The sequence below is a fragment of the Stegodyphus dumicola genome, chromosome X1 (assembly GCF_044657685.1).
Source record: "Stegodyphus dumicola isolate Sdum_Otavi_A_Nest chromosome X1, ASM4465768v1".
Taxonomy (NCBI): Eukaryota; Metazoa; Arthropoda; class Arachnida; order Araneae; family Eresidae; genus Stegodyphus; species Stegodyphus dumicola.
In genome coordinates, this window is record NC_140780.1 from 124692260 (window position 1) to 124836438 (window position 144179).

Genomic DNA, 144179 nt, shown 5'->3' on the forward strand with positions numbered 1-144179 from the left:
AAATCTCGCCAAATAATGTCGCCGATTGGAGATAGGGAAACCTGCCAAACGGGCAGGGTTATAGCGGGCTCTCTTGAGGGAGGTTTTAAGGGTAAGACGTTGAGCTGGCTGCAGCTGAGCAAGGTCATTTCGATAGCAGGTTTTTCCAACTTGCCTGCGGGAAAATCGTATGTTCTCCCCCGTGGTTTGCTTCACCCGTTTCCTTAAAGAAACCGACCCACCTCACCCGGAAGGAAAGAATTCACGGGGAGCAAATGTTTCTCCTCTGTTAAATAATGATTGCCGGTCTTTAAACTAAATTTCATCCATCCCTAACTGGAAACTAACAGCTTGTTCACATTAAAGTGTTGATAAATGACGAATTGTCAGTAAAAACGGCACACGAAAGCTGCTAAACAGAACTATTGGCGTAGTATAGTCTGTTATTTTTTATTACGATTTAACGAATCTAGCAATAATATTATATTATGCATTCCGTTATTATTTAAGCTATCCGTAATATGAAATATAATTTTCTAAACATTAACGGTTTATCATCAGTTAATTTATAAAACGACAGGTATTTTATAGTGTAAATTTTTTTCCACTTTAACGGTTTATCATTAGGTGGTGTTCCAAAGAGACTTTGATCCTGGAGGACTATTCTTTTCGTTTTGCGATTTTGCGCTGAATCACTATAAACGGCGAATCACTTTTCAAACTGTTGCCACCAAATGTTAGAGTCCTGCATTATATTCTAAGAAATTAAATAATGAAAAATCTGCATAAATATATCCATATTTCTCGCATTGTGATAAAACAACGGTACATAGAGCCATCGAATTTTGAATGACATAATCCTCCTGCGAATATGGGCATCTGGAAGCCCAAATTTGATATTTGTTTTATTATCTATTTCATATTTTGTAAAACTTTAACGAATTTTTGATTAACAAACTCAACGATTTAAAAGCGAGGAATGGCAACACTATACGAAAAAAAAAAAAAAAATTATCTACAGCACGTGGAACTGTGTATCGGAAATTCTTCTAAAGATATGCGTTCTTAAAATTCTTTTGCGACATTGCTATTTAAATGAATTTTATGGTTTAAGTGCAAAGAACATGATATTTAATAAATAAAGGTAGCACACAAAACGTTAAAAAAAAAAACGCCTTCTTTGGACGTAGTTTAAAACCTGAAACCTTTGAAACTTTTTTTTTTTTTTTTTTTGTTATTAAGTTTTTTTTTTTTTTTTTTTTTTAATATGAATGATGGCCCTTCAGCCGACTTCGACTTGACCACAAGCAGTTGTCATTTTATTATGCAGTCACCTAATAGGTGGGCCACCTTTCCCTCCTATGAAGGGACGGACAATTAGAACTATGCATTCCCCTGGATTCGAACCCAAGCCGTTAGGTATCGCAGGTGGCTCCCCTAACCACTACACCGTCTGGGCGGCATTTATCATTAGTTAGTTTATAAAATATTATATTCTATACTAATTAATATAGTTATTTTAAAATAATTAGCTAAACCGGCTTGGCTAGTTCCCCCACCCGCCAAATACTTATTCGAGGAAATAACTACGCTTTAACGGTAACATATATTTTACAATTTATTTATTTTATAATAAAATTTTTCCCATATATAAATAGATACGGCCATACACGCAATCGAATCGGCTTAATGTACTTTCATTTATAGAATAATGCACTTCCGAATGTGAACAGGGAACTTTCTTCTGGTGATTATCTTCCTATGATGATCAGTATTTCTGAGAACTTGGACATCAGTGCTGAGAGCTATTTCTCTAATTCGCAAAAGCTCAAAATCTTATGAACCTGTGGTCATCTTAGAAAGGGTTTACTGTACTTTCTGTCTCTAACTCTGGCAATTTATTGGTATGAAAAAATTTCTTGTAGTAGAATATAATCCATTCATGCAAGCCCTGTTATAAGAATAATTTAATAAAGAAGCAAAATTATCATTTTATTCAAAATTGCATTTTTCGAGTGAGGTAGTAAATAGTTCTGACTTTCTTATCGGTTAAATGTTGCTATTTCTGACTTTTAACTTGGTAATTTAACATTTATTTTTTTTTTTTTTAGCCCAAAGGGGCGTTAGACCCAAAGGGCTATTAGTCTCAAAACGACATTTTGCGTGGTTTCACTTTCTGCGTTGATTCACTTTTCAAACTGTTGCTACAAAATATTATTGCCATGCATTATATTTAAAGAAACTAAATAATGAAGATTCTGCATGAATGCATGAATGTTTCTCGCATTTTCAAAAAACAACAGTACCTAGAGCCATCCAATTTTGAATAACGTAGTACTCCAATCGAACATGAGCACTTGAAATTCCGAATTTGGAATTTGTTTTATTAGCTATTCCCAAAAAATACATTTTACAAAACTTTAACGAATTTTTTAATTAACAAACTCATCGATTTAAAAGCGTGCAACGGGAACACTGTACGAAAAAAGAAATGTATCTCCAGCGCCCGAAACTGTGTATTGGAAATTCTTAAATTTTGCGCTTTTTAAATATTTTGTGATATTGCTGTGGAATTGAATTTTATGGTAAAGTGCGAAGAACATTATATTTAATAAATAAAGGTACCACACAAAACGCTAAAAAAATCCTTTTGGGCGCAATATGAAATATGAAAGCTTTCAGATTTTCCTTTAAATAATGAAAAATATGCATAAATGTATGTATATTTCTCGCATTGTGATAAAACAATGGTACATAGAGCCATCGAATTTTGAATGACGTAATCCTCCTACGAATATGGGCATGTGGAAGACCAAATTTGAAATCTGGAATATAATTTATTATCGATTTTATATTTTTCAAAACTTTAACGAATTTTTGAGTAACAAACTCAGCGATAAGGGAGCAACGGCAACACTCTACGGGTGGAAAAACCTTTTTGTCTCCAGCGCGCGGAACTGTGTATCGGAAATTCTAAAGATATGCTGCGGCATTGCTATTGAATGGAGTTTTATGGTTTAAGTGCAAAGAACATGATATTTAATAAATAAAGGTAACACACAAAACATTAAAAAAACGCCCTTTGGACGTAATTGAAAATCTGAAAACTCAGATATTTTTTTTTTTTTCCCAGTGGCGTGGTAAAATGAATCATTAAAAACGAAGCTGAGCTTCTTAATTACATTTTGCAGCTTTAGAATGATACCGCCAATTTGATTATCCAGAACTCGAAATATTGAATAAATTTGAGTTAAATAAAATTCAAAATTAATGCGAAAGAATTTGTTTTAGCAAACTTCGTGAGATAGATTATGTTCTGCTGTTCTGTAATTTTTAATTAGGACCGTAAAAGAAATGTTTCTTGACGAAGAGGTGAAAACTGTTGAAAACAGTCAATTCCCTATTTATGAGAAAACTTATGACTTTGGAGATAAAAAAGTACATATAAATATTATAGTTCTCATGTTCATGTTTAAATAATTAGTAAGAAATATGGATTCTAATGCAGCAATTGTAGTGTAATTCTAAATGAACTATTTATAACATTGTTATCAATGAAGCAACAATCGCATAATTAAAAAAATGAATGCAAAATTCTATTCTTATTGTTTTGAGCTCAAGTTCTATGTTTCAAGAGCTTTCAAGTCTGAATTAATTACTTTTCAGACTTAAAATTGCAGTATAACTTTTGTATTTAAAATTTTGTTAGCAGTTTCTTAGCAGTTCTAAAACAAATATCATGCAGAATTTTAGCAGTATTAGAAAAGGACTCAAAAACAAGGAAACTTCCTATCTTTTGGCTTTTTTAATTGTTGAAGTGTATGGAGTCAAAATTAAAGCTACTAACAACCAGTTTTTAAGGTTGTTATTAATTAAAACATCTGTAATTTTTAATAAGCATCATGTTTATGAGGAAATGACAATTCAGATAATAAGTATTATCTGAATTATCGTTTCCTAGTCATTCCTAGTATCATCAGGGCTGGTGCCAGAGCATATGCAATCGGTGTGGCCGCACCTGGCGGCAGAATTGAGAGAACGCAAAATTTTTAGAACTTTGGAAAGAGCTGGGCGGCAGAATTTTGAAGTTGTAAAGCAGGCACCGTGCGGCAAAACGTCTAGCGCCGGCCTTGAGCATCATTCCAAGTCTTAGTAAATCAGCTTAGAATAATTAGAACTGATTTATAATAATTTAGCAAAACTGCGCTACAGTAACATATCATTGATAAAAGTATATCCCAGGAGAAAATATTCTTATTATTATACTATAATGTTCCCTTAAAAAGAATGTAATATTTAGCAATCATACTTAGTATTGCCGATTTTTCAAGAAACACAAAATTCACAAGGTTTTGCAAGCGAGTACACCATTCAATACTTTACAAATGAATCGCACTTGATCAAACAAACCATAGGCACAACCGTCCAGGAGTAATTTAGTCAGGTATTTTTTTAAATGTTAATATGCAAAATATAGAATTAATACTAAATATGCATAAATTTTAGACTTGAGCCTTCTTGACGTGCTTTCGTGGTGTAGTGGTCTGCACGCTGGGCGCGTATTCCAGAGATCCGCGGTTCGATTCCCAGAGAGGGGGTTGCTCATTTTTCAAGTCTTCTGCTTCCATAAAATATCGAATGTCTCTGCAATCTAAGTGAAGAAATATTCGACATAACAGACATTTAACTTTTTCTTATAATATAAATTTTCGTGGGAACAGTTTTACATTGAGCTGAAAATAAATTTATGTATTCTGCATTAAAAATTTACATTCATTCAATTAATTATTTATGTGTACTGAAAATTGTTTTTTCATTTTATGTAAAATTTATCTGGCGAAATTGAATTTAGAAATTTTCTGCATTGGCTATAATTTTCTTCCTTCTGAAAAGATTGGTATATACGTAAACGAGACATATTTTGTCGAATGCCGTAACAGCATTGCCGTATCCTTTTGTGTTAATATATTCAAAAATTTTAAATGCTATTATGTAAATTACAGCATTATATGTTACAGGAAGGGGATTAAATTGAATCCAAATTCAAAATATATACATGTCTTTTCACTCATATTTCTAACAATTTTATTTTCATAGGAAAAGTTACCAAACACTGACGATATAATAAAATTGACAGTCATTTGTGTTCTATATTCTTAAGCAGAATACATAATGCAGCTCATCAGCGCTCCAGCGGTCGCCAGGGCCGTAGCTAGAAGGGGTCAAGGGGGGCATCTGTCCCCTGGCGCAGAATCCAAGGGGCGCCAAACTGATATTACGACATTGTAGAATTAAATGTTTTCCATCCTTGGCAAGCAGTAAGGGGCGCGAAATCTTCAGTTGTCCCTGGGCGCTGAAAACCCTAGCTACGACTCTGGCGGTCGCTTAACACTGATAGTTCGACAGGGGCTCAAATCCCAGCAAACAAGCTGGTTGCAAGATAATTTAGTTATTTCTTCATGTGTAAGGTAAATACAATCAAGTTTCCCTTTCTCATACTTCGTTAAGTCCTCCACGAAGGCACCCCTTCTCTTAGACAGACAGTTCCCGTGCTTTTCCATGATTCAAATAACCACCAAAGAAGAAATGAGGAGAAAATGCAGTAGATACTAGCTATTCAAGGGATAGAACAATTATTAATAGATGTAGAAGAGCATTTTTGAAATCATTTCTTGAGTACCAATTCCGGGGAGTTCTAAATCACCGAGAGTTCTTAAATGTTAAATAACTTCAGTGCCTTTAATTGAGTCTGAAAACTGGATTGATGGAGTTGAATTTTTTGAATTTTAAAATTTGCAATTTGCTAGAAAAGACGAATTTTCTGCTCAAGTGCTTGCAACAATATTTATTTACAACAACAATTACGAAAATTCAAAATTTGCGAATCTATGGGCGACGTGCGTCATTAATTACATCAAATGCTTCTAATAATTCTTCTAATAACTATTTTAGAGTTTAACATAAAAACTCTAAAATTGGAGGGACTGTAAATAATCTAAAGATATTTAGAAATACAACAAGATTTGACAGTTGAGGAAAATTGAAAAATACACTATTTATCATAAAAGATGAACTGAAAATAATTATAATGTAAGAAAGAAAAATCTTTTCCTTTCTTTTTGTTTATTTTCACAATTTAAAACAAAATGATATAAATCTAAAATTTGGTTACTTAGGGAAATTGCTATAAATTACGCATAAAACAAATCAGTGCGAGAATGGTTTTGCATACGAACTGCGACTGCAACACATTTCAACCAGTTTTAACCAGCTTCAGATGTTAAAAAGTTCCAGAATTAAGATCTTCTTATTGTAAATGCACAAAGTTTAAATCTTGGCATAAAATTAAATAACTTGGGCATTTAAAGCCCGAATATTGGAAAATATCATAATTAAGAATTTTAAAATTTTTGCAATAACATACGTACAAAATAATGATCAACAATTGATTTAAGGCTTTCGTACGAATACAGTAATCCGAATGGAATGTAAAAGATTATTACTAGTCTATTTTATATTGAAAGTTGTTACACTACCTTGAAAAATCAATATTATAATTTTTAAGGCATACATGTAACTGAAATTATTAAATGCCACAAAAATGCAAATATAATGAGACTTTTCTATAATGCGACCACTAATGGCCGCTTCAAGCGATTTTTAAGCCACTTATATAGATGGTTGCATTAGAGAGGCAAATGTATAAAAGCCTGTTTGTTTATGTTGTAGGAAACACATTTAGAGTTCACCGTCATGAGATTCTCTGTACTTATATGTAAAACAGTTACAAATAATACGTCTTGATAAAGCGATCTGACATATTTAGGCTTCTAAAATGATGTCAAAAATTTCAAAAAGGAAATGTAACAGAAAAAAAATCCTGATTTGGTTAATTTAAAGCAGTTAACACAGTTTATGATAAATAAAACATTAATTAAAGCATCACAGGCTTCAGTATGAGAAAAAATTAGCATAATCATCAAATCAGATTATTTAGGTTATGACAAAGTACCATAAGATTATCTGCCGAAGTGAATATGGATGCCTTCATGGAGGACTGTTTATAGCGAGTAATTGACAAAAATTATTTCATACGTCTGATAGAAACTGACTCGTATTTATGTTACACATGGAGAAAAACACGAAAATTTCCTGCTAAGCAGCACATCCGCCATGGTTTGAACACCAGTCGAACTACCAATATTCAACGATTTTTACCTCTCGACTGCTAGTGGTCGAAGGCCATTTAAGTTATCCTCTGAATTTCAAAGTTATCGGTCTATGCTTTATTACACAATTATTCATTCTCACAGTTTTGGAAACAAGAGATAAATTAAAAACTGGAATTCTAGATAACCAAGTTAAATAATTAAATTTATTTAATTTTCCATTTTGATACGTTTTACGTTATGAATACGAAAAGCTCCCACGTATGACTTATCTGGAGCTCATTTTGGAGAGTAGAAGGAATAAGCTTCTTTAATTTGGTTTGATTTACTTGACTATAACAAAGCGCACGAAAGGTATCTGCCTAAGAGAACGGTTGCCTTCGTGGAGGGATTCCTAAGGAAAACTAGCTCGTAACCACGTTATATCGGGGAAAACCCACGAAAAGCTGCTTTGCTAGGAATCGAACCCAGATCTAACAACCAGGGTATTCAGCAACTTAACCGGTCGGCCGCTTTTAAGTTTCCATAAGCTTTACACGTAATTGTAATTAATATAACTACTATAAGTAAAAATACTTTCTAAGATATCCATCAGCCATCCATCAGATTTCAGCCTATCAGCGGCCGAGCGGTAAAGATGCTGAACACTGGTAGTTCGGTCCGAGATTCCAATACCGCGAATGGGCTGGCTGCATGGGCACTTTCGTGGTTTTCCCCATGTGTAATATGTATACGAGCCAGTTTCCCTTAGAAAGTTCTCCACAAAGGCATCCCTCCCTTTAGGTAGATAGCCCTCGTGCGCTTTGCCATAATTGAATAATCCTAATCCATCCATGTTTCTAGTTGATTTTTGGTATTCTGTGAAGATCACCACCCTAGAAAGATGATATTCAGTGCAAGCGTTTGTTTATACCTATAGAAATGCCTGTCACTTTTGGAAGTGATCGTCTTAAGGAGATGGTCGCCAATCGTTTATGAGCTACTAGATGGTCAGGCTCTGAGTAGGTTACGCATTGGTGCATTGTAAAATGCATTAAATCCTCTCTAATACGATCATCCGCGTTTCTAATTATTTTGGCCTTTGGTGGAAGTGGTCGTCTTAAAGAGATAATACTCGGTACAAGTGTTAATTTCTACTCTGAGAAATTATTTTGGAAGAGGTCGCCATAAGAGGGTTCATTGCATATTAAATGTTTAAATCCAGATCGCGTGGTTATAGGATCCATTTTAATTAGATTTTAAAATTTTAGTAAAATAAAAAATCTGAAAGGTTTCAGATTTTAAATTACGTTCAAATGGGCCTTTTTTTTAACATTTTGTGTGTTACCTTTATTTATTAAATATCATATTCTTCGCACTTAGACCATAAAATTCAGTTCAAGAGCAGTATCGCAAAATAATTTTAAATTGAGCACATTTTTAGAATTTCCGATTCACAGTCTCACGCGCTGGAGATAAAAATGTTTTTTCTGTACAACGTTGCCATGGCTCGCTTTGAAATTCTTGAGTTTGTTAATCAAAAATTCGTTACAAAATATAAAATCGATAATAAAACTAATTCCAAATTTCAAATTTGGGCTTCCAGCAGTAGGATTACGTCATTCGAAACTCGATGGCTCTAGGTACCGTTGTTTTATCACAATATTTGGTGGCAACAGTTTGAAAAGTGAAACGGACATTCAGAGTGATTCAACGCAAAATCACAAACTGAAAACATTAGTCCCTCAGGGACTAATAATTTTGAAATAAACCTCTTAATTTTAATAACTGTGGTATTCTTGTTTTCAAACTTAAGTGCAAAATTAAACAATTGTTTCCTGTGCAGATGCGTTACTTTTAATCAAAATCAAATGAGAAAAAAAAATTATGCGAAAATTAATTAGGTAAAAATTTAGTCCTGTTCTTATCGCAAACCGTAACTTGAAATTGCATCTACAACTGTTGCTTATACCAAAGCTCAGGATGAATTAGTTTTCTATAGTGCGTCAATAAATGTTTCACTAAACCGCAGCTTAAGGCTATAACTACATGGGGTGCGAGGAGAGTAATTACTAAAGACCTGACAATGACCGACGCTGGACAACCCGCTTTCCCCCCTGGCTTCCATCGCGAAAGCTTTCTTCTCTAAACAACCCTCTATTTTTAACCTTAACGAAGAAACCATGGAGGTAGGCTCCATGGAAGAAACAAGCAGCCAACACATCTGCTTGCTTCTACTCGCACATGTTTCCGGTCATCCGAAGTTACGGTTGTTGAGATAAAACTTTTATCACCCAGCTTGGCGATCTTTCTAAACATGCCTTATATTTCTCATTGCAAACGAAGGGTGACATTTTTTCCTTTCCTTATTTTCCGGGGACATTCTTTCCGTTTCCCTTTTTTCCGGGTGACATTTTTTCCTACAACCATTTTTTTCGCGCTTTGTTTAGCAAAGACCGAATATTTTTATGGTTAAAGAGGTAGCAAAGTGAGTTTTGAGGAGAGTAAGAACTTAATGTTAGTTCTTCCCATTCTCAAACCTTATTTTCCTATTACAGAGAGGTAAAAAATAAGTTACTTCTTACCTCAGTCGCTTTGAAAGACTAATTCTCATTATTAAAGAATTTACCAGAAAATGAACGAAGAAACTGCAATGAATTTTTTAGCCCAATAAAATTATTCTTCTGTTTATAAATTATTTTTATTTTTATAAATTCAAATTAAAGGAGGTTAAACCTCGTACAGACTAGTTTTAACTGCGTCTGTAAACTAAAATTTCGTTTGTTAAAAAAAAAAAAAAAAAAAAAAAAAAAAAAAAAAAATTTACTTATTACTGCACAGCACTAAACATCATTCATTACTAATATAATAGTGTAACAGATCAAAAAGTATTTTTTTCTTTTGCAGTTTCAAAGTATAGTTATTTCTATGCTAAGAACTATCGATGAATTTAATAGAATACTTTTCTAACTTGATATTTCTGATTAGTGCCTCAGAGACGGGTAAGTGATTATAGTGACTGATTGCCGTACAGAAGGGCTCAAGTTCGAATACCATATAAGCCATGGATGCACATCATGCCCATCTGTTCATAGGATAAATAGGATAAATGTTCATAGGATAAATGTCTTCGTAAAAGATTTTCTGAGTTAACCTGTAACGTAAATAATATTTGTATTCAAAGATATTAGAAAAGTATCTAAAATAATGTTTACGAAATATATTATGTAGCAATTAGAATTTAATCGTAAACACACTTTCAATATGAAACTCAAAACGGATGAAAACACGTGCCTATAATTTGTAAGAAAGTACTCTGATCAATAGGCACTGTGAAACAACAACAAAAATTTGAAAATATTATTACTTAATACTTACAGCCAACATATACGAAAACCAGTGTAAGCATAACAATTAAATTTTCATATGCAGAATAGTTAATCCATAGAGTAAGATTTCGATTCTTATAACATGACTTGCGTGTGGTACAAGGTTACTTTAATATTTTCAGATATGAGCTTCCATAAAAAGTAAGTACCGAAGATATCTGAGAAACAACATCCTCAGGAGATCTTCATATATCCCGGGACATTACGACTTGAACAGGACATCCTTAAGATGTTGATTTACGAACTCCTCAGGATATCTGAAAATCAACATCCTGAGGAGATCTTCATATATCCCGGGACATTGAGACTTGAATAGGATATCCTCAGGATGTTGACTTAAGAAGTCCTCAGGATATCTGAGAATCAACATCCTTAGGATATCCTAACTGCTTCCCGGGACATTGCGACTTAAATAGGATATCCTGAGGATGTCTTGTGTTATGGGGGTGTATACTCTTTCTTAAACTGAAACGTTTGGTATACAGCAAAATTTTGAAAGTTTTCTAATTGTATTTAATGATGCAACACCTTTGAAAACATCCAGAAGATACAAATATATAAAAACATAAAATTCGAAATCAACTTTAGTTTGGTAGATTTTATTTATCTCTCACTTAATATTTTTCTAAATTAGTTAAAATTCTTAAAAGTATATATTAATGAACTAATATTCACAAAAGCATTCAAAGCAATTGTAAAAACATGTCTCCTGGAATACACATACACCAAAAAGCAAATCAAACATGCTTTATAAATGAATAATAAAAGAGAAGAATCTTTATGAAAATTAGTAACTTATTGAAAATGTTATAATAATTTCTATACATCACGTTTTTCCTCAAAACCATTAATTCAAACATCATTTTTTTTTTTCATATTTACCAAAACGTTCAGTCTCCAAGAACCTATCAGCGCATTTAGTTTGCTTTCTATACATAAATTCTGAAAATCATTCATATATTTAAACACTTGTTAAAATTTTATTCACTTTAATTTAAACCATGCTGCTGTAGGAAATGTCTTTTTAAATTAATTTAAAGAAAATTTATAGCATCTAAATCACTCTGCTAAATTAACAGTATTGAGGAAAGAACGGTTGTCTTTCTTGCAAAACAACAAAATATGACAATAATATATAACAGGGTTGGCCAAACTTCATGTCAGTAAGAGCCGCACGTTTGAATTCAGGAATGTTCGAGAGCCGCATCTAGATTCTCTAAAAGCCACAAGTTCATATTTACATCATTAAAGAAGTAGTGGAGGAGGTTTTAAATAGAAAGAAATCCCTGATAACTTTGTAAAATGAGTCTAAACTAAAACTTCCTTTTGGACACAGTATAGTTTTAGTTTACCATATTTCATACATATATTTTATATGCATGAGCCGCATAAATTGCCTGCGAGAACCGTATCAGGCTCTCGAGCCGCACTTTGGTCACCCCTGATCTATAACTATGTAAATAACTATATAACCTATAACTATGTAAATAACTTTCGATTTTCTTATGAGAAATGGTTTCTTCGTTGAAAAACGCAAGAATGTGATTAATATGGGTAATAAACTTTCAGTTGAATACAAAGCTTTCAAAAATTTCGGTTCGGAACCATGGAGTAGAAAAATTCCAATTTTGCTATTAGTAGCAGTATGGTAATAGGCCGTCAGATTCAAAAATGATAGACAGTTTACTTGAAGTTTTTAGTATCATAATAAAACAGAAGATTGATAAATATTCTCTAATTACAATAATCTAATTATGATTACGATAAATAATCTCTAACAACAACACTATTATAAATTTATTAGTAAATTACTAAGCCTTAATTAATAAAAGAAAACTTTCATCGCAAATATATTGCAAGACAAAATACGCAGAAAATAATAATGGTTGGAAATCATAATTGATATTGATTTGTAAAATAATACTCATAAAGTATGTTATTTGATATGTTCCCCGTATATTCATTCTAGTCATCTTAATTCAGTTGTTCTTTGAGAATTGCATCTTTCCCTCCTTTTGTACAATATTCATTTACACTAACTTAAGATAAATCAACCACACATATTTCTATGAGCTACTGAATCGCTAGCAAGAACATGTGCTAAATTTACATCCAACTTCCACTGGAGAAGAAAGGAAAACTTTTTTGCATAATAAAACTAAAACTTCAGTTTTTTTTTAATATTACGAGCTCAAAACAATGAAATATCATACTAGTGCTTAATATTATCTACATCATCTTAATCATAAGATTCACAATGAAAAATTATCAAAATCTGAGTCATCATTTCGTACCAGTATTTCTGCGGAAAGTTTCAGAGCTCTGAAGTGTTTCTTTAGATAAAATAACTTTTATCAACCTATCATCGGACCTGTGTGCATTTAATCTATTACGAACCCACACGCACGCAACAAGACATTTTTGTTAGAAAAATTTAACTTGAAGAATTCAATGTTCCAGTTGGACCCGATGCGAAAACCATTCGCATGCTCTTCGCAAAATTCGAATGGACTGGCAGCGTGGCTGATAATCGAAAGGGAAATGTTAAGCCTAGGCAAACTGTAGTCACTCCTGAAAATGCAGCCAAAGTTTCTGGAATTGTTCAGCAAAATCCTAGGTAAAGCATCCGATGGATTGCATCAGAGACAGGTTTTAAGTACAAAAAATAAGTACACGCAAAAAATATTAAAAACAGCCTATGGCTGTTTCCATACAAAATCCAGAGTCATCAGGCCATACCCACGAAAGCTGTGCAACAAAGGGTTGACTTTGCGAATCAGATTCTAACAACGACAGATTTGATGTGAGCTGCATCTGGTTCACAGATGAGGAACATTTACATTTGAATGGAATCGTTAATAAACAAAACTGGAGATTTTGGCGTTCCGAAAATTCTCATTTGTGTGAAGAGAAAGCACTGGATTCGCCTAAAGTTACTGCATGGGCTGCGGTATGCGCCAGAAGCATTATCGGGTCCTTTTTCGTACGAGAAACGATAACTCCTGAACATTACGTTACAATTTTGGAACAACTTGTCAGCACTCAACTAGCGTTGGAGGATCAACCAGGTATCGACTGGTTCATGCAAGATGAGGCTCGACCACATCAAACAGATAAAGTTTTTAGATTTCTTCATGAATACTACTTTGGGAATAGAGTAATTGCGTTAGATTATCCGCAATTTACTGACACAGGAATAGCTTGGCCTCCATATTCTCCCGATCTGAGTGCTTGTGACTTCTTTCTGTGGGGCGCATTGAAAGACACTGTCTACCGAAACAATTCCGCTACTCTAGATGAGCTTGAATCGTTATTGGCGTTGCATGTGATTCCATTTCCGTTGAGACATTGCAAGACGTGATGTCAAATTTCCTTGATCGTTTATGCCACCTCATTGTTTCGAATGGTGAACATTTTGAAAAAATTGTATTTTGATTGCAAAGGCTGCTTCCCTTTATTTTATTTATTTATTTAATTTTAGACTCCTTTCAGAGAAAGAGTTTTCAGCGCAGAGCGCCATCTGTTAACGATTTTCGTAACTAAATTTTCTAAACTTTTGTACAACATTTTTACAGTTTTACTAATAAACGTACAGTTTACCGCATAATTCTATTGATCTTTGTTGTAGAGATATTTAATTTTGAAATCAGGGCTTATTCGCTGATCACCCTGTATTACATATAAAAAAATTGCAATGAAATAAGCAATATCCCTTAATACAAATGTTAATTATCATAATAAATAAATTAACTAACTTCCCGTTGCCTTCTCTCAACAAACGTCCAGTATCCAAGAGAAACATTTAATTTTAAAACTGCACAAAATTATTGCTCTCATTTTTCCGAATGGCAACAGTGCTGATATCAGAAACAGTGGCGACAGAGATATATCAGCAACAATGGTGACAGTGATATATCAGCAACAATGACTGCGTGCCATTGTTGCTGATATAACGGAAGAGAATTATCGATTTGATGCGATTTCATCAAAAAACATAAAATAACAAAAGCTCATTCGAATTTTGAAAAAAATCGCTTCGAGGTGCCCTGGCTCTTGTCAAGATACACCTATGTACGAAATTTCATAGCCCTGGGTCTATTAGTTTACGCGCGGCGCGAACGAAAGACACACACAGGGAGACTCTTCCTTTAATTATATGTAGAGATTTTGCTGAACTGACAACCTTGATAAGGCATCAGCCTTCCCGTGTGAACTGCCTTTGCAGTATGTCACAATCATGTTGTTACGTTGTAACGCTAAGGCCCAACGAGACAGTTTAGCACCATGAGGGGCACTCTGGGTTAAGTAGGTAAGGGAATTGTGGTCAGACACAATCTGCACTTGGGCACCGAAAATCCAAGTGCCAAATTTTTTCAAGGCATCAATGACACAAAACGTTTCTCTTTCGATGGTTGATCATCGTTGTTGGCAGGGAGTTAGTATTTGGCTAAATGCTAGAGGCATTTCTTTTTCATGTTCATCATTTTGAGCTAAATACGCTTCAGTTGTAAACACAAATGGATCTGTATAGAGTTGAAAGCGCTTGTCGATGTCCGGAGTAGACAGGGATGGCATTTACTAAATCAGCTCTTCTTTAAATTTGTTGAAAGATGCTTCCATTTTAAAGTCCCACGGGATATTATTTGGAATACACTTTTTTGTAAGGTTTGTTAGAAGCAAAACTATTTCAGAAAAATGTAGGATATAATCCCTATGGTAACTTCTATTCCTAAATGGCTTCTGACTTATTTTTTAGTCGTAGACTTAGACAGATTCCGGATGACTTCTACTTTCTCAGGATCTGGGGAGTGAGGGCCAGAAACTACTACGTGATCTAGGAACTTCATGTGACTCTTGCTGAAATCACATTTTTCTACATATGCGGTTAGACCTATGTTTCTCAGAGTCTGAAACACTTGGCCGATGTGATGCAGGTGGTCATCCCAAGCCTCAGAAAATGATGCCACGTCATTAATGTATGAATGGCAATAGTTCTTATGCTTTGCAAGTACCTTTTCCATAGATTTTTGAAAGGTACTTCCGGCATTTTTTTTAACCAAAAGGAAGAACTTTCCATTGGTAATGGCCAGAATGAATGAAAAATGCTGCGTAAGGTTTGACTTTTTCTTTCATCATGATATGCCAATGTCCCTTGATTAAACCGAGAACTGTTATGAATTTGGCTTTCCCTATTTCGAAAAGTAAATCTTTAGCAATCTTTATCAGATAGGCGTCTGTAACTGTAAAGCTAATCAAAGTCTATGCACAATCTAACACTACCATTCTTTTTTTTTTTTTTTTTTCAACACATGCTACAGGATGTGCGCCCTTTCACTGTCGCTGAGTTCTATAGGATCCCATTCTAATAGTTCTTTAACTTGACGATCAACTTCATCTTGAAGCGAAATAGACACACGATAGGGTCTTAATCGTTTTGGATTACAGTCTGTTGTAACCTATATGTCATGATCATCAACATTGGCTTGGCCCGGTTTGTTACTAAAAACACCGGCATAAGATTTTAGTACCTTAAATAGTTCTTTCCTTGATAATATTTTAAATCACCTCTCAAATTTTATAAGTGGGTCCAGATATCTTCAGCAGATTTATTCATAGGATATGCTGGTGCATATTGGATATCTCCAAAAATCTTCATCTTGGTCAAAATGATACCAACGTGATTTACACGAGCAATATAATGTCTTAACTTATTTATGTGGAGTTCTCTTATACTTCCGTTCTCCATTTCGACTTTGGCGGAGTGGGGCCTTGTAAGTTCGATTACAGTAACTGTTCTTGCCAAGTCTTGAGCAATTTATGCGATGATAGCACTAACACGAGGAATTTGTCCCCCCACATTGAAAGTCTTTTCTTTGGAACGTCAAATTATGTCTTGAAGTGCATTCTTCTTGAGATATTTTCGAGTTTGCTGGTGCAATGTCACAAACGTTTTTTAATTTTTCAAAAAGATCTTCTAGATAATTTTAAGTTGAACGGGAAGCTGTGACCGGAATGCTACGTTCACCAGTCCAGATCTCTTTCAGAAAGGATAAAAGTTCAGGTGGTATTCTTCCATACACCATATAGAAGGGAGACAAACCAGTGGTGCTATGTGGCACTTCTCTGTAGGCAAACAGGAGACAGGGAAGATGCAAATTCCAACTTTTCCCATGCTCTTGGACATTTTTGTTCATCATCTCTTTTAAGGTTCTGTTTCAACATTCGACAACACCCATACTCTCAGGGTTTCATATAGCGGAGAATCGTGGAGATACACCAACCAGGTCCTCAAAAGCTCGGCTGAGTTGGGCTGGGAAATCAGTTCCCTGGTCGAATCAAATAATTTTTGGAAATCCAGTTTGAGAAAAAATCCTCATCAAAACGTTGCATGCTGGGGTTTTCGCACTTACCTCTTTGACGGGAGTGGCTTCTGCCCATCTGGTGCATAGGTCAACTGCACATATCACACACACCGATGACCTCTTCGGGATGGAGGTTCTAACAGTCCGATACAATCCACGCTCCATACTTAAAAAGGTGGTTTTGGTCTAATGATGAGTTGAATTGGGATTCTATCTTTATATGTAATGGTCTTTCTGAATTGGCATTCTTTATAGTTTTCGCAGAATATTTTAATATCTTACTTAATAGTACGCCAAAAGAATAAGTACTTGTTTCGTTGAACTGTCTTTTTCTCACCGAGGTGTCCAATAAATGAGATTTCATGTACCACTCTCAGAACTTCCTTTCTTTCTTCTAAAGGTAACACAACTTGCTTAGAGTTTTCATCACAGATATATTCAGAGTGAAGTAATACGTCATTATCAAAAGCATATGAATTTCTCAGTCTTATTCTCCCATTCAAAACAATTTTTCAGAATCTCATCTTGTTCTTGAAGTGCTCTAAATTCTAGTATTATTTTGTTTGTTATTTTCACAGTTTCTGGCTCCTTGGGAAATCTGATTAACAACAGCTAAATTTGAAGTATTGTAATCAGCTGGTACACACTCTAAGAAGGATTCATCCTATTGACGATCATTGTGATACAGTTCAATATTTTCGCAGAGCATTTCATAAGCTGATGAACTCGGTAACAAGTCAGTAACTAGTTTTTTTAAAAAACAACACAGGTAATGGGCACTTTATCATGAAGATCATCGTCAATTTTCATCTGGAAAGTTTTCAGTGGAATAATTGCCTTCTCACCAAAAGTAGAAGACATCTCAATTTTACTTTCTTCTTCGCAAGGTATGTCGTCAACCAGTCTCTCAAGGACTACTGAAATTTGTGCCTTCTTGTCTAATATTCCATTTAGAACAATATCTGCGTATTTAACTTTGATATGTTTCAAATTATCTATGTTTCTAGATACGTCCACGTATTTTGAGACAGGAATAGAGATCTTGGCAGTTAGCACTTCTGGTTTTTCCCGTTCTGCAAGGGCTGCTTGTGTTTGGATTAAGTTGTTTTACGCTGTTACAGGAGTATTTTTTGGTGTCCGAATTTTAGTGCAGAATTCAGATGTATGACCTTCTTTCCCACAATTATAGCAAGTTAGTTTGGAAATTGGATTTTGTGGTTCGTCTTTCTTAGGGGATGGGTATACACTTGGCTTGTTCTGAAAGGAGAATGATTTCTTTTTGAAATCCTTTCTGTAAAAAGAGAACGAGGTCTCCGCTTTTCATTAGTTTTGTATTTTGATGGACTACCACCAGGCTTTTTTGAAACATTACGAACACTGTCATATTCGTCAAGTTTATCCGCTAATTTGGTTGGAGAAACGAACTTTATCCACTAGGCAAGAAGATGTCTCTTATTTGATGAGGCACTATTTTTCTTAATTTGATCTGTGATAATGAGGTATTTTAACCCGGGAAAAGCTGTTATTTCAAGGCCATTGATCCATTCTTCGAAATGACTTGTAATTTCGTAGTACAAATCGCTCCATGATTTTTCAGCGCTCTTTTGGTGCATCACAAACTCTTTTCTAAAGCTTTCAGGATTTAATTCAAATCTCTTCAATAAGATGGCCTTAATGTACTCATAATCTGATAAATCATCTTCAGATTCTCTACCAATTTGTTGAAAGATTTCAGATCTCATTAAAGTCAATAAATATGATACCCAGTTTTTTTAGGGTCAATCTTTGTTCTTTTAGCTTGTTTTTAATCACGATATAATCGTGTTTTAAATTGAACTTAGGAATAAGCTTAATTAAATCGAAATTGTGTTGTCCACTTTCATTTGTCGGTGAAGTTTTTGTTAGTCGAGTACGAGATTCAATTTCGAGTTTCTTCAATTCAAATTCCATTTGCTCTCTTTTCTGCTGTGCTTCTAATTCTTTTCTCCTTCGCTTTTCTTCTATTTATTCTTTCCTTCTCTGTTTCTTCTTTTCGTTTTCTCAATTCAACAATTGTTAAAAATATTTCTTTAGCAAATGCTTCATCATATGTGCCACTTTGAGATATTTTATTTTCTATTGCTACAATTTTCATACTTGGATCCACTGGAATTTCTAATTCGGCAGCTAAAACTAACAAAACTTCCTTTTTACCACGTCCCATAAAAGCCATGTTTCGATTTTAAAAAAAGCCTCAGTCTTTAAAAATTTAATAAAGGAAACCTAATTTCTTATTAATACTTCCTTAGATTTATCCTTAACTTTAGTTAAAGAATGAACTCTCTAACTGAGATTTGTTATAATTAATTTAGTTCATTTCACTATTTGTAAAACTGCTAATATTCTCTTTTAAATGCTTTTTAAATAATGAATCGTTTATGTAAAAAACAGCAAATACGATATCAAAGGTAAAAAGGTAACCAAAACAGAATAAAACAACCACAGTGTCATAACATTTTTTAAGCAACCACTAGATCTCGCAACTTATTTCTACAATAAAAACATTTTGTGCCCCCTCTCCCCCCCCAAAAAAAAAGATCTAAAAATTTTTGCGGTTTTCTCTTACGTTGGGGGGGTGAACGTTTTTATGTGCGACACTATAACAGCTGGCTAACGCCAAATAATGTTTTCTGACATTATTCAGTCATTTCACTCTTACTTTTAGACAAAGCAATCTTTTTTTTTTTTTTTTTTTTTTGATTCAAATATCATTTTAACTCATATAGACATACATATGTTTTTCACAACATTTTATCATTACCTACACAACATTTTATCGTTCTACACAACGTTCTACACAACATTTTATCGTAAACAGAATATAAAATTATGCACTTGCGTGCTTTAGAATATCGAAATTAAAAGTTCACCAAATAACTTTTTTTCACATATTATGAACAATAAATTCAATTATCTTAAAATAATTTTTTAATTATCTGGGACGAAAACAGAAACAGCAGATTCAGTTCTTAACCATTTTATTTAGAATGTGCTGTTCGCTTACTCTGACAAGTAAAGCAAAATTACTTTAGAACGCTGGCGTATTCATTACTTTGACAAGTAAACAAAACTAATATTTCATGACAGAAAACAATAACTCAGTTTTAGTAATTCTGAAATAATTTTTGCCGAAATAATTGTTGTTGCTTGAATACGTAGGAACGTGCATTTATAAAATAAATTGAGCTTTGACCTGGGTTATTCTGGTTCGGTATGGCATGGTTCTTGTTCGGCCGACTGCGCCAGTAAAACTTTCTTGCTTCTAAAATTCATACTGAGATGAAATTCATGCTGATCTTCCTGCACTTTATTTCAATAAAGTAAGAATTCGATTCTTATCGATAAAAAACCATCTTTGATAATAGTAATAAATTTGATTTAGTCTTTTTAAAGCACAAACATATGACTCCTCCAGCTTAATAAAAAAAAAAAAAAAAAAAAAAACTCCTAGTACATATTTTTATCAGATCTTTAGAACATCTTCTCATGTTCCCATTAAGGAAAAACACAGCTGTTTTACTTTTATTCATAATTCCCGATCTTTTTCGTCTGATGTTGACATTCCGGAAAAACAAAACTCTGTTCCCTTTATTTAGAATTCACGATCTTTACAGTATATAAATAATTACAAATTTTATATATAAATACACAATTTGTTTGTATAATGTCCATGCACTGGACAAAAATTACTAGAGGTTACCTACATCAGGGATTACAATATGCTCATCGGTTTATCGGACTCTTATCTAACTAATTTTCGACTGCGAAAACATTGTGTCCTTAAATAAAGTTATCATTATTAGTAAAAACGTTAGTAACTGAGATTTATTTTTTACAGTTATGAATAAAATTTAATTATAACTGTATCTTCAAATTTTTGAATAAGATTTATTTCACATTTGAAGTTAATTGGCTCAATTTATAGATTTTCAGGTGTTTAAATTACGTTCGCTTTTAATAGTTACGAAAATAATGTAAACTCGAACTTCAGATAATTAAAATCTTGAAATTTTTGCACCGCTGTATTTGTGGGAATGTATTCGCGGGTTGCATGAGGTCTACTTTGTCTGTCTGCCGCCGGTTTGAGATTAGTGGTCTATGCACGAAGTATAATGACTTTTTATACTCCGTGGGTCTATGGGTGGATAAAGGATTCGGTATTGAAACTTCTAATGATACAAACCACCATAGATGACGCCACCATCGCAATGCTCATTCACGCGTTGTGGTACGGCGGTTGTTTCGCTTACTAAGGTTTATTATTGTCAGAAAGAAAATTTCCTTACTCAGTTTCGCTGTGCTGCGTGCAGTTGGTAGCCCGAAATTATGATATAAAATGCTGCCACTTCAGCAAGAAGTACGACGCAATATAACCTATATATGGTACATACTTGTTCACGTACAAGATATTTGTTTCTTTACTTATTTTGCATTTTAATAAATTATGTTTGCCTTAATTTGAAATAATTTTTTTTATTTCGGGACAAAGTCGTACTGTTTCATGAATTCCAAGCAAACAAAGCTTAGATTACTTAAAACAGGGTAGCCTCACCGGCGCTTTAAACTTGTTGACATGTGCTGCCATCTCTAGCATAGTATATACACTGAAATTAAATCCGTAAAAGCAAAGTGTGGGGGGAGATGAGAAGGTATCAACCGAGACACAGCGACACATTTGATAAATAATCAGTCTCATTAGAATGATCTGTAGGGTAAATATAATTAAAAGACTCTGAATGATTGAAAAAAGTACATTTCAACAGAAATTCGTGGCATTCAAATTTATTTTGGGGAAAAGATCTAGTTTGCAGTTTGCCGATGTAACAAAACACTTTCACGACTTTATTTTCGGCTGTTCTTCAACATTTCACGAATTTCGTCCTTGCCATATAACCTGAGAATTACTGCAAAATCTTTTTTTTTTCCTTCCTATTTTAGTCATATCTAGAATCTTTATTCATTACGGAATTCACTAATGGAAACTGCGTCATAATTTCTCTTTAGCATAAGTTTAGATGCAATAGCAACATTACTAAGTCTTATACCTATTTTGAGTGCAAAAGCTGCCATAATGTGAGCTAATGGAAATAGCGAGAATGCTAGAAGCATAATAAAGGCAAATTTTAACAGAACACTGTAGAAGCAATAAGATAGGAAACATGCGTGTCAAATATTATTTGATTACTGATAACCATGACTTCTTACTGATATTTACAGGCAACAAGCTCCAGTATAAAATAAGAAACGCTAGAGTCTGAAAGGCTACCTGTAACCTGAGAGCACATGAATTCCGAAAGGACCATTTTTATCTCTTCGTTATTTACTTTCACCATTGTGTTGTGAAGTAATATTAAACGTGTTTGAAATTCTGCTAAATTTCATACTTTTTTTATCTGTTGTCATTTGGAGTCAAATTCGAAACTCCAATGGCCCTTTTTTGACTTTCCCTGGCTTATAAACCTTACATAACTGAAATAGCGGATACGGAGGCACGATTGTGTTTACAAGTTTTCAGTTACGTACGGTTTAAGATTTATTTCATTCTGGCTTAGTAGTATTAAATACTTTTTTATTTCTGTACAAAATAATTTCCGACTGTAGACTTAATTATGTTTCCCAGTTAGCTCCTAAATTCATAGAATTCATTTACTGAAATCCTTTGAATGTCCATTCATGCACGTATACACAAAACTGAGTTTTAATGAAACTCAGTGCAACAAAAAAATTTAATGTAAAACTCCAGAGTGCCTACTTTAAAGATATGAATATGTTTCCGTTCAGAATGCAGTTTTGCATGCGTGTGACTAAAGAAAATATTTTTTCCGAGTAATTATAAAACGGTTTTCTAATAAATGTTTTCCTATTTAAAAAAAAAAATAATTGTACTTCAGGGCAAATTGTCCCTTTGGACTAATAAATGAATGAAATAAGATTTACTTACATCTATTCAGCCTTTTAAATTTGTATTCTAATATTTACTTTTCTTTCAGTTTGCATAAATGAGAAAGTCAAGCAATGTTTTCATGCAAAATTTCCAAAACTCGTAAAATTATGAAACGGATTTTATGATCATTTGCCTTCAAACTGTTAATTTATTATTTTATATTTTCGTTCCGAGTCTTCTTCATTTGGAGGCTGATAGAACAGCACTTTGGAATTTTAGGAATATCTTAAAATTTTAATTCTTTTTAACTGCTTATCTAAAAGCAATTCAGTAGCTAATTTTTGGATTATTATATAGATGATTATTTCGAGTTAAAAGGCTGAATGTTTCATTAACGAAAGTGTGTGAAAACACACGACGGCTAGCTGCCTAATAATTTCTAAAGAAAAACAGCCTGTATTCACAGTATGCATGAGGAAACTTAAGAAAATTCTGAGTAGCCAAACTCGGCGAATACGCTGAGCACCGAGTACGGGGTTAACAGTTTTACCCATCTGATCAGTGGTAGCGCTGAATTCGAAGATTTTTCCCGTTAGTCATCTCTACTTAAGACTTAATGAGCAGTGTAAGAAAAAAACTGAGAATTGCATTAGAAAGCAAAGACTACCAATTCCTTATTCGTTAATTCCCTACATATATATTAATCACTTACTTATTACTCAGAAACCTTCTATTGAATTTAAATTTTGGAACTGTAATTAACTGTTCTTTTATAAACAATGCAGCCAAGATGTTTCTCAGAAAAACAATCTATATTTATACTGTACAAAGCTATAAGCAAGATATCCTAAACGAAATGAACGTGCATATGGTTTGTATTAGCAGCTCATGAAACTTAACAGTAAAGCAACCGTGTAACCAAACACTCGAAGACAGCTTCCATTTTCTGCAACGCCACTCTAGCGGACAAATTTAAAACAAACAACTCAGCCGTTAGTTCCGAGCTTTCGGCGGAATTTTGCATGGACATAACTTTTTCCCTTGTCCCTGAGTAAATTTCTTTGTTATTTTAATTTATTTAGCTATTTAATTCTTTTATATAGTATCTGTGTTTTAATTAAATTAATTTTATTAAATGTACTAAGTTTATTTCAAACTGAAATTTTGTCAGTTACTTACAATTTTCAGCTAGCAGGTAAATCAACGCTACAGCAATCTATTATACTTCACATTTCAATACATTCGACATTATCAAATGATCAAAATATTTTTGTTTTTAAAGCTGTTCCCTGTAACACTAAGATGTTGCAGTAGCTTTTAAAAAACAATAATTTTTTAACTCTTAATAAGAAACTTTCACGTTAAAATATGAAATGTATTTATCTTTTATTATGAAATGTATTTATATTTCTAGCTTTCAGCTTAGTTCTCTTCCAAAGTCCGTGTATATTCATTTCACTTTGCTTTTTAAAAATTACCGTTATTTGATGTTCGCAATATTTTCAGTAATCATGAGAATTCTTCCCTAACCCTGCAAAAAAAAAAAAAAAAAAAAAAAAAAAAAAAAAGAGTGTACCCAAAAATATGTGCTGTATGAAGCCATTTTCATGGATGCTTTAATATCGTGGATAGCGCGCTGTGATTTCTATCAAGCCGATTTCTCACTTCTTTACGTTACGTGAACGTAAATTAAGAAGGCAACAGACTGTTTTAAAAAAATCTACATAATTTTGAGTGAGAATTGTACCTAGAATTGTTTCAACTTCATAATTATAGTTTAAGACTTTCTGCTGGGAGCCTGTAATAAACTGGAATTCGTGGCTTTCTGTGAAAGACAGTTACAGAAAAACATACAAAGACACACAAACGGAAAATATATATATATATTTCCTTTTCTCTGCTTCACATCGTCCAGTGATACTGATGTTTCTATTTATCTCACATAATATATCGTTCTGAAATCTATTCTTTACTTAATTAATTTATGCTAATTAGGCCTTCATACCTCGTAATTAACAATTCTTTCTATGGCTCATCTGATAACAGCCCAGTAATGATGCACACTACTTATTCCCTAAATAAGCCTCAAGTAAACGAAGACAGAAATATGTATCTTGTTTCACAAACATAAATGCAGTTTCTCAGTCAGAAGTTTTTAATTGAAGCCAGCAAGTCAATGAGCGTTGAACACTAATACAACGACCTGGCTTCAGTCACCGGGATACGGATTGTATGTATGGCCATTTTTCTGGTTTTTCGCATGTCTGATATTAATACGAATCATGTTTTTAAAGAAAATCTTCTATGGAGGCATCCCTCTCTTCAAGCAGATGGTCTCTGCCTACTTTCCCCTCTTTGGTAAAACAAACCAAGAAGTCAAATGGCATCCAAAATGGCGCTAACGCATCCACAACGATGTCTATTAACAACCGGAACTGAAAGAAGCCCTAAGAAAATCTTATTTTCTTCTATTACAGATGAGATGCATTCTAAACATATGAATTCAAAAGTTGTTATACAGAATACGAGGAAGCAGCAACAAATGGGTATGTCTCACATGGCAATGTCTTAGTTTGATTCTTCGCACTTACTCTGAAAATATTTCTTAGCGGATAGACATGTTTAAAAAAAATCAAATGTGGCTAGAACGAGTGTGGCAACGAACTTTGTGTAAATTACCACTTCCGGTTAATCGTCTGTAAATAGCATGTAATTTATTTGTAAATTTTATGGCTGAATGCTAACTATAAATACTACTCATTTTTTATTATTCTCTCATACAATAGACAATGATAACTAACTATAAGTGTTCATGCATACCTCCGTTCTCATGCTTTGATTTGAAAGTAATGCCTCAATCGTAGTACATGCTGTTTCGGTTTGGCTTGGTTTATTTGATTATGGAAAAGCACAAGAGAGCTGTCTAAGGGAAGGAATGCCTTTGTGAAAGATTTTTTCTGAGGGAAAATGGCTCGTATCCCCGTTATACATGGGGCTAACAGATCCACGACAGCTTCCACGCAGCTAGCCCGTTCGTCTGGAATTGAACTCAGTTCAAACTACTAGCGTTCAGCGATTTTACAATTTTGCCACTGATGGGCCATATATACAGTTTCGGATTCACAAGTCATTGACTTAAGGATTACATCGTGTTTAAAGCAGCACATCTTTAGATTTCCCGAGATTGTAGTAAGTGTTATATATTTTTGTTTCAATCTTTTCTTCGTTTGTGATACGAGTGTTTAGTTGTCTTAACAAAAAGATCAACGTTTTTTATTTTTCATTTTAGCTCTATTTATTAAACATCCCGTTTTTCGCACTTACTCCACATACAAACACAAAAATATTTAAAATTAGCATACCTTTAGAATTCCCAATAGGCAGTTAACTGCTATACACGTTTTTGTTTTCGCTATATTATTTCTTTAAAAATAAAACAAAGTGATAACATTCGGCGGCAGCAACCTTTTATTTGAAAAGTGATTTGACACAAAAAAGAAACGAACACAAAACTAAGGATTGATGCTAATATATTTAACTGTTTCAGAAAGAGAACTCATCTTCACAGTGAGCTTATTCTCGTTGCATTTAGCACTGTGCCAACAATACCTTTATTGTTTATAAATGTAGTATGTTACTCTCAATCCAATACCTATTTTAAATACCTAATTGAGGAGTTTTGGATTATCTCCATAATATAATTGTTTACAAAAGTCTGTTCAGACCTTCAAGTAAAGTATCACTTCCGCTTTATCAGTTTTAGCCCAAATCTAATATATTGTTGTTGTTGGCATAAAAGTTGTAAAACTAAAACTGAAAAGTTTTGGATTATACTTTAATACAGCTTTTCATTAAAAACTGTTATAAAAGTTATAAAGTGCCACATCCAGCTGTCCATTAAAGACTGTTATGGGTTTCCTGTGAAGTACAACTTCCGGCCCAGTTTTACCCAAAATATAATCAAATCTTTATATGAATGTAAAATGCTTAAATACGGAAAATATGAATTATTGGAAGTTTCAAACTTATATCTTCAATTTCCGTATGTTTATACTGCAAAATTAATTACATACAAGCATGTTGAATGTACAGTAATGCAACACACACAAAAACACATCGCTTTGCATTTGCACACCAAACATTTTATAAAAATAATATTTATTATAAAATGCAAATTCATAAAATGTCACTTCTATATCAATCAAAATATATTTTCTGAGAATTTTATATCCAGTTAAAATAAAATAAAACTGTACTATCAGATGACCTAATCGTAATCGAAGCCTATTTTTATACTAATGATATTTTATACATGACACTACATGGTGAATTATAGTTATATATAAATATATTATCATTAAGTAGGTGACTTTATACTTGCTCATTGTGAGATTATAGACGGGTTAATAAAAAATGGATACTTACTGCTTAGTTAAAACGTATTTTGATAAATACAATTAAACACGAAATGAAAAATAATGAACTCGACGAAAAAATAACAAATAATTTAATTTCCATATAAAATAAAACAATATGATAATAAAATCGTGATTATGATGAGTATGAAAATTAGCAGCTGATATATATATATATATATACAAAAACATTTAAAAGATCAGCTACGTCAACAATAAGCTCAGATAGTATGAAAAGTTCCATGGGCGCATGCGTTGTAAGTTTTTGTATCAACATTTGTCTTTGGTGAATAGCTATGCTTTTACACAACTTCTTAAAAATCAAGATTTTTAAACTTCAAATCAGCAACCAAAGAGAAATGATCTGATGGGTAACTATATGATGGTACTCTGCCTTCGCCGATATCTTCAGTGCTTGGAAGTTGAAGAAGATTTTCCACTTCAAAAGCGTTACGGCTGAAAAAAATGTAATCTAGAGTCTGACAATATTCACCATCTTCTCTAATCTTCCATGTTGTATAAGAAGGTTCTGTTTTCCTATTAGATAAATAACGATATGCACTATCTAGTGGTAAAATATCATCATTCATCATAGTTTGATACACTGGCTCGGAAGGATTAGCATTAAAATCTCCGGTTATGATAACGGGACTATTGCCACTAAAATCTTTTATGAAATCAAGCAAATCTTTGCCTTGCTCTCGACGCATTGTAACTAAGAAAGGTCCTTGACGAGCTTTGAGATGTGTAGTAGCTACCCAAAATGTGGTATCATCCTTCCTTCTCCTGAAACACAAGAATCATTAAGTAAATTGATACTAAAAATTCAAAAATTCAGCAAGTTAGGAAATTTATAATTTAGCTTAATTAACTAAATTTAAACAAAATGCGAGCCTTTTTAACATTTAATACATAAACTTGAATACCTTTGTTTTTAATTGTTTAATTTTTATACAGACACCTTCTACAAGACATTTAACTCTTTGCACTTGTAGCCTTCTCACCGCTAACTTACCAGCAACTCGACGATAATTGTTCGAAAAAATGTTGATTAAGAATTATAAAATTACAGAATTAAAGTTATCAAAAAATGTAAACCTTAGTTCAGGATATTGATCTATACCATTCTATACTACAACACTAACTGCATTTGGTTTTGAAAGCTCTATTTCTTTTAAACTTGCTTACGTATCTTTTAAAACTACACAGTACTCTTCGATCGAAGAGTACTGTAAGTAGAAGAGTATTGAAGATCGAAGAGTACAAGCAGGTCTACTTAATATATCCTTACCCCTTATCTAAAATGGAGTACAGACCGTACCGTGAATGAACTTCCGCTATAATATCGGTTGATATTTTTTTAATATATACTTCGGTATATAAATCATGTTTTTTTCTGACTTTTTATGCCATACACACAAAAATCTTAAAGGGAACGCATTTTTCAAAAGAATTTATCCTGTGCAAATTTATCCTATGTAATCATTGATAAATTTTAATGTCCTCTGAAAAGAGATAATGAGTGTGAATGGCTAACTTATATATTATTTAAATTATATAATTTGTATTCTGTTATAATCTAATTTGCACTTTTGAAAGGAATTTGTAGAATCCTGCAAGTCCTCCTGTTTGTTCGGCGTTTAGAAGTATGTATCTCCTATGAGCCCTGAAGTTCACTTTCGAATTTCTAACGAACGAGAAATTTAGCTTAGATTCGTTATTCATATCACAGACTATAAATTTAATTTATGCAATTTATATTTACTTTCTTAAACATGTATATGTTGTATTTATGTCTTATGAACTTTGCTTACGACACCTATCATCATAATTATTAAAATATACAATAGGGACCCGAAAAGAAGGTCTCGCATACCAAGAGTTTGGATTTATTACATTTTGTCAATGCACATTAGGACTATCTGCCCAAAGAGAGGGATACCCTTTATGAAAGACTTGTTATAGAAAACTGGCTTATTATTCATTCATTACAGATGAGGAAAATCACGAAAATGCAAAAGCAGGCAGTTCATTGCCTGGATACGAGTCCCGCTCGAACTACCAGCGTTTAATGATCCTATCCGATGGGCCGATATTAGACCGACTTCCACATGAGGTAGACTCAACTGTATGAATGTCATATAGTAAAGGTTTTTATATAAAAGACTAAATGATCTGAATATCGTATTTTATAGTAAAACTACGTAGCCGTCGATTTGTTTAATGTAAAAGTTTAAGAATAACGCATAATTAACGTCTTCTTCTCCCTTTATTTTAAATGTTAGACTTCACATATATAAAACAAGCTAGTTTTCAGACTGGCATTTTGAGAGTAACAGATATTTGGACCAATTTGGCCATTAAAACTGCAACACCGTGAAGGAAAGCAATATTAATTATATAAATATTAAAAAGATATTTATTATATGTAACCAGTATGCCATGAAGATAAAATGATTAAATTTGTAATCAGTTTTGGGAGTTACAGGGGTGTTAAGTTAGTAGAAACAGCTGCCACCGCTGGCAGCTAAAACGGCCCTTACCTGAAAACAACTGATGGAGAAACAGGAATGGTGAATGACAGAAAAGAGCAACTCATTCCTTGCCGCTTCAAGTCTATGTCACACTTCATCAACCGTATTAGCTGGAGAAGGGTGGCGGGCCAGTCTCTCAGCAACCCATGACCAGATGTTTTCAGTGGGTGACAGATCTAGAGACCGTGCAGGCCAGGGCAGCAATCGAATACCCTGTGTATCAAGGAAGGTCAGAACACGGCGTGCAACATTTGGTCTTGAATTATCTTGTTGAAACATGGCGTTTTGGCACGCCTCGAAGATAAGGTACAACCAGTCCACGTAAGATGTCAGAAATGTACCGATCTGCGTCCAAATTACCGTTTATCCGAACTAGAGATGTGCGTGCCGTGCACCCAATGGCTGCCCAAACCATATTACACCAAGTGCAGGGCCCCTATGCTCAAGCATGCGACGTGCGGTCCCCTCGGAGCCTCCAGACACGTATATGGACATCAGAATACTGCACAAAGAACCGGGACTCATCTGAAAAGACGACGTTGTGTCACTCCTGTATCCTGCTTTGTCGTTCGGCGCACCAGAGTCGCCGTCTCTCTCTATGCTGCACTGTCATGGGAAGTCGAAGTAATGGTCGTCGTGCTGATAGTTCACGCGGCTGCAAACGTCGACGCACCGTACGAGCGGATACTAGACATATTGCAAACATGCCCATTTCCCGATTAAAGGTCCGTGATGTGATCGTACGATCGATCGTTTTGCAGGGCTGATCTCACAATATGTCTGTCCTCCGAGTGTTAGTCATACGAGGCCGTTGAGATCCTTCATGTCGTTCACTATGCCCTCAGCAAGTCATGGATTCCATATTCGCATGACAGTGGCTGGATGTTGACGGGTGATATCACGGAACGATAAACTGCACTCTCGATAGACAATGATCCTGCCTCTAACGCATTCCGACACTTGCTGGTAAGCATTTCTTCTTATTATTCGACATAACACGATATTCTGAGCAAACTACGACCTTATAAAGCACTTTCTGAATGAGAAATCCACCACAAATATTTCTTTTACACAGATCTTCAGATGTCGTTTCTCCCTCTTGCGTCGTCTAAACGAGCTGAAATACTAATCATTTGTATATAACAAAGAAGTACCGAAATTCGTTATTTGTATTAAGGCTTTGCTTGTAAATTAAAAAAAGTGTGTAACAGATAATTAAACACATTTATATAAAGACGGAGTAATTAAAGCCATCAAACGCTGATTGAGTTTAAACCAGAGCTCGCGTTTAGAAAGAATTATCAGGCTGTGTGTGATTTTAGTAGTTTACTTCAGGTGAGAGCCCTTCTCCTGAGACAGACATAGACAGCGGAGGATGGGCCTTAAATACCTCAACAGATTATTTTTAACTGCAGATTAAATCCTTTTCAGGATGACTTCATAATTAATGGCCTGAGTCGCCAATTCAAGGTAATTTTTGTTTGGATCGTAATTATGCACCCAAATCAGATTGGCATACATTTAAAGAATCTTTCCAAGAGAAAAATTTTAAATTAGCTTTAAATTAATACGCACAATTTTCACACAATACTGAAATTTTAAATAATTCAAAAAATTATAGTTGTAAAATACTATTTACAATACTTATAATTGTAAAACTAAATAAAAATGTTACTAAAGTATAGATGTAAAATACTATTACACCTTTTATAGACTATACCTTAATTTGCACAGCACTGCAACCTGGTTTGATTGATAACCCCAGATTTCTAGTGATCTGGTTTTCGTATCCAGAAGTTCAAATTTTGTCTCGTCAATAAATATAGCACATCCGTCAGGTCCATTGTTTCCAGTTATATAAAAGCAAGGTGAATCTGGTTTAGGGAAAAAAATTCCTCGAAACCCTAACGGACCTAGGGTACGCTTGAAGAACTGATAATGGTCAACCTCTTGGAAACAGAGAATGTCGGGTTGAACTGAAGCCATTTCCTCCAGAAGACGCCATCTTCTAGTCCACCACGACAATGCATCCAATGGACAAGCAACAAATTTGTCACTGCTTATGGCAAGGGCTGCACACACACAAAAGAAATATAAAATCTAATTAACAATATAATCACTTTAGTGTTAACAAAGCAAACAGGTGTGTAATAGAAGAGTACAAGAAGGAAAAACTAAGCATTATCTGAAAGATTGAGTTTTACGTAAAGAAACATGGCAACAGTAATAAAAAGAAAATACATCAGAAAGGAAAATTGACCTTTCATCAGGAACAGTATTAAATTTTCAAGAATTTTTTTTTAACTGACGTTATCTCTTATGTTGCTAATTTTACAATATTGAGTATTTACGATAATTTAAGTAGAAAAGGTTTTGCATTTCAGTTTATTTGAAATGAAATAATAAAGTATACTGCATTTTAAACTAGCGTTAGAATGTTGCAACCATTTTTTTTTAAAAAGAACGATAATTACGATGGCTATTTAACAGCTGAAATAATACATGATAAATTTTTTAAGACATTCGAAATTCACAAACTACCTTTAAAATATTGGCAGGGAGTTTAAAATATTATATTAGTAGCAGTTCAGTGTACAAGCTATTACAAGATCTTATGATATTAAGTATTTAAAACAATTTAAGTATTAAGAAAATTGCATAAATACATCATTTTATTATTTTTTAAATAAATTTAAGTAGGTTAAAATCACACTGAGTTTTAAAACATTGTCTAAGTGAACTAGTAGTAGCGAATTTGCAAAAGCAAAGAAAGAACAGAAATTCCGAGAACTATTTTATGGCTGAAATAATTCAGGACAAAGTTTCTGAAGGCTAAATATATCTTTAAAAGTCTGCAGTAATTTTACAAAAAGATTAAAAGTTTGTTGGGGGAAGATATTGTAATATTTCTTGATTTTTTTTAGAGTCACTTCATAGTATTGATGTACTTTTCATCAACATTTCTTGTATTGATGAAATTCGGACTGTTGACTTTCAGTACTTGACTCGAATCTTCATTAAATTTGTTTTTGCAACTTATAAATCTCAAAGAACAGATGATAAAATAAGAAGTTTAAAAGTAGATGAAGGTATCAAAAATTCATCATAACTATAGAATGTACAGTTAAATATTTTAAAATCTGAATACTGGTTTCTCCTTTGGTGATGATATCTACCTTGAGAAAGAACATTCCATTGCATGACTCGTAATTTCACATCCGAGACTTTAGAAGAATCTGCAACTTTATGGAAATGACGAACAATTTTAGGAGGAAGACAAGCTACTTCTTCACGACACCGCAGGCGAAGGTCATCCCATGTGTTTACATTAGGCAAATGGAAGTCACTGTCAGCAGTATCTTCGTTCAGAATTTTATGGGAGGAGGTGAAGCTGCCCATTCTGGAAGAAAAACAATCTTCTGAATAATTAAAATCAATTGAAAAAAAAAATGCTTCGGAAGAACTTGCAAGAGAATGCTTAGGTTTTCCAAAACATCCAAATTTCAGAAAGTAATTTAAAACCATCTCCATTTCATATAAAAGTTGCTTTATGAGCACTGCTTTTTGCCATCTCTGCTGAAGATACAGCAAACTGCATTGCAAAGTTTAAATAATTTTTCATAGATTTACTTACAAATTAATTTAAATCTTCATTACTATGCATAAATCTTTCAATCTAAATTTATAGTTACTATTGAGGCTTCCAAATAAAATAAAATACATCAGTCAAGAACTGAATAATTGTTTTCGATGCTCATAACACCATGAAGCAAATTAGAAGACATTTTGACATCCGCGCCTAATTTGAAGAACTGCGATATAAAAATAACATTGTACTGTTCAAAAATAACATTTCACAAGATTAATAAACTTTCAGTTTATGGCAGATTACTAAGCAAAACGCATTAAAATGTAGGCGGACTGAATAATAAGGTTATAGCTAAATCAGCATAAATAGCGTAATATAAATTGAAGAGATTCAATTTTATTTTTAAACCAACCTCGGTTTTAATAACTGGGCATTAATTCAACTAAAGTTTTCAAAATTTCACAGAAAATGTCCTGCCATATTCAAGTTACTGCGGTGTTCAGATTTTCAACCATCGAAAAGGTCTGTCTACCTCTGTAAAGGGCTCTGATGTCTTTTTCCATATATTTCTCAACAGATTCAGGATAAAAAGAAAGAACTATAATTTGATACAGAAAAACTGTTTTGTGTGCCTGATCCGTGAATACAGCCTTAACCATGCAGAAGTATGTATTTTTCTCCATACAATAGGTTGTCATCGGGAAACAATTTGCAGAGCAGCAGTTCTCAACTGGTGGTACGCAAAGAAACAGAGTACTTTTAACTATTAAATTCAAAAATTAAATACTCCAACATCCTGTTAAAGTTTTTTTTCTCTAACACTTGTAAAATTATGCGATCACAGCTTTGTTCAAAGACTTTAGCAAAGTATTTTCACAAATATCCTTTTAGCCATAGATATAACAAAATTTGTCATAAATGATGTTTTTAAAAGGAGTAATAAAATGGATGTTTTATTTAACAGGAAATAAAAATAAGTTCCTATAAAAAGATAATACTATTTCATTATTTCTTTTAGAGTTAATCGATTTATTAGAATGTCTACACTTTATGTCGCCACCATTTCCGGCATCATATTTCTTTATCTTCAATTAGAAGCATTTTCTACATCGATTTGCTTTCTCTAACAGCAGGTATTTTATCATCTTGTTGCTTTGTATTCCTTACTTTTCTACGCCACTTGAGAATATCGTCATTTATTTTGAAGAACAAGTAATATATTTTGCATTTAAATATTTGTGAAGAAATCGTCAAACAAACCTAGATTTTCCAAACGGAAAAATAGCTAGGATTGACTAAGCGAAAAAGTGATGATTCACCAGATGATGGATCCAGGACAATCTACTAGCACTAAGAATATTGAAAAGAAAAGAAAATTTTTTTATAGAAAATATAATGAATCTTACTTTATCATTTAGGTTTTCTCAGATTTTATATGAAATGGACTCTCAACCTCAATGTGCTGTTTGCGGTTAACTATTATCCAATCAAAGTAGGAAACCATCGTTTCTTAAAAGACATTTTGAAGCTAAGTATGCCAGTTTGAAGGATAAATCTGAGAAATATCTTAAGAGGAAATCAGTGGAGTTCAAAAATAGTAAACAAATGATGAAAGGTTTTGTTACTTCAAGTGAAAAGGTTTTGGAAGATAGTTACTTAGTAAGCCTAAGAATTACCAAGACTGGGCAGGCTCCCACTGTAGAAGAAAACCTTATATTACCAGCAGCTAAAGATATTGTTTTGACATTATTCAAAAAGCGGCTACAGATTATAATGAAGAAAATGCGGCTAATGATTATTATATACTGTTATGAAATGATACAGTAAGTCGAAGAAATCATGAAATGGCAAATTCCATAAAAGAGACACTTATTCAAAAAATAAAACACCGTGAATATTTCGCATTGCCAATTAGATGAAAATACTGATATAACGAACTTAGGTCAATTATTAGTTTACATACCTTTCGAAGAACATAAACGAATTGCCGAAGTGTATTTATTTTGTGAATCTCTTCAGGATAAAGCAACTGCAATTTGTAAGTAATTGACAATTTTATGTCTGAAGATGATATTCCTTGGAGTAACGGCATTGTTGTATGCAGTAACGGAGCTAGGGCTTTAATAGGAAACCATTCCAGTGATATTTCTCAAATAAGAAAAGTAGCACCTGAAACTAAATTTATTCACTGCTCCATTCATCGTGAAGCTTTAGTAGCCAAAACAATCCCTGGACACCTGAAAATCTTGAACCAAACTGTCAAAATTGTTCATTTTATTAAAAGCCGAACTTCAAGAATATTTACGATTTTATGCCAAGAGATGGGCAGTGAACATGAAACACTTCACATACCGAAGAAAGGTGGTTATCCAGAGACAAAGTTTTAAATCGTCTTCTTGAACTTCAATCAGAAATACAAATTTTCCTCTGTGATTAAATATTTGAATTGTAAAAATGTTTAGTGAGGGAATTATGGTTGGCGCGTTTAGCATATTTAGCTGATATTTATGGGGTTTTTATTGGTTTATTTCATTATGGCAAAGCACAATAGGACTATCTACCTAAGGAGAGGGATGCCTTCGTGAAGGACTTTCTAAGGGAAACAGGCTCGTATACACGTTACACGTGGGGAAAACCACGGAAACGCCCATGCAGCCAGCCCGTTCGAGGGATTCGAACCTCTGATATTTATGGAAAGTTAACACGTTGAGCGCCATGTCAGCCATCTGTGGCTGACACTAGACTTTCTGTTTAGGCCGCGTCAGCCATCTGTGGCTGACGCTAGACTTTCCGTTTACGCCGCGTGAGCCATCTGTGGCTGACGCTAGACTTTCCGTTTAGGCCGCGTCAGCCATCTGTGGCTGACACTAGACTTTCCGTTTAGTCCGCGTCGACCGCCGCTGGCTGACAGCGTGTAACATGATATATAACTATACAATTTACACTGTTTTATGGAATTACAGAAAAATTATTTAAAATTTACTTAATTTTGATTCATTACATGACTAATGGATTTCATTAAAACACGGTAAGCATAAAAACGTTCTCCATTACAGCTATTACAAATTGTGACTACTGTCTTTTTTCTGGCCATTACTTTAACAGCTTCAGTTGCATTTTTATCATAATTTACAATATTTCCGTACTTCAAAGGCTTTTTCCGGTTTTCTTTGGAGTTTATGCTGTCGTTTTTTAGATATTCTTGCATTTCTGTTCGATGGAATATCTTCTTTTTCACAACTTGTAAGAGATAGCGCTAATTCTTTCCGGACTTTTGTAATGCTAATTTTCTGCTTCGTAATATCTTTGCATAGAATGTAACTATTTACAAAACAGACTTGGAGCATAACGTGTTGAATGAATGCCTATAGGAATCACGTTCCAAACGTAAACTATCTTCTACTGCGATAAGGAATCGCTGGCCCTACAATGCCAGCGCTTTTAAGTGGCGCGCGTAGCCTGAACGGGATTGCCTAAGAAATACGCTTGGCGCTCAACGTGTTAAATGAAATAAATTTAGGATTACAAGGGAAAATGTTAATTTGTTTACCATCAGAAATAAAATAAATGCAATTATTGAAAAAATTGAGCTAATAATCAGAGAATTGGATAATAATATTTTAAGCTTTTCACCACTTTTAAAAAGTTTTCTAACAGAAAATAATTTGAAAATAAAAGAAGAATTATCATCCGACATTAAAATCCATTGTTTTAATTGATAAATAATTTCAAAATGTATTTTCCCGAGGGTTATGGAAAAGAAAATTGGATTAGAAATCCATTTTATCCAAATGTATCTGAAATTTTATTTCGTGAAGAAAAAGAACAACTGATAGAAATTTCCTGTGATTGAGCTCTTACTGAAGATTTCAAAAATATCAAACTAGATTTTCTCTTCGAGTAAGGTTTAATTTGATCTGATTACGAGTGAGTATGTGAAGTCTATTTTTCATTGCCGGCTAATGGTCTTGGAAAATAGTTTAAAATTGAAAGCCCTTTATTGCTTAGATATCGCCTTCTCCCCAATGTGTACAAGGACCATCCATGCATGCATTTAACATAATGTCTCTACATTCTACAAGGTAACTAAAAACGTTCTTGCCGTTTTTGGTGTACTTTTTTTTTTGGATTAAACACTCACAGAGAGGAAACGAATTGACTCACCCGTCTGAGAAATAATGGACGGTTAGTGTAATCATTGATCTGCACTACAGGCGCGTTGGACCTGCATAAGCAATCACAGCTCATTCAGCGTCGTACAAAAGTGGAAGTTTCCAACCGGTTGTTAGCTGTATGACTTAAAATATGTATGACTTCGGTTGTTAGGTGGTCCTTAAAGGTGGCCTGGCAATACATACGAGCCTCGTATGTATTGCCAGACAATAAATATAGTAGCGATTAATTGTAGGCTATAAATTGCTGTGACGGTAAATTGCTGGCGATGAATTTTCCTAGTTTCAAACAAAATATACATGCATTTTTAATGCCAGGGTTTAAGGCAGCTGTTCTTGGTAGACGTTTAGAATTCTCATATTGGTGTGGAAAGACTCCATTTCTAATTTCGGCAATTCAATATGACAATTCGGATTTATCCCTTTTTTAGAAATTCCAAAGAATTCACTAGATGCACCAGTTTTAGTTTCATCAAGTTTTCATGTTTATGTTTAAAATATCTGTTTTCGATTTGGCATTTGTAATCTTTTAGCAGTATTCCTGAATTGTCAAAATACGAACTTCAAGCATTTCTTAGTCATCTATATAAAGTTTTCTATTTTAGAATTTAGATGAAAGATCTGTTCAGTTTCCTTTTCTGATTTTTAAAATCTTCCACATCATTGTTATCAATACTGTCTCCCTTTAATGTATCACATATTTTGCTAACAGTTACAGAAATTCTAATGCTTTTTCTTTCACTCTAACTTCTCTTACAGAAATTCTAATACTTCTTCTTTTAACTCTTTCACATCTCTAATGAATTAGACTGAGCCACTTTCAAGTACTACAGCTTTCGGTTATTTCAGCACTTTAACACAAAATTTCAGTCATGAAATCAGTTTAACAATTAGAAAGTTCTTACTTGTTTTTTGATCTGATAAGCTTCTAAAACCGAATCATTTTAGATACTAATCCTTTATTAGCACAACATATTGAGGACAGTTCTACTCTCAACACAAAAGCAGTAGTTCTAACATATCAAGGCCCACCAGCGGCTGAGGGGTCAAACTCGCTGAACACTGGTAGTTCGCTCCGAGGTTCTAATCTCGCGAACGGGCTGGCTGCATGGGCGTTTTCGTGGTTTTCCCCATGTATAACGTGTTTTCCCCAGTTTTCCTTAGAAAGTTCTCTACGAAAGCGTCTTTTCCCTTAGGCAGATAACCCTCGAGGCTAGGATGTAATCTCATAAAACCAAACCAATCTAGCCTATCAGAGCCATATATATTATATATATTATATATTATATATATTATATATATATATATATATATATATATATTAGTTTAGATTTCGCAACAATTATTGCCTACAACTCTGACTTTTGTACAAACGTAAACGTAATTTCTTCTCAATTGACTTTAAGACATGCATTGGCAAACGAATAAATTTTTAATCGCCCATTTTCAAAATGTTGAATTATTGAATACTTTCAAATTATTATTATTTATTGAATTGATATATTGATGAGTCGAGTTATTGAATACTTTAAAAGGTCTACGCTATATTATTGTCTTAGGCCATTTAGGATTTTCTTTTCATTATTCAATTCGATAGTACATTCTTGAAACATCAATCAAGCATTCTGTAAATATTTACGTTTTCTCACTAATCATCAGTGTCATGCATTAGTTGTTCTTACTAAGGCACCTTAACATTGAGTAACGCAGTTTTATTAAATGATATTACATATCCGTTGTGTCACATGCTAACACAACGCTCATAAAAACAAAGTACACATGCTGATTTAATAAACACTAATTCTAATATGGCCATATTTCTTATTTTCAACTAATATCAGCCATTGACCATGTGCACGGCGCCCTCATGCGACTCATCGTCTGCTCAGTTTTTTAAATGGACACTTATCTGCCCAGTAAAGCGACGCATACCTTCATGGAGAACTTTCTAAGAGAAAGTTAGTCATAGTTGCATTACAGATGGGGGGGAAACCAATTGCATACTGTTAAATCACCAAAAAAAAAAAAAAAAAAAAAAGAATCTGAGATAAATACCAGTACTTCAGTGCTTTAGCCATCGGGACTGATAAGCCCGTGAAATATGGTATTAAAAGCCCAGAGAATTTTTAAAAAGGAACTCGAACTCTTCTTAATGACAGACTACACGAATAAGTGATGATCGTTAAGCCTTACGATCTGCCATAAATAAATCATTCCTGCCATACAGAAATGTTAATTTCCTAGAGAATCTTTAAGATAAATTGACTCATCACCCCAGCATTTAAGAAAACTTCTATGTAGACAGTCCATTCCACAACGAATTAAAACTCTGTTAAATATATTAGCATTAAAATTTAAATTTTTCAGTTATTTCTGAAGTGTAACGTTATGCACTCATCTATTTATCATCTGTTATAATCCGTTCAGTGGAAGATTAGGATTCTTTAGATTAAGAAAAAATGTGCAAGGGCTATCTGTTTAAAAGGAGAGATTACTTCGAGGAAGATTTCTTAGAAAAACTGGTCCGTGTTCACGTTACACACAAGGAAAATAATAAAAACGTCCACACAGCCAATCTGTTCACCGGCATTCAAATTTAGATTAATCTACCAGTGTTCTACCAAGTCAAATATAAAGTTATGGAGAATTAAGTTCCAAATTAAATAAGCGGAAGATCTATTTTAGGGTGGAGTTGTATGGCAGTGAAAGGTGTTGGCAGTCTTCAGATTATTAATGACATTACGGGAATTTTCGTTGATTTAAATGCTTTAAAACGAATTTAATCTAAATGCCAATTAACTGGGAACAGCTAGCAACTAAAAAAGCACACAGCAGGAACATTCAACATTGCTTTTTTATAGTGTGCTCAAACAGCTAAAATCACTTCCGTAATCACATATTTAAATTCTACTTAGCATTTGAGGACACAGGATAAACTAATAAGAAAATACAAAAACCATCTAAAAATCGCTTTAAAATTATACTGCATGCGTTTAGATTGAAAATATCACACACAAGCACAAAACATTTGAATTTCACAGCAGAACTGACTCAAAAAGTTATATAATGGCTTCGCAATAAAATATTTATTTACTTATAAGAATTTTAATGATTGCATTTACATAGTTCTTTCTTTATATGTAAAAATTTTGAATGAAAAACTTCGACATATTTATATACATATAAAAATGTCTTCAAAAAATATACCGTATTTACGCGAATCTAATGCGCATCGTTTTTGGCCAAATGTAGTATTCAAAATTGGGGTGCGCATTAGATTCGATGGCGCATTAGATTCGAGTGCAAAGTTCGCCGATGACCGTGAATTAACCCCGACAGGAAAAATTAAGCGTGCTGCACCGCACATTGTTGCACTGAGTTTCTGCTGCCTGGAAAAGCATCGAAGCACCAAAGATTGTGAAATCTTTCAAGAAATGTTGCATGACGATGATGATGATGAGGAAAGAAGAAATGAATCTGCGGCTAACGAAAAGAGCTGCGAGGATTCCAGTGATGAAAACAGTGAATAAAGTGAACGTTTACTATTAATCACTAATTGTAGAAACTGTTAGCTAGATAGAAATGTTACGATTTATTTCATGTTCATATTTTACGATAGATACCGTATATACGGTAGTGGTAATTAACAATGATTGTTTCACATAACAATTGCCCACTAATAGGTTAATTCTATGTTCTACTACTTTATGTATAAATCCATTGTTGTATAAAATATGGTATCTAAATTTAAATAAAATTATCATACCATTAATTGATAGTTTATATACAAATCCATTGTTGTATAAAATAAGATTCAATAAATTCCTCATATCATTGATGCGCATTACATTCGCCGACAAACAATTTTTTTATTATTTAAAGTTTTAAAATGGGGATGCGCATTAGATTCGATGGCGCATTAGATTCGCATAAATACGGTATGTATATAAATAATATCTTTTGGAGAAAATTGTATGAACTGTAATGTCAGTCATGGATTTTGAATAAGTGAATGCAAATGCGTATAGTTAATATTTATTAATTTTTTTAAATTTCATTCTTAATGCATTTATTTTTCGTTATGCCTTCAAATGTCTGTACGAACATTTTTGGGACCCACTGTACTGCAGCTACTAACAGTTTTATCAATGATGTTAGAGGAAGGGAAATAAAATATTAATATACTGGCCGCATCTGGCTTTTAAATGTACCGGGAAAATGCCTAAAGGGAACACCAAACAATAAATTTAAAAACTGTACAGAATTTTACTCTGCAGAATAACTTTACCCCCCCCCCAAAAAAACACAAATTTCAATAAAAATGTATCACATATAAAAAAATTACAATTAAATAAGCAAAATAAGCAATATCCTTTAATACGAATATTAATTATCCTAATAAATAAATTAACTAACTTCCCGTTGCCTTCTCTCGACAAACGTCCAGTATCCCAGAGAAATTTTAAATTAAGAAACTGCACAGAATTATCGGCCTCATTTTTCCGAGTGGCAATAATGCTGATATCAGCAACAATGGCAACAGTGATATATCAGCTTGTATGTGTGTGATTATGGCAAAGGGCTATCTGCCTAAGGGGAGGGATGCCTTCGTGGAGGACTTTCTAAGGGAAACTGGCTCGTATACACGTTACACACGGGCAAAACCACGAAAACGCCCATGCAGCTAAGCTCGTTCGCGAGATTCGAACTTCGGACCGAACTACCAGTGTTCAGCGACTTTACCGCTCAGCCGCTGGTGGACCCCAGTGATATATCAGCAACTATGGATGCGTTGCTGATATAATGACAGAGAATCTCATTCGAATTTTGAAAAAATTCGCTACGAGGTGCACTGGCTCTTGTCTCTCTAGATGCACCTATGTATCAAATTTCGTAGCCCTGGGTTTATTAGCTTACGCGCAGCACAAACGAAAGACACACAGAGAGACTTCTTTATATATATATATATATATATAGATAGATAGATAGATAGATAGATAGATTAAAGCAGTTTTAAAACAGTTTCGAAAAGAATTAAAAAAAGGAAGTGCAGGCAAAAATAATAATAAGAAGAAAGCGGCGAAGTATTAAACGAATTTGCTTTTTACATTTAATCCTAAGTAGGGCAACACAAAACCCACGGAATATACTACTTCAAGAATTTCTTAACCGAGAATCACATATGACATCAACACACATTTCGGATATTTTACTAAATTTTATATGAATGTAGCTAATTATTTTCTTTTGGTATAAAAAATGTTAATAAAATTTCGAACATTTGAAAAAATATACGACTTTCAGAAATCTCAGAAGCGTAAAGCTGAGTCTACCAGCTTCCAAGAAAACAAAACAAAAAAAAAATAATTTGTGTGATCAGCTTTCGTTCCCATAGATACCCAACATAACGAAGTTCAATCCCGTTGAATGTACAAGAAGCAGACTCGATTACTTGCTCTGATGTAAGACTTCAAGGCTAAAAAACGAATAAAATATTTTTCGTGCGCTACTTTTTTATTTCTTCTCCATTTCCATAGCTGACAAATTATCTCAAGCAAAGCATTTTTCTCCTATCGAAATACGCTTTACTGCTCTTATTTTAAATAACAAAATTGTATCGTAGCTTTTTAATCCAAATAAAAAGTTTTTATCTTTCATCACGTAAAATATAATTTTTTTCAGGTTACGCAAACCAAGTTCTAACTTACCTAACATCTATCTCAGTTTTGATCGACAGCCCTTAGAGGTGGAATCTGAACGGGTTTTACTCGCTTTCCCTACCACTAACCTCCCCAAATCTTTTTCGGTTCAATAGGTTTTAAGAGTCCCCAAACAGCAAAGACACTACAGTGACAAGCGTTCATGCTTTGTCCAAAATTTAAATCCGAACGGCGTGGGAATCTTTCAGTCTGCACTTATCTGTCGTGGACCGTTCGTGCAATGAATTGAAAATTGCTTACACAAGGTACTCTCATCCCGCAAAAGAAGTGCTACAAGTATTTTTTTTCTCTAAATAGTGATCTCGACATGAACTTCCACAGTTACACATCTTCTTAAATAAGGCTGCGAGTTTTTTACAGAAACAGTTACAACGCTGTGGTTGGAAGAAATCTGCAACGTAAAATCGAAATTTTTTATATCATCCCTCTTACTTGTTGAGCTGAAATTCCAATTAGTAAAACCTTTCAATGAATTTAGGAATTCCATAATTGTATATGCTAAAATGCGTGAATATATACGTTAAATGCCTATTACTGTTCAAAATTTTCCTAGGCATTTTTAAAGGTTATATGAATATGGCAAACCGCACAAGGGCTATCTTCTAAAGGGGAGAGATAACTTCGTGTAGGTTGTTGTTACTTGAATCTCTGCTCGACTTCGAGGAGAATGTTCAATGGAAAACTGACTTGTATTCATGTTACACAAGGTAAAAAAAACCCTCGCAAATCAATCATGAAGCCAGACTAATCGCCTGGGATCGAGTCGGAATCAAGTTCCGAGTACCAACTGTCTTGGCCGCTAGGCCACTAATGACCAGTGGCGTAGCTAGGGTGGGGCAAGGGGGGACATCTGTCCCCGGGCGCAGCATCCAAATTGATGCTACGAAATTTTTTTAATGAAATGTTTTCCATTCTTGGCACACAGAAAGGGGCGCAAATTCTTTAGTTGTCCCCGGGCGCTGGAAACTCTAGCTACGCCCTTGCTAATGACACGACATTATCAATGAGAAAATATTAAAACGTTGCACGTTTTGATGATTAATTTTCCCCTACAACATAAAGCTATAACCGCTGTTAAATTTGTACCTGACCCTAGGAAACTATCACATGTATCTCCGCAAAATTTGCAAGAAATGCTCTGCAACGTTGCCTCATTGAAACATAAATTTTTAAAAACTGGAAATTTAATTTTACGAAGACATAAAAGTTCAAAGCTTTTATTTACAGAATTCTTCCTTCCACGGTGTTGGAACCGATTTCATAAAATTACCCAGCTTTAACTTGAATACAACACAGCAATGTAAAATGTACAATTTGGAGGAGTCTCAGATTGGCGTAGATTTTGAATAAAACTATCGATTAAGAGGGCGATCTGACATAAGTCTGTATCCTTCAGAGGTAAAAAATTTATTTTTGCGCCTGAAGAACAAAGGCCTACGTCAGATCGTCCTCGAAATCAATAGAGTTTTATTCAAAATCTACGCATTCCAAGATCGCTTTTTCACCCATTTTTTTGGGGGGGGGGAGCATAATTTTAATTATCTATGTTAGTTTAAGAAACTATGCATCTTGAAGTACGCATACAAGTACGCTATTCCGGGGGAAAATGTATATTCACCTTTTTAAACTCAAGTACACTTCTATTTATCTGTCAGAAGAAATAAACTGTGCATTTAAGCTATTCATTACCTCCAAATACGTGCCATTTCTATCTACTGCTGCTTTATTTTTATTATCAGAATTAAATTTACAAGCTGTAGTTTCTTTTACTGTGTAAATAAATATTACAAAAGAACAGCAAACACAGATGGTTTGATATTCATAATATTTCTAAACATTTTCTCCTTTTGTTTGCAGTAGGTACTTATAATCAACAGTCTTAGGGAGATCCTCGGTTAGATTAGGCTATTTAAATGTGGTAAAACACACAAAGAAAGTCCCTCATAGAGGACTTTCTAGGGCTGGTTCCTATTCACGTTATATATGGGAAAGCTACGAAAAACAACTATACAGCCCCTGGGATCGAAGCTAGGTCGAAGTCCCAGTATTTAGTAGTCTTAACCACTTGGCCAATGGTCGCGAAGGGAAAGCCTTGGATCTGGATTGCGCGATTTTTCTTTCAAAAGTGGTGCGGAAATAGGTAATGTCAAATTGCTGCCTATAAAATGCACAAACCCATATCAACAAGAAACGTAATCCTGTGCTTCTCGCCACGATAAAATTCGTGGACTTATTCTGACGTTACTGCCAGATAAGTCAGAACAGCAGTTTTGCGATAAAAAATGTGTTTTTTTTAAGAAGAAAATAAATATGAACATATGAATGTAATTTGATTTTTTTACAAACGCTCCAAGTTTGTAAGGCGTTTAAAGTTGTTGCGGCGAAGTGGTAGCATCACTGAAAATTGGTAGTTAGTCAAGGGTTTAAATCCTGGTGTGAACAGGTTGGCCGCATGGGAGTTTGTGTGTAACGTGGATACACGCCATTTTCTCTGAAAAAGCTCCCTGTGAAAGCATCCCTTCTCTTAGGAGGATAGTCCTCGTGTGCTTTGCTGTAATCCATATAAAACACACTGAAGCAAATGAAGGATTTTCCATATCTATCCATGATTGCTATTATCTGCATAATCAGTTTAAGACGCCTGGCTTCAAAGGAAATTAAAAGAGAACGGATTTTACATACGCACTAAAAAAAGCCCACTAGCGTTCAAGCGGCAGAGTCGCTGAACACTATTAGCTCGATCCGGGTTTAAAATCTCCTCCACGAAGACATCCCTTTCCTCAGGCAGATAGCTTTGCCATAAGCAACTAAACCAAAGTATACGCACTGAAAATGACTTTGAATTTAATAGTCTCGCCTTCTAAAACGTTTTTGCTTTCAAAGGCCATGCGTTCTTCTGCACATGAATTTTGCCTATAAAAAAACTATTCACTACTGCACAATGTAGAAGTGCCTATGTAAAAGCTACGCAAAGCAATTACACTTCCCAACAGATTTTCTATTAGTTAATCAGAACAGATTATTTTAGGAATCTCGTTTATAAGGAAACAAATCCCCAAATTCAGGCAGTTCATAATAACTGCATCTGTCCATAAAATTGTTACTTTTCGTGCATTGGTTTTAATGGAATAAACGGCTTGCGCAGCTCCAGACAAAGGCAATTCAAATGCACCCTTCATCGAATTTATTTGCGCCAAAGAATTGTCAGAGGAAAGCAGAATCAGGATCATTAGCAACGTTATTTTCTCGGCCACTGGACACATTCTTCAAAAAATTCAGTATATAAACGACGAAAGAATAATAAACCCATTAAAAAAATGAAGTAAAAAAAACGAAAACTGTAATAATTCACTCCAAAACATAGTACATTCCAGATGCAATATTTGTTTTATGATCAGTTTAATACTGATTTAGATATCAATACTTTATTTAAAATTTGAAAATTTCAGTGATGTTTTAAAGCTTAATTACGGAACAAATTCGAAGCTTTTGCTAAAAAGCTACACGTTAATAGGAATGTTATCTCTTCAAGAAATGTAACTTATTCAAATTTATTAACTACTTTTTGTACGAAAATTTTATCTCAAACTAATAATTTATTTAAACTGAACTCATATATGCACATAATTACAGATACGCTGGTATTATTATATCTAAACTTTATTCTGGAGAATTAAAAGCTGTTATTATTTTAAATTTATAATCATAATTAACAGTTTTATATAAAAATATGTAACTTTAAAGTCTAAATTTTAGCAGCGCGTTTAATTAGTGCCTTCGAAAATTTTCTTACATTAAAATTCATATATTTCTTCAAACACAGAGAAAAAACCTGTAAAAACTGCATTCAAAACTCCAGCTCTAGAGACTTAAGTTTTGTTTGCTTGATTATGGCAAAGCAAACGAGGGGTATTATCCTAAGAGAAGGGATGCCTTCTTGAAGGACTTTTTAAGCGAAACTGGCTCGTATATGTTTCACATGGTGGAAACCACGAAAACGCCCATGAAGCTAACTCGTTCTCGGAATGGAAACCTACCTATGTGGAAAAGGAACACGTGTAAAAAGTTCCACACGAAAACGATAAAAAATCATGTGAGGATGATTTAATTGCCACATACTAACCGCTTTCGTGCGAAACTTTCTGAGGAAAACTGTTTACTCATGAGAAAGGTTTGAAAAAAAAAAGATTGAGGAAGAACTTTCTTGTGAAAGAAATTCCTTGCAAATCAAAAATACTAACGAAAAAATTAAGTTTTTAAATTTAAATTCTGAACTAAAGCTTTGGGTGGTTTCCTATAAGATTAAAATGACTACAAGCAAGTCAAACCTCTCCAAAGGCATCCCTCCTAAGACACATAACCTTTGAAAATACATTGCTATAATACTTATAAAAGAAAGAAAAGAGGTTCAAATGTCAAAAATACTCGTAACGACCAACTTTCAGATATAACAGTAAAAATATCGGATCTCTTCATTACAAAATAAAATGCTGATTAAGTTTTTCTAAACATAGGAAACATATTCCTTACAGCAATTATTTCAATAAAGAAAGAACTACAGTAGAACGATTATCGGGAATACTTACTTTGATATTAAGAACATTGTTAATAGAGATTATTAATAGAACAACACATTTAATTTAAAGCTGGCCAATAGGAAACAATATATGTTGAGATTCAGTTCTAATGGCCCTTTTTTCTTTATTCCGTGAGTCTTCACATAAATTCACATAAATAAGAAACAAGAAAAGTGCGAATAGTGCCACAGATCAAGATGGTACATATATCTTTCTGCAGAAAATTATTTGGATCGTGTTGTCATATAATGGAAAAGATACAAAATCTCTACGGCAAATAATAGAATACCTTTTGTTTCTGAAGTCAAGTAAATGAGTAATTAATAATGAATGATTATAAAAATTAGCTTTTTAATACATAATGTCTTAAGGTGTGGTGAGCAGCTATCATGCAGCACGTGTTCATAATTACTAGAATTCTCAACGGAAGTAACTAGGCTACGGAGATATCTGATGCGTTTACAGGATGCAACAGCACCGAATTAGTGGAAATCCGGCTTAAATTTACCTGCATGTTAATCACATGGCAGGATATTTACAAGTGATTATTCTGAGTTTTATTCGGAATTTTCACACAGTCAGTTAATGATTTAACGTTATTTAATTACAATAAACTCTCGGTAACAAAATTTCAATGAATTCTGCAACATGAATGATTATCTTTCATTCACATGATTGGCAAATTAATATTAGCCACAGATCTGGGTTGCAAAAGAAACTGACCGCAAGCATAGTGTGATTGGACCACAATTTTTCGCAATTTAAAATTCTCAGCATTTATCTACACCTCATCCGTGGCCAAATGGTAGCTGAAATGAGCCTGGTTACCGCCGAACGGAGTTGCGGTACAGGGTTTTCCATAATGCGGTAATATGAATAAGGAACAATTTCGCTCCGAATTCTTTATGAAATTACTCCTCTTAAGGAAGACAGCCCACATGCTTTCCCATAATCAATTAAGCAGCCACTTGTGTACATTGCTAATTTTCTTTTTAATATTTCTGGCTCTGAACTGATTCGCGGAGATTTCTAGAACCACTAAATTTTAAAAATAAGTTTAAAAAAATATTAGTCCTTACATATGAATACCTAATTAATTCTTTTAAAATTTTAAAAATTCAAACGTTTGGATAAATTTTCAATGTTTTGGTCAGCACACTTCGAGAGATTCTGTTATCTAAGACATTCAGTAAGCGTAAACTTTGGCTAAGTTATTAAATATAAAGCAAATTGACTTAAAAATTAATTCAAATGTTACATTCTATTCTGAGAAGCATGACAGTTAACTCCACGTATACTGAAAAAACAAAACTGATGGAAGACACTTGTATTACATGGCACTTATTGAGCAAAGTTTTTCTGCATTTAAGTAAACAAATTTCAATAAAAATTAACAGTTTGCTGGAACTTTTAGTCACAGAGAACTCACTGCTTAAAACTAATTGGGTTAGTTTAAGTTTCTGTCCTTTTCATGAAGTCTTTAGCTTAAACGCTTGTTTCAGATCTGTTGAAATTCACAGATTTCGTAAGGCATATTTTGCTAATATATTCTGGCTTTCATAAATGTAAAATAAATTTCAATTTGCTTACAAGTAGAAAACAATATTCATTATTAATATATTGTCACTTTACATTCGGTTATGTGAATGCTATACGAAATTTTGTGCAGATGTGTGTCATTAAAAACCAATTCCACAACTAATTATTTCTTGAACGAGTGGTCGTAAACTCGAAGTTTCAGCTTAAGAAGAAACTCAAACACGGAATCACACATAATATTTAACAAAGCTATATGATTTAAATAACTTTTAAACTGATTAAAAAGTGACCGTATTAAGACTGATTAAAATGAGTTTCATTAAATACAAAATTACGAATCTTAGTATTTTAAAAAGGTAGTTTAAAACCAATGACTCTGGACTAATGTTTTAAGCGTAAATGGTAAGTTTTTAGGAATACGCATTTGACAACATAAATTGCATAGCTGTATTCAGAAATATTTATGTATTTGATACACTTCGCAAAAATGTTAATGCTACCAAGATTCATCAAATAAAACAATTGCCATTTTTATGCTATCAAAATAGAAGCATACACAGTTTTTGTTCGTCTGTTTGTTTGGTTCACAAATTTTTCTGTTTATTGTTTGCCTGTTTCGTAACATAATTCACACCGATTTCTCTTTCTTACGTAGTCCATACAAAATTTCAATTTTGTAATTTTCACTAAAAGATATCACCTGACCATAACTGCCGCATCTCTTATTTAATTCACTTCTTTCGGGAACATGTATCTACGATTAGTCACGCAAGATATATTTAGTAGCGCAATTCTTTTTAAACAGCCAATACATTTCTTAAACCATATTAAGAAAATAAAATTATACAAATTAAAATTTTACGTAATATAATTGGAAACTAAATTGCTACAAAAAATGTATTATTATTGAATTTGCATGAAAATCACAAAACTAACATTTTCATATGGCAAGTCCCAAAATTTTCAATTTCGAATGCAGAAAGTTGTAACAAAACCCCTTTGTTATTATCAATTAGTTATTGTTAAACATTAAATAAATTATGCATATTAATAAGGTTTTTAGCTTCAGCTTGTAAATAACAGTTAAGATATTTAATTTAAAGTTGTTTTCGGAATTTTTCAGGTTTAAAAAAAGCATTCTCAAAATTTATACGTTTTAGAGCTTAGTCGGCCTTTTTTCCCCGATCTAAAGATTACATATAGTGTTTACACAGAAAATGTCATCCGGCACTTTGGATTTTAAACTTTTCGAATTTTTAGTAAAATGAGCGATAAAATGTTCTATAACTTCGGCCATGTTAATAACATGATTAAAATCACACATTCCAGGAAAAATTAAGTCACGACACCAGTTCGGGGACCAACTACAAAATGATTAAGCAAAAAGTATAATTTTGATCGCCATGCATTATAAAAACCAGAAGACAATCTAACTTTCATAAAATACTTCGCATGCAATGTGTAATGTTTGTATGAATTTCCGTAAAAATTGCGCGTATATTAAAAGAAGATATAAAGGTTTCTTTTAAAAATTCCATTTTTATTAACATGTTGTTTTCTTATAACACCAGAGTTTTCGATTTAATTTAGATAAACTTACAGAAAACCTGACAGTGTTAAACACAATGAGATATGAACGCTTAAAAATCTTTTTCCACTACGGATGCGTGAAACAAAACCTTTTCTTTCATAATTTAATAGCCAAATATATAAACGTCATTTCTGATTCTTTAGCAAAATTTCTAAAATAAGCTCGATTGCCGGACTTAGAAATGAGTTCCTTTCGTCCTTCCTTGAGCTTTGAACAATAGAACAACAAATGTTCGACATTTTGCACTCCCCCGAAACTGCATGAACACAAGTCTGTACTAGATAATCTAAATCTCTTCAGATATGAATTGAATTTACCATGTCCAGTTAGAAATTGAGTAACTTCAAAATTGCAGAAAAAGTGTTTATTATTCAGTCTGGGAGGAATGGAAGGAAAATATGGTTTAGTCAAAGAGGCAGTAGTAGAATTCCTGTATAGTTCATTCCACTCGAATATTGTATCATCCCTACTTTTGTTCTTGTAAAATGACAAGTATGATTGGAGTAATTACTTGAAGATGTGTAGCTTGTTTTCCCAACCAATCAGCCCTTTCATTTCCTAGATTGCCAGTGTGGCCACGTACATGAGAAAAGATAACATCAACACCTTTATTATTAAGGTCTTTAAAGAGTTTAATATAGTTATAGTCCCTCCTCCTCTCACAGCCAGACAGGTCGTGCAGCGAGCGTAACGTCATATTGGACAGGAAGCAGCTGAACAGTGGCCGAGGCAGTCGATCCTGCTCCCGTAGCAAGGCAGTTTTCAACAAAGGGATCGTTCTTGGGGACGAACCAGCGAGATGAAATTGCCCTTCCAAGAGATTCCGAAACATTCTCTATAGGAGAGTTTCTTAAACTGTGAGTCGTGAGACCCGTAGCAGTAGGTCGCCAAAAATTTTAACAGCATTGATATTTTTTTAACTTATTATAATAATTTTACAATTACCAAATATTTTTTCACAATGTACCTGAAAACAAATAAAGATATGACAATACAGACAATGAAAAAAAAATGAAAACGTTTCGATGCATTCTTTTTATAATTTTATAATCTTACGTTCATTTTAATTCCTTTGCACGCTGTCATTTCGCCTGTTACTTACACTCTTTTGCAAAAAAAAGAAGCGCCATGAAATGGTTGTTTTTGATGAAATCGAATATGTGTATAGCTCATACACAGATAATAAAATGATTAAAAAATCAATGTCATAGTATCTGTTCACGGTTCACAATCACCCACTGAGTGTTCTAATTAGTAGTTGGTCGAACCGCCCCTGGCGGTATCGCATGCCTGAATTCGTCGAGGCAAGGAGTGGCAGAGGTTCCTAATGTCATCCTGTGACACATTCTGACAGGCATTCATCCGTTGTCGCTCCAGATCTGCGGTATTTTGTGGTGCCCGAATCTGGCGGCCTACCATATCCAACACATGCTCGATTGGTGAAAGGTCTGGTGACCTTGCTGGTCAAGGAAGATTATCAACCGCGCAGAAACAGTCGAGATATGCGAGCAGTATATGTCCTAGCATTATCTTGTTGGAAAATGGCCTCAGGATGACGTGCTATGAAGGGTAATGCAACCGGCCGCAGGATGGTATCAACATATCGCTGAGCTATTAAAGATGGACGGAGGATGACTAAAGATGACCTGCGGTCATAGAAAATAGCGCCTCACACCATCACACCAGGGGTTATGGCTGTATGCCTTTCTAAAAAAAGGCTGATTGGGAACACTGGCCCCGTCCACTCCAGACACGAACACGGTGATCATCTGCTTCAAGAGTGAAGCGGGATCCATCGCTGAATATACGATGCCAGTCTGATGGCAGACATGATGATTGGCTGCGATACCACTCCAGACGACTTCCCCGAATGTTGTGCGGTCAAAGGCAAACGTCTTAAAGGCTTCTCTGGCTTCGGAATTACAATGGTAGCAACAAAAAAAGATAAATTTTTCGTCTCTGTTACCGGTTTTATACTTTGCGAATTGCGCACTAGAAATGCGTGCTATGATCGTAATTCTTGTTCATTTGCCTTGAAACTTTGACCATTTGCGTGCTCGATTGAGATGTTTTTGCATACTAAATTTCACCACGAGCGCAAAAGTCCTTCTTGGTGCTTCGATTTTTTTTTCCAAAAGAGAGTATTTAAAATTTTCACATTGTCTTATTTCTTAAAATTAGAAATTAAAGTTAGTGACCTACAACTGCAATAGTATATTACAGTACAAGTGTAAAAATTGACCTTTTCACTCACGCGTGCGTCGGATTTACGCAATGCTTATGGGGTCCCACAAAATCTTCGTAAATATTATGGGGTCCTGGGGTCGCGAAAAAATCTCAGTAATAAAAAGGGGTAGCGACAGAAAAAAGTTTAAGAAGCCCTGCTCTACAATGTTAAGATTAGTAGAACTGGCTAGCCAGTCCATGCGGTGAGTATCCTCACTTTCTAGGTAATATTCGACTTGGTGAGCCCTATGTGAACGAGTATTGTATTGTCGCCTTTTAACAAGAAGCCAGGACCAATTGCTCCTCTGAAAAGTCGAATTTAGGGCTCTAAGTTATCTCTATACCTCATAGCAGTCAGGCAGCCTTTGTCAAATACATGCAGGAGTGAGTGGCAGTCCAACACAATGCCTACCCAAACCATTACACCTACACCGTAGTAATGATCCTTTTCCCTGATGAGGAAGGGATGGTATCGTGATCCAAGTTTTCTCCAGATACAGGTCAGCCGAGAATCAGTTTCCAGTTTTAATCGTAACTCACCTTTAAAACGCACGGTGCTTCACTGAAAGCTGGTTCAAGGCACATGTTATTTGCACCATGTTTAACAATCGCTCTTGTGTGTTACAGCGATCGGGACACAAACACCAGGTCTTCTGGCATACAGCTCTATCTCCTAAAGAGTTCGAGCAACTGTATACCGTGAAACTCGGATTCCAGTGGCAGCATACAGCACACGTGATAACTGTGAAGCTGTAGCATTTCTATATCGCCACGCTGAAAGTGCCGATTCTCGATTGTCGTAGTGGATATAGGCCAACCTTGTCCAGTCCTCCTCAATATGGATCCAGCGTTCTGAAAGTGTTTCCAAAATTGTAGACGACACTGGGCGTTACTTTAAGCTCTGTAGTCACCTGCCGCTTGTAACAGGGTTGCCTCCACTCTATCGATAGTTCATCTCATTCCATCATCCATATGTTCGTTGTTACTCATTATCTGATACCTTATAAAATTTATCCAACTCTTGCGAGAACCGTGGCGGATGTAGCGAAGGAGTACAAGCACATACATATCACCGAAACCCACCCATTCGCCCCGGAAGATGCTGGATTAAGAAAAATTAAGAAGAGTATTCAGTTTTCTATTGTTTGCATGCATATTTAGGAAAACTGTTAAAAATTTGGAATTTAATGCAAAACTGAATAATTAAAATAATGGCTTCATTTTGGATTTTGTAGATATTTTCTGAAGTCAATAACAAAAATTAAAGGTAGAAATATTTTATTTTCATAAGGATTGGGGAAAAACTAACTCATTAAAGAAATATATTTAACATATGACAATCAATTATTAATTATAATTCGTATTTTCTGAGTTTTAAAAGTAATACGTATCACACAGATCATCATTACAACAAAGTATTCTGTATCATTAAAATTAATTTAATACAGTTAAATTTGTGCTTCCTAAATCAAATGCTGATTTATAAAGACAGAGAACATAAAATCACTGCTGTTTAATGTCTCTCGAGTGTTACCTTTCATATTTATTCTTATTTATTTCAGTATTCAAAGTCTAAAATCCTTGCATTAGATATCAGAATGTCATTTTGCAATAATGTTTTACATTAAATTACACAAAATGAACAAAATTTAATTGAACAGAAATATAAATGGCATTGTAAGTAGACAGTAAATTTTAGTAATAAATATTCTTTTAAATTATTGATTGTTAATAAGCTGAAAATAGAATTCCTTCTTTTTTCCAAGTTAAGAATGATAAAGTACCATGCCCGTGATGCATTATAGTTTCTGTTAAATGGCATATAAACTGCTATTTTCTCCGGATAATAAAATTACGAAGTTTTCTAGCAGTCGCTACTTCTAATTTATGTATCCTTTGTTCCAAACCAAAATATTATGGCTAGATACACTATATCAATTAGTGAAGATTATTACCCAACTGGCAAAATACTTATAGTATTAAAGCATTAGCTCAACAAGAATGCACTTCTAAAGTTAGTGGGAGAAAATGAAATTCCTTTTGTACATTAATAAGAGGTTTCACTATATCTGAAAAGTATCATTAGTTGTGGAACATTAATTAACTAAACAATAAAATTATAGAAATAAAATGGCCATTAGTGTAGAGGAAATTGCATACATGAAATAGATATGTATAGGTAGATTATCTATGGAGAAAACCACAGGTATATTTTTATGTATGTGCATAAAATGGAAATCATAGTTTAAAACAAAAATATGTCTCTTTTATTGCTTTTGTTTTTCTTAGCAGTTATTTAACAGCCTTTTTTAATTTTCTTACAGGTCAACATATAGCAGTTATTTATTTTTGAAACTTACTTAATTATTTAATCATTCAGTACATAATATTAAATATTATGAATTTTTTTAGATAAAATTTATATTTCTTAAGACTAATATTATTTCTCTATTTTTTATCACAACAGATGATTCAATGTAAAATCCTGCGATATTAAACTCGTACATCTTTAGAAAAGTGATATACTTAATGAAGATCATTTTGGTTAAAACTAAAAACACAGGCATGGAAAAAATATGCAAAGGTATAACTACAGTGGTTACAAAATTATCTGCACACATACATTCTTGTTCACAATTTATAAGAAAATGCATTAAGAAATACAAAAATTGGCATTTAAAAAATAGAATAAGCTTATTCATTTAAATTAATTACAAAAAATACAATAATATTAATAAAAACATTTTTTGCAACAATATTAAAATAGCTTATGTCAAAAAAGTATTTGCACACTCAACTCAACTTTAGCAAATTGCATTTTTATGCTATTATTTGACAGTCATCCCGCAGTAAATAACATACGTAAGACGACTATAAAAGGAGGTGTTGTCGAACCGTTATCAGTTGATTGTCGATTTCAAATTGTAATGGCACCTAAGAAATCTGAACTGCCAATTTCGAAAAAATTGTTTCTCTACGTGCAAATGGCCTAAATTATCGAGAAATAGGTAAAAAAAGTAAATGTTTGCTTCTCTATTGTTCGGTATATTATAAAACGTCATAAAGAAAGAGGATCTACATCAAATAACTTGCGCTCTGGACGCCCAAAGAAACTTTCACTGCGAATAAAGGAAAAAATCAAAAGAGAAGCATCGAAAAATTTATTTGTTAGTGCAATTACTTTAGCCAATGATGTCGCTTCAACATCTGGAGTTCAAATCTGTGCCCAAAGTGTTCGAAATGTCCTGCACGATGCACACATTTATGGGAGATCTCCAAGGAAAAAACCTCTCATAACTGAACGAAATAGACTGAAGAGACTTGAATTCACTAAGGAATATATCAATATGCCAATTGATTTCTGGAAAAGTGTCATATTCTCCGACGAGAGTAAGTTCAAAATCTTTAAATCAGATGGCAGGAAATTAGTTTGGAGAAAACCTTGTGTTGCTTTTCATACCAAAAATGTGTTACCTACAGTTAAACATGGAGGAGGTTCTGTTATGATTTGGGGGTGCATGGCTAGCAAAGGAGTTGGTAATTTGTGTTTCATTGATGGGAATATGACAGCTCGAACCTATATTGATGTGTTGCGAGATAACTTGCCGCAAAGTGCAATAAAATTGGGTATCAGTAATTCGTACTATTTTCAGCAAGACAATGATCCCAAGCACACCGCCGGTATAACACGTATGTGGTTGCTTTATAATGTACCCAGAAAACTTGCCACTCCACCACAATCACCAGACTTAAATCCTTTGGAAAATTTGTGGAATTCTTTGGATTTAAAAATAAGAAAAAGGAAGATTTCAAGCAAATCTGCCCTTAAACAAGCCCTTATTGAAGAATGGTCGAATACTGACCCTACTGTTACAGAAAATTTAATTAAATCAATGCCAGCAAGATTACAAGCAGTAATAGATGCTAAAGGAATGCATACTAAATATTAGTTATTTGAAATTTGCTTATATATTTTATTTCTTTTGTATTCATGCAGGTGTGAAAATACGTTTTGATACGAGATATTTTAATTTCGTTACAAAAAAGCATTGTTATTTATATTATTGTAATTTTTCTGTTTGTTTCGGATGATTAAACTTATTCCGATTTGGCAATACAATTTTTTTATTTCTCAATGCTTCTTTTTATGAATTGCAAACAAAAATGTAGGTGTGCAAATAATTTTTTACCCACAGTATGTCTAATATATATTCTATTTTGCCGCTATATTATTAAAAGCGCCGGTATATAACGCATATATGCGCTTAAAACGGCGTTTTTTTTTACATTCGTAATGAGCGTATATTATTTGCATATATTTATAGAAAAAATAGAATACTAAATGTATGTGAGTATTTCTGAAAAAATATATGTAGATTTTGCAAAATATGCGCGAATAAACGCAGTAGTAAATTTAGTAAGAAAGTAGTTAATTTTCGTAGTTTTTTGCTAAAAATGAACGCTAATACACAGTAAGAAGTACAGTAGACTTAACTGAATTTTTACCAAAATTGTGTTAAGTAAAAAAAAACAAATGGGGAAAATATGCAAATTTCTATGAAAAGTATATACTATTTATACTTAGGAAAAAAAAATCGTGCAGATTTACGTAAATTTTCACTAAAAATACACGAATTCAAAAAATGAGAAGATTTACTTATATGAGAACAATATTCGTTAACTTTCACCAAAATTATACGTAAAGTAGTGAAATTTATGTATATTATACGTAAAAGCTATGAATAAAGCGTCATCATTCGTATGACTAGACGTACATTGTAACGTAAAAATATACGCAAATATCTACTATTTTTTCCCCGGAAACGCATTTTATGATACTCTTCCATTCAAGTTTTAAGTTTTTTATACGAAGGGCCATTCGTAAACTGCACATATTTTCCGCGTGTAGTTTACGCATGCATGTTGCCTGTGGTAGGATCGGATTGCGTAATCTCTGTCTAAAATATCTTAGTCCAGATAATTATAATAGTAGACAGTTAACCGCACTGTTGAAGAAATTGGAACTGATTATGTTTTAACATTAACTCACAGTTTCTATATTGAGGTCTCTATGGATAATATTATTACAAAGAACCCACGAAGCGTTGTAAATGATGCGTAAGATTTTGTGTTTTAATACCTGAAAGAGATTGATATCTTTAATATAAAGGACGTAAAGCTACACAGACAGATATAATCATATTTTCCGTTCGATATCCACAGCAGACTGGCATTTCAGCTAAGGAAGATGCTTTATAGTGACTGTTTGACAGACGTAGGAGATGTGCTTGTTTCAGGAGAGCTTGAAATTCAACTCCGACTCCAAAGCAATCAGCAAATGTAACATTGGCGATATTTTGAGTGAAAAGTTAAGTTGCTGTGCCACCGCGTGATGATGAGGAATTTGAAGTTGCCAGCATTAATCGAAGTTTTCCAAAGGTTGCACCTCTTTGGAGTTAATTTTTATCTTGCACTTTCACCAAAGCGTGATTCTGTTCTCGTATTATCAGCACAGAAAGTGACCTTGCAGATTTTATCGTCCTTGAAGCCTGGAATATCACGCATATAAAAGAGATAAAGCAGATGTCTAAGAATGAAGTCTTGTGGGACTCCAGTCAGCATAGCTTCAGAGACAGAGTCACCTATTTTCAAACGGATAATCGTTTCAGTGAAGAAGGAGTGTAGAATCTTAACAATGTTAAACGAAAAATTAAATGTGCTTGAAGATGATACTATTTTGCAGACACGCACAACGGCTTTTACCACGTCCAGCATAACAGCAACTTGGTGTTTATGAACAGCATTAGTAGTGAGCTCAGGATTAAAATTAGTTTGCATCACTGCAGACTGCTTTTTACGTAAGTCACGTTGCTCGTCAGTTAATCAGTCAAGATAAGGAGTAAGCCTGACAAACGTAATTTTTATCAACAATCTTTTCATACTGGGAAGAAGGCTAATTGAACAAAAGTTTTCACAAATGCATCCTTGTTCTATTTGGGAATCAGAACAATACTTACAGTTTCCCGTGGCTATTTAAATACGAAAGAAATAAACCAGCATTATAGACAGAGGTAACTGAAACTGCATGATAATTTCCTGCGAGTTTTATATAACTTTCCCAATGTAAGACAATTTCTGCTTTTCGGAATTTCATTCTCATTTTAGATTACTGTGTTATCTTTATTATTTCCTTTTCTTATTTTTTAATTTATTTATTGTTTTATTTATTAATAATTTTCCCTCTTTTGCAGTGCTATTGTACATTTGTCTACTTTGTTAGAGCTATAACTTACTTGTGTACGCCTCGGAACACGAGGAGTTGAAATTAAAGTTAATTTAAAAAATTAGGTAGTATTCCGTTTTGAGTACCGTAAAAAAAAATTGCAGCGAAAATGAATGCGCAAAAGCGCCGAATCTAGCGTACGCGCTGATTTCAGATTGCCTAAGTTTATATATTTCTATATTTCTTATGACGCCATTAAAATACTAGTTTAATTTTTAAATCCTTTTTTGATACTCTACGGATTTCACAATTTGGGAATCGCCCATGACGAAAAGTCTGCAATAGAATTTTGGGTTAGAGTGCAGAATCACCCATTGCTTGACGCGTTTTTAAGAATTGCACATACTCGGTATCCATGTACACATCAATCTATTTTCACTTTTAAAAAAAATCCCAGAATTGGACAAAAATGGCACTGCGCACACCCTTGACTTTATCTATGTACACATCGACCTATTTTCACTTAAAAAGGTAAAAGAAAATTGACAAAAATGCAATTGTTTTTACCCTTGTAAAAAGCGGCAAACGAATAAGTGAGCGATTCTGCACTTTACCGAGAAATTTTTCAAAGAAAAGGCATCATTCATTATAGAAAATTGTGTCTTAACAACCAACGAGATGAAATTATGCTTTAGCGATAACTCGGTAGCGAAATAGCGATGCAGGCATCTATTCAATTGTGTTTAGCAATTTTTATATAAATTATAACAATGATCTGAAATAGTTATTTACTCTTATACTTCCATTCAGCCATGTTTAGCCTTTTTTATATAAATTATAATAATAAAAAAGTATTATATGAAATTAACCTTTCATCTAAATTTAAACATCAATCTTAGATAGTTATTTACTATTATAACTTCCTTTCTTGCATTAGGATTGCCATTATTTTTGGCAGCACTGGCATCAACAATAGTTTAGCGATTTTTTACGGACCTCAAAACAGAATAGTACCATAAATTACTTTGCTACCAAACCATAAAAGAAAAAAAAAAAAAACAGATATTTGATGCATGTGTAGTTAAAAATGATTTTCTGTAAATGCTTACAAAGCTCAGTGAAGATTCACCGCTTTCATTTCACTGTTTCTGTTGAGGCTTGTAACTTTTTCTGTAAATTTCGTTAAGCTTGATTGAAATCTCTTCATAGTATAAACAAACAAAAAAATATAGGGACAAAATTATAACTTTTGAAATAAAACTTCATCTTCTTTATCATATGTGTTAGTTTTACGAAAATGCATACAAACACTGCACATAATATGCAAAATATTTTGTGAAGGTTTCATATCATTTTCTGAATTTTTGGGCCCAGGGTTATTGAAATTACTTTTTTTAATAATTTTGTTGTTGGCTCATTAATGCATTCATGACTGAATTTTCATTGTTTTATATTGTGTAGTTTTGAGTTATAGTATGTTATTTATATGGTCGTAGTTTCAGAATAACTACTCAAGCATTTGTCTAAAAAATTCGAAAAAAAGTCTAACAAAAGTGTAGAGTGACTTTTGGCTATTTTCAAAATATTTCTAAGATCTATAAATCGACATCAATCACTTTTAAAATGTAACTTTTAATATGTACAATATTTACAGATCATTGATCAAAACATGGTGGTTCAGTTGACAAACAAATCTATATGATTTCATAATCGAAAATCGAAATCTTTTAAATAGGAACAGAAGTGTTCCTAATGAAATAGTGCGCGAAGCATCAAACATCCATCTACCGAACTGCCGGTGGAGAGTCTATGGAAATTCAGAAGGCACGTCGCGTCGCGTTAACACGCAACGCTAGCGCCATCTATCAATTAATCAAAATAATTTCCACAGCTATATAGTGTATATACATATATATTTATCAAGTGGAAATATGAACGCTAAGGGGTAAAACAAGTTGCCACTGAAGGGTGTAATCTAACTTAGAATAAGTGAATGAAAGAATAAGTATAAGTGTTTAAGTGAGATGATATAGAAAAGGAAAATCATGTGACTGAAAATGTTCAAAAAAGAACACGAGAAAAGGATATAAAGTGAAAACAATACCTAAAGGTGTAAAACGACTAAACATCAACAAAAAAGTGCGTAACGTGCATCCTGAAAATTTCTGCTTGCCTTGGGAAAAAAAACTCAAAACACTTGGAAAAAGCTATTGCCTTTAAAAATTTCAAAAAAATTAAAATATACTAAAAATAAAAAAAAATTAAACTTTTTGAACAACTAAAGTAATATATGCGTTAGAAATATCTTTTATTAGTTTTAGCAAAGCTGCAAATCGTAATAAAAATTATGAGAAAGTGATAAATGCAAGCAATTACTTAAATTATCAATAAGTAAAAGAGTTAAATTAATAAGATGTGTGCTTTTATTGTTTTTAAATCACTGTTTCTTAATAACGCAATGATTAAATGTGAAAGATAAGTTAACTATCGTATCCTCTGGCGATTCGGTTATTTTGAATATGATAAAGCACGCGAGATTTGTCTGCCTACGAGGCGGGATGCCCGAGTGGAGGACTTTCTAAGGAAATTGGCTCATATTTCACGTTATACATGCCCATGAAAAGTAACCATACAGCCAGCCGGTTTGCCTGGATTCGAACTCGGGACGAACAAAAAATATTCAGCAGGCTTGAACCGCTAGGTAACTTAATGATTTGACGAATAATGCTCTCCTTTGTTTCGTGCTGGGGGCAAGATTTCTCAAGAATCGATTCTAGACCTTTTTACCAGAGATGCATTAGCTGAAACAATGCTTTAGAAATTTTAGATTTAAAAATAAACAAAGATGGAGCTCTAAAAATTAGTAAAATGGAAAGGAAGCACATGTAATCCCAAATGGTATTTGTAGAACCAAAATAAGCCATATAAACAGACTCAAAATAAAACACCAAGGGAGCATTTAAAAAAAAGAATAAAAGCCAGTTGTTCGAATCCAGGCAAACCGGCTGGCTGTATGGTTACTTTTCATGGGCATGTATAACGTGAAATACGAGCCAATTTCCTTAGAAAGTCTTCCACTCAGGCATCCCGCCTCTTAGGTAGACAAATCTCGCGTGCTTTATCATATGAAATGTGTGATAAAAGAAATTTCTGTCATGGAAGGCATATGGCTTGGAAAGAAAAAGGCACAAATATTAATACAGAACGACACTGCATGTATATATACCTAATGTGTATAAAAGTAAATTAACGTCTAATTTTAAGTGAAGCTCATAACCTGAGAAAAACCAGAAAAATATGACAATTATTTATTGATTTCGGGTTCTTCAACCCCAACGTACACTTCTTAATTGCGCAATTGTCCGTAATGACCGAATCCATCGGTCATTTAGCAAGTTCATTACCAAGAACGTTTGATTTCAGGTGCGCTATATCATTGCAAATAAAGTATCTCGACAAGTATTTTGACTTCATGTTGGAAGTTTGGTTAACTAGTACGTTAGTTAACCCATTATCTAAAAATATCCAGGAGCCTTCATCGAAAACTTTCTATGGGAAGAAAGCTTATATTCATTTTACTTGCGATAAAACGGTTAAAATCCATGCAATGAATGTGTTTTTCTGAAGCTGAATCCGGGACAAATTAGCAATGTTCAACGGCTTTATCCATTCAGCTTTTAATGACTCAAAAGTACATTTTAAGTTATCTTGCTTGGTGTAAATGTAGTAAATCTTAATGGCTTATTATAACTGAGGTAGCTGTTACCCTTTTATAACTACTGGAGTTCCAAAATATAAATTTAACTGCTTTGAAAGAGAAATTATTCGTTTTGATGTTTACGCATTATTTTTTATTCTAATATTACAATGAAATAAATATAATGAATGCAATTTTATTAGACAAAAATAGACTATGTTTAATATTTACTTCTTTTTCGTTCCTTAAGGTTTTTAAGCACGATCGGTGCAACGATGCTTATTATACATTAGTATAAAGTTATGTAACTTTAATAAGTATAAAAATACATATTTAATATATTCAATATTCATAACAGTTCAATAGTCAATTCCAAATTTAATATTCTATAGAATTTTCAAAACGGAACATAAATATGTATTTTACTATAAGTTACATGCAGTTTGCTTTCCTACATAATCTATCGTGTAATCTTCTAGCGTCATACTAATACGCTACTAACCGTATAGGTCTGGAAACCTGTTATTAAATAGTTAACATGACACGATGCGTTTCTCATGCCGATTAGAAACCACCGCTGGGATTCGTACTTCACGCAGTTAAAAAGCGCAGACTAATGCATTAATTCAATCTTAGTATATATCAGCATAACTTAGTTGCAGATTTTGCGCATCATTCTTAGCAATGAAGATTTTTGTTTTACTTCTGAAAAGACAAACGCTTAGCTGGATTAAGTAGAAAAGTAATTATCTTACCTGGATTAGCAAATAATACAACACTCGATTGCCTTCACCGTTGAAAGATATCCCAGAGCCTAGGTAACGGTCTTGGAGAGAAAATTAGAACATTCAAGGTCGTTTTTCATATGACGCACACATTCGGAAACACTATTGATGAAATCAGAAAGTAGAGCCAAGGGTTGCAATTAAGTCATCTTCATTGGCTGCGTCTTTGGTTAAGTGGAAATCAAAAAAGCTTCCGTGCGTAGGAAAGAATGTTAAGTATGTTCAAAACGAGATACACACGAGTGCTTGGTTCCGCATCGAGATTTTATTGAGTGCATGAAAGCTTTATTCCGTTTCGTTCTTGTACGAGTACGATCTTAAGAATCCAGGTTTACTTTCTGCCTGCAACAATATTTAAAAAAATGCCTTTCTATAACGACATAACTGATCCTAGACTTTTGTATTTTAATCTCATTTAGTAGACGTATCTATTATCCCAGAAAATGGAAACCCACCTACACATTTAGAAGTAACTACATGACATGAAATTAAGCATAATTTCCTTTACTGTCGAATAATAAATCAGCAAAAGGTAATTTTACAGACATTTTAGAAGATCTCTGCGATATTCTTATTAATGACTTTGTTAATGATTCAAAATAAATAAATCACTTTTAGCAAAATGTTAATAAAGCCACTATGTCTGTTAATTACATGAAAAGAATATCGACGAGAAAAAATACTTAGTGCTGATTCGTATATCTCACTAAGCATTAGCTTGCAAAAGATGTAAGATTATTTAGAAAATAGCTTTTTGGTCTAAGAAATAAGGAAAAGTATATCGAACCGCAACAGCAAATTACATGTTATAATCCAATATGACTGTCGGCGCTTTTTAAGAAATGTTGCAATAAAGAATCGTTCACTGCAAAACGAGTGAAATTCTTTATCCTCCTTCAATAAAAATTACCCATCAATGGCAAAGTAGAACACTGAATGTTAATAGTTCGTCTGAACTTCGTTATGAGTTAACAAATAAGTTTTCACATTTTATCTTCTGTATCAAAAGGAGGAAAACATTTTTCTCAAAATATTGTCCCATGAAAGCATACCCTCCTAAGGCGAATACCATTCGTGCGATTTCATAACGTATTACGTAAATTAACAAACAGTACATATCAATGATTCAACTGTATCGTAATGAATAGTCATTTCAAATTCGTGTTAAATAAAGTATATTCTCAGGGCATTTTTTTACTTATTACGTGAAAAGATATATGCTCCTCGGAAGTCTTTTTTCCATATTTAATGGGCACGTATCCACGTTAAATATGGGAAAAACCACGAAAACGCCCATGCAGCCAGCCCGTTCGCCGGGACTCGAACCCCGGACCGAACCATCAGTGTTTAGCGGCTTCCGCTCGGCCGATGGTGAGTCTAACTACCAGTATTCTTCGGTCTTATCCGCTTGACCATTAGTGGTACCTTACGTAATACGAAAACCCTATGCATGGAGTCTATTCTTTGGGATTTAAACCTGAGTCTAATAATCAATATTTAGGTTAACTGATTTGGTTAGTTAGTTAACTGATTATAGGAAAACTCGCAAAGACTATCTGCCCTGAAAAGAGATGCTTTCGTGAAGACCTTTTTAAGGGCAACGTTGTGATTTATAAATTTCACATGGTGAAAAGAACGAACACCCCATGCAGCCAGATTGTTCACTAGGAGCCATGTGAAAGTTTAAACACGAAGTTCACTTACAGCATGGTGTCTTATTCCTTCACAGTAATACTAATAATAAATAAATGAGGCGAAAGAAGATAAGAAAACAGGCGGGAATGGAAATTTAATATCTGAAATTTTTTTAATTTATGTTTTAAGATACTTTTTAAGATACTAGATTTCGAACTTTATACAAAGATGGAAGGAAGCCCTTTACGGACAGTTTCCTTGTAAGCAGAAAATAATAGTGCAACAGTGAAATTGATCATTGGAATTAGATAGAATAACGAAAATTTTAGGAAATGTTTATTTTAATACTTAGAGAAACGACAATGAGCGGCACTAACATGAGCAGAATTACTAACATTACATTTCCGGAGCAATAAGCACTCAAACATAATATAGGAAAAATAATTATTGTGAAAAGAATCATTCTGAAGAAGCCTCGGGTGTGTGTCGGCTAGTGTGTCACATAAATATGCCACCCAATAACATCCATTGCGACTCGCCCCAAGACTTCCGGGGTGAAAACAAGTCGCTATCAAAACAAACAGAAATTGTTTCTGCTGAAAGTAAGTTTTCATTTTGCTGCTCGCACAATGTCTGCGAAGAGGGAAAGTAGTAATCCAACGAAATCTGGACGAACAACACTTAACCCTTTGACTACTAACGGGATATATATGTCCCAATGAAAGTTAAAAAATTACTGCTGGGTTTAAAAAGTACTTAGAATCTCCTGAATATTGGAGATCATTTTCCAATAGTTGGAAATTCAAAACGCCGCTGTGCTCATTGTAAACAAATGAAAAAAAAAATATGAGTTGCCCAATGTGTAATGTTGGGTTATGCAAAGAATTCTTTACCCTGTACCATACGATGTAAAATCTATTTCATATAATAAAATTTTCCAGAATGATAGGTGTGCTTATAGTAAGTCGATCGCAACGTGTGGGACATAAGTACCCCACCATTAACTACGGCTGGGACATATGTCCCAGCGTTTGGCTTGAAACGGTTTGTTAAAAAAAATTCCATATGCTAAATTTACCTAATTTAAGACATATTTTGTTCACCTGGATAGGAAACAGGGTAAAAATAATGTTTTAATTCGTAGTCAAAGGATTAAAGTCACTAACACACAAAATAAAATTACAAGAAATCTCCATTGTGCAAGAGCCTACCACTGATCAGTAAGAATTGGAGACTCCCTTCAGCGCACCTGACACGAGTGTCCCCATAGCTGATCATTATCAAACCTCGATCAGTAGAGATGATTCGTGCACTAATATCATCATACGTGATAGCTAAACGGAATTTCATCATTTCCTGTAAGTACGAAATTCAAGAAACTTCCAGTGACTGCTTTCTAAAATGGTGAAGCATAAGTTAAAGATGAAAAGCTTCACCAAATGTGCTTTTAAAGCAATAAAATTTTTAATTAATTAAAACCAAATAATCGCTTCCTTTTACGGATCTCAATATGCGTTTAATTAATGCTTTAACATATTAACTGGAATGGTAAAGAATTTGTGAATAACAAAAACGACCGCATAATACGGAAATTTAAATAAAATTAAATATTTCACAAAAACTCCACTCTTTTTTTTTTTCTAAATCAAATGATTGGACACTTGCAATTTAATGCAGCCTTCGGGAATGACTGAACTCTTTTAACCACCTTCTTAGAAGCTTTTTATTTGTCAGTCATTCAGCTATCTCATTACCAAGAGTGTTGCCCAGGTTGCACCACGCTGGACGACCCGAAATTGCACCATGAAGAAGGACGCCCACACAAAGCGACGTCTTCCTGCACCATGGGGTTCCAACCTGCACCATGGGGTTCGGATTAATAGGCAGCCTATATTAGCCCCTAGACCGTCCACGGTGAACTTTTCAAATGTGCAAACAATTATTCATAGAAATACGTAATAATTTTACAATAAAATATGCTTAATATTTTGCCTGCAGATTATGAAGATAACAAGACACATGATGTCAGTCGTACAATTCATTATGTAAAACACGATCCTTCGATTCCTGGCATTAGTACCATGCCTGTTAAAGTTTAAGGTAGCTTTATACACATGTGTATGCAGTTAATTCTGGTTAAAATCGGACCATAATGTTCTGGCCTAGTTCAACAACTGTCTCATCTAACGGCAGTGTGAATTACAAAATTAAAAAAAGTAAACTAAAAAAATGTGGATAAAAAATCTTAGTATTAAATATTGTTTATTCACATGAACTGCATTCCTAACCGTCAATCGGTGTTACTTACCCCAAAAATGTTAACCTCTTTTCAGCAGTGAGAGAGGATTTGATGTCCTCTTTAATTTTTAAAATAATACGAATAATAACTTAAGGTTCTTTTAGCTTTTACCCAAAGATTTTATCATAAAAATATCCAAAGTGAAGCAGAATTTTATTTAAAACTCTCAGGAAATAGATCATTTCAGCTTTAAATACAAAAAAATCATTAATACATATTTTCAACATTCTTATCATTAAATTAAGATTTTAAGGAGCATTTTTTAAAATTTTAATATCAAAGGGTGGCTCACGAAAACGTAGACCCCCCCCCCCAATCGGCGATAATATGGCAAGACGGACACTATCTTTGGACGTTATATGCAGAGAAAGAATGAATATGAAGACAACGTTAAAACACTGCTCTGTCTAGCGACCTCAAATCGACGGACAGATAAGCAGTCAACAGCCAGTTTAAGGGCTAGTACAGCTTCCTGCGTGGCCACCCTGGGTAATCGAATTATAACGCCCATGAATATGTCTAGAAAATACACTTATGACAAAAAAATAGGAAAGGAGAGTTTATAATTCTGATTATTTCAAAAAATATCATGAAATAACTTACAGAGGTTTATATAATGTTATTCTACGCACTAATGGGTTTTAACTCATTGAATTCCCGAAATTACACTCATAAAATAGTTCATCAATATATTCCTCCTCCCACTTCCATGTTTTCCTACACCTTTCTACAGAACCCCTTAAATAAATGATAATTGTTTTCCTTATTTCTTATAGTAAAACCAGCAATCGTCGTTCGCAAAGTAAATTCTTTCTAAGAACACACATTTTTGATTTGCTGAATGTTTCTTTTATATTCTTAAAACTGCTAATATCTTGTAGAAAAATACTCTTCATCCTTTTTCTAGAAGTAAAAGTTCTCTCCGTAGAATTCTCCTGCCGACTTACTTGTCGACTTTGTCCGATTAATGGACATGGACCTGAAAAATGCTTTTTTTAAATGGTCTTTGTCTTCTTAAACCTTCAATTCTGACGTTTTCTGTAATCGAGCAAAGTCTCTCCTGATACGTCTGAACACATTTTTACATTATAGAACTTTTAATTACAAAAATCTGACATCCTTATTTTATTACATTTATTATTCTGCTTACAGAAGATAATAAAAGTATTCAGCCTCGCAATTTTTAGAGGTTTAAAACACTAAATGTATTAAAAATAAACACAAAATGGAAATTTCACGTATATTTAAACACTATACACAAAATTAAAATAAATTATACAGAATTCAAGAAAAGAATATCAATAAACAATAAAAGAACCTGAAGTATTTTCTTATAATCTTATCAATTTATATCTTAAATGCATTATTATGCCACTTTTGGATGCGTAAAGTTCAATGAGTCTTCACAAATCGTATTTTATAATTTAAATATCATCTTGTGTATCGTAATCCTCCCAAGTTTTGATTTTACCTCAACTGTACTCCATTCTCGACTTGTACTAAAGTAGTTTCGCTGATACTTAAGTACCCAAATTCTGAATGCTGATGAAGAAACACAAGAAGCCAAATGTGCTAAAGCAAATTCTTTACCACCTGTACTAACCAGGGATTTTTTTTTTTTTTTTTTTTTTAAGCTGCAACATTTTCTGGGAAGAATTTCAGTACTGACACAATGCATCGAACATATGAATGCATATGGACGACAGGTTACCATTAGAATTAGTAGATTATCGAAAGTAATCGGAAAATGAGGCTGGATTTTCCGAAAACGTTTGTTAATATAAATCCGAATTACAAGAATTCTGTTACGTCCAGGAATAAATCAAAATTCGAATTAACTGTTAGCAGAAAGAAAATTGTTTGGCAAAAAAGCCCATTTGATCAACGCAATTTTTATACTGTAAATCAAACATGAGCTGGATTGGGTTTGGCTTGATTATTTAGATCAGGTTTTATTAAACTTTATTCATTCATGACCCCTTTTCATCATCAAGATTTTTTTTCGCAGACCCACATATTAAATGTAAAATAAAGACATAAAAATAAATATTTTCTCATAAATAATTTATCTCTTTGGTCAAAATTATACGCATGAAAAGAAGTAGTTTCAGGATTTGTTTCAAGTATACAAAATGGATTAAAAAAAACACGTTTTAACAAGATGGATGTACTTGTTTCCTGCTGGAAAAGCAAATTAAAATCTTGGTGAAATATTTGGCACTGCTGACCGTTCATCTTCATACTTTCTACATTTTCAGTGTTAGAGGTTCAACGTTGATTTAATTAGTGTTAAATCTGAAAAAAGTCGTTTCGTGCAAGTATGTGGTGCTGAATGGCAAAAGAACATTTCATGCTATTTCAGAAATCGTGCGAAATTCAGTTCTAGTTCCAATCCAGAATTCAGTCAAGGATTTTTGTGAAAAGTCAAGTTCTAAGTTTCAAACATACGAAATAATTTTTCTTTGACTTTATATAACAGGTGATTAATCTCATTAATATCAAACAGAAATGGTGTTTGAAGATACTTTTTTCTAAATGAAAATTCTATATTAACGTACTTTCAAAACTGTGTTTCTAGGGTTTCTAAGCAAGCTATAATTTTTTGCAATTAAAATTTAATTATTATCCGTATTATTTAATTATAAATTTGTCGAAAACATTTCCAACAAATAATTTTCCACCTTATTCTTCCAAATATTCACTCGAAAAATAAACATACGCGAATTTTTCCTTGAAGAGACAAGTTGAGATCGTTTAGTTCCTCACAAAATTTTTGACAAATAGTATACCTTTGATAACCATAAGTTATTTTGCTAAAAGCAACAAAATCAGATTTTTGTTTGGTTAAAAGGATAATAATTTTGTTTTTTCATGGTAATGATCTTAAACTTCGCTCTCTTCACTTTCATCTTAGTCCTGCGCGTAATAATAACTTTTGTATTCAGATTTCATGCCTTTACAGAGATTTGAATATCAATGGTTGTTAAGGCAGGGCTTTTAGTAAAGTTTGAAATATTGACAGCATCCTGAAGCGCATCGTTCAGTTCCGTTGCTAATGATTTTGCTACAAAGGCATCTCGACGGATCAGGCAGCGGGAAAAATTCATCTTCAATAGCAGACGCTTTAACAACTAATTTGAAAAACCAATGTTTTAGTTCACCAGTGCTTTCGCACCATTTGTACATACTCAATAATTTTTCCTTCTAAACCTTTAATTTAAAAAATCATCAACTTTATGTCTTCTTTTCTTATACGTTCTTCCAAAGAAAAACAGTATAATTCTTCATTGATGTTTGCTTTATAAATGCAATTGACAACTGAGTAAATTCTGAAATATGAGTTTGTTTCGTCCAACTTAATTGTAAATTTGAGCTTTATTTAAGTTTAACAATAAGTTACAATAAGTTTAATAATCAGATACTAAACTTCGTATGAAGTGGTACTATTCGGTTTCGAGGGCCGTAAAAAACCACCAAACTATTGTTGATGCCAATGCTGCCAAAAATAATTGCGGCAACCCTAATCATTGCGGCAAGAAACGAAGTATAATAAATAGTAAATAACTATCTAAGATTGATGTTTTAATTTAGATGAAAGGTTAATTTCATATAATACTTTATTATTATTATAATTTATATGAAAAAGGCTAAACATGACTGAAAGGAAGCATAAGAGTAAATAACTATTTCAAATCATTAGTATAATTTATATAAAAATTGCTAAACATAACTGAATGGATGCCTGCATCGCTATTTCGCTACCGACTTATCGCTAAAGCATAATTTCATCTCGTTGGTTGTTCAAACGTAATTTTCTATAATGAAAGGTGCCTTTTCTTTGAAATTATTCTCGGTAAAGTGCAGAATCTCTCACTTATTTGTTTGCCGTTTTTTACAAGGGTTAAAAACAATTGGATTTTTGTCAATTTTCTTTTACTTTTTAAGTGAAAATAGATCGATGTGTACATAGATAAAGCCAAGGGTGTGCGCAGTGCCATTTTTGTGCAATTCTGGGACGTTTTTTCAAGTGAAAATAGGTCGATGTGCACATGGATACCGAGTTTGTGCAATTCCAACGCGTCAAACAGTGGGTGATTCTGCACTTTATCCAAAATTCTATTGCCGACTTTTCGTCGTGAGCAATTCCCAAATTGTTAAATCCATAGGATATTAAAAAAGGATTTAAAAATTAAACTAGTATTTCAATGGCGTCTTAAGAAATATAGAACTATATAAACTTACGCAATCTGAAATCAGCGCGTACGCTAGATTTGGCGCGCTGTTAATTGGGCGCGTTTGCTAGATTTGGTGCTTTTGCGCATACATTTTCGCTGCAATTTTTTACGGTCCTCAAAACGGAATAGTACCTTTTTTGCTAACAAAAAAGAAAAGTACTTTGTCTCAAAGTACTGCTTTTTTATTTGAAGATTTTTAACTGTCGTCGAAATATTATTTCGGTTTATTGACGCACGAAGGACGGGTGGATTCAAGATGCCTTTCTAGTTTCTAGTTTATTTAAACAAAAAAAGTTGTTTATTAACATCATAGTTGTTGAAAGAAAAGCCAAATTGGAAGTATATCTCATCAGATTTTCTTTTTCGTATATTAGATGCCTCTTTCTGGCTACTAGATCCTGCTTGAAGAGACTCTGCAGCAGCGCCATTGGCGTCACTAATCTTTTTTACTCACGTTCAACAATTTATCCATAGGTAAAAATTATTTTGTCTTACAGTATAAATGAAAAAACATTCCACCTATTCAAATACCAGATTTGGTCAATTAAAGCATTGTTCTTATGATGAAAGAGAAACAAAGAGACTATAGTGGGAAAGAATTATCACCACTCTAGTCGCAGCTGCGTCAGGCCTTATTCTGAGCAAGACTGGGTAGTGCAAGACGTTACGCAGCGCATGGTGAAGACGTTATATGTTAGCGTGCGTGGTGCAAGGCGTTATATGTGCGTTTGAGGCATATCCTGATGCTGAAATAACTTGTATGCCAAAATTGCACGGTGACAGCTTTATTACGATGCACTTTGTGGGATTTTTCAATATATAACTATAATTTACGGCTCAACTTAGCGGGTATTACGATTTTATAGTTGCACTGCACAAAATTTGTAATATATCAAATTGAAGGTAATGAAGAGATTACGATTAACGCTATTTTGAATTCATGTATTTGAATTAAATTTTCGCGATCCCAATATTTCGCTTGCGACCCCGTTTGGAGTCGTGACCCACAGTTTGAAAAGCGCTGAAATAAACAAAACCAAACCTAAAACTGTCTTTAAACTTCGGTTCAGTTGCCAGATTTAAACCCCATTGGACATTATAAGGAAAGCGAAGAACTAAAATTTCTGTAAAAAATAAATATAAATTGAAACTGCATCTTCAAAGAGAATGCAATACAACTGGTAGCAGTTCCCACCAGATCTAATCAAATCATTGTCTTCTCAAATTATGGCAGAGATAATAAAACCCTATTTTAAAAATAATTATTTTAGTTGTTTTATCCGACTGGTGTCCAAATACTTTTGTGTGGCAATTTTCGCCTTTGCTTTAATTTTTACAGCTATAATTTTCTGGTATTTTGAATTTTTTATATACAATACTGAAGTATCAATAGAGATTTTCAGACATTCCTCTTTTTCATTTTAAATGGCCCACCAGCGGCCGGGCGGTAAAGTTGCTGAACACTGTTAGTTCCGTCCAAGGTTCGAATCCCGCGAACGGGCTGGTTGCATGGGCGTTTTCGTGGTTTTCCCCATGTGTAACGTGTATACGAGCCAGTTTCCCTTAGTGGAAGTCCTCCACGAAGGCATCCCTACCCTTGGGCAGATAGCCCTCGTGTGCTTTTCCATAATTAAATACACACCTTTTTCATTTTAAATGCATTTAAAATCGTTTAAATTTGCGAGATTTATAATGTGGCTGACAAATTTCGTCATCCATTGTAGCTATTTATGTAGTAAGTAACACATTCAGTTTACTTAATCTAATTTTCAGGAACTGTAGTATTAAAAGTTTACAGAGTTTTTAAGTTCTCGAATTTAAGGAGCTGTTTGAAGCAAAGACGAGCAAAACCTCGTATAATACTGTCAACCCAAAGCCATATTTCAGTTTTAGCATCAACGTTACATGATGGTTCTTTCACTAATTAATGCTTTTATTTTGTCATGAAGTCTCTCAAGATCTGATACTATTAGAAATAATAATTATGTATAAAGAAATTCCCATTATTGTCACAACCCCGGCTTTCGACTCTCTTTCATTCAGTGATCAGTGTTTACACTTGCAACATAAAAAGAATTCGTAAAGAAATCGAGTAATTGTTATAAATATTAGATAATAGCATTCAGGTAAGGTAAGAAATCAAAGATAATCATCGTACCTTAACCGAAATAGTCTTTTAATGCACAATATCAGCTTCCATGACATAACTGGAAAATGAAGAATCCTCCTGTCGTCGAATGTTGCTTTTAATGAACGCGGAAGGCGCGTCGTTTTACCGATTCAGGAAACATATACTTTAGAAAACGCAGTAATTTCCTCTGGCCTATTATTTCTGTACACGCACGGAATTAATCGAAACGAGTTAAAAACATGAGTTACAAGCATTTGAAAACGAACTAATACTCTCGATTCAAGCTCTTGTGTCTACGAAATGTTTTGCGCTTATTGCTGCGCATCTCTTGACCGGGAAATTTTAACACGATGATTTACTATCGTTTCCAAAACACATCCTTTGACAAGCAACCAGCGAACGTAACCGAAATTAACTTTTTACTAATTTTCTGCCTCAAAAATTTTCACTAATAACATATTTTATCTTTATAATTAAAAAGGTGAATTGTAGAAATAAAAGTATGATATTTATATTTTGAAAACTTTAGATGTGTTTTTCCTCCTTTTAAGCATAAAGTTGGGCAGATAACTCTGAAAACTTTCAATAATGATCAGATAGATTCTAGTTCTGATGGAAAAAGAAGTTAAAAACATCCTGTTATATTCAAACTGTTTGCAAGAATCTATATTTAAATACTCCTTCTCTATTCTTAGCGCCTTCAGCCAGATAAAAGTGCTCAAGAAATATTTATGACATAACTATTTCATCTCTTGTGTATAATATCAAAAATCCCATTAATTATACTGTAGGAGAGATATAAATTACACTACAAATACATTAGCAAAATGTATTTCAAAAGTTACAAAGTTACATAAAAATGAAACAGAAAATCTCTTGCAAGAAAAAGGAGGGAATAAAGGAAAGAGTCATGTCATTTCAAAGGTAATGGCCCCAGCAGCTGAGCATTAACCTTCAACTCCAATGATATAGGCCCCAGACACCAAACACCATCTTTTATCTAGAGACTTCGTTTCTTTACCTGTATATCTGTATACCTCAGTACTTTCATCTTTATTATTGAAAATATTTGAACAATTTTATGAAATAATTAATGAATGAAAATGTAGATAATTTCTATATATGTATTACTCATTGTTTACTGTAAATTATTCCTCATATACTACTTAAAAAGTATTTACGCCAGCTACCTCATTCAGTGTAAACATTTAACTAAACCAAATATGTTTTTAATCCGTCGTTTACTAATTAATAATCTTTGGAAATATCTATTATAATCAGCAAAAGGGCTTGGAAAATTAAATTAAATACATCCATACTGCTCTCTAGATAAGTGAAATAAAAAGTGCATATATTATTAATATCATGAATAATTGTAAATTTGTCAAAATGCAGAATTACAAAGTAGCATACTAGCTTTATTACACTATTAAATTTAATTCAATTTATTCTTATCAAGTGTATCGTAACAATTGTTAAGATAAAGAATATCAGAAAACAATTTATTAGATTTAATTGAAATAATCACGGAAGCTATGCCTTTTAGAAATACTAAATCTCGAAGACAGAACTGCGACGTAGTATGTTAGCAGTAAAGTAGAAAATCGTATCAAATTCATTTTAATGCCATTATGAATCTGAAAATAATCTAGTAGTAAATGCCATACGATAGACATTTAAAAATAACAAGCAGAAACGCTGCTTTTATCTACAGCCAAGGTAATCAGGGTCAACAGTGGAAAAACTTACATACACACACAGACGCATTCTGTAACACCCGCACTGCTGGCGAATCTCCGTAATTTCGATTATTAAGGAGTTAGGATATGTCAAGATTTCCGCTTTCTTATAACAACGTATGGAATAACGATATTCATTCCATCCGACACAGAGTTACTTTGAGAGATATTCATTCCATTTGACTCTTAGCATTTCTCTCAATCACAAACATAGTAAAATATCCAGAAATAAGTATACGGAAAATATACTGAATACTTCTCCAAAAAGTACACATATATATAAACTACGTTCCATATTTCTTTAGGCATTTTAATGGTTTTTGAATGTCATTTTTCACTACTTGCATCAAACGCTGAATTTTTCGAAAGGAAATAAAACCATATACTTAATATTATTGGCCATACATGATCAGTTTAAATAATTATAAGGAAATATATAGAATGATATGGGCATAATGAGAAGCATAGTTATAGCGTAATATGAATATGCAAATGAAAACTTGCACGTGGCAGCATCTGCAATCATATTTTCAAAGCGTTCATTCATTAGAATTTGCAAAAAATGTAAATTAAATATTTTCTACATGTAGCAGCATTTTCAGGCATATTTTATTTTAACTACATTTATTCATTAGCACTTGCCGAAAAAGTACGTTAAGTATTTTAAATATTTTCTATACTACTTGCAACCCATTAAAAAATATTTCAAACGGCTCTGATACAAATACGCTTTAATTACTATTACGACCTATAAAACAATTATTCAGTTCACGCTAAATGAACAATTGGTGACATAAGCAGTTAATTAAACAATTTTATTGTCAGCGAATACGGTACAAGAATTGACGCTAACAAATTTTAATGAATAAAGTTTTGCGAGGTAAAACATTCTGTAAAACTACAAAAATTTCCAGGACGAGGAGCCAAAGGTAATTTAAGCAGCCATTTACCTTGATTTTTTTTAATTAAGTAGGCGAATGTTTTGTAATTTTTCAAATCATAAAAATAAAAATAATAAGTTTTTGTTAATTAACTATTTTATTATTTTAATTAAAAAATTATAAAACGGTTTGAAATTTCTAGCGGCTGAATAACTGCAAGTGATTATTGTTAGGTTCACTGACATCTTTTTGGTTGTCCTTTGACATTCATATGCTGTTGATGCCTAATATAATACACAAATGTTTCGCACTATATATAAAAATGTATTTTCGCACTACATCTGAAAATAGATTTTACAGGCAAACTATAAAAATGCAATTAATGTTAACAGTTAGCCTTCAGCTATGTACAAACATCAGAGTGCCTTTAGAATTTTTCTATTCGTGCTTTCAGATGCGTTAGTGGTATTTAAAAGAATATCAGAAAATTTGAGCTCAGTAAATCTTCTGGAAAGGTAAATTTTGCTGTTAGGTTCGAATTTCAAACCTGAAAATTTTCCTTATCCTGTCATTCAGACTAATTTGTACTAGCTACAGCAAAACACGGCCGATACCTATCTACAGGGAAAAGGCTTTCGCGGTATTTTTCTGTAAATATATTTTAGACACAATAACTTGCAAATATTTAACATAAATAATTTATCATTCTTATCAGTAATTGCTTGAAACTTTCCGAAAAAGCTGAAAAACTGAAGATAGAAAAGGAATACCTTTATGCATGTGTACTCCTCAGTTTTAGTGTGTAAATATTTAATTTTTAAGTTAAAATGTTCTTTCATGAAGTGAAATGTCGACTCACCTGACGAGATACTGAAGAATCGCTTTGCGAGAGGTCATATCTAAATTCGGTTCAGCCATCGTCTATTTCTCTTAGTAAAAAAATGAGATAACGTAGAATTCACTTTTCCACACGGTTGAGAACAAAAACAAGTGCACTTAAATAAAGCGGGAACTCTGCGAACAATGTTTACTTTGGAACAGCATCTTTCTACAATGACCGGCGACTTTATTATGCTCCGCAGTTTTATTACCAAGGATCTGGAGTAGACCAGAACCAGTTGACCAATAGAATGTCCTCATTGGGATAGATGATGGATTTTTCTGCCGATTCAAGGTTTCTGAAACAAGCAGCGCGTGATTCAGAGAGAAAGTGAGAATAAAAGAGAATCGGGCGTTTCTCTTCATCAATTACTTGTCATCGTATTGGTTTATTTAAATTAAAATTAGTGATACTCGGTGAATTCACGAACATTTAGAAACATACCAAGAGAAAATGACTAATGGTTAAGATAAGAACCTGAATGCAATTTCAAGTTCATGACCATTCTTTTACAGTGATTTTAAATACTTTTGCATGCTAATACTGATAGTTTGAAAGCATTACATGGTACTGTTAGTTACGTATTTTACAAGGCAATAATATAATTATCTCAGTCTAAATAAGAAATTTTATTTTTTTGTTACAAGTGATTTTTTGCCCCAATGTGATACATCTTCCATTTACTCTTGAGCAAATAATGTTGACCTATGTACACTGTTGGGGATAACTTCAGAGTTACACAGATAACAAAATGGCCCATCAACGACATAGAATTCTCGGTTCCGAGTCTCAGCAAAGTGACTCGATTGCCGTGTAAAAGCTAACAATGTTTTCAAGGACTTCTGGTCTTGTCGGTGTTTGTATAAAAAACAATCATTTTGCTATTCTCACATTAAATACTCTCTAGGTTAGAGACTCTATGATCAAGAGAATCCAAGTTGCTCCTGCCCACCAGCGGCCGAGCGGTAAAGTCGCTGAACACTGGTAGTTCGGTCCGAGGTTCGAATCCCGCGAACGGGCTGGCTGCATGGGTGTTTTCGTGGTTTTCCCCATGTGTAACGTGTATACGAGTCAGTTTCCCTTAGAAAGTCCTCCACGAAGGCACCCCTCCCCTTAGGCAGATAGCCCTAGTGTGCTTTGCCATAATTAAATACACCACACCACACCACCAAGTTGCTCCTACATGAAGTCCACAACTAATATTTTCCTACTAGGAAAACTTCAATACTCAGAATCACAAAAATAAAGAATCAATAATCCGTTCCGTGTATTTAGAAAAATAATTTCATAAATTAAGTTCATGTACTATATGAATTCAGAAAACTCTAGAATAGTGATGTTGATAGGTTAGTGAATTTTCTTGCTACATCGCGGAAGTCGACATTACAGGAACATTTTTAAATTCAGAATACGAGATCTTTACTTTTACTTACTAGTATTCGGTCTTTTAAAACTAAATACCTGTTTCTCTAATATCGATACATTTTAACCATTATATTCAAGAGTAAATGTGAACAGGCTCTTAAGAATTTTCGAAGCATGATACGTAAAAATCAACAGTACTAGCTCCCTTATGCCAACGAGCAATGCGATACTTCCCCACTTAAAACACAAATGGGGAGAAGCACAAGATCCATTCAAAGAAATCCAACTGGCGAACAACTGTTGTCCACTGCATTTTTATTTCGGAACCTCTATAGAAAACACAATTATTTCAGAGTTGGGGGGGAGGCACAGAGTATTTCAGAGTTGGCCGCACGATAAAGTCGCTGAACACAGGTATTTCGTTTTGAGATTTAAATCTCACGAACGGGCTGGCTTCATAAGCGTTTTCTTAGTTTTTCCCCATGTGTAATGCGTATACGAGCCAGTTTCCCTTAGAAAGTCTTTCTCTTAGGCACGAAGGCATCCTTTCCCTTAGACAAATAGCTCTCGAGTGCTTTGCCGTAATCAAACCAAACCAAACATTGCCTCCCAACCGGCATAATGGTTAGCGTCCTTGACTGCCGTGCTCCAGTTCAAATCTCGGAGAAGGCATGGATGTTTGCAAATGTATAGTGTTCATGCGGCATGGGTGCACTTTAAGTATGCGGCGGGCCGAATGTCCTCTCTAGAGGTTGGTGGAAAGGGAAGAGCTGTGACAGACCCTCGGAGCCGTCCCTCGGGATGTTCTCCATCAAAGTTGAGGGCGGAACTGAGCTAAATCGCACTGCCACCTGTAAAGTGCTTAAGGCTGCTGCCAACGACAGGCGTAAACTTGCTCTTCTTGCCACGAAGAATTTCGTGAGCTTGGGCTGCTTATAGGTTAGACAGGTGAGCATGAAGAAGAACAACAAACCAAACATTTCAGAGTTGGAAAACGTGAAGAAGCCACTATCCTTCGCGAAAAGGGGATCTTCCAAGTTAAACGCATTAACCATTGAAAGAACGAAAGCATGTGCTTAGAATACGGTATTTCTTTAGAAATAAATACACTTACTAATTTTTTTAACTGGATTTACCATAAATTATGTACAGCATCAAAACGTTTTGCTAAAGTATAATATGACAGCATATGGTATTACACTGTGATATTCCTTGTCTGACATAATAACAGATGTTAAGTGATGCATATTTTCACAACACATTTTGCAAGAATTTTAAAATTCTGAATAAATTACATTATAATGCATCGTTTCGCTAGTTCATTTGATATAACGTCAGTCTTCTACAAAGGAGAAATCACAAGGTAATGGAAACGACATTTAATAGCTATTAAATCAAATGAAAACGATACGTAATAATTATCGAAATTCTACATATTTCATTTTCACTCACTTATTTGCTACTTACGCGAAACATTTCATGACCTTTCTAGTAATTATCAAAATGGTGTGGTGTATTTAATTATGGCAAAGCACACTAGGGCTATCTGCCTAAGGGGAGGGATGCCTTCGTGGAGGACTTTCTAAGGAACACTGACTTCGTATACACTTTACACATGGGGAAAACCACGAAAACACCCATGCAGCCAGCCCGTTCGCGGGATTCGAACTTCGGACCGAACTACTAGTGTTCAGAGACTTTACCGCTCGGCCGCTGGTGGGCCTAATCATCAAAATGAACCATGAGATTTCTCTAATTTTTTCCCCAATTTCTGAAAAATACATTTAATCTTGATCTTTTCCTGTTTTAGCGGAACTTTCAACATTTAACCTACACAATCTGCAATAATATTTTAATAAATCATTGTTTCGCAAATATTTTTGATCTTATAAATAGTAATCATATTTTCGATACAAAACTAAAAAAACGCATTATATAGTACCGTAATACAAAACAGTTATCGAAATTTTCTTATAAATGACGGAACGTTGTCTTTCATGAAACTATTTTTGTAGATTTTTTTTTACAATTTTTACAATATTTTGTACAAAAAGTACAATATTTTAATCCGTATTAAAGTTTTCATAGTAACTACCATAATATGTTAAACTAGAAATTTACAATTCAAAATTTCTTTCTATTTTCTAATAGATATGCCCCGAGAAATGACTGTTTTACATAAATACAGTCAAGAAAAGGGGAAGGATGCCGTCATGGAAAACGTTCATATATACTTTGCACACATGTAAAAGCAAGGAAACGCCGATGCAGTAGCGCTTTCTCCGGGATATCAACATGATCTGGGGGACGGAAATCAAAAAAAAAAAAAACAAAAAAACAAAAAAAAAAAAAAAACAAATTACACGATAAGCATCATTTCTTACGGGAAAGTAAAGAGGCGTATTAATACAGCGCAAAGAGGCGTGTTAATATTACTATGATCTATATCTTTCAAAGCATTTATTAATTCATACAATATTCATTTTACTTTAGGATGCATTTTCCTACATATGTGTAAATTTCCTGTTATGTTAATACTATACATCGGAAGTTTCCAAATCCGAGTTGAAGAAAGTGGGGTGTCAAGTGCGCAAACAGAAGCTAATAAATACAGCAAAATGCTTAGCCAGTTTTTCTGGACCCCAAAAGAATTAAAATACCTACTGCTACTCCAATAATATAAATTTCCTCTTGAAAGTTTCATGAAGTTACCATCATAAGAATCTAAGTTTCGCATATATGGGAAGAGGGAATCGCAACTGGAGTTTTCATGCGAAACCAGATGACAGTTCTGTAACATTTGAATCTTTCTATTACAGACTCTTCACTAAAACAAGGTAGAAACAAAATGCATAATTTTCGTTTAAAATAGCATTAACATAATTTCATTAAAAACAGCATTGACATAATACTACAAAATGTGTGAAAGCACAGTATAGATACAGTAGGATGAGCATTACAGTACAGTGCATGGCAACTATCAAATACCATAACTATTTATGACAGACAGCACTGCCGAGACGATATCTGAGATCGCTTATCTATCCTACTCAACCATCATTCACATCACAAGACTTCCATACCGAGACATTTTACGTGCCCATATAGCACGGCGTAGACGCAGGATCATAAATATACAAGCTTTACTCGGTGTTTAAAAAACTGCTCAGCCTTGATGTGGCTCCTCTCTCCACTAATTACTATGCTTTCTAGGAGGCAGATATTATGGCCAGGAAAATCTCGAGGTAAAATTTAAATAATATTATTTTCCCAATTAAAAATCAGTAATGTTTTAGATCAGAAAAAAGTGAAATTAGTTTAACACATCCCCCTTACCCTCAAAAAACATTTTGGTGGAAAACAGAAAGGAATGTCTTAGATCAACGGTTCTCAACCTTTTAACTAATGCGTATCATCTAAACAAAAATTGAAACACTTTAGTGTCACCACTACATTTTACAAATGATTATTTTTCAGTTTCTCAATATAAATATGAAATATCTATCCATCTATCTAAAATTTAGTGCGAAATTTGGGCCTCTTTAAGAGATAAATTTCTGCATGTGTGGTCTTATTTCACTTAGTTTTAACCGTAAATTAAGATCCACTTTTAATTTTGTTCTGTATTTACTTTTCAATATAACATGGAAGAAAAGCCTTGTTCATACAAATAGGTTTAGCTAGAAGGCAATAAAAATTTAATAACCTTATCCGAAATGCCTTTAAATTCTTTTTTTTTTTTTTTTTTTTTTTTTTTGTTCAGCCAAAAATTAACAAGTGTGTTATATTTGAAATTTTCAGTTAGAGTTCGATCACAGTAAATTTCTATCAAAAGTTCTTTTTTTTTCCACGATATTTTTTAATTAAAAATAGTTAGTTAAAAATACTTCGTTTCTTTGCGTACCACCTATTTTTCTCCTGCGTACCACCGGTTGAGAATCGCTGCCTTAGATAAATTTCTGGCAGTTAAAATATTCTTTATTATAACGTATTACAGCTTTGTTGATTCTTAAAAATCTGAAACTAAACAGTAGCATAAACGACAGTTCAAGCGTTATGAAGAAACAGTACCAATAGATAAAAGGAACACTAAAAGTTAAAATTGATCCGTGAATGAATACACACTTCTTAACAGACCTAAATATTAATTCGAATAACCCCAAAAATGTAGAATACTATTATTGTGAAATTCCCATTGGCTTAGTATTTTGTAGTGCAAATTACTGCCAAGTCAAATGCAAAATTTAAAAAAATTACATAATTACATACTTAAAAACACAAATGTTACAATAGATTTTTTTTCTCTTTTCTGTTTTCATTTGATACACATTTGCACCTTGAAAGATATGAGGTTCGATAAAGGTTTCGATTAATAATCTACTTCTAAAGACTATCTTATTCATATAATTTTTTGACCCAATTGTGTACAGCTGTTTTTATCTGCTAATGATAAATTTAAGATTACAGGTTGCTCTCTAAAACGTAAACATGCCTGTAAAAACAGATGATATTAGCGCTCATTTATACATGAAAGTTGCAGAACTCAAGAATTTTATCAGCTTTTGAGAATTATTATACTTTTATTTATTATATGTTTACTTATTTCGACGGAAAATTTTTTCTAATAGATAATCTCTATTACGATTTCTTGCTGAGAAATGACAGATCTCGCCAGCATGAGTTCTCTCTATGTCTATACCATGCTCATACCTGATGTGCTACGTCATATCAAATTATGCAAAATATTTAATTACGATATTTGGAAATAATATCTGCTAATTTTTGTGAACAAAAAGCAAGTTTACAATAGTTAACACGTAACTGCTGTGATAGGTATACATCGTTAAGACAAGGGGTTAATATCAGGGATTACTAGTCAAATTTGTCATCAGGTGTATATGGAGATGGAACAGATTAGATATTTTTTTTTTAATTTCTAGGAATGCAATGTTGATAATCATATGCCTTAAGCTACAGAAAAATGAGCCATAAACTATTAAAACAATATCTCTAAAATACACTTTTGCTTCTTATAATTATCAGCTGCGAAAATTAAAGAATATTATTCCCTTTTATCGTTTTTATTATTGTCAATAATTAAAGAATGCATGCTATTTATAATTTCTCGCACACGAAAAATATATGCTATTTATGTAGACGGGAGTGGAAGAAAACAGGAAGCTGCATAGTAATTCAAGATCTATTCTCTACAGAAAACATTCTGAATTACGATTTTATTTTTAAATATGGCTGAAAGGAGGACTGCTGCATAGTGTGGAAAAACTTATTTCCCTCCAGAGCTGATTTTAAAATGCAAATGTTATTTTTTAAAATGGCATTAATTTGAACAATGAAACGTTTCGAATGAATGATAACAGTTAAAAAAAAAGAAATAGCTTATTCTCTAAGTATAAAAATAGTGCGAAATGAATTACATCATAAAAAACGACTTTTCCCAAATATTTTTCGCTTTTGTGATGTAAAGTTTCAATAAGCAGAAAAGAAAGAAGTGACAATTTTTGAAGCTTAAATTTTCTCCTCTGTACCATTTAAGCCATTACCTTGTGAATCCCAAAGAAATGGAATTAAACATTATTGTTATCATTATTATCATCATCATCATCCCAGAATATTTCCCAGCATCTTTAATTTATGGATCTAGAAATCGTATGGTATATCTCAATGGGTAAACATCTGTTTATTTTTAACCACTGGAACATAAACTTTCCATACGTTTAATGAGTAAAAATTTGGATATTTGAAAAAAAAAAAAAAAAAAAAATGTGGCGCGAACAAAATGCGTAAAAGAATATATCAGATAAGGTACAATACCGATAATTTAAGTTTCGTTTAAAAGAACTGTATCTTTAAAATCACTCAAAACAAGATATAATTTTTTATCTTTATTTACCAAAATAATCAAATAGAAAGCAAGAGAAAATGAAACCGACCATTAATACAAAATTTTACGGGAGAGTTAAAAATAACTAAAACTGTGAAATAGTTGTAAAACGATCGACAAGGTAGAACAACGAGAAGCAGCACTGACTTTTTTTAAAGAAAGATGGTCTGGCCACTAGAAACTAAAAACCAAATGAGGGACGGGCATAAAAATCAAATTAAGTCTCATCAGAAGACGGAAAAACTGCGGCAGCTTTAATACAGGAAAGATCAATGAAAAGAAAATTAATTTCTTTATTTTCATAACGAAGTAAATATTTTTTAATTAATAAACTGAATAACTGTTTGTTTAGCACTGAAAATGAGAAAGAACAGCTTATACCTATTTAAAATTGCTTGTTCACAAACACATGCAGCAGAGACGGACGCGAAGTGAAAAGGTTAATAAGTAACATCCATACCTCGGTTTAATCTTGATATATTTGGCAAAAAAAAAACTTCGGATTTCATTTCTATTCACGCTCTTTAAGTTTTTCGAACATGACATTGTTTATTTGCCATAATTACAGATCGACATAAGCTGAACTTATACGAGAAGGTTCAACTCCTCTACAATGAGGTATACGACTGTGCGCTTTTCGGAAAAGGAAGTTTCAAAAGCTATCGACAGATGGCTCCACAAGTACACCGTTTCCATAAGAGGGAAGCTAAAATGTTACTCCCTTACAATGTTTTTTTTCCCTCCTCCTTTCTTTCCCCAACAGAGTGAGAAGGGGGCGTGGTCCCTGTCTGAGTGAAGCAAGGATCGTTTAGTATTTACTTTCCTAGTAGTGAGAGGACAAGATGCCTTTCAAGCATAAGAGCCCAATTGTTTTCAACTACCTTTATTACCCTCTATTATTTTAATAATTGGTATTGAAAATGATCATATCCGTACAGCAATTACGCCACTACCATTAACCCGCTAAATGTTATTTTAATATTACTGATTTTGCTAACAGTTAATATTATTGATTCTGCAAACGGTTGTTTTAATATTGTTTATTATTTTAAAAGTTGTCGATTTAGTGTTAAATCTCTTATCTCTCATTATTTCTCTTAATGTCTCTCTTCCCTTCTCTCATTATTTCTCTTAATCTCTGTTCTTCTAAAAGATATAGTATGAAACAGTCGCTATGTTAAAATTATTCTTCCAGTTTTCACTGATATTTCAAAAACACGCATACTATGATGTAACAATGGTGGCACTTCCTTCTTATAGAAAGAAGGAAAAGAGCTTAGGCAATGTTGCCCATTGCTCTTCCGCCATTTGAACATTTAAAACAAACATTTTAAATGGTTATTCCCGTGGAAGGTAAACAGTAAATAAGTAGATAAGATCTCAAACTGCCACCAAATATATAGTAAAATATCCCATTTCTAAATTCAGGAGGTCGGTTAAATCGTTAAGACATCCAAATTGGATGAAGAGCCGATTCAATCCCTCCCAAACCACCAAACGCAAACTCTTGACCAAACCAAGGGTGCGATGGTGAGTCTGAAAAATAAATTAAATAAGGAGGAGAGAGGTACTTCCTCAAGCCAAGTGGCCAGGTGGTGTATATAGATTTGATATCTACGAGTATATTTTTATTCCAAAACACAGCTGTGAGATGGAATTCCCTGCAGAGTTTCTTTTACCCCCCAAAAAGGGGGGGGGTATTCACAGGGCGTCTCATTGCTTGTTTCTTGAGATTTTAAATTCGCCTTACCTGTAGGTGTTTAGTATACATTAGGAACCCTATTATGCCAGACAGCCCTTTGTATAGAAGGGACTGATGGAAGCTGATGTACATCCCTATGGGTTTCCACGCATACTATAATAATAAAATATAGTTGAAAAAAGTGCTGAACTTTAAGATAATTTTCTTTTCTCGTACACTTCCAAAAAAATGTATCCACTTTATATGCGTAGCATTATTTTGAAAAGAGTGTTAAGATAGTTTATCACTTAATCCCTAGTTTTTGCGGTTTAAGAAAGCTGTCACTTAGTTTTACATAAAAAATATGATATTTAATAATTTAAGATCATTTCCATAATACGCCCTACCAGTGGCCGAGTGATTAAGACCGAGATAGCCCTAGTGTGCTTTTCCATATTCCGATACATCTTGCCATAATGAGAAAAGCCCAATAAAATTATAAAAACGACGTACGTCGGTTAGTTGGGCTGGGCTGCGTCCAAGACAGGTGGGAGTTCTTCTTGACTAAATATAACATAAGAGAAAATTTTGAAAAATAGACTGATATTTACTTTATCTGAAAATGTTAATCATCTTGAACGAAAGATAGTAAACTCACATAAAAATGGGGCAGTTTCTTTATCTCAACTGGGTAAATATTTCATTTTATAAACAGGCGTTTTCATAACAAGTTGCGCTGAAGAAACGTTCATAACAGTACTACCGTTGATAATTTAACTTTCCATTTTTTAATTGCGTGTTCTTGCAAGTGAATATGTTTTAGAAAAAGAATACGTATGTATTATTACGTGAAGTTGCATTTGCATTGCATAAAATTAGCTTTTATCCCAGAAATTAGTAATGGAGAAATTCTTAGGCAGCGAAACCAAATCGCTTCACTGCACTGCAATTAAAGGCATAATTTAGAGTATATGTTACATTCCTAAGTTTCTCAGTTTTAACTTTGGATTAAGTGGATGAATGGATCATATTTAGTCGAATGACTTTTGTGACTTAAAAAGCTTATTTTATTTTGTTCTGCGAGATACCTAACTGCTCATAGCAACTGAATCTGCAATTATTCAACAGCGATTTGCGGTAAAATTAAAAATTTCTAACTGAAATTTCCTTAAGGTCAGTACACTTGTGAATTAAAAAACACGACATATTTGCCTATTGTTTCTTTATTATATTAAAAAAACAAGAACTAAGTTGATTTAAACGGGAAAAGGGTCTGCTAGTTTTGTTATAGTTTCTTACATTATGGGTAAGAAAAAAGAAGATGATTTTCTTTAATATACATGGCTAATGATAGGAGATGTACAGATTTTCAGACTTCAGTTTAAAATCTCTGCATATGGATTCACTAATCCAATTAGCTCACCAAGGAGCGAAAATGTAAAAAGAATACTGATCTTCAGTAATGCATACTAAATTTGATTTCTTGCAGGTGAATGGGCTGCCTGTATGATGCTTCCTTATTGGTTATACAAGTATAATTGTTATGAAAGTGTGGAAGGCAGTACATTTGTAAGTATAGTGTCAGATATTATTTAAGGAAGTGATCGATAGTGTCTCTGCATGTACTTACCGAGGAATAAATTCACTGGCAGTTTTGCGCTCGATACCATTTATTTACTTACAAAAAAAAAAAAAAAAAAAACCGCAATAAATAGCGCAGTGTTTTTTACTAAATAGTGTTATTCAGTTGCTTGTTGTAGTACTGCACAAGAAACATCTAAAACATAATAAAAAATGGAATCATGGAATTAAAACGTCATGATGACTAGCAGAATTGAGGTCAAGTATAAGCTCGTAAGAAACAAGCTATTCCAATCGCTTTTATCTTTGATGCTTAGAAACAGTAACCTAATTTTTCTTGGAAATTTTCCCAGTGCTAGAATTATCTGGATATCACGACATTACAATATTACATTGCTAACACACAGGCAAAAGGCAGAAATATCAATCTGTTGAAGGAAAGGACATCATAAAGTAAATGTACCATTCACATTTAAATATGTTTTAAATAGTTCTGTTTAAACTGCTTTTGACAACAGGATATTTTATTATATTGTTATTCTATCAGAAAAATGTCAGTGCCTTGCCTATTTGTAAAAACTTTTCACATTAAATAAACTTGAATAAAGAACTTATTATTTACGAAGCAATGTATTTTGATTACAGTTTACAAGCAATGTATTTTGATTTTCAACTATTATCCAAATTTAACTTTTATTTGAAATTAATTTCAATACAATGAGAATTGTGAATGTCAAAAGACTGCAAAGACATTTAGGCAAAATTATTTTACAAATAAAATTCATAAATAACTTTTGCTTCTGAAAGGGTACTATGCTAATTTGTTTAATTGCTTGGCCTTTGTTAACTCACAATTTCATTTATATTATTCTGAGTTCAACACAGGTCAAATCCTAACGGCCAGGATATTTCCAGAATGGAAGGACTTCAAGGACTGTGACGTACTTATTATCAGTAACTTCAATAAAGCATCCGAGAAATAAATGGCTTAAATATCTAATAAGATTTGGGCTCCTCGTTACAGGTAACTAAACTTATCTCATCCAGTACAAGCCAACAGAAGGAATACTGTTACGAAATTTGCTAATAATTTTAAAGATGATGATGAAACCTTTATGTGTGACAACTGACATACATTACACTGAAGCCTACTAGAAATAAAGTCGCAAAGCTGCAAGCCGCAATTTTGCCCGTCTTAAAAATTCATGCGACTCAGGGCTTTCATAGTGCTCTAAGGTTCTTACCTACACCACGTCTCTTGACAATAACAGTAAGTTTGCCAAAATGTGAGCTTTCCTATTCTTGGGGTCTCAAATAAGTACCTACAGTGCCCACGTTAACGCGGAAATGATGGTAACATCGATTCACCGTTGGATGCAGGTATAATTACCAAATAAGCATAAAAAGTTTCCTCAAATGTTCTGGAGAAAATTTTTCTCTGGTCAGGTGCATCTCTTTGTGTTCTACTGCACCATATGCACAACTAGGTACATGTTTTCCGGTTACTTGGAAAGTACTGGAATTACCAGGCACAGTAGACCAGCCAAAGCAACAAATATAATTATGTGGGAAATGTTCTGCTTCGTCAGGCTAGCTTTAAATTAGATATTCAAGAGCTGTCAAATTTCACGTCTACTACTTACCAAAGCATCAAGGCACAACAGGTTTGCTTCTCATGATAAAAGTTTTCTTTTCATCACACAACTTTGCTTTGTTCGAGAAGTGTTTGTTGAAAATAAATGAAGCGTTCTAGGCATTGTCCGGAATTCTATGTTCTTCAGACATCACTTGAACTGAGCATCCGTTGAATTTGCTGAAACAGAAAACCCTAACTGCGACTGGTCAGTCTTAAGTCTAAGGATTTGTTGGTAGTGTGTTATTAGCAGATGTAAGACTTTTATAGAAGTCTTTAAAACAGCAACACTATTTTCGTAATTCTCTCTCTCTCTCTCTCTCTATATATATATATACATATATAATATCTAACACAGTTTGACAATATACCTTTAAATTTTCAATTTTCAGTACATTCCTTCTTCAATAATACATACTGCACCCTTTTATGTCATTTTTTCCCTGCAGAGCTTTACATTGGTGTAAGCTTTTATCCAGTCATCACTTAGAACTCAAACAAAGCATAAATACTCCAGTTGCTTTCTATGTATCACTTTTCTCGCCTGCTGTCGCTTGCATAAATCATGTTCGCTGCTCCACAATATTTTTTAATGTTAAAAAATGTAACTCTATAGTTCAAAATTGTGGTATGTAGGTTGCCTCCATTGTGTTGTGTCATGTAATGAGATATGTTACGCAATAAGATGTTTATAAGAATAGGCATGTAATAAACAGATGTTAGGATTATCAAGTGATATTTTAGTTCTTCAAATGAGTTCCAGTCATCAGCTACGCTACAGAGTCAAGTTATCTGCTGCTCTCCCCGTCCCTGCCACTCCAGCCATAAAAACTGAGTGAGCGGTTCTAATTCTCTCTTCGTATAATTTATTAGCACATATATGTGAGCGTCGTGTGTGTGTGTGCGTGTATGTAAGATAAAAAGTATTTAAATCAAAATGCTAACTTTAATTTGCAATAGTCCTTTAATTTTCCTATTTTTATTTGGATATTTCTCCTTTACATCCTTTACACAATGCTGGATTACGCAGCTAATTCGGAACTGAAACTCAAAACTGTAAACGAAAATCCAAAATTTTTTAACCAGGTCTCCACGGCGGATGTCGCATTTCGCTTCTACTTCTTCTGCTAACGTTTACTCTCTTCAAAACGACCTTTTTAAAATGTAACGATACAGATTTAATTTTCCAAAAACAGGCTTTATGTGTGTATGTGTCACATACATATAAATGTAATAAAACACATTTAAATTAAAATCAGGCCTTACTAAGGATTCACATACTTCTCATGGTTTTGTTATAGTTTTGGTCATCGTAATGCATTTCCTTAATGCAAAAATCTGTTCAAAAAAAAAAAAAAAAAAAAAAACTCGACTGTGCTTTAAATGTACTGCCGGTGTAAATACAGTGCTTCAAAGGTGAATACCCTTTAAATGTAAATACCTCCGGTGAAGCAGCATGATGTGAAAACAGCTTCCATGAAGCTAGCCATCGATTGTGATGGTAGATGGGAAGGAATAGAAGGCAGCAATAACAGTGCCTGTTTTGAAAAAGCAGATACTGCGTTGATTTAAAGAAGTTGAGGAAAGGGCCTGTAAGTTGTACCCGACAGTGAAACGCATAATTTTGATGTTTAGGGGCCGAACTAATTAGAGTCTTTCTTGCAGTAAGGGATAGCGTTGCGTTGAAATCACGCTTATTCGGAAAATACCAGATGATGGGGGAAAGAACTTACGTCGTTCCTATTACGGGAATCTGAAATTGTGAAGATATTGGATGAAAAGAAACCGAATGGAGAAGTGGTACAGTTGATCATGTCAAGATTTTTACCGCAGGTATAGATAAAGTTTCGGTGAATTAGGTAATCCAGGTATGCTAGAAGAATCAGCCAAAATGGCGGTGAAGTATGAAAATAGTTGATGGGCCGAAAATAGTTGTACGGATAGATCTGGCGTGAGAGGCAACAGAAGCTTCGAAGCAAAAAGTAAGGATGGTCCAGCGGCTTTGTGTTGGAAAACGAATAATTTACTCCCTTCAAACAATAAATCATACAGTTCCGCTGACGATTACTAGAAATTAAATATCATAACCAAATATCCAATTTCATCCCTCATCAATAATTGAGGAATTAATAAGGGAAATTAGATCTACTAATATTGTAAGGATCTTAAGTTTTACTAACGTTTATTTTATTTTAAATCTTTACTATCACTTCTTATTTTCTACTTCCGGCCAGAATTATAAGCGTGAAGGAGTTTATGCAAAGTTGTCTGGCGAACGCCAAGTATTTAAGTGTGGCCTTTTTGCCAAGCAGAAGAGAGGAAGCCGTGAGTTCGAAGCAGGCCGCTTACCTTAGAAGTTACGCAGTTGCTACTTTGCCTTCCAGGCCAGAGGTTTTAATCCTCTTGATAAATTAAACGTATTGTAGTGTTCACAGTCTCTGTGCTACATACGCTTCCTGTTATTATAAGGCCAATCTTATTCTAAAGTTAAATTAGAGTTTAGTTTTATTTTGATATCTTTTAAGTTAGACCCCGAGTGGAGGGTCATTGTATTCCGAAGTACGGAAGTCATTGTACATAAAGAAAAAATAAAGGGTTTTGTATACCCTTCGTCTATATCCTGTCTACTTACTACAATTAGTGAACATAGCTTTAGTAAGCTCTCTATTCTAGTCAGGTCATTGTATGTTTCCGAAGAAGGTTAGAAGAAACATTGAACCTGATAGTGGCGCCCGACGAAGAATAACCATGGCCGAGTTTCAAGAAGAACCTGTGCTGCCTGCAGAAACAGCTCAGAATCCAGAAATGCCAGCTGCCGCCCTGGAAGGATTTGGGTACATTGTCCAGACCATGCGCGCTTCGATGAAACCAGAAGCAACGTTTAATGGAAACTCACAGGTAACCAGTTTTTTTGGAAAAATTGGATGACCACTTCATGCTCTACCCCGTGCACGAGTTTCAAAAAGTTACCTTAGCTACCAGCGCTTTGAGGGGCCAAGCGCTTAACTGGTTCAAATGTATCGGCAGAAGTCTCTTGGGTCAAGCAGGAACTCCCACCTATACCTACGAAAATTTCAAGACTGCCCTACTAAAAGCCTTCCTGTTGTAAGGGATCGTGCGAAATTAGAAACAGAACTTTTCAGTATATATCAACAAAGAATGGAAAACCTCTCGAGTTTTATTTTAAGAAAAATTCACGTTTTCAAGCTCTTGTATGGAAACCGTCCGGATCCTGAAATAATTCAAGTGATTTTGCCGAGGTTACTACCCCAAGTGCAAGACTTTATTGAATTGAGAAATCCGACTACACTGGAAAAGTTATTTGAGCTAGCAATCCAGTTTGAAAGTAGAAGAACGGCGGACGTCGAAAGAAGACGCCAGTATCAACAGCGAAACCAATTTGGTACGCCAAGACTACAGCAAACTCAAGCACATGGCTACGGAGAAAAAGCGAATCAGTGGGCAAGGAAACCCGAGCATTCAAAAACAGCCGGCGAACGTCGACAGTTCAATAGCAACCCAGGAAAAAAGTCTCAAGGCCAGTGGAGAAAGAAGGAAAGCACCGAAAGGAAAAATAATTTAAACTAAAACGGATTTCTGCTGACGAGAGGGTGCGGAAATCCGAAGGCCACGAAAACCCCTCTTCCTACAAGTTAAATACAGTAATGGTGAAAAATTTAACTCTTCCGAAGATTGAAGTCTTGGTAAATAATATCCCGGCCACCGCACTCCTGGATACCGGCGCGCAGTGTTCCTGTGTGGCAGAAGTCTTTTTTAGAAAGTATTTTCGCAAATACCGCATATATAATGCGGATAATACAACAGTATTAGCGGCGCAAGGAGAACAATGTAAGTGCGTAGGTAAAGTACCTTTGTACATCCGTATCAAGGACGAACAAGTAAAGGTGATGTTTTTTATAGTAAAGAATTTGCAAGCACACTTAATACTAGGAATAGACTTTCTTTCAGACGCACAAGCTACACTGGATTTTAATGAAGCGTCTCTTAAGCTGACGATGAAACCAGTGCGTGTAGAAAAGGTTGAACCGCCAAGGTTAAATCTTGACCACCTGCCTAATGACGAGCAAGATAGAATCCGACAAGTGGTAAGTGAATTTGCTTCCTTATTTAGTGATATTCCAGGATTTACCCAGGTTACTAACCATAGTATTGACACCGGAGATGCATTGCCGGTTCGTCAAAAACCATACCGGTATGATAAGAATAAGGAAAAAATTATAGAATGGCATATTACCGATATGCTACGTAAAAAGATCGTAAAGCCTATCTCAAGTAGTTATGCTAGTCCGGTGGTTTTATGTAAGAAAAATAATGATTATCCTTTCGAGCATCCAAAAAGGTGGAGATTCGCTATTGATTACCGTAAATTAAATTCCATAACGAAATATCCGGTATATCCGTTACCGATTATAGAAGAAATTTTAAGGAACATAAAATCAACCAAATTTATGACGACTTTAGACTTAACGAATGGTTATCTTCAAATAGGGATCAGGCCTGAGGACGTGCCTAAGACTGCTTTTATAACCAAGTCTGGCACTTATGCATTTTTGCGAATGCCGTTTGGCCTTTCAGGCGCCCCAGCAACATTTCAGCGATGCATGGACATTGTGTTAAGACCTGTTCTCGGAAAGTCCACATTTATCTATTTAGACGATATCATTATTACTAGTGATAATCTAGACCAACATGTACAGGATTTAAGACAGGTGTTTTCTTTATTAAATGAGGCCGGTCTAAAAGTTAATGTCGAAAAATGCAAATTTGCAGCCCCTGAATTAAAATATTTAGGTTACAAAATATCGCAAAAAGGGATCGAGACAGATGAATCAAAAATAATCGCTGTACAAAAGTATCCGACTCCAAACACGGCAAAGAAGCTCTCTTCTTTTCTAGGACTTTGTTCATATTATAGGTCCTTTATAAAAGATTTTGCGGCTATCGCTGAGCCATTGTTAAAATTAAAAAGGAAAAAGGCAAGATTCTCGTGGACGGCCGAAGCCAATAGTGCTTTCGAAAAATTAAAACAAGCATTAACGCAAGCCCCTGTGTTGAAATTTCCTGAAAAGGATGAAAATTTAGAAATTTCAGCGGATGCTTCGGATTATGCGGTAGGAGCGGTACTTTCGCAAAATCAGCAGCCAGTGGCATTTTTTAGCCGAACTTTAAATCAAACACAAAGAAACTATTCCGCGACCGAGAGAGAGGCACTTGCAGTTCTGTTAGCAGTGCAAAAGTTCCGAGTCTATTTTGGAAAGGCGCCGATAACAGTATATTCTGATCATGCGGCGGTAACTAGATTGTACTCAGGGAAAAATTTATCCCCAAGGTTAATAAGATGGGCACTCAAGCTGCAAGAATATAATCTGGTAATCAAGCATACCCCCGGAAAGGAAAATATCGTAGCAGATGCCCTGTCACGAATTAAATTAGACGAACAGGGTAATACCGTAAAAGTTGCAATGCTGACAGCGTGTACAATAAATTCCCGAGAAACTGTAATAACCGAACTGGGTAAGGATCCTGAGTTTGGAAGTATTTATGAGTATTTGAAGGATCCTGAAAATTTTAGCCACCAAGATATTGTGGCGATAAGAAATAGGGCGGCCCATTACGAACTAATAGATGGTCTATTATTTTATACAAAAACTACGAATTCCAACAACGAATTTCGACCTGTTATCCCAGCTAGTCTTAGATTAAATATCCTGCAAGAGCTCCATGACAGCCCTTTAGCTTCTCATGCTGGTATTCGAAAAACTACTCAACGCGTACGCGAGGCAGTCTACTTTCCTGAACTGCAAAAGTTAACAAGGGCGTATGTCCAGTCCTGCCCAACATGTCAAGCCGTTAATTATATTAATTTCCGCCCGGCCGGGTTTCTAAATAGTATTAAATCCGAATTTCCAAATGAAATAATCGGCATCGATTTATTGGGCCCTTTCCCAAAAAGTCAGTTAAACAAAAGTCGCTATCTCCTTGTTATAGTTGATCATTTTAGTAAATGGACCGAAATTGTTCCCTTAAAACGAGCCTCCGCGAAATTAGTTACCGATTCTATTTTAAATAAATATATTTTAAAATACGGGGCGCCCCTAAAAGTTATATCGGATAATGGTCCTCAATTTGTAAGTAATATATTTGAAGACATGTGCCAAAAACTGGGCATACGTCATTTAAAAATGGTCCCGTATCGGCCGCAATCAAATATAGCGGAACGGGTCAACAGAAATATAGTGAAAATTATCCGTAGTTATGTTAAAAATTTTCATAAAAGCTGGGATAACTATGTCAATGAATTTGCTTTCGCCCTTAGGACCGCAAAACATGATACAACGGGCAAAACTCCTGCTGAGTTATTTCTAGGCAGAAAGGTTATAACACCGTTAGATAAACTATTTTATGTGCAACAAAGAGCCCCAGAATTTAAAATGGGTGATATAGAAAAACTAATAAAAGAAGCAAAAAAGAATACGGAAGTAGCACAAAGAAAACAAAAATTGTATTATGACTTGAAACGACGGGGAGTAACTTATAAAGTAGGGGATGAAGTACTAAAAATTAAGCATTCACTTTCTTCAGCACCAGAAGATAAAACTGCCAAATTTTTTCCACGCTTTGAAGGACCATATGTTATAGAAAAAATAACTCACGCTGTTGTAGTGTTAAAGGGAAGAAATGGTGAAACCTGTTCCGCAAACATTGATCAAATCAAGCCCTACTTCGATCGTAATAAAATGCAAATCTTTTCAGATCTTTTGCAGGATCCGGTACGGCAGACACCGCAGGTACAAGTTCCAGAGGTGGGAAAACGACAGGTACAAGGGCAAGCCAATGAGAGACAGAAGCAAGTGAAAAGAAAATTGCCCCGCGGAAAAACTGAAGGTAAAAAGAAAAAGAAGCCGTTCCACCGTCCAGAAAAGAGAGTTCACGAACACCCCCAGAATGAGGAAGGGAGAAGGACGACGTATGTGGAAAAAACCGGGAGAAAGGACGGCAACTATAACCCGGCTGTGAAACGGAAGATTGACTCATCCGACAGAACTCTCCGCAGCAAAAGTCGCCGAACTGCGGAAGGGCCATCAGCGGCGGAGGAAAAAGTACAAGAAAAACTTGAACGGCCAACAACGAGGTCCAAGCAGGATCACGACAGAAGTTTCCCGGTTCCACCAAGACCAGCTGCCTTCAAACGGCCAAGACCACAAGCAGAGCACAAAAGGAAGATGTTCAAGGGTGGCCGTAGTGGTGAAAAACGGAAGCTTCCAGAGGAAAGCACTGAAGGGCGAGCCCGTACAAGAAGGAGGATCAACCAAGCTACGGTCTGCAGCACCTTTAAAGACTGGGCCCAGAAAAGGATGTCTGAATATTACAAAGATAAGTAAAATTTTATGTTACTTTACAAACTTAAGTTAATCTTTCATTCTTACTGCAAGTGGCAGATTTCAAGAAGTTTTACCTCATGCGAGGTCTACCTTTATCGCCAAAAGGGCGAGAAATGAGTTGTGACCGATTTTCTTATTATGTTTTTCAATTACTCGCGCGTAAAACTAAAGTTGATGTATAATAGCGTTGTATAAAGACTTAAATATTGTAAAAAGTTATTGTATAAATTTTATTTAAAACATTCTAACAAGAAAGAAGTTTTAGTCTGAAAGACTTTTTGAAATGTAGTATTATTTCAATGTAGAAAGAATTGGCACTTGCTTTGAAAAGAATAGAAGTTAACAATGTACTACTAATGTATGTTTTCAAATGTGTAAAATTAACGGCATCTTGATATGTTCTTGTATACATGTGAACTGTTATTTTGAATGTTTAGAAATACCGTGATATGGTAAAAGTGAAAGTAATGTTAAAAATTTGTTATTCGTGTGACTGTAAAGATTAAATCATGGTGAATATGTGTTAAAAGTTGAATGATGTAGTTAGGCTCTCTGACGCTACACTTTAGAGTTAGCCACTTTCAGAATAGTACCTCAGGGTCTAGAGTTGAAATTAGGGTGTGTTAAGAGGTCTCGTATGTTGAATTTTAACACGTTAGTGTTTTGATTGTAGGAGGAAGTGTTGAACACATAGACAGAAACACATTCGTGTTCGGTGTTTTTACAACACATGTCAGAGAGCACGGGGAGAGATAATTAAAATAGTCATGAATGAAATAAGAATGTTAAGAAAAGTATATTCTATATGTTATTTGCAATGTCATTCCGTAACATTTCATTAAACTAGTTTTCCTTCCAGATCTCTGGAAGGAACCAGAATTGAATAAAGCTCCTGTTTAGATGCAGTACAGATGAAAAAGAAAAAAGATTGTTGTATATTCCGGGAGCTGCTATTGTAACAAATTTCTTTCTTTTAGAATTTTCTAGTTTCTAGCTAAGTTATGACTGTAAAAGGTTGGCCTCGCGTTAGTTTCTAGAGCTAAAAGTTTTCAACAAGGTCGTTTTAGACCTCAGTTTCAAACTAATTAACTCTGGCGGGAAGTATATAAGGACCTTAAGTTTTACTAACGTTTATTTTATTTTAAATCTTTACTATCACTTCTTATTTTCTACTTCCGGCCAGAATTATAAGCGTGAAGGAGTTTATGCAAAGTTGTCTTGCGAACGCCAAGTATTTAAGTGTGGCCTTTTTGCCAAGCAGAAGAGAGGAAGCCGTGAGTTCGAAGCAGGCCGCTTACCTTAGAAGTTACGCAGTTGCTACTTTGCCTTCCAGGCCAGAGGTTTTAATCCTCTTGATAAATTAAACGTATTGTAGTGTTCACAGTCTCTGTGCTACATACGCTTCCTGTTATTATAAGGCCAATCTTATTCTAAAGTTAAATTAGAGTTTAGTTTTATTTTGATATCTTTTAAGTTAGACCCCGAGTGGAGGGTCATTGTATTCCGAAGTACGGAAGTCATTGTACATAAAGAAAAAATAAAGGGTTTTGTATACCCTTCGTCTGTATCCTGTCTACTTACTACAATTAGTGAACATAGCTTTAGTAAGCTCTCTGTTCTAGTCAGGTCATTGTATATTTCCGACGAAGAAGGTTAGAAGAAACATTGAACCTGATAATATTATAACAATTCTTCTGGTTATTTTCAGACAGCATAAGGACACGCCAAAAATGGCGTTTATAGCACACTGAGGATCTGCGAGAAGCTTTTACACTAACATGAAGCGGGTCTGAAAATGAATGCATAGAAATGTAAATCTGCTAGAACTTCGACAACTGGGTCACGAAATAGGCTATCGAGGCAACAGATGAATAAAAAATTACGGCAGTTAAAAATTATTCATCATCCGCTACGAAGAAGAAACTAACGTTGTTTTTAGGATTGTGTTCATACTATTTTGGACGTTTATTAAAAGAACAATCTAATATAGTAAAACTAGTAAACAGAAATGTAATTAAAATTAATCGGAGTTATATAAAAATGTTATCACTCGCCCTGAGAATGCGGCGTCAATGAACTCGCATACGCATTAAAAGGGGCAAAACACGATCAATGTGGGAAAAATACCCGCAGAATTATTTTTGAGAAGGAAGCTGGTAACACGCGCTGGATAAATTGTTATTAGTGGCAAAGAGAGAAGAAGAATTAAGATGAAGGATATCAAAAATTAGTCGATGAGACAACCAGTAATCCCGATAAAATCTAAGCCAAGTGGAAACTATATTATGATATGAAAAGGCACGAGAAAAAATTTAACGTCGGGAATGAGTGTTGTAAGCATTCTTTTATCTTCGGCACTCAAAATGTTTGTCCCAAATTTGAAGGACCATTTGTAATTGTGTAAGAGCTGTGGTAGTTTACCACAAAGGGGAAAGTAGTTCCGTAGTCACAGCAAATGTAGACCAAACCAAAACGTTCTACTGAACGGGCTGGCATGCCACTAATAAGCGATAAACCTGCTTTATGAAATGGCTACTAACGCTGAAATGTTATAAAAAATTTTTATGCAATATTTTGTGTACATTAACTATCAGCATGTAGTAAATTGATTGAATGAATTATGACTTTCTTACACACAACAGTTTTTACAGCCCTACTTTAGATCACTAATATTAATAAACTTTTCTGTGCAGAGAGCATTGCTCAAATTTTATAGGAATTAAGTTTTTTCCTCCAAAATTTCATATCATAGATGCCAGCAGTCATACTCAATCTTTCCCCCAATACTATGAATTTACAATGGAGAAATAAAAGACTTGATTTCTCAATAGCAAACACAGGTAAATCACATTAATTGAAAAGACTGACCCTTACTGCATATTTTCTCCTTTTTAGCAATGTACATGAAGTAAGAAATGCGCATGCAATGCATGTTAAGTATTTCGTCTGCTAATAAAAATTTCGCACCTTTATTATTTCCTCAGAAAATTTGAAGGCTTGACGTAAGTAGTGACGTGTCCCGATTTTCCGCCCTGACGAAATAGGCTTTAATCTCAATTTTAATCAGATTTTCATTTAAGTGCAGTTGTATCGTAAATATTAGCGGTTAAACCGATACATTCCGGTCTAAGTCCATATCAGGATCACACAACCACTTTCAGTGTTGAAGACCTTAGTTCCAAAGAGTATTGTCGATCTCACTGCAACTGGTTTGGAGCTTTATCGTCGTCGTTGTTGTTTTTTTCTCCTCATGAACGTCAGTTTATAAATTTATTCGTACCGTATATAGAACGCAACAGATAAACAAATAAGGATAAAGTGTACCAAATTTGGTTATCTGATAATATCTATTTGCGGAAATTTCGGAAGAATACTTTGACCCTACGTCAACGCCATTAGGAGTTTCGTTTCGCAAAGAAATAAATTGCGAATATCCAGCTGTGTTACATAATCCTTTTCGTCATCGTTTTATTTTTTGACGCGAGGTTTGTCTCACACCTCTACTCTTCCTGCTATTTTCTTTTAACACAGAGGGGGGGGGGGATCTTGAATATATTCCTAGCCCTTAATGAAATATGTAAAATAATAGTCACGAAATATGTTTGAATAGATTAAAGGAAGTTCAACAGCCTTTAAAAGACAAGTTACCGTGTGCTAAATGAGGATTTCTTTTCGTTCAGCCTTTGTCTATTAAAATCATTTTGTAGCTTTTTCTAATTGTGTAGATTCCTAAATTCTAATATTACGTTATCGGAAGATTTAAAAAACATGTCTTCCTTTCTTTCACTCCATATTCTTAGAAAGGTACAGTTTCACTGCTTCTTAGTTTATTGCACTATCGAAAAAGTAGAAAATACATATATTCCTAAAAATTAAAATTTACATTTGCTGATAATACTTGCTTAATTTCATTTCGCAGAATACCCCGTCTGTTTGTTAAATGGAGAAAGTACAAGAAGAAAACATTCTTCTAACAGTTTAGACGTCTTCTAGTGAGAACTGCTGTTTCTGAGGTACAAAGAGCACAATAAATAACTACAAATTATAAAATTGGATACTTTCATTAGTCAGATGCATGCTTTCCTGGAATAAATTTTCTTATTTATTTTCTATTGGTTTTATCTTAATAATAAATAACTTTCGGAACTCTGCTGAGAATTCCTTGTGCTATCCAAATTTCATGGATATATTAAAGGGAAAATGTAGTACTCCTAAAACTTTCAAATATAAAAATAAGACAAACATTTTGAGGTAATCGACATTACTAAGACTGCTCATTAGGAAGCTAAGTCACAATATTTTCCCGAGATAATTAAATCATTTAAGTTCGTTTATTCTGCAGCTTTATTATCATACAACAGATTATTTTGACTGGGGAACAAAAACTAAAGAAAATTTAATTTATTTTGTTATAACAGGATTGTCTATTATTTTATTCAGTGTGGGACATGGAAAATATTCATTACACAGGAACAATAAAATTGTTTTCAATAATGTCGGAATAAACTGTCGATTCGAAGCATTTTAAAGTTCATTAAATGTTCCAATGATTTTGTTAATTACTTAAAATAAAATAAAAAATATAGGAAAAAAAGAAGTGTATATTTGTGACAGTTCAACGTTGGCTTTAAGTCAAATGAAATCGATTTCACTGTGAATGAGATATTCAATGCAAATATCACATAAGTTCCAACTTCTTCACGCATTAAAGTCTCTAATGCACTTAGAAATGCATTATGAGAAACTATATTGCCTATTTCTTCTGATATTCAACAAACTTGTGTCATTAAAACTTCATACTTTCCACAAAACACAAAAATAAAATTTAAATTTAAGCTCAAAAAAAGGAAACTACGCGAGCAAATTTGATCAAAACAGGTCACATTTCTTTCAGTTCTTGTTTCCCATCCGAAAGTGCCTGATGAATGGTAATAAAACTTCAGAATATCATTTGCATTTTACTTAAATGGCTCCGTCATTTTTAGTCAAAAAAAAAAAAATAATAATAATTTTGTTACTCTAAGAAATTTAGTTGAAAATTTTACGTTAAACACTGTAAGATTTTCCCAAATTTTGATTATTTTGATTTTATACTTGTGTCATTAGAATGTTTGATTTGATACAAAACTCAGTTTTAGAATAGCTGTATTATTCCGCTACATAAAAAGAAAGTCCAGTCCTATACTTACAGGATTTTAGAAGTTTAAATTAGCGTAATATAGCCTCTAAGCCTTTTATCTCTCTCTTCCTAGATAATTAATCCCTGTCGTGTCAAGATTCTACAAGATATCGTCTTAGAACAGATTTTCGCAAAATATTTTTCTCATATAGTATCGACAATAATGCGGAAATGATTCAATAGTGATTGAAATGCTGAATGATAGGATTCAGTTGAACCCAAAGTTAATATGCAAGCTGCCTAAATTTAATATTCGAAACACTTAATTCTGAGCTTGCACCATCACAACTGCAGTTACATTATTCAAATTTCCAAGCAAATTTGCGCACTTAAAAAAAGTACAGCAGTCTTGTTTCATCGTTTATCTTTTTAGTCATTATTTTAATAATAGACAAATAAACACACAATCAATAAACAACACAAGAATAAATTTTATTGAACGAAATAACTATACATAATTCATCACAATTCATTATAAATTATTACAACAGTATGCAAACTTCTACATTTTAGTACTTTAAAAGATATTTAACTCGAGCAATGAAAATTCATTTACGTAAGTCTTGTAGTAACACTGGACAGAACTATTACTACGAAATAAAATTGTTATTATTCTACAAAAGAATTATACCTACATGCCACAGATATATTTTTAATAGACATTATTTTTTAAGTTTTTTAAGATGAACTGTTTACTTAAATGTATTGTTTGACAGCCTGCGCCGATCAACAAACGTGATAATTTCATAGCATTTACCTAAAATTCTGAAACAACTAGAATACATAAAAAGTCTCAATGTCAATGTTTCATATTTCCAAAAAATTCTGATTTTATGTTAAATCAGCTCACACTACAAAGCAGAGGTGACCAAAGGGCGGCCTGTGTGTCATATTTCCAGTATGAGAATCTACTCATTTCGGCTCACTATTTCTTTTATTTTATTACATTAATTTTATCTTTTGAACAATTATAATAGACAATTTCACAACTTAAAGATAGTTCGATATTGAACATTTCTTCAAAATATCTGTTACATTTAATAGCTTTCACAAACCGACAGGTTTCCGTTTCAATAAAAAAAGAATAAGAATATTATTTATAAACTGGTTGAAATCTAGAGCAACAGAGTAAAAAGACCCTGCCATCGGACCCTTCAGAGTTTCATTCGAGATATACAACAGATCTCTATATCTTGATGCTTTTCTGAATGGCAAGCGATTGTTGTTGATTTTTCACTAAGAGTTTCTCTTTTTTTAAAAATCATTATCAAAATTTCACTATTACGTCGAAGTATTAAAACAAAATATTATAACATCAGAAGCCGATGTGAACTTTATCGCTGCTAAGAAAGACATACATAATTTTTGTTTTTCTACTCTGTTTAAGGTCATGTTGCAGAGATAAACTAAACTTTGCTCATAATTGTCATACTTAAGAAAGGGAGAAAGGGAAAGAAGGAAAGGAAAAAAAACTTTAAAAAAATGCACTCTATATTGCTTAATCGAATCTTAATCAGAACTATAAAAATTTTAAAATCTGAATCGACGAATTCTTAATTTCAAAACACAGATTTAGTGCCACTTTCCAAGATTAAATGTTCTTAAATATTGGTTTCTTCAACGTTTGTTTTAATGCGAAAGAAGACTAACTGCATCCTCTTAACTGGTACGCTGTTTCTAACTTCGTAATTAAATTTACATTAAAACATTTACAACTATTTCAAAACTGCGATGTGTTTTCGTCCGATTTCGTAACTATACAGAACCAAATTCAGATGGAAAAAATAAAAAAAATTGTTTATTTGACTAACCTAAATTACTGGAAATATGTTTCAGTAATGATGAATTTTCTGAGTATGCTAACTTCAAGGGCTAACTAATGTAACATGCATTAAAAATTAAAGAAGGGAAGTCTAAGCATTTCATGTCTGTAAAAGCTTTGAAGATTTTCATTATTTGCTTGCACTATTTATTTTTTCCTTGCGGTTAAAATCCAAATAAATGTGGATAAACATGATGCACACAGTCAAATACAGAAGTCCACTCGCCATCTCCAGAAGCACGATGAAATTTACAAACAGAATTTCAGTAAGTTTTTGGCAAAGCATTTTCCTGCAGATTGAAAATACTTCTAGCCGTCCGGGTGCCCTGTCCTGCTGTCACCCGTCACCTGTCACTTCCTCATCAGAAAACAAAGCTATTTACCAAACCTTTACAGACATCTTACAGTTGGAAAAACGCAAAATAACGTAACATTTTCACGAAATTGCACAATATGCATGCACGTGCATATTGCGCGAGCTAATTTATTCATCATTTGAATAGTTTACATGTTTTATTTAGATTATATCTAAGAAAATGAGACTTCAGTTGCTGTATGCAACAGAAAGGCATGGCACAATTTTGTGCCCAAAATAACTTCATTATCTATTCATCAACAGAAAGTTTTATCTAAATGAAAAACAATTTCTGATGCAATAAATTAATTTCCAGTTTTGCGCGATTTCAAAATAAGCAAGTTATTAAAACTGTATTTGATGTTACATTTAAAAATACGGTAATAATTCTCTATATAATTTTGTTTTCTGTAAGATCACATTATGCTGCAGGGATAAACTAAAATTTTCTTAGACTTGTCGTACTTAAAAAAAGAAGGAAGGAATAAAGAGAAAAACTAAAAGAGTACATGCTATATTGTTCAGCCGAATCTTAATCAAAATCTAAATCGACGCGCTGTTTCTGAAATTTAGCTTACAATCGAAACCAATTGAAAGCCAATAATACAATATTTCATCTACAAGTAAATGGTTTTGCTAGGAAAAAAAACTGAAAACAAAAAAGCTTTCTAATATTTAATTTAGGGCAGAGAGTGCAATAAATGTAAAGTAATTATATGCTTTTAATATTGTATTGTTAGTAAATGACTAGACAGAGCTGACAGAATTGAATAAAAAATTCCGAAAACACGAGCTTGTGTTATTATGATTTATTTCACGTTTTTCTTATATTCTACGCATCAAATTTCACTGAATTAGTAAAGCAAAACAAATACAGAATAGCTTCAGAAAGTGTACAAAATCAAGCAGTCTTTTTTTTAAAGTAAAAGTGTGGCATTAACTTACTAGCTCTATAAATTCAAACACGAAAATTAATAGGTTAGGTTATTTGAATATGGCAAATCAAAAAAGGGCTAGCTGACTAAGGAAAGAAATGCCTTCGTGGAGGACTTTCCGAAAGAAACTGACTCATATTCAACCAAAATTAAGTACTGTAAGCTATTGTATTGAAGTGCATAATAAATAGCATTTCAATTTACCCTTCATTTAGTCAAATGTTATTGAAATAAATTATCCTTATGCGATAAAATCGAATGTAACTTGAAATCTGAATAATCTGCTTAATATCTGCATGCATCTAATAGAATTTAATCTATTCCATGCAACATATATGATTTTCACGATGAGTAAAGAAATACATGCAGTTTTATTCGAAAGTATGATCTTGCATTTCAGTTAAATTTTCATGGGCATAATGCGCTGAAATACGCACTTTTTCAAATCTCCAATGCTTAGCTTCTCCAATTCAGTGCACACGTTAGAATATTTAAAAAAGAAATAAACATTAAAAATATAAAGAAATCGAAAGTACAACTCATGAATTAATGCTAATACTTTCCTGGTATTTCCTTCTAATTTAAATGCCCACGATGATGATGAACCTTGACACAAAAAGGGATCACTAACCCTCAGCAATCGAACAACGCAGCATCGTTAAGTATAGAGTGGAAGCATTAATAATAATCAAACCTTGTGTCCTGTAACCTTCGAACTCTAGAGATGTTTTTCAGTGTCAATTAAAGCAAACGGAACTCTTTCTTGCCTGTGGGTATGTTTACAAAGAATGAACGACATCTCATTGCTACCATGAGGAAGTAAATTACAACCCGCATTTAATATAAGAATGCTTTCCCACCATTGCGCAATTGAAAGTTCATTGGAACATTGCATTGTTGAATGAAATAAGGTATGAACTATTTCGGAAGGTTTTTATTTATTTAAATTAATACAAAACGTGTTTTTCAGTAAACAATATTAAAAAAAGGTTCATTCAATTAATGTTTAGGTAAAACAATTTTAAGGAATAAGTACTGTCTTTTTCCGTTACTAGGACAATGCTAGAATTTATAAAATGATAGAACAGACAGAAAATTTCTTCCTAATTTTTTGCTCGGTAACAGAATTTAGCCATTTATGGTGACAATAGAAAAGTAAAATTCTCTTGAATGATCTGACTCATCACAAGTTCTTGTGATTCGATAAATAAAACTAAACAAGAGTATTTTAATTATTTATTTTTGTAATGAGCTTTGAGATGTCAAAATTTGTTTAAATTCTTGCAACGCCAAAGTTAAATAAAACTAAAACATCAGTATATAAATTAACTGCTTTGAGGATAAATTACTCTATGGTAAGAAAAAAATTCTAATAAATGTATAAGCAGATCTCACAGCATACACAATTAATTTTACAATTCCTAATCAATCTTACATATTATAAAAGTTTTGCATAATATTTTGTATGATAACTAAGAATTCAGGAGTTAACATATCGCGGTAAAAATTTATGTAAATATCAATGTCATTTAAAATATTTAGGAAGAAAATATAAAATATTTATTATACGGAAATTAAATTTCGCAGTTTGAATTCTCTGAAATCGCCCAATTGACTTTGAAATGTATCACGAGGATGTATTCTAGATTGCTAAAGAAACCATCTATAAACAAAGAAACGTAATTATTACCGAAAAATTCAGTTATAAAATAAACTTACATCTTAAGTTTGGCAACTCTGGAGAAAGCCCCCGATTCATGAAATCCAAACGAGATCTCATAACTGAAAATTTTGGGAATAAGCAACACAATGCGCCTATGAACGAACGTTAAAGACGAGCACATAATTGAAAGGAGACCGAAGGTTTTGTCAAGAGCACCGTTCCACACGCATGGAGTTTCGAGGCAGCTAAACAATTTTTCTTTTCGAACTCCCAACGCCAGCAGGCGGTTGCATCATCTACCTCGAGGAAAGAGAATATGATTTGGCAAAGTTTGGGCGTTAAGTCAACGAGCGAAAATAAAAAAGAAGATAAGTAAATAAACCTCATCCACGTAAAAAGGATGAAATAAAGTAAACGAAAAGCAATGAGGACGGCGAGAAAGTTGAAATGTCTGCTTCTATTTTTAGTTTCTCTTTACTCTAGTATACTGCTACGTTGCTCTCATTCACCGACCTAATCACGCTCGCCTGTCATGCAGTAACCACGTGAGAGGTCTTCCTCCGCGTTCAAAACAAGCAGACGATGACTCTGTTCTCTCAGTTATCCTTTTGTTCGTTCAGGAGGATAACTACCGACGGCAACGTCGTTTTCTTCTTTGTTCCCGATATAAAGATAGAGTTCTAGTTATGTGCTGTAGTTAGTGCTACAGACATTTAAACAATTAAAAACAAAAGTTTCCAATGAATAATTTGCCCCATCATTTTTCTTTCAACCACTTTTCCCGGATAAGTTATGATCGGCATTTTAAGAACCTTTTTTGTCTTCCGTTTGCTTAACTAGTAACCAATTTAAACTAGTTTTGCTGCTGTATATATAAAGTAGTAATGAAGGAAAGTGGGAAGGAAAAACGGGGGTTAGGGTACATTATTTCGTGTGCATTCTCCCGTTTCAGAACTTCAATATATTGTAACATCTTTTATTTATACGAAGTTTGAGCACTTTGAACGTGAGTTATTACTCTGTAAGACAAAAAAAAAAAGAAAAAAAAAAAAAAAATCCCGATTACAATACTTCCTTTTTACTTCGTACAAGGAAGTAAAAAAATGAGGGAGAATCTGAAGGGAAGATAAATTTCTTCCATAGAACATTTTCCTCATAGATATTAATGAAAAAATATATGGTTAATATGTGTTCAATGCTTTTTCAAGGACTAAAGGTTTTCCTTCTATCTACCATTGTGATAAACACATCCAGTTAGAAAATCGAATGCCTCCAGTTCGATTCTTAACTAAAGTGCTTTTGAGTTTTCAAGATTCCTGCTCACAAAGAACTTAATAGCTCTACAGTTTCCATTATGGGAAATTAGAATGCAGATAAATATCACAAGATTCAGAAATTCTAAAACGTAAAATAATGAATCTTTTAAGAAGACAATACAAGCTACAAGTTTTATAACAGCTTCACAGTTAATTTTGATTTCATAATTCTTGAGTAATTAATGACGTTAGTTTTAATGCTTTACGACTGTGTGATAAAGCACACTTTTTAAGAGGCATTTTTTTTTTCAGCTCATTCTTCCATGTCTGTTTATCAAGTGCATTTATATTTATTTTCACTTAGAGTTAAAATTACAGGATAATAGCACACCACAAAAGTTAAAATTAAAAAAATAACTTCGATGTAAAACAAATTTTTGCTTCATACGAAACTGCCATTTCAGTACATTAATTAAAATGTCATAACAGTATAAAAGCAAGCAATGAGCACAAGAAGAGATTTCTCCAAAGATTAGTTGTTTTAAAAGCGTATGATTTTTATTTATCACATTAAAGAATAATGTATAACAAAGCATTCATATTTTAGTTCCATAAGCAAATGTATTTTTAAAAATTTAGAAATCACTTAAATTTCATTTAGTAATTTACTAACACAGACCTGAAGTAGTTATAATGAAAAATCTGTACACTTCTGTTATCAGAACCGGATACAGAAATGTATGTATGTACACATGTATGGATGAATGTGTTCATATATGCATGTACATGTAGGTACGCATGTGTGTGTGTATGTATACACACCCACATATACCACATGCATACGTACACACGTGCATACATACATTTTTGAATCCGGTCCCGATAACAGAAGAGTACCGAAAAATCATAGTTATGTAACCCATCTTAGGATATTTCTATTTACCAAGATTTTCATTATATATTATACAAATACACTGTTTCTCCACGGTATAATACACTAAAATATATAGGCTTCTATAGGTGACAAGGAAACCATCGGAAAGTAAAAATCGTAAATCTTACAAATTTAAGGGCTGCTGATTTATAGCAAGAGCTATCATTTGGATTATGATGTATTTATCTCGACAATTTTGGGGCATTTAATCTAATAAGTCTATGCCAAGGGTTCGGACATCAGGACAACAAACCATGTAATTAGCTATACATTAAGCATTTCACGAACTAAAATGTTCTGACAATGATTTCAGATCCAGCTCCTGTTAAACAGTGTAGTACAAAATACGTTCCATTTAAAATTATTATATTTTTTAAACTTTCAAACTCGGAATGATTAGTGATACATCAAACAAATGAGAAAATTTTAAATTTTGTCTCTTATTTTATAAAACCCCTGCATGATATATCATAGTTACGTTTGAAGTTATCGCTTAATCACTGCAGTGTGTTCATGTTTGTTGCTGACTACACTGCAGTAATAATAAACTGATTTCTGAGATTGCTTAGAGTTATGGAAAATATTAACACAAGCTCAGTATAATATTTGAGAAGAAAGGAATCAACGCTATATTTGCTAGTTTGGAAGCTTTAGAAAGGGGACTATTTTAATCACATATATAAATCTTAAAATTCGATATTTTGCTTGTTTTTTTACAATACAAAATAAAACAAATATTAATAATAGAATATTCTGTTCATGGAACGTTCTATTAATGGATGTAGACGTTAGCATATTCTTATTTATTACGATGTGTGTACTTTATTTTACTGTCAGGGATTGTTTTATTCATCGCGCTACATTTCATTCAAATGCTATACGATTTTTACATTTTTTTAAATTATAATTTAATAGTGTTTGCGGATCATAAGCGGAGTAGCTGTACGAGAATAAGACGTAAATCTTAAAATAATATCTCTAAAATTTCAAATTACTTTCGTAATTTCTTCCCCCCTGAGCAATATACTGCCAAATGCAAGATGTAGCCAAAATCGGTATTATCAAATAAAAATCTAAATTTTTTTTTTTTTTGTTTTGATCAGAAGTTTTGTTTTTTCATGTTTACTCCTACATTCTATATATTTTTCTTAGATAACTATGCAGGATTTTATTTTTATTTCATCGTGCTGCAAGTTCTTTATTTTGAACAACAAAAACAAATCATGTATCAAAGGGAAAGTACTTAAATTTAAAAAAAAGTCTTTCTGTGATGTAAAGAGATAAATGAAATTAGATAAAAATCTGATGAAAACAAGGAAATGGACGGCCGTTTCTTACAATGAGTGGTTTGCTATTATATCAGCATTTAAGTTCATTCAAATAAAAAAGAAAAATTTTTCAAGATGGAAAGTTAAGATGAACAAAAGATCTACTGGGAAAACAACACTAGACGACTCTCTTGATTTTTAAATGAAATCCTGAATATGTTACTTGCCCTATAAATACGTAATTTTAAAACACAGGAAAATTAATCAACGAATTAACAATTAAAATTTGTAATGGAATTTTAGTCTTATTGATCCTGAGGTATATTCTCTTCTCAGAGGTAAAATAAATATTGTTCTCAGCAAAATAGTAGCCACATGTTTTATTAACACTCTCAAATACAATGCGTATCATAGGTATCCTTTAGCATGCACGATTCTCGTTAGTCAATATACTAAATAAACGTAAATCCGCTCTTCATCAGGTATGTTTTGAGAAAAGTCAAAAATATTTTCTTTAATTTATTTCAGAAATTTAACATAAATTTACGCTTTCAAGATATCGTACATAATAAAAATTGAAATGCCTCCTTATACTTTTTCATTCCTGTTTAGTAACCAATATTTTGTTAATGTTTCCTTCCAAAGTTATGCAAGGGCAGCAATCAAGATTTTATAGAAATTACATAATCAGTTGAGTATTTTGCAAAATTTCATTTAGGCGTAAACGACATAATTACAAAATCTTTAACGCAATTGTTTTTAGAAAAAATATGGGTTTAGCTGGATATGGATTGACTTTACTCAGCTATGTATATGTTGCAGTGTATAAAAATAGAATGCAATATTTTACTCCAAAGTTTCTTTTTAGTCTTAAAATTAATCTTTTCTCTTTCTTAAAAAATGTTTAAATTGAAATTTAAACCAATTATTTAAATATATGGTTTAATGTTTCTCATTAATTCTGAGGAAAGTGCAAGGGAAATGTAAGAGGGTAGACACTGTTATTAAATCTAAAATCTATGGGATATTGCAACTTTGTAAGATATCTCAACAAATATACAAAGTTCACCCATAGATATCATGCTCACACTCAAGAATGCAAAGAATGCATAGTTCCATTTTCAGATGATGGAATACTTTATTTTGAGATCCAGTATAAATATACTTCTAATATACTTAATGTTTTTTTTTTCGATCCTTTATCAGTTCCCTCGAAAATGTAAATCATGTTTAATCAATCTCGTCAAAGAAGCACTTTTTGTAAAACAAAATACTTAAGCTTAGAACTGCACATAAAATACAACCTCAAAGGCATTTTTCGTCAATCTCCGCCAAGTTGCTCCTGAAAAGGTATATATTCATCAGCAACTGAAAGAAACTTTTATTTATCTCTTTATTTCTCAGTTTCAAAAGATTTATTCCTCAACTTACATAACCATAAGATTTCTTAACTATTAAACATGAATTTATTTCCAAGTGCCATTTCACTTTTCGAGGGTATAAAACTTACAAAAGAAGAACAACCAACAACAGTTATTGGCAAAAGAAGTAAAACGAAGTAAAGTTCAATCTCCTTAGATAATGTTTCATAATCTAAGGAAGGTTTTAAACATAATGACGTTCACAATAACATAAAAATGACGTTCATAACATATATAATAACGCTCATGTATCACAACAAATATGATAAATTCACATTGTTGTGACACATGTATCACTTAGATAAATATATATATTCAAATGATTTCATAAATGTGTATTTTGGGCGTATTTATGAAAATAACCCAAAATGCATTTAATTTTTTTTAATTTTATTCAGGTAGTTTGAATTTGTATAGCTATCTATGAGGCAAATAATGTTATAATAATTTGGTTTCTAAAGATAAACTGATAAATAGTAGAGAAAGCAATAATGCAAACTGTGAAATTAGTTATTAAAAAAATTTTAAAGTTACCCCTCAGAATTCAAATTCAAAGTTACCCCTCAAAATTCTCATTAAAGTCGTTTTAATGACTGAAAAGCTACATTTAAATCTCCCAATGGGAATAGAAATGCAAGAGTTTTAAATAAACATGCTTTAGGAAGGAGAAAAAGGAAAGTGTTTATATGGGCAATCAATTAAGCAAGTCATTCGAAAACTCTTAGTTAAAAAACGATTATTTCTATCTCTTGGTTGTCTGACAGAAAAGTCCTGAGCTCAATCAGTTTACATTGGAGATACGACTATATACTGCTAAAAAAGGGAAACGCGAACTATTCCTTAATACCTTACTTCTTTGGATCCCCCCCCTTCTCTTGATTCTCAGGACAGCATTTGTGTATATCTTTGCTTTAATAAATTCACAGCTAAAATTTACCATCCACTGTAATTGACCCATTAAACACTAAGTAACAAGTTGTCGTCCTTCACTTTTTGATTCTTGATGGGAATGATCTGTTTCTCTAAACATTTTGAAGATGACGGCCTTCAAGCGTCGCGGTCATGGTGAAATTTTAAATTGAAAAGAGAGTGAAATATTAAAAGACCAGCAGTTGCACCTAATAGGCAGGAACAGGACGAAGGTAAAATGTCTTTTAAGCAGTTTGATTCAGAACAAGCAGGTTACTAGTAGCAAGGATCTGGTTTAAATCATGACAAAAAGTTAATGAAGGTGATAAATTTATTAAAGTCGATCTGGCTAGCAATTATACTTCGAAATTCATGAACTACATGCAGCTATTCATTGTAATATGCTTTTATTCATGATCTGCGAAGAGAAATAGATTTACTTCGCATTATAGGTGGAAATATTGCTTTCATTTCACATTAAAGCTTTTTTCGTTATAATCCAGCATAAGTATTTATAACATAAGTATGAGGTGTATACTAACCACAGCACTTTCTCCCAAGCATAAAAAATCTTTCCCCAGCCTCAAGGGCCTTCCCTCCTCCTTGCAGAAGAATGCTTTGCCTAACTTTATAAGCTTATTGGAGAAAAATTTGAATTTAAAGTAAAATTATATTTTTCCGATTGTGACGGAAGGAAATTAAATTATATACCTTAAAAGCATTTCCGATTAAACTACTATACCGCTGTCCATGAATAAACATTCTAATATTACAAATATAATGCGATTTAAAGCGTCAGATACACTTCTCTCTGCTTCATCAGATACAGCGGTTTCATAAATTATGAACTCTGTACCTGTACCTGTACCTGTTCTCAGAAGGAAGAACTCTTTGTAAAAAAAATTCTTTATAACCGTTTTTTACTTCATTGAAACATATACCTTAACCAGGAACAGAGACGCAGCAGATTGAAACATAATTTATGCTTTTTTTCCCTTAAATTACTCAGTGCGCATCTATACAAGTGAATGTCAAACTATATATCTCTTTATTTCTCAGTTTCAAAAGAATTGTTCCTCAACTTACATAACCATAAGATTTCTTAACTATTAAACATGAATTTATTTCCAAGTGCCATTTCACTTTTCGAGGGTATAAAACATACAAAAGAAGAACAACCAACAACGGTTATTGGCAAAAGAAGTAAAACGAAGTAAAGTTCAATCTGCTTAGATAATGTTTCATAATCTAAGGAAGGTTTTAAACATAATGACGTTCATAATAACATAAAAATGACGTTCGTAACATATATAATAACGCTCATGTATCACAACAAATGGGATAAATTCACATTGTTGTGACACATGTATCACGTAGATAAATATATATATTCGAATGATTTCATAAATATGTATTTTGGGCGTATTTATGAAAATAACCCAAAATGTATTTAATTTTTTTTTAATTTTTATTCAGGTACCTTGAATCTGTATAGCTATCTATGAGGCAAATAATGTTATAATAATTTGGTTTCTAAAGATAAACTGATAAATAGTAGAGAAAGCAATAATGCAAACTGTGAAATTAGTTATTAAAAAAATTAAAAAGTTACCCCTCAAAATTCTCATTAAAGTCGTTTTAATGCCTGAAAAGCTACATTTAAATCTCCCAATGGGAATAGAAATGCAAGAGTTTTAAATAAACATGCTTTCGGAAGGATAAAAAGAAAAGAGTTTAGTGGAACATACATGAAAATGAGAGAATATATATGCAAAAAGCATAAAATATAGCATAAAATAGCAAAAAGGGGTTAATCTTAAGAAATAAATTGACTGAAATTCTTGGTGATTGATTTTGATTAAAGCAAAATATATGAGAATTATTCTTCCTGAAAATGTTGTTTTTATAGAGAGCTTTCTAAGCGAAATTAGGTGACGTAGTTTATTATCAAAACTATAATATACTATATACGTTAGCCAAACTTACTAATTGTATACATATATAGAGGGTGTAACAGAACTGATGGTCACAGCTTCAAGAGTCTAGTAATATTTTAAATCAAAAACACAGTAAGTCTGGAAAACAAAAATGAAAATGGAGAGCTATTTTTCCATTTTAACCACAGATGAAATAGGGTCTTATATTTAGAACATGAAATAGGCATGAAATAAGGTCTTATATTTAAAAGAATTGTTAACAGGGATGATCAGTAACTGCAATAAATGCATCCCAAGGATAATGGATATCCTCTACGAGATGCAAATCGACTCTCCTGTCACTAGAATCAGCATCGCTGTTGCCGAAGTACATGACACGCTGGAGCATCTTTCCAAGGGTATGCGAACCCACCTCGCCGTCGTCGTGACGCATGCATTGATGTTAGTAACAGTTCATCTGAACCATTTTTTTCATATCAAACATCATTTTTGTTAAGCATCCATGGTTAAAACAACACTTTGTTCTCATCATTCATTGCACTTATTACATTTCCACAATTGTATTATGAAATTGCATATTGTATTATGAAAAGTGTTTCCTTTGCACTGTATTATGTGGCCTACCGTCGGCCGCTCGGCCGATGGTGGGCCACATCATGTGTTGAATATAACGTCCTAATTTGGTGCATTTATCTACATGTTTTGCCATGTTTTAGTGACAAAATGAAATATTTCTTTATCTGTGTTCTGAATTCTTGCAGCAATGTTCCTTTTTAACTCTTTTTAAGGTTTTTGCATTGCGTATGATCAGAGTTTGTGTTAAACTGGTAAGAAATAGAGATCTTGATGATAGATAGTATAAAGATGTCTTTAGATATGAGTCTGCTACTAAAATCTCCTCCAGTATTTTCATGGTAGAATCTTATGTGATACAGTTTATATTAACTTGCTATATTCAGTTGTGATTTTTATTCTTCTGCCATGAAACGATGAATTAATAGACAGTATCTTGCTGGTTCGAGCATCCATTATTGTATTAAAGATCACCGAATCAGTAATTTGTTGCCTTGATGTGATACTCCAAGGAAATATTTGCAAAGATATGATATAAATGGAGATATGGAGAAATGATAAACAAGTGCAAGTTTTCGCGCCTTCATGCTTTGTAAACTTGGTCACAAATGTATCTATTTTCATGAGACCACCATTCATAATTTGTAAAACACTTGGTTCAAAATGGAAATGTTGCCAAAAATTAAGTTCTTATAAAACAATAGTCAAAGACATGAAATATAAAATTACAGTATTTAATACCTGCTCTGCGCAAAAGCACCCAAGATTGACAATGACAAAATAGTTTACCTATACGGTGTTTGAAAAACTAGCTATCATGTCATTGGGCTGGATTCAAATCTCAGAGAGGGTACGAATGTTTTATAAACATAGTGACTTTGCATGTGGACATTTAAAATCTACTGAAGCGAATGTCTCCTTGAGAGGCTGATGATAGAAGAGGAGGATTCCCCTAAAGTCATCGAACCTAAAGTTCTTAGTCGAAACTCAGATGAAATTTAGTTTAGTTATTCTATTCCAGTTTTGTGCTAAATCCTTCGTCAGCGAGAGCTGTTCTCTTGCCCCACCGCAAGCATTCATGAAGCTTCCCTATTGGTAACACATCCAAACGTGAGAATCAGCAATAAAAATACGCATCAAATACTGTAGTGATTTAAATTAAAATTTAGTTTGCAAGAAGTTATAAATTCATGGAAGCAATACAGTCATATTATTTCATAAAGATAGTGTTTTTCTTCTGGTTCTTTTAAATGAGAGTGGTAAATGTTGTGGTGCTAGGACAATATTTCTGACTAAAAAATCACACTACGGAATTTTAGCTTCTTCTTCTATTGCCCCTGGTCATAAATTCTATTCAACATTTATAAAAATGTAGAGTCATTAGATTACTTTGAAGCAGAAGAAGTGAAAAACGGACAATGCCCTCGCCTGAACTCGAAATCTGGACCTCTCGAATACGCGCCGAGTATGCTCCCAATTACACCACGAAAGACCGCGGAAAGAAGGGAGAAAATACCTAATATACTTCTCCTCTTAAAGGGCGACTGGGGATTAGGGAACTCAATCATCAAATCTTGGTGGTGACCGCCAGGTCTTTTAGTTAGGGCGCCACTTGTACAGTCATTAAGTGTTTTGAAGCAGGAGACGTGAAAAATGGGCAGTGCCCTCTCCAAGACTCGAACCCTGGACCTCTCGAATATGCGTCAAGTATGCCTCCAGTTACACCACGAAGGCATGTGGAAAGGAAGGAGAAAATGCTTTATAAGACAGCACAGTTAATATAATGTGCACAATGGTATGGTAATGCCAAACAATAAAAATGTTTATGCAAAAGTAAAATTTTCATAAATATACCTTCATTTTGTTATTTATTTAAGTAAATAACAAAATGAATATAACTAAGTATGTTAGTTCAGTACTTTACTTTATGTAAGCAATCTTATGTTTTCAAATAGCTCTGCGGTTTGGGAAAGTATGTTTGTCACAATGTAACCTTTATTTATTACCGCTATAAAAATTGCATTTATTCCAGTATCTCAAAATTTAATCTTAAGTTTATTAATTAAACGTATTTTATTTCTACAAAAGAGACTACTTCAAAAAATTATAAATTAAATTTATAATGTTCAAGATCTGAAAACATTAAAAAATTTTAATAAGAAATTACCACATTAACTAGTTAGAATAGCTTCTTTCAAATGCCAATTTCCAGAACGAGTGGGCTTTCATTTACAATGTGTAAATTGAATTCTATTTTAACATAATTCATAAGACTTTTGTTGGTTGGTGACACAAAACTCACATTTGAAATTCTTTTACCAGCTCAAGTTATGTAATATAAGAAGTTCGCAGTTTATCTTCACATAGGAAAACTATTGCGTAAATTGACTACCAATAAGTATTTGGACACCTGTGATAGAAAAGAAAAACTAACTTTATTCAAAATCAATAGTTGGTAGAGCCTCCACGAGAGGTAATTACAGCGTGGACCCTCCGGGGCATACTTTCCACAAGTCTTTGTATGACAGCTAGTGGTATTTTCTTCCATTCGGCTTGGAGAAGATATAGAAGTTCCTTCACCGATTTTGCACGGGTAGTGCACCCCTGAATTCGGCGATGCAATTCGTCCCAGAGGTTCTCGATAGGGTTCAGGTCTGGACTCTGGGTAGGCCAGTCCATTCGATGAACTCCATTGGCACCATACCAAGCCTTGGTTAACGTCGAAACATGACAACTGGCATTGTCGTCCTGAAAGTAACAGGGGTCCAACCCGTAAAACTGCCACAACATAGGAAGCACATTGTCATCCAAAATAGTGCAGTAGGCATCGGAGTTGAGCTTACCATGAATGGGGACCGAGGGTCCCAGCCCATACCAGGAGAAACACCCCCAGACCATAATTCCACCTCCGCCAAACTTGACTGTTGGCACAGTGCATTCTGGCAGGAGACGTTCTCCAGGTAGACGCCAGACCCAGACCCTGCCATCCGAACGATAAAGGGTGAACCTTGATTCGTCACTCCAAAGAACCCGTTTCCACTGATCTACGGTCCAATTTCGATGTGCTTTGCACCACATTAACCGAGCAGTTCGGTTGGACTTTGTGATCAAAGGCTTATGGGCAGCAGCACCACCATGCAAACCAAGCAGATGTGCTTCCTTACGGATGGTATTCATTGAAACAATACTCCCGGATGCCTGTTGAAACTCCTCGCGGATGAGGGCCATCGGTTGGGTGCGGTTCTTCCGAATTTCTCTGAACAGCACTCGTCGGTCTCTATCTCCCAGTTTCGTTGGTCTGCCGACTCGGGGCACATTCCAACAATCACCGATCACCTTCCACTTCTTAATCACATAGGCCACTGTCAATTTTGGGTACTTCAGATCGCTAGATATGTCCCTTAAGGATCGGCCACATTTGTGATACCGGATAATTATACCTTTCTCGAAATCAGAGAGCTCCGAACTGCGAGGCATCTTGCATGCGACTAAAGCCGATGCTGTTTCCTACACGCTATATACCGGCGGAGTCCGTGACTTATAATTGAATTGAATTAATAAGTTGACAATAAGTATTTGGACACCTATGCAAATACTTATTGGTAGTCAGTGTATTTCTAATAGAAATGATGATAAAAAGTTAAGTAACAGCACTTCCATGTAAACACATTTCTTGCAAAACAATTAAAATAATTTTAATAGCTTCAATTCATTCTTTAACAAATAAACTATTAATAAGATCACTAGATTATTTAAAGTATATTCTACGCAATTCCCTTTAGCTTTCATTCATAAAACAAAAATTTATTTAATGATACAAACGCTGTTTTCTCCTCGTTATACTGAAAGCCTACAAAGTTTGCTTGGTGTTCGTTACGAAGCCTACAAGACCATAACTCGCCATTACAAGTATAACGGCCAAGAAGATGTTTCAACCAATCATAGCAAACCGTAGAAGAAAATGTCTGTAGGCTTGTGAATATGCCCTGAACATATGCATTTTGCGCACTGGTATCTTCACCAATGTGCCCAAGATGCTCATTTCTCATGTTATATTTTGTTTAATGATAAGGCGTATTTCACTCGAAATGGTGTGTTTAACCAATACAGTGAGCATTTATGGGGTCATGTGAGCACGGATCAAGATCGCATTATGCCCAACATCGCAGCTCATTGAATGTTTGGGATGGTTTGGCCTACGTCTGTTTAGTCGGGCCTTACCTGTTTCCATGACCTATGACATCAGCACATTATATTATCTTTTTGGAACAAGTTCTACTAGGCTTACCTCACCCTATGCCATAAAATGGGATACAATATTTGGCTTCAACAAGATGAGGCGCCTCCGCATTATGGAAGATATATTCGGAAATATATAAAAGTGTCGTTTGGTCAACGATGAACTGGGTGTAGTGGACTGCTTGCTTGGCCTCCATCTCTCCGGATTTGAGCAGCCCGAATTTCTTTCTTTCGGAAACACTTAATGCTGTTAGGTATGAAACACCTGTTGAGCCTGAAATGGACCTGGTTCCAAGAACTGTGTGCGCTACTACAAATGTCCAAGCAAATCCAGTCTTTTTGACTGCGTCCGCCAGTTCATGGTCCGTCGGTGTATGCATCTCTTGTAATTGGGAAAACATTGAACACCTTTTTAATGTTTTTAAATGGTATCATCTACTACAATTTATATTATATTTATGAGCAATAAATACGTCTAATAATCTGTTTGTATCATTCAGTTCTTTTACCTCCGATATCACTTTCTCATGAAGTCTAAGGTCCGTACCAATATTTATGGGATACTCTGCACAGAGTACAGCAATTAATGTAGAAAATATTACATTAACATTTTCTGCTTTGGATATAGCACTTTATCTACGTGCCTTCTCTTCAATAAAATTTTGTCAAGTGAATCAGTGAAGCTTATAGAACATTTGACGTAAGCCCATAGCGAAAACAATATAAAGATTTAATTTTTTTCAACAGTCAGAAAATATATGACAACGCCTACTGCGGCATTTACTGCGCCTTTACTGCGAGATGACGATGGACTTATAACATGTCTTGGAACATAACATTGGATGCTTCTTATAACATTTCTTTACTGACTGCAATATCGGGAAGGCACACATCATTGGTGAATAACTTATTGTACCAGCTGTAAATGAGGTAATACGCACCGTGTTGCACAAATCAGTGTCCAGTATTATAAGACTGCTACCACACATCCATTTGTTTCGGAAGAGCAACTGTTTCAAACAGTTTTTCTGCCTACTGTACCAGTGAAAAAAAGGACACATGATTTTACACGTCTAGCACGAGTATAGCGACATTAACTTTGGAGTGCAGGGCTGCTCCTGGGAACTCTGATGTCATCATTAGCTGTTTTGTAGTGGATAGATGTTCACAAAATCCAAACTGCTTAGGAGGCAGAAGCTTATAGTAAGGTTGTTTTCTTGCCAGTAATACACATTCAAACACTTAACCTAGACTAGGCAAGAGGCTGGTCGGTGTATAACTGTCAGATTGTACATGTGCTCTTACCCGGTTTCGGTACTTTAACGCTTTTAGCCTCTCTCCGTTGTTTTATAAAGTATGAGTTTGTGAGACATGAGTTCAAAATGCTAACAAATTTACATATAATACTTCTGGGCAGATTTCTGATGGCTTCGTTAGGGGTCCCATCTAAGCCAGGAGCCTTTTTTAATTTAAGTTTTCTGATGATATCCGTCACATGTTCCGCAAATAAATCCACTTTTCCAGATTGACTGTCGCTACTTGGTTCTGAAAATGCAAGGGCTAGTTACTCGTGAAAGATGCTCTAAGATTTTTTATCAGCTTCCAGAAAAAAAACATCGTGAAGTTCCAAACTTTGAATTTTATGAATCCATAACTCCTCTCCATGCAGTTTAATTAACTTCTGAATATCCTTATTTAAACGGTTAATTTCCCTCTTGACCGCTGGATGGGGCGGACTTTTTGGGGAGTCTAAGATTCTTAACACTGGGGGAGAGTGTTTCTCTCGCGCTAGAAATAGCTTCCTGAACGCTGTTGGCGAGAGATGACACAGCAGCGTTAATTCCATTAATTCTTTTTAGGTCACGAAAAGTAAGCATCCGGTCTTTCATGAGGTTTTCAAATAGGACCCAATTAGTAATCTTTCTGGTGTTAGAACATACTGGTTTGGAGATGCCTAAGCCAGCGATGATCGGAAGATGATCTGAAGGCCTCTCATGTATAAATTCTAGTGCAATCGGTGTGGGGGTGGAAGACAATGCAATATCCAGTATATCCGAATATCGAACATTATCCAGCCTGATTGTGTATTCACTCGGTGCATGTAAAGCAACCGGATTGTTCAAAATATAATTGTAAAGTACATTACCATTTGCATTACCGCGTCTACAGCTCCACGCAGAATGCTTCGTATTAAAATCTCCCGCAACGATAATGGGAATGTCCCGGGGAAGTAACGCATTTAAAATACAGTCAGTCTGTTCTGCTGCTGGTTGCAAAAGGCAGAAAAATAAATGTTTTTATAAGCAGGTAAGGAGATGCACATTGTCGCCAATTCACAATTAAACTCTGTACTTTTCTTGATAAGACTCTATTGAAAACGCATTTTTACATAAATCATCACCACTTCTGTGGCTGGCGCGATCACATCTATAGTAACAGTAATTAGGAATAATTAGGAATACTTAGTTTATGGCATGCCTGCGCATGCGTTTGCGCGCTTTACTATAACCTATTCAGCAACGAACGAGACTTTTAACATGCACGAACCTTTAAGTCAAACGATTCTTTATTGCAAGAAAGTCTTATTTAAGCTTGAATTTTTATTACAAGAAATGCTTACTTGAGCAGAACGCCAGAGTCAAAGAAGCCTTCGTTTGCAATTCTAGCTAAGTTCTTTTTTTTTTTGCAATAGAAGCTAATATATTATATCCCAACTAACTCTAATTTAAATATGGCTATTAGAACCCCTATAATATTTTATGTTATCTTTCTCGTCCTATCCCTATAATATAAGCATAACTTTAAAATTAATATGATTTAATGATACTTCATTAATAATCTTTGCTTTTACTCAGTCTCATGAGTCAGCTCAAGGTGCTTTAGTATCTTAGATGCAAACAGTAATTTGCAAGCTTAATTTCGCGAACAGTTATTTGCGACTTATTTTTATTCGCAGGAGTAAACATGTTTGCCACTTAGTCTAACTGATTCTGATGTTTAATTTTCAGGTTTTTAATCCTTTAAACCAGAGTCGTAGCTAGGGTTTTCAGCGCTCAGGGACAACTGAAGATTTTGCTCCCCCTACTGCTTGCCAAGGATGGAAAACATTTAATTCTAAAATGTCGTAGCATCAATTTGGCACCCCTTGGATTCTGCGCCCGGGGACAGATGCCCCCTTGCCCCCCTCCAGCTACGCCCCTGCTTTAAACCATGCTTCTGGTTCAAACCAAATTTTACGCACACACACACACACACAAAAAAAAAAAAAAAAAAAAAAAAAAAGGAAAAGATTGATAATACTAGACATTTCATTTTCAAACATTCTCATTTAGTCTTTCGATGCTATTTCAATGGGCCTTTATGCATGAAGTCTGCTTCAACGAACTATGGGACTTCACGTCGTCCATACGAAATAGACTTTGGAAAGTTTATTACGGAAAGTGAGAGCACTAGTTCAATTTAAAGGAAAGTAGCATAGAATTACAAATGGTCGGTCGCATAATGCTTTCTATTTAACAACTTAGTTTAATTTATGCTGCTAGAATAAAAAAACGTAAAATTTTAACACTTTAGTTCCAACAATAGATTTTAACAATTTGAAAGATAGTGCATATAGTACAATGAAACCTTAGTATTTTAAAAATAAATAAAAGATATTTTTCTCATTTCAGAATGATTGTTTACAACGCTGGGTTCTTTTGATAATTCTTGATGTATTCTAAAGTTGGAATTTAACAATCCTAATTTCTTTTTCAAAATAAAATCCGATTTCCTGCTCCTTTAATTGTTCGCCTGAGGCAAGTGCCTTCATCCTTGTTCCGGGTCTGACAATACATGATAATGATTTTTATGTCTTACTCTAAAAATTTAATCGTTAACAAGTAATTAAGCTTTTGATTTGGTTCGGTTTGGTTAACTGATTATGGTTAAAGTTCGCTAGCATGCTAAAAACTATCGTGCCTATTTTTTTGCTTTAAACGTGTTTTTTTAGAACTGTTTTTCTCGAGATCTTTCAAAATTGAATGTTAGCAGTCATAATTTAATTTTTAGATGTATTTCTAAAATTTCGCTTGCCATACGCTTGTCCAGCTCTAAATGAGGACCTGAGATATTAGTCATTAAAGTTTAAAATAAAGTGACACATTTTCCATGTGTTATGTTTATTTATATGTGTGAGAAATTGCACAGAACTCTAGTTCTTTATTTATAAAAGAAAAAATTATAAATAATTTATATATTTTTTTAGCTGAAACTTCACCTAAATTTAATAAACTCTGTCATTCGTCTGTTGTCAGTCTATGAGTAGCAAGCTGTTAATTTCAGTCCTACAGCTAACATCTCTTAAGTTTATAAGCCGATAAAAAAGAGCTTTGAAATATAATTTAATTCCCTCCCTCCCCCCCCCCCAACATAAACTTCTCTTTTTACTAAAATCATGGAGGTAGGAAGTAAGATGGAGTCGCCCTAAACCAGTTTCTCCCGTACCCTGCTCTGAAGCACCGGCGATCCCTACGTGGTGACCAAAACATTGGGTCATTTACCATTGAGTTCTATGGGATTTGACGCGTTCGGATGTAAATATTTTGTAATTACGTCGTAAATATACATATAAATGTATATATTTTCTTTTCTACAACACTTCAGAGTCCTTAGTATGTGAAAACAACATATTTTTAAACATTATTTCATTCTGAACGGAATTAAATGCTATACTTTTCACAGGACAGTTTTCTCAGAATGGTTTAATTTGAATGAAATATTTTCACAAGTTTTCGTTAATTACATTAGAAACAAAAATTAAGGTAATTCGATTTTATTCGGTTAAGGTACAAAAATTAAGATCAAAGTTTATTGTATTATTAATATTAAAATTATGCATTATTTCTTTTCTATTTATAGAGCTTCTTCCTAAAATACTTTCTTAAATATGACATGATTTTTTGGCTTCTGAGGCATCTTTTAAATCGAAAAATGTAAGTCAATTTATAATTAATGCTCTATTCAGTTCATTTTAAATTAGAGAATTATTAGGAATTAGCGAAATACTTTAAATAAGTACTTCGCTAATTCCTAATAATTAAATAGGTATTAAGTAGTACTTGACTTTCTCTGACCATTTCTGAAAGGGAATAAAAGAAGTTTTTTTTTTTTTTTTTTTTTTTTTTTTAGTATTATTTAAAACTTGTAACTGAGTTATTATAAAATGTAAGGGGAATAGTTCTTTTAATTACTTATCAGATTTTTTTTTCTATCCTTCATTTCAACAATAAATATTCCAAAACTCTTTATTACGTTCTTAAGTACGCATCTCATAGCATTTGCTTTACAATACCTTTTAACAGATTGCTTTCCAATACGAACAATTGTTGCTTAAATAGTTTATAACGTATGTCATATAATCGATCCTTTGATCAATTCATCTTTGTCGGTTCGTTTCTATCCACTTATGAATGTTATTAGTCAACTCTATTTGCGGGAAATAAACTGGGACACTTATGCAAGTTTAATAATAACATGAGCTATATTTTAATTTTGTAAATACAGTTTAACTTTTCACAAAGTATTGTTTTTATTCACATTTACATCAAACGCACAAGTAATACATTGCATCTCTCAGCTCTTAACAATAAAAAAAAAAAAAAAAAAAAAAAAGCTAACTCTACTCTCGGAATACAGCCAAACTAATTTTCAAATTTTTTCTCACGAGCATGCCGTTCTTCTCGCATCAAGCACGTTTCTTCTTCTCGTTGCCAGATTTTCCCCTCTCCTTTCAGATAAACTGTTTTTTTCACACGAGCATGCCGTCCTTCTCGCATCAAGCACGCTTCTTCTTTTCGTTGCCAGATTTTCTCCTCTCTCCTTTCAGCTATAAGTCGTTGGCTTTCAGCTATAAGTCTGTTCTTCCGGCAGGTTTGGTCGGTAGCATAGAGTATGTGCATGACACGCCCCTGCCAAGAATGAAATTTGTCCTTTCTTTGGGACGTATTTCATTAATCAATATCCAAGCAAATTTTCTGTACACTACTTTTACGCAATACCAACCTCATACAGTATTAAATAAAACAAAACAGATCAAACAATAAATTATTACAATCATACAAATAAACAAAGAAAAAGAAAAAAACAATCAAATTATATTAATCATATCATATTTGATCCAGACGTGAGAGTGCATCTGCACTTTGGTGCTGGATCCCTGCCTATGACTAATCCGTAAGTTCCATTTCTGCAATGCCAGAGCCCACCTCGTCAATTTAGGACCTCGAGGAGTAGTTTCATTCAAATATCTGAGAGGGTTGTGATCCGTTATAATTTCTACCTGAGCCCCATGGATCCATTTATCAAATTTATTCAGGCCAAATAAGACTGCCAAAGCTTCCTTCTCAATGCTTGCGCAATTTTTCTGAGTTTGAGAAAGCTTTTGACTTGCAAATGCAATAGGACAATAGTTACCACTCTCGTCTATCTGGGTTAAACAGCAACCTACCGCCAAATTGGATGCATCACAATGGATCTGAAATGGCTTTCCTATATTTGGTGTGGCCAGAGATGTCACTTGGCACAAAGTATCCTTTAATTTGTTAAAAGCATTCTGTTCCAACTCCCCCCATAGAACAATATTGGCTTGCCTCTTCTTCGTCAACTCTGTCAATGGTGCCGATATTTCTGCGTAACTGGGAATATAAGATCGATAAAATCCCATTAATCCTAAAACCGATCTCACATCTTTTTTTTTTTTGTGACTTGCTTGACGAGTTTTCTAATTGCTTTGACCCTTTCTTCATCAGGACCATGCTTGCCTCCTCCAATTATATGCCCCAAATATTTGATTTTTTTAGCTGCGAAAGTACATTTGTCCAAACGTACAGAAAATCCTAATTTTTCTAAAGTTTCCAGAACCAGAGAAATGTGTTTCAAGTGTTCCTCAAATGTTTTCGAGAAAATCACCACATCATCTATATATGCCTGAGCATAATCACTATGACTCTGCAAAGCACAATTCATTTCCTTCTGGAATGTCCCTGAGGCTCCTGATAAGCCGAAAGGTATTGTTCTCCAGTGGTACACTCCATTACATGTTGCAAATGCAGTCAAAGGTTTGCTCTTCTCTTCCATTCGGATTTGCCAATACCCTTTTCGAAGGTCGATGTTTGTCAGCCAGTTTGCTGCACCCGCCACAAAAAATCAATTCCTGCATGTCTTTCATGGGAAATGTTAAAGTTTTCGTTACAGCATTCAATGATCTAAAATCTATACACATTCTAACTGTAGCATCTTTTTTCGCCACACAAACTATAGGATGAGCAATTTCTGACTCAGAAGGTTCAATTAATCCTAATTCTAGCAACTCACGTATCTGGTCATCTACTGCTTTGCGGTATGCCATGGGTATTCCATAGCAGTGGGGTTTCTTCTTAATAGCAGTAGGAATAAGTTCGATCTTGTGCGTACCTACTCGTGCTGGTTGCACTGGACGTGTAAATAATGTTTGATACTTCCTCAGTAGCCCTAAAAGTTTACGCTTTTGGACTGAATCTAAATTAGACATTTCTAATCCTTCCAGAGATTCAGAAAAACTCTTTTCTCCCTTGTTGACAGGTATAGATTCAATTTCCCCAAACTCTTCTTCCCCCTCCAAGATAACATTTACTGCTTGGGATCTAACTACATAAGGTCTAATCTTATTCTGATGAACATGTCTTTTGGTCCCATCGGGCATTTGTACTACAAATGAGTGAGAACTTCTCTGTTCCAATATATTTGCAGGACCCTGCCACCTAGCATAAAGCTTGTTATTAGAATCGGGAATCAAGACTATCACCTTATCTCCCACCTTAAATGTTTTTCTGGTAGACCTTAAATTATGATAGTGTGCTGTCCTCTCTTGTTGAATTTTAGCTGTGAGCTTTGCCTGCTCCGCTGCCTTCTCAAACCTAGCCTTTAGATTTTGTAAATATGTATAAACAGGAGTTGCATCTAATTGTAAATTTTCATGTTTCCCTGTCCATGATGATTTTAATATCGACAGAGGTCCCTGAGGTGTCCTGCCGTACATGAGTTGAAATGGAGCCACCCCAGTTGTTGAGTTGGGTACTTCTCTATAGGCCCACAATACATAAGGAATTTGCAAATGCCACCCTCTACCTTCTTCTCTGATGACATGATGCAACATTCTTTTTAAAGTACCATTAAACCGTTCAACTAATCCATTAGCTTGAGGATATCCAGGGGTCGAAAGCTTAGGACTGGCCCCTATTCGTCTCTCAAATTCTTGAGTCAAATCTGCTTTAAAATTTGTTCCATTGTCACTTGCAATTACATTTGGAATACCCGTTCTTGAAAAAATATGTAATAACTCCTCACAAGTCGACTTGGCGGAGAGGCTAGTTAGAGGTATTGCTTCTGCCCATCTGGTATGCTGATCAACTAAGCATAATATATACTTATGACCCTTAGAACTGGGAGGATCAATCGGACTTATCACATCAATGTTTACAATTTGGAAGGGCAGATCTGGCCTCGTTACTGGGGTGATTGGTGTCCTATCAACAGTTTTAATTGGTCTAGTCAACTGGCACTCTTTACATGCCTCGCAAAATTTCTGAACGTCTAACCTCAGACCTTCCGAATAAAAAGAGTATCTAATTCTCTCCACAGTTTTCTTTACCCCCATGTGGCCACTAAACACCGAGCAATGTGCTAACTGCAAGACTTCCTCCCTTCGACTCTTAGGTACAACTAATTGCCCCACACTTTCCCCAAGAATTTTGTCCTTATGAAAGAGAAAGTTATCCACTGTATAATAATTCCCCTTTCCTTTCTGAGCATTCTCCCATGCTCCTACCAGAGATTCACAAGTCTCCTGCTCTCTTCTAAATACATCCGCTGTACATAGTCTTCCTGGCTGAGGTTCTTGGCTTTCACTTGATTCCATCTTCCCTTTCTCAATGAGATTCCTTCCCATACTTCCCATACGTTTCCTTCTAGTTTCCCTGTGTTTACCTTCACAGACGTTTCCTTTCTGATAACCTCTGGGATGTTTGTGGTTTCTTCAGGTAAGTTTTCCACCCCTTTACCTGTGTCATATAACCGACCTCCTAACATGGTGAATACTTCCGGAGGAAGCAACACATCCTCTGCCAGCGATTCTGCAACTGCACACAAAATCTCTTGATGTGTAACATTGGCACTTTCTCCTACAGTAATACTCAGTGGAATGCTTACCAAAGGGCATTTAACAGCTGGACCAAATATACCTTTCAAATATATACTAGATCCTTCCTTCAGTTGGAGACTTTTGGTTAACTCTTTCTTAACCACCGTAATTTCTGTTCCTGAATCAACGAGGGCCTTACCTATTGTTCCATTTACACTAATAGGAACCCTTTTCAACTCACACAGCTTATAGTCGTTTACATCTCCTGACTTCCTCAAAGGATCCACACGAGCTACCACAACTTTGTCCTCTAGGATATCATTATCCTGATCTTTCTTTACCCAGTTTATCCTGGCCTTATCCTTTTCCTCATTTCTGTTATACTGCCTAGAACCTTTAATCTGAGGACAGTGCCTTTTAAAATGTGAAGCTGAACCACATACAAAACATGTTAAACCTTTAACGTTCCCTGTGGTTTTCCCTATGGTTTCTGACGTATGCCGACTGCCTCGTCTTTCTTCGACCTTAGGTTTCTCACCTACTGCCTGATTTAAAATCTTAGTTTCACAAGCTTCCCTACGTACGTTGTAGGACTTCCCTTTAGCCGCAAAGAATATGTCACACTCCTTTCCAAGCTCTCTTGGCTTGAACCACGAGTCTCCCTGCCTTAACCTATGTGTACTGCAGTTTCCGTATCAAGGGTCTGGTAGATTTTGTCCGCTACCACCAACTGATTAAGACCTTCAAAGTCTGTCACCCCCCTTGATTTCACATAATTTTCCCACATGGCAGTAACTCTAGTAGAAAACTGGCCAAAGATCTCTTCTGAACTTCGTCTTGCCTTTCTGAAATTCTCCAGGCATACCTGAGGTGAAGGTTTAAATTCTTTCAACACAGTTTCCTTCATTTCCTCATAATTCCCATACTTATCCTCGCTTATCAATGTTAATAAATTTGCCGCTTTATCTCCCAAAAGGTAAATCAAAATTTTGGCCTTATACTCATCAGGGACACTTTCATTGACATAAGCTCTTTCTAAACTGGAGAAGAAATAGTCCCAGCCATCTGCTTTACTTGGAACCTTTACTGTCAATAATCTGATCGTCCTCGTTAACTCTTCTACTGATCTTTCCTTCCCATTCTCCTCCCGTTCGGGTGTAGTACTCCTATTCGAGTAACGATCCTGGCAATCTACCTTATACTTCTCAATGGCAATCCGCTCCTCTGCCTCTAACTTTAGTTTATATTCCCTTTCTTGCCTTTCCTCCTTTGCCTCCCTATCTGCAATGATAACACTCAGAAGATCCTTTGCTACCTGCTCCTCATAGCTTTCACTAGCAAGAATCTTTTCCCTCAAGTCCAAAATCCTAAATGTAGGCAACACTTCAACACCAAACTCTTGTGCAAGGGCGACTAGATCAGCCTTTCTAGATTTGGCCAAAAATGACATTATGCGACTTTATGTTCAACTTAATTAAAATAACAGAAAATTAAAACTAAATCTCCTTACATAAAATTATACATCAAGTTAAATCCTTAACTTCTGTTGAATCATAAACACATGGTATCTGCATTAAATATGCACAATATCCAAATACTCAATAAATAAAAAAACATGTATGTTTATATATAAGCATTTGAAAACTAATGCAATCATATCTCATAAATAAAACACAAGCATTACTTAAATTAATGATCATTCACTCATATAATAAAAGATAAATGCACTTGCAAGGTAATTCAAGTCTTATATGATAATCACACTGATAATTTTTGTCTTATAAAATACTTGTTCAAGTGTACCTTTACATTAACAGCAAATTTTTCATAAACACAAAAACATAAATAAATCACTTAACGAGAGAACCTGGTAGAAGATAACTATTCCACTTAATAAGCTTCGCAGCATTCGTAAGGAATTCACTTGAGCTTTTTCCGAGTCGACAAATATACATCCCACCAGCTGCCACCACTGTCATATAATCGATCCTTTGATCAATTCATCTTTGTCGGTTCGTTTCTATCCACTTATGAATGTTATTAGTCAACTCTATTTGCGGGAAATAAACTGGGACACTTATGCAGGTTTAATAATAACATGAGCTATATTTTAATTTTGTAAATACAGTTTAACTTTTCACAAAGTATTGCTTTTATTCACATTTACATCAAACGCACAAGTAATACATTGCATCTCTCAGCTCTTAACCATAAAAAAAAAAAAAAAAAAAAAAAAAAACTAACACTACTCTCGGAATACAGCCAAACTAATTTTCAAATTTTTTCTCACGAGCATGCCGTTCTTCTCGCATCAAGCACGTTTCTTCTTCTCGTTGCCAGATTTTTCCCTCTCCTTTCAGATAAACTGTTTTTTTCACACGAGCATGCCGTCCTTCTCGCATCAAGCACACTTCTTCTTTTCGTTGCCAGATTTTCTCCTCTCTCCTTTCAGCTATAAGTCGTTGACTTTCAGCTATAAGTCTGGTCTTCCGGCAGGTTTGGTCGGTAGCATAGAGTATGTGCATGACAACGTATTTGTCAACAGGATTTCAATTTATGTTTACAATTCAATATTAAGGTTATTATATATTTAGATAACATTTATAATCATTATAAATTAGATACATTTAATAATTAGATTTCTTCACAGTACTTTCACAGTTGTTTATAAGTGAATAAATTCTTCATTTCAAATACATTTATAAATAATTTAATGAATATTTAAGTATTTTGTCAAAGGCAGATACATGCTTTTTGCAAGCACATGCATAAATACCCATACATATTTCCTATTTTTCATTTCCGGCATGTGCAAATCTTTGATTTCTGAGCATTCACTATATTTTTCGTGTAAAGTAATTTACACTAATTTAGCATACACCCGAGAGTTTTACATAAAAAATATATATGAATATAATTTGAATGAAAATTATAAGTATTATTTTTAATACCAACTCAGAGGTCAGTTTTTCTTCAAAATTCCTCCTCGATGGCATCTCTCTCTTTAGGCAGATAGCCCTTGCATGCGTTACTCTATTTAATAAAAACTTAATCTGACCTATGCGCCTAATTACAAATATTTTAACATACATAATTTTATATTTATAAAACGTGTAAGCCCAAAGTGATTATTTTTCAGATATATAAAATTAAAACGATGGGTTTAAAATGAGCAGCAGTAAAGCCTCTCCTCTAAAAAATTTTAAAAGGTACATGTTACAATAATATATGGATGTGAAAAAAATTTGTTTTATTTAAAACATTTTGACGTTTGGAAAATAAAATAAAAGTAGCGAATACTCTATCAAGGGTATCGAAAGACGTATACAATTTTAAATGTACCGTAAGGTATTTTTCATTCTTTAAGCATAACATTTTTCTTAAAATCTATATTTTTGTAGTGCAACAGCTTATAATTTTATAAAACAAATTCATAATCAAAATCGCTGTTGTTAGTTATCGAAAAATAACAAAGATGTGATTTTTGCGTAAATGTCACTAAACTATACAAATTGCTATTATCCATCACACTATGAATGTTTCTTTTATGCGAAAGTGTCCCTTTTTTCGATTTCTATGGAACTGTCGTGTGTCGAAATACTATCAGAATCTTGTCAAGCGAGCTTCTGAATGTAAACAAAGAACACCCCATCTGGTGACCCAAGCTTCAAAGCAGTGCTTCACTTTTAGCGCGAAGTGGCCCCAACTCCCTTTCCTACCTCCATGACTAAAATCATTGCATAATCTCAAACTCTTCGTTACATCATTCTTAACAGTGCTAACATGCTCCAGATTACAGGGTCTCGGTGTTTACTCTAAGGTTGAAAGGGAAAAAAATATTCTCGAAAACTGGATTTCGGATTCCAGTTTATCGCAGTGGAATAAGTAGACAAATTTTCTGAACTTTCAAAGACTTTCATCTCATAACGGAAACCTAAAGGGGAATTTCGAAAATGAATCGTAATTTTGCAGCTAAATGTTAATGAAACATATTCTTCCATACCTTTAATATAATGTAAAGAAGCACGAAACCGAACTAATGTTAAACTTTTCTAGTAATTCATATAACTGGAATAATGTGCCATGTTTTAAGGTTTTATTGTAGCAGAAAATCGAATTAAAATTTCACTTGTTTTATTAAATTAATTTCAAAATGTAAAAGTACTCAAATGCATGGAGATATAATTTGAATACTTAAGAATACTTTAAGAATAATGTAATTCTTTAACGAAAGCTTTCTATCGCTACCAAAGAAAAGCTAAATCTCTAGAAATGGTGTGTTGCCTTGATAATAATATTAATAATAACCACATATACTTTATTTTATTCAGAAGTAAAATATTCATCTGAATAACTTTATACGGTTATGTGTGCCATTGTAAACAGCCCATCTCATAAATCACCGTAAAGGTACGAACCAATGGAAACAGCCAGCAAAGTTCGTAACCGATATGTATTTGAATTTACGTAGTTTTTCGTGTTACGTGTCGCCATCTAGTTGTCAAAAAGTATATTAGTATATTCCTTTCAGTTGACCCTGAAAAAATATAGAAGCGACTGCGGTTTTCTCTTCGAGGATAGATTTGCTTCTGTCAATTTTTCAGTTAATTAGCAGTCAATTTATTCGTTTTAATTGCGTTTTATAAGAAAACAACCTGACTTTTACTTTCGTCTTTTTGTTTTACTGATTTCTTCACGTGATACAGAGTAAAAGGTAGCGCTGCTTTCTGAAACTCAAATTCACTATATGTTCTTAGTATAGTATGACATTTATCTCTTTATTACAGTAGCTGAGTTATTAACTACTATGGCGCCATCTTATTTTTATATCTTGAACTAAAATAAATGTCTAATTTCTATGCGCCAGATACGGGAAATTTAGCGCGCTTCGTTAAAGAATCATTACGTAGGATATTTTTACAGCCAAAAAAAATCTTTCCTTTCTGCATATGAAGTGCTATTCTCAGTGGCGTAGCTAGGGTGGGGCAAGGGGGGCATCTGTCCCCGGGCGCAGCATCCAAGGGGCGCCAAACTGATGCTACGAAATTTTTTAATGAAATGTTTTCCATTCTTGGCACATAGAAAGGGGCGCACATTCTTCAGTTGTCCCCGGGCGCTAGGAACTCTAGCTACGCCCCTGGCTATTCGGGTGTTATTTTGTTCTTAAGAGAAGAACTGCTGTAAAAGTCGGACGATTCAATCTACTTTTTTTTCCCTCTTAAATGTTTTTTATCCTTAATCGCTGTTAGATTTCTTTTATCGTAATTTAAAAAAAAAAAAAAAAAAAAAAAAAAAAGAGAATCGCCATTCCCAGTCTTGTCTTTTACTTACTTTTACCCAAGAAAGCGGAAGATAAATATGCTGATCTACATATTTCTATGAATATTAAACACAATTATATTTTATCATGATTCATTTAAAAATAGTTTTACTCATTACGCACATACTAAACCATTCATCATTACAAAACTAAAGCTTCATGTTTAAAGTAAAACCCCATTAAAAGCTGGAGGTTCATGCAACTAATATCAACACACAAAAGGACAATTTCCACCTATGCAGCTATGCTATCGAATATGCATTTCTTAAATACATATGGACTCTCGAACGTATAAATTTTAATTCTTTCATTTGAAGACCTTACTGTGTCTCTTTCTATTTTTATATACACACGTGTGTGTGTGTGTGTGTGTGTAAGATAAAGATGTGTAAAGCAAACATTATAAATATTTATACTTTCTTCAAATTTATTCTTGCAGTCAGAGACAGAGGAAGAAAAAAATCTTAATAGTGGTAAAATCTCACTAAGAGGGAATTAACCTGAATAATTTTTTTGAAAATGCTGAGTAATTCATATGCGTAATTAATAATACATAATAAGTTTTCCATGATTTTGTCACTGATATTTTATAAGTTATTAATAATAAAATTTGTATAACCTCAAAAAGGGGTTTATATTGAAAATTAAAATTTTCACACAATTAATATTTTTTAAATAGTGTCCCTGTTATGGTTGTTTGATAAATAAGAGTACTTTACTGGCTATTATTTCAGTAGTAGTTCTTATTGAGAACATTTTTCATGATTACTGGGACAATAATTCCACTACTAGCTTGTAAATGCTTTTCTGTAAAAATTTTCAGATTAGCTGTGAAGCCATGAAGAAAAATAATACATATAAAAAAAAAAAAAAAAAAAAAATTAAAAAAAAAAAAATTGAAACATAATTTATATTTTGATTTAAATTGTATTCTTTTAGGTTGGTTTGAATTCATATTTCTGTACAATTAATTATGAACTAAAAGTGTTCAAAGCTATAACAAACGAGGATGATTCCTCTTTTTTTGCCAACAGATAGCACTATATACTTAGCATAAAATGAAACGTAATATTTCCTTATTATATGGAATAAAGGATATATATAGAGAGAGAGAGAGAGAGAAATCCTTTTCACTCTCAATAGAGAGAGAGAGAGATCATAGTAAAGGCCGACTATTGTGTGACACACATTCGTATCTTTTGTAATTTGTAATCTTTTGTATCTTTGACACGCATGTTGAAAAACAGATATGGTTTGAGTGAGCTCCATCTAACTCAGCGGTTCTCAACCTTTTGACTAACACGTACCATCTAAACAAAAATGTAAATCCTTTAGTACCACCACTACAAAGAACTACCACCACTCTTGAACAAAGCTCAGATCGCATAAATTTATGAGTGTTAGAGAAAAAAACTCAATCAGGATGTTGGGGTTTTAATTTTTGAATTTAATAGTTAAGAATGCTTTGCTTTTTTGCGTACAACCTATTTTTCTCTTGTGTACCACCAGTTGAGAACCCTTGATCTAACTGACTCACATTTTTATTCATATCTTTTGATAATAAATGTAGTTTTTGTATTTATTTCATATAAACCCATCTGTAAATAGTTCATGAGTATCGGGTTTCGTGCACATCATGAACTAAATGATTTGTATGGGGTGTTATTTTGTGTACTTTGCTTTCACTCGGGATACAAAGAAAATTTTGTCTTACAAAGTAGATTATAAAAAAATTCCATGTAATTAAATTCCTACTGATTATTAATGCTTTAGAACGAATAAGACAAATATTTTTAGTTTTATTCTGCAACGGGCGATGTTTCTTAAGAAAGTTCCATAATCCATGATGTAAATGAATAGAAAGATTAATTCAATAACTGGTTTGAGAACGAAAAGCAAAATCAAAAGAAGTTTCCACATTCTTTAGATCATAATGAATTTATTCGCATAATTCAAGTTACTTAAAAGAAGAAAGTTTGTAGAGTCCTACAGATTCACTTTTGTGTGAAAATTGGACTAGTAGTGAATGCACAGGAGAAGGGTTAAAATTACCCTTTATTAACTCTTTAAAATTTACAATGCGTCAACTCGACGTTAACAAACTACGCCTTTTCTAGGACGGTAACTGAAATCAGATAACGAAATTAAAAATTTGAAGATATGAACAAATGATAGAACTAAACTACAGGGCTCAGCTAAATCCCGTTTCTTAACCCCCGGCGAAAACTAGTGGCAGCAAGTAAATGCAATTAAGCAACGCGAACCAGCAACAACTCTGGGAGCAAACGCTTAAAAAACAGAGGTGACGGCAGTAGTCTAATTCTTCTTCTTTCTTACTGAAACTCGGTTTTTAAACTCTTTCTTCAACACAGAATTTGCATTCCTTCACGCGCACTACAAAATTTAAATATTCTGGCGCTGACAATTAGGGGAATGAAGGCTTATAAAGAAGAATAGCAAATTAAATAGAACTGGTTATTTAAAATAAATATAAATCCCTACAAGTTACTTAAATTTGTATCAACTTTGCAGTTTATAGATTAAATCTTAAAATTTATTCACTTCGGTAAATTAAAGTGAGTATGCCAGTACCTTTAAAAATTTTCATCCTACTAGATATTTCTTATTCTCAAACGCTTAGTTAATCGCAAAGTAGCATGGACATTTTAGGAAAAGTTTACCGTAATAATAATTACATACGCACTCATTCTAAAGGGTGATAACGTTATAAATTATGTACTCTTAATGTTTACCACTCGTTAATGTTTTCAGCATCGATGTTCTCACCACCCGGAACTGTTTTCACCTTATCGGCAAGAGTTGCCGTGGGCGTGTTTGCATCTTCATTCTCTTCTTCACAAATCAAAGGGGTTAGGTTGTTGTTGGCTTCAACATTAGGCATGAGTTTTCTCCATGATTTTATGAGGGTTGACGGTTTCACTGAGTCCCATACAGATGCAATATCGTAGATACTGTCCAAGATTGTGTAGTGTTTCCAAAACTTTTTCAGGTCATAACCTTCTTCAATTTTGGTCATTAGCAGCTTGGTTCGGTATGTTCTCTTTATTGTTGCAATGATTCCATGTCGCTGCTCACAACGAGTCAACCAGCCAGAAGACGCATCAAAATTTCCTTTCAGGCCGAACAACTCAAAAAAATTTTGCCTTCGCCGCAATGATAGGACCATTTACAGGAGTACACTCTTTTCGAACTTGAGCTAAACATTCTGTCAATGCCGTGTCTAGCTCATCATCCCCCTTCATAGTTTTTCGAGTTTTCATTGCGGAAGCACTGTCCGACATTGAAGCAAAGTTCACCAGTTTGTCTTTTTGCTTTAGAATGTCACGCACTGTTGTTTCCGCGATTCCGTAATCCAAATCTATCTGCTGCCTTGTATCGCCGTTTGCTACTTTCGAAATTAATTCTAGTTTTTGCGCAATCGTCAACACAACCTTCTTTCGTTTCCTGACATTTTAAATCGGTAACGAAAAACACAAAACCAAAAAGCACAAGCACTGAACACAATAAAAGATAAGAAATTAACTCCGACCAGTTCGCAAACACTATCAGGCTTAAACTAACAATGGCGATAGGAGGAAGTGGACGTGTCAGTAAGATTAAGACGAGAGAGAGCGGTGGAGCGGGCACTGCAAGGGTGAGTAAGAAATCACTTACTCATCAGAGGAGAAGGTTCCGAGAAGGGCGAGAGGAAGGTTCCGAGAAGGCCTGGGATATTTTTGCCATAAATAAGCACGATGTTAGCAAATTTAACGTTTCACTCAGTTTTGTGAACATTTTTATTTTCTTTGCTTTACGCTTGTAAAAAAAATGTACTGCAGGCGTGGATAATCCACCCGCAGATAATCGGGAGTCTACTGTATCTTTGTTAATATGTTTTAAGCTGCCTTAGATATTTATGCAGATTTAGCTTTAAAGAAAAGGATACTATGAAAGTTGCTCCATACTCTTCGTAGCAATGAAAGTGATGGAGTATAAGTGACTCTTTCTTTGTCTTAAACTTTGTGACTTTCAGTTGCTATTTCTTTAAATTCCTTTCCTTCCTTTGTTAAAATCAAGAAGAAATTCAATTTATTAAAATCAAGAAGGTACAAAGAAAGACCTTGCCCAACTGCTGTTCAAGAGACATAAATGCTTCCTAAATCTCCTTTTAATTGTTCTGCGAAAGACTATGTTCCATTTATAATGTTATTAATTACTATGCCGAGTTCGCTGCTTAATATAATCAATGTCAAGCGCACTTTAAATAAATATACCTCTTTTCACACAAAAAGGATTATTCACACTAAAAACAATAACAACATACAATGGATGGACAAAAATATGGAAACACCTTGTGAAATGCATGTTTGAAAAGAAAGATTGATTTTAATGAAATATGTAGGTGGTGCTGGCGTTTTTGACTAATGACGCCACCTATACAACTTCATAAATGTGCTAAACAGTTCAGTTGTTGTCGGAGTACTGTTATGTGAGGTTGTCATTGCATTATGTCAGAGTTAACAGACTTCGAACGTGGGCAAATTGTTGGAGCACGTATGGTAGGTGCTTCCGTAAGCAAGGTAGACGAGGTGTTTAGTGTTTCAAGAGGTACTGTATCGAAAATTTATTCCGCATATTTGAAAAGCGGAAAAACATCATCTGCTAAATCACAGCGCGGACGAAAGTGTGTCCTGAGTGATCGTGACAGACGATCATTAAGGGCAATTGTGACGAAAAATAAAAAGACCACAGCTGCAAAAGTTACTGATGAAATGAATGTTGTGTTACCGAACCCTGTGAGTACCAAAACAATTAGAAGGGAGCTTCATAAACAGGGAATTGCTTTCCGTGCTGCAATTGAGAAGCCACTCATCAGTGATGCTAATGCCCGTAACAGGAAAAGGTGGTGTTTAACTCATAAAGCCTGGACTATAGAGCAGTGGAAGCGAGTAATATGGTCTGACGAGTCTTCTTTCACATTGTTTCCCACTTCTGGCCGAGTTTACGTCTGGAGAATGCCATCTCAAGCCGAGACAGACTGCTTGTTGCCAAGAGTGAAACATGGCGGGGGTTCTGTTATGGTTTGGGCAGCCATATCGTGGTTCTCTGCTAGCCCATAATAACTGTGTCAGGGCACATGACTGCAAGACTTATGTGAACATTTTGGCCGATCAAATTCATCCCATGGTACAAACTTTGTTCCCGGATGGCGATGGTGTCTTCCAAGACGACAAAGCCCCTGTTCACACAGCTCACATTGTCCAGGACTGGTTTTCTGAGCACGAGGATGAGTTGTCCCATCTCCCCTGGCCACCACAGTCACCAGACCTGAATATTATCGAACCTTTGTGGTCTACATTGGAACGGAAAGTGTGTTCTCGTTATCCACCGCCAACATCGTTATCGGAACTTGCCACCGTTTTGCAGGAAGAATGGTATAATATTCCCTTGGCAAACATACAGGAACTGTATTTATTCATTCCGAGAAGACTGTAAGCTGTTTTGGATGCCAACGGGTTTCCTACACCATATTAAGCAAAGAAACATGTTTTTTAAAGGTGTTTCCATATTTTTGTCCAACCCCTGTATTTTAGTTACATGCGAGTTGTTTTCCTTTGACGCAAACCCTCTGAGATCCCAGTCAACGTAATTGTACTAAGATTATTACTCATCCACGCAGAGACAGTCAGAAATGTCATATGTTAGACAGGTAGAGCAAAAGCCTTTGAGGCCGGTAAAGAATTGCGGTATAAAAAACAGTAAAATTTTAAATCGATTGATAAATTACATGCACTTTTCTCAAAACAAGAACTGCCATTACGATACCTTAATAAGTCTGCTGACTTCACAAACAGATGAAGTTATATGAAATTGATTAGTTTTAGTAAGGGAAAAAAATAAGCACAGTTTAGCATGGATAATTCTTGTTTTCAGAATGATTTTATTAGTTCACAATGTCGTATGAATGCCGTAAAAAGGAAATTAAGCCAATCAACCAATACAAAAGCAAAGGTTTTTCTGAATAAAAAGTGCATTAAAAATGTGAAATCACTTAAGTATATTGTGAAATTTTAATATGTTAAAGAAAATATGCGAATAGCCCAATTCTTATGAGATTGAATTTACAAGCTTTCTGAATAGAGAGAATTTTCCTTCTGATAATTTTTCAGAAATTTTATTAAATGATTCTAGTCTTACGAATTAGATGAATTGAATGCTCTGTATTTTCCACTTGAGATAGAAAATAAACCTACATATTTTATATCTCAAGAATTTATGCCTTATGTAAACACCAGCAGTATTTGTAAAATAATCAGCACTGAGAAAATTATTGATTAAGTGATTATACACCACATAAAGCTATAGACATAAACCAAGTAAAACTGAATTATGACTCGCTGTTGTAAAATTTTTGTAACCTTAAAACTGATTGAAAAGATTTCCGATTCAAACTGAAAGCTAATGAATAATTTTCAATTTGCATTATGCGCGCTTTATTAGTTTATATGCTGTACAGTGCTTGAGAATAGTAATATGCAAGTATTATAGCCAACTTTCGAATACATTTTTGAAATTCTAACTCTTATTGTTGTTGATGCCGCATCTCTGATAAAGCCTATTCAAATATTGCCATGGGCGGAGATGACAGCACTGGCAATCTGCAAAATATTGTCATCATAGAGTTTCGGTCTCTTAAACAAGCCTCGATTTTTAGGAACTCAGCAAGGATGGTCAGACAATAAAAAATGTGTGCAGTTGTGAGTTCTGTTGTCCGGGCAATTATCACAATTCCTGTAGGTCTTGCTACTCTCTCTGTCAATTTTCAATCTTCTGTGATGGCCAGTTCTGAAAATGGTTTTAGTTATAAGTCGATCTGTTATGTAGAAATTCTGGTCTCAGGGTTTTTATCTATTTGCGGATTCCTTGACAGAGAATTGGTCTATAAAATACGGCGTTGGAATGCGAAATTTGGGTCGGAAATTCTAGACAAGAAAAAAACAGAATAAAGGACCTTTTCGCTGTCTATGTGTGTTCTAGTGACAATGAAACCGTTTTCCCTTTCCCTAATGATAACCTGGCCTCTGGGCGGTATGCAAGAAACTGACTTTATAAAGACTTATTTCAGCGGTGTGTATGGCTTGAAGGTAAAGATTGTTCATATTGTTCGCGGCAGCTTTGTAAAATAAATCTTGAATAAAGTTAAGCGCCATTCATTGCTATGCGTTCCTTGTACTGTGATGCAAACAGAAAATGTAGACAAAAGTATTGTTCATTGCAGGAGACATTTTGTCAGGGCTTTTGTTTTTAGATTTTTCTCCCAGGAAGAGGAAAGTACCTTGAGGTTTTCGCACGCTGTTGACTGTTGATAAAGAAGCATGTGCAGTATATACTCTAATTTTTACGGAGTTACATTTGGCTGGGATAAGGTCGTGGCCGACTGCGGTTAATCAATTAATTTGAAATGAGGTGTGGTTGCGTCGTTCGTTGCTGTTTAATTAGTATTGTCTAATAATAATGTTTAATTAATAATAATTAAGAAAGACATTAAAAGAGGGAGATTTGAAGCGGGAAGAGGTTTCGTGAGCTACTAGTTTTGAGTTGGATGCGGAGTTTGCAAAAATGAAGAGGGAAAAAAAGGGGGCTAGATTTTGTTGAAAGTGAAGGGCTCGGAGATTTCCTTAAGCAACTTATTATGAGGTAGATGCTCAGAGAGAGCTACAGGTTTTTGAGATGGATGAGGAGAGAGCGAAAATGAAGAAAGAGAAGTGAAAAAAGTAGATTTGGTTGAAAGAGAAAGGGTTTTCTTTAGGCTTTTTTTCGGGTTTGGCTGGATTTGGTTTATCACGGTACTGGATTGAAGTTAAGATAATTGAGCGAAAGATTGTGGAAAATGCAGGCTTATCCTGAGACGGAGAAAAAAACTTATTTTAGCGAAGATATCTTAGAAAGACGAGGCCAGCATTCAATGTTTTTTTGCCTTGCTGCCCTTGCGAGAAGAGACTTCAGTTTTTAGGTGAAGGTGAAGTGCTCCAGTTTTCAGATATCGAGAAATGATTTCTGCAATTTACGAATAGCGAGAGATCACTGGCTGAAAGGTGCAGCGGCGTAGCGAGGGGGGCAAGGGGGTCTATCATGCCCCGGGCGCCGCTCGCAGAAGGGCGCCAAATGGTCCCCAAGACAAACAAGATTTTAAGGAAAATTTCAATTTTTATTTTGATAGATTTTTGAGAAATAAGTTTTAAATCAATGAATATTATAATATAATTAATTATTTTCTTCCTTGGTTTGTCTGACGAAATATGTTATAAATAATATCTGCAGTAAATCAATCAAATATCTCCCTATGTAAAACGTTCTTTCTTCTTTCTTTCTGAACACTTCATTTTTCTAAAATAATGAAATATATTTATTTTTTTAAAAGAAATGCACGTACAGCTCACGCTTGCTATTTTAAAAAGATAACAAACACTGCACTGTAGTCTTTTATTATATTATAAGCCCTTCGACCTTGAATTATTTTTAATTCGGCTGCTAAACTATAATAATCAAATAGTAAGTCACATCAAATGAAATTAATATTATGGACTTTTATTTGGTCCGACCCCTGATATCGCTCATCGAGAACAAATGTCGCAAGTCTTTAGGTATGTAGATATTGATTTTACGAGAAGAAACGTTTCTGCCAAAAGATCTTCTGGGGGATTTATTGAAGTACATGCTAAAGAGGAAGCTTCAATTGTTAATAATAATCAAAATATGTTAAACATGAATCTGAAACAAAATAGAGTGCCAGACCACAAGCGGTTAGTGTTACTATCGATGAGCATTATAATAGAACTATTAGAAAAATTAGCAGATGACAGTTCCACCCAAATGACACCAGAAGTGAAGCTACAATTTTACTGCAAAATACACAATTAAAATTTCATAATTTAAGCATGAATGAACCCATTTCTGGCATAAAATCTTCAGGGAAACTAATCGTGTGCAGCTCAGATTACAAGATTCTAAAATGACTTTTGCGGAGTCTTGCATGTTTATGAATCATTATCAACTGAACTTACAGAAATTCGAGACGAGATCTGTAATGTTTCTTTGAGAAAAATAGGGTATTGATACAACAACCTGTATTAGAAGACGCCGAAAAATGCCAGGAGAATCATTTAGAGATATTGGCCTTTCCGCAGAAAGTGAAATTTCTCGCGTTATGAAAAGCGTTTCTGATCATCTGCAGCAGGAAATAAGTTTACGATTTACACGACTAGTAATCTTAATTCCGAATTTGGATATTTATTGAACGCTGAAAATTGATTTAACAAGAATAATATTGATAATCATCTTGAAAAGAATTGTAAAAACTTGGGTGAATTTTATAGTACAGACTTTAATGGAATAGAAATCTATGTCGAAATATGTATTTTGCAGAAAACAGTTAGGGAATATTGTGATTTTGGATGTAACTGTGGATGAGGAAACATTTTAGTGAGTGATCATATGATGTATAGGTGTTGTAAGATATGAGAAAAGAAAAAGGAGCAATGAACAAGAAATAATGAATTTTTTTTCACGAAATGTGTCAGTAAACAAAAAAATGTACAATTTATGCATATTATACAAATAAACAAAAATGTGTTTTCTTGGATACAAATGAGTTTCAATAAGGGATATTGTTTCCCTGACTAAAAGCAAAGTTGCTCACCTACGCGGCATAGATTGAATGAAGTAATCGATGAGAAACTGGGGTATTCACTCCCACTCCTGTTGACGACAGCTTTTTAACTGCTGAATTATTTCTGGAAGTGATAAGCAACTAGTAACCCTTCTCCCTAGAATGTCTTAAACATGTTCTATTGGATTCCTAATTGAGAAACGTACTGGCCGATTCATTCGAAGGATTCCTTCGTCGAAAAGAAAATTATTCACTGAGCCGGATGGGGCCCGGCGTTATCGTCCATGAGCATGAATTCATCTCCGAC

General features: G+C 33.9%; 1 protein-coding gene across 6 annotated transcripts; it reads right to left on the reverse strand.

Moving 5' to 3' along the window:
- Positions 1-27291: 27291 nt before the first annotated feature.
- Positions 27292-107495, reverse strand: cu (NADP/NADPH phosphatase nocturnin). Of its 6 annotated transcripts, none has more exons than XM_035352003.2 (4): positions 107245-107495; positions 32927-33150; positions 31471-31822; positions 27292-28002 (listed from the first exon to the last, which is right to left on the reverse strand). In XM_035352003.2, exons 1-4 carry the CDS (start codon positions 107367-107369, stop codon positions 27531-27533), a joined length of 1173 nt encoding a protein of 390 aa, XP_035207894.1. In that variant the 5' UTR covers positions 107370-107495; the 3' UTR covers positions 27292-27530. The 6 variants fall into 6 exon arrangements, with proteins under 6 accessions (XP_035207894.1, XP_035207895.1, XP_035207896.1 ...); XM_035352004.2 differs by lacking the exon at positions 107245-107495 and adding an exon at positions 85397-85541; XM_035352005.2 differs by lacking the exon at positions 107245-107495 and adding an exon at positions 77649-77830.
- Positions 107496-144179: the final 36684 nt, after the last annotated feature.

Excerpts from the sequence above, each read along its gene's own strand:
- cu (XM_035352003.2), bottom strand. The coding sequence starts at position 107,369 with ATGTGCTCGTCTTTAACGTTCGTTCATAGGCGCATTGTGTTGCTTATT. Across the intron at positions 33,151-107,244 it reads AGAGTTGCCAAACTTAAGAT|AATGGGCAGCTTCACCTCCT; the intron begins GTAAGTTTATTT and ends TTTTTCTTCCAG. Across the intron at positions 28,003-31,470 it reads GCAGTGCTGTGCAAATTAAG|GAGAAGGAAGGATGATACCA; the intron begins GTATAGTCTATA and ends CTTGTGTTTCAG.